General features: G+C 46.4%; 3 protein-coding genes across 6 annotated transcripts in view; 2 read left to right on the top strand and 1 right to left on the bottom strand.

Moving 5' to 3' along the window:
• The first annotated feature begins 7,874 nt into the window (after positions 1-7,874).
• Positions 7,875-24,428, top strand: IDH3A (isocitrate dehydrogenase (NAD(+)) 3 catalytic subunit alpha). Its single transcript, XM_055418020.2, has 11 exons — positions 7,875-7,967; positions 12,577-12,639; positions 15,024-15,107; positions 16,671-16,785; positions 17,769-17,956; positions 18,418-18,551; positions 19,401-19,503; positions 19,604-19,668; positions 20,617-20,701; positions 21,160-21,312; positions 23,729-24,428. Exons 1-11 carry the CDS (start codon positions 7,941-7,943, stop codon positions 23,810-23,812), a joined length of 1,101 nt encoding a protein of 366 aa, XP_055273995.1. The 5' UTR covers positions 7,875-7,940; the 3' UTR covers positions 23,813-24,428.
• A 1,585-nt stretch (positions 24,429-26,013) lies between these two features.
• ACSBG1 (acyl-CoA synthetase bubblegum family member 1) lies at positions 26,014-85,007 on the bottom strand. Of its 4 annotated transcripts, none has more exons than XM_055418013.2 (15): positions 84,851-85,007; positions 57,929-58,027; positions 56,838-56,938; positions 41,788-42,008; positions 41,233-41,321; positions 40,815-40,935; positions 33,392-33,472; positions 33,152-33,301; positions 32,653-32,829; positions 31,530-31,711; positions 30,376-30,606; positions 29,458-29,675; positions 28,281-28,420; positions 27,487-27,733; positions 26,014-26,247 (listed from the first exon to the last, which is right to left on the bottom strand). In XM_055418013.2, the coding sequence occupies exons 1-15, from the start codon at positions 84,928-84,930 to the stop codon at positions 26,162-26,164; spliced, it is 2,223 nt and encodes a 740-aa protein (XP_055273988.2). In that variant the 5' UTR covers positions 84,931-85,007; the 3' UTR covers positions 26,014-26,161. The 4 variants fall into 4 exon arrangements, with proteins under 4 accessions (XP_055273988.2, XP_055273992.2, XP_088685688.1 ...); XM_055418017.2 differs by lacking the exon at positions 84,851-85,007 and adding an exon at positions 62,337-62,569; XM_088829562.1 differs by lacking the exon at positions 84,851-85,007 and adding an exon at positions 61,447-61,619.
• A 40,680-nt stretch (positions 85,008-125,687) lies between these two features.
• The window catches only part of DNAJA4 (DnaJ heat shock protein family (Hsp40) member A4), a 16,702-nt gene continuing 15,265 nt past the window's right edge, over positions 125,688-127,124 (top strand). Inside the window, exons 1-2 of the mRNA XM_055418021.2 lie at positions 125,688-126,136; positions 126,495-126,633. Coding sequence (XP_055273996.2) covers positions 125,688-126,136; positions 126,495-126,633 — 588 coding nt within the window. The remainder of the gene's footprint in view (positions 126,137-126,494; positions 126,634-127,124) is intronic.

The raw sequence follows: 127,124 nt of genomic DNA, 5'->3' as shown, positions 1-127,124 counted from the left end.
TCTTTCAGCAGAAACTCCGCAGGCCAGAAGGGAATGGCAGGATATATTTAAAGTATTGAAAGGCAAAAATCTACAACCAAGATTACAGTACCTGACAAGGACCTCATTCAAAACTGATGGAGAAATAAAAAGCTTTTCAGACAAGCAAAATTTAAGAGAATTCAGTACCACGAGACCATCTTTACAACAAATATTAAAGGGACTTAATGTAGTCAAGAAATACAAGAGAAAAAAAAGATCTACAAAATCAACCCAAACAATTAAGAAAATGGCAATAGGAACATATATATCAATTACTTTAAATGTAAATGGATTAAATGCTCCAACTAAAAGACACAGACTGGCTGAATGGATACAAAACCAAGACCCGTATATATGCTGTCTACAAGAAACCCACTTCAGACCCAAAGACACATATAGACTGAAAGTGAGAGGATGGAAAAATATATTCCATGCAAATGGGAAGCAAAAGAAAGCTGGAGTAGCAATCCTCATATCAGACAAAATAGACCCTAAAATAAAGAAGATTACAAGAGATCAGGAAGGACACTACATAATGATCAGGATCAATCCAAGTGGAAGACGTAACAATTATAAATATCTATGCACCCAACATAGGAGTACCTCAATACATAAGACAAACACTAAGAGACATAAAAGGAAAAATTGACAGTAATACAATAATAGTAGGAGACTTTAACACTCCACTCACACCAATGGACAGATCATCAAAAGAGAAAATTAATAAGGAAATACAAGTCTTAAAAGATAAATTAGATGAGATGGATCTCATTGATATCTTCAGGACAATCCATCCAAATACAGAAGAATACTTCTTCTCAAGCGCACATGGAACATTCTCCAGGATAGACCACATCTTGGGTCACAAATCAAACCTCAGTAAATTTAAGAAAAAAGAAATTGTATTAAGTGACCACAATTATATGAGACTAGATATTAATTACAAGAAAAAAAACTGTAAGAAACACAACACATGGAGATTAACAACATTTCTAAATAACCAACAGGTTACTGAAGAAATCAAAAGGGAAATCAAAAAATTTCCAGAAACAAGTGACAATGAAAACACGACAACTCAAAACCAATGGGATGCAGCTAAAGTAGTTCTAAGAGGGAAGTTTATAGCAATACAATCCTACCTCAAGAAACAAAAAAACATTGAATAGACAACCTAACTTTGTACCTAAAACAACTGGAAAAAGAAGAAGAAGAAGAACAGCAAAAAAACCAAAACCAGTAGAAGAAAAGAAATCATAAAGATCCAAGCAGAAATAAATGAAAAAGAAATGAAATAAACAATAGTAAAGATTAATAAAACTAAAAGCTGGTTCTTTGAGAAGATAAAATTGACAAGCCTTTAGCCAGACTCCTCAAGAAAAAAGAGAGAAGAATCAGATCAACAAAATTAGAGATGAAAAATTAGAGGTGACAGCAGACAATGCAGAAATAAAAAGGATTATAAGAGACTATTATGAATAATTATATGGCAATAAAATGGATAACCTGGAAGAAATGAACAGATTCTTAGAAGAGTTCAATCTTCTAAGATTGAACTGAACCAGGAAGAAATAGAAATTATGAACAACCCAATTACAAGCACTGAAATTGAAACTGTGATCAAAAACCTCCCAAAAAACAAAAGCCCAGGACCAGATGGCTTCACAGGAGAATTCTAGCAAACATTTAGAGAAGAGCTAATGCCTATCCTTCTAAAACTCTTTCAGAAAATTGCAGAGGAAGGAACACTTCCAAACTCATTCTACAAGGTCACCATCACCCTGATACCAAACCAGACAAAAGTGAAAGTGAAAGTCACTCAGTTGTGTCCGACTCTTTGCGACCCCATGGACTATACAATCCATGGACTTCTCCAGACAAAGACAACACAAAAAAAGAAAACTATAGGCCAATATCACTGATGTACATAGATACAAAAATCCTCAACAAAAGTTTAGCAAACAGAGCTCAGCAACACATCAAAAAGCTCATACACCATGATTAAGTTGAGTTTATTCTAGGAATGCAAGGATTCTTGAATATATGCAAATCAACCAATGTGATACACTATATTAACAAATTGAAAGATGAAAACCATATGATCATCTCAATAGATGCAGAAAAAGCCTTTGACAAAATTCAGCCCCCATTTATGATTAAAACTCTTCAAAAAATGGGCATAGAAGGAACCTCCCTCAACATAGTAAAGGCCATATATGATAAGGCTACAGCAAATATTATTCTCAATTGTGAAAAACTGAAAGCATTCCCCCTAAGATCAGGAACAAGACAAGAGTGTCCACTTTGCCACTGTTATTCAACATGGTTCTGGAAGCCCTAGCTATAGCAATCAGAGAAGAAAAAGAAATAAAAGGAATCCAGATCAGCAAAGAAGTAAAGCTCTAACTGCAGATGACATGATACTGTACATAGAAAACCCTAAAGATAGTATCAGATAATTATTAGAGCTAAACAGTGAATTTAGCAAAGTTGAGGATACAAAATCAATATACAAAAATCACTTTCATTTCTGTATAATAACAAAGAAAAATCAGAAAGAGAAATTAAGGAATCAATCCCATTCACCACTGCAACAAAAAGAATTAAGTATCTAGGAATAAACTTACCTAAGGAGACAAAAGAACTGTATACAGAAAATTATAAGACATTAATGAAAGAAATCAAAGATGACATAAACAGATGGAGAGATATTCCATGTTCCTGGGTAGGAAGAATCAATATTGTAAAAAGGACTATATTACCAAATGCAATCTACAGATTCAATGTGACCCCTATCAAATTACCAATGGCATTTTTCACAGAGCTAGAACAAAAAATTTCACAATTCGTATGGAAACACTAAAGACCCCAAATAGCCAAGGCAGTCTTGAAAAGAAGAATGGAGCTGAAGGAATTAACCTTCCTGACTTCAGATTATATTACAAAGCTATGGTCATCAAGACAGTATGGTACTGGAACAGAAATAGAAATATAGCCCAATGGAATAAGATAGAAAGCCCAGAAAGAAACCCATGAATCTGTGGGTACCTTATTTTTGACAAAGGAGGCAAGAATATACAATGGGGCAAAGTCAGTCTCTTCAGTAAATGATGCTGGGAAAACTGGACAGCTACATGTAAAAGAATGAAATTAGAACACTTCCTAAACCATACACAAAGATAAACTCAAAATGGATTAAAGACCTAAATGTAAGACCAGAAACTATAAAACTCTTAGAGGAAAACACAGGCAGAACACTTGATGACATAAAGCAAAATCCTCTATGATCTACCTCCTAGAGTAATAGAAATAAAAACAAAAGTAAACAAGTGGCACCTGATTAAACTTAAAAGCTTTTGCACAGCAAAGGAAACTATAAGCAACATGAAAGACAACCCTCAGAATGGGAGAAAATAATAGCAAATGAAACAACTGGCAAAGTATTAATTTCCAAAATATACAAGCAGCTCATACAACTCAATGCCAGAGAAAAAAACAACCCAATCAAAAAGTGGGAAAAAGACTTAAACAGACATTTCTCCAAAGAAACCATACAGTTGGCTAACAAACACATGAAAAGATGCTCAACATCGCTCATTATTAGAGAAATGCAAATCAAAACTACAATGAGATATCACCTCACACCAGTCAGAATGGCCATCATCAAAAAGTCTACAAACAATGAATGCTGGAGATGGTGTGGAGAAAGGGAACATTTTTGCACTGTTGGTGGGAATGTAAATTGATACAGCCACTATTGAAGACGGTATGGAAATTCTTTAAAAAACTAAGAATAAAACCACCATATGACCCAGCAATCCCACTCCTAGGCATTCACCCTGAGGAAACCAAAATTGAAAAAGACATATGTATCCCATTGTTCATTGAAGCACTATTTACAATAGCTAGAACATGGAAGCAACCTAGATGTCCATAGACAGATGAATGAATAAAGAAGTTGTGGTACACATACACAATGGAATATCACTCAGCCATAAAAAGGAACACATTTGAATCAGTTATGATGAAGTGGATGAACCTAGAACCTATTATACAGGAAGTGAGTCAGAAAGAGAAAGATAAATATCATATTCTAAAACATATATGCAGAATCTAGAAAAATGGTTCTGAAGAATTTATTTACAGGGCAGTAATGGAGAAACAGACATAGAGAACAGACTTACGGACGTGGGGAGAGGGGAGGAGAGGGTGAGATGTATGGAGAGAGTAACATGGAAACTTACATTACCATATGTAAAATAGATAGCCAATGGGAATTTGCTGTCTGGCTCAGGAAACTCAAACAGGGGCTCGGTATCAATCTAGAGAGATGGGATGGGTGGGAGATGGTAGGGAGGTTCAAAAGGGAAGGGATATATATATACCCATGGCTGATTCATGTTGAAATTTGACAGAAAACAACAAAACTCTGTAAAGCAATTATCCTTCAATAAAAAAACTAAATTCAAAAAAAAGAAGAAAAGAAAAAATTTTTTAGTTTATTTGTGAGATTTCCCTGGTGTCCAGTGGTTGAGAATCCCCCCTCCAATGCAGGAGATTCAGGTTCGGTCGCTCATTGGGGAACTAAGATTCCACATGCAGTGGGGAGCGAAGGCCCTGCCACAGTTACCCAGCCCATGAACCTCAACTAGAGAACACATGCACCACAATTAGAGAACTCTTGTGCTGCAACTACTGAGCTGGTGTGCTCTGAAGCCCTCGCCACAACTAGAGAGCAGCCTGAGCACCGCAATGAAGATCCCACGTGCCACAACTAAGATCCCATGCAAAGATAAATATATTAAATAAATAAATATTTTAAAAATAAAATGCTTGCATTTCTTTGACTGTGAACTGGTTATTCAGAACCTTTTTCCATTTATTTACTAAAGCCCTAATAGTTAGGAAAATAAACTAGGGATATTCTGTTGAAATAGATTTGTGTTCCTTTGGTAAAAATTTTTTGAAAAGTTTTTGGTATGTGAATAATTATATTCCAATTTTACTGATTAATTTAAAAATTGCCATCTTGGCTACAAAGATTTTTCTTAGAGTGAAGCACACCTGGATAGGGTAGTGTTTTCATCACAAATAAGGGCACACCTTCCAGACCCTCCTGGAGAAGGAAATGGCAACCCACTCCAGTAATCTTGCCTGGAAAATCCCACAGACAGAGGAGCTGGGGAGGCTACAGTTCATGGGGTCGCAGAGTTGGACATGACTGAGCAACTTTACTTTCACTTCCCAGATCCTTCTCCTGAGAGGCAGTTTTCCCAGTCTGGTCCAAACACGACTCGCTGGTGGAATCTCTGGATACTACAGAGCACAGAGACAGGACAAAGGGCATTTTCCAGAGGAGAGTGACCTGCTTGCTGGAGGAACTCTGGAACATGTATGAAGAATAGTGGCTGGCAGTTCTGGACTCAGGGAACAGGTCCTGGCTTCGGGGGAGGTAGCTTTCTCTCTCTCTGCTGTCCTTCCAGCTGCTCCAGAGTCAGGAAGCACCTTGATATGGGAGTTAGACTAGGAAACCTCTGAGGTCTTGTCAATCCCCAGAGCCCGAGCTTCCAAGTATTTGTCACTTTTCTGCCTCAAAGTCTTGGCTGGCCCTGATCTTTCCTCAGGACCCCATCTCAGGCTGCTGACCTTTCCGATCTCTTCAAAGTGAAAGTGAAAGTGTTAGTTGCTCAGTCCTGTCCGACTCTTTGAGAACCCATGAACCATCTGAGCTACCAGGGAAGCCCTCTATCTCTTCAAGGACGATTCATATGCCATCTCCACAGTGGAATCTTCCCTAATCAACACCTGCTCTCACCCTGCACCGCACCCCCTCCCCAAACTTTTAGAGCACCTGGCTTAGTCTCTCCTGTGTTTCTCCCTCACTAGACTTCAAGGGCAAGGCTGGGGCTGATTCATTCCCTTGTCTTCACAGTGCACCTGAAGGGAACTCCACTTCGGAAGGATTTGTTGAGTTGAATGACCCTCCTTCCCAGGGGAAGTTTAACCGTGAGGAGAACTGCCTTGGTAATTAGGAAGCATCCTAGTACAATGCCAGCATCATCACTTACTAGCTATACCTCAGTTTTCCTACAGGACTGTTGTGAGGATTAAATAGACCTTGGAGAAAATAATTTCACATTTTGTTTTTTAATCAATGAGAAGCAAGTCTTTTCAGTCTATATTCCAGAAACGAAGACATAACAGACTGTCTCTGAGCTTGAGGAGGCTCTTCAGTGGTACACAGCAGGGGAGAAAACAATAAAGTTCCTGGAAAAGGTGGGAACCAAGTTCTACGGGCTCTAGGTATGGAGAAGGAACACAAAGGTGAGTCTGAGGGGCTTCCCAAAGGAATCAACATCCGAACTGAGTCTTGACGAGTGGCTAGAATTTCAACAGGTGGAAATGGCACAAAAGGACATTCAAGCAGAGGGAACGGCATGAGCATAAGGCGGGTAAAATATGGGAAGCATTTGTGGGCTGGCCAGGAGCCCTACTTGGCGGGCACTCCAGGACTCTGGGGCTGGAAGGAGTGACAGGAAATACAGCTGGATAAAAGACAGTGGTGAGAGATGAATGGGAGAGCCAAGAGGTGTTAGGGCTGGGATGGGCTGTGGCCAGAGCTGTGAGAGAAGGGGAGGACTGTGTGGAGAAAAGACTGGAAGGGGCAGGTTGTTGGGGGAGGAGTCTGCTGCCATTGTCTGGACATGAGATGGTTAGTCCTGAAAGAGGGCAGCAATGGCAGTGGGGATGGAGTGGAGGGGCACTTCGGAGACCACCTTAGGGTGGAACTGCCAGGGCCTGATGAGAGCAAAGGCCAAGAAGAGAGTGATGAGGCCCCTGTATCCTGATGAAGCCACAGACTTAGCTGTACTTTATCACCTCATCAAAGCCACTGGCATCACTTTTGCACTTAAGTCACCACTTTTCTAGGTAGATGGGTAGCTCTTCTCTGGAAAGAACCTTTTTCAGGGTGGGGTGTTGGGAGACTTGGTCTAAATCACTCTGACACCCAACTATGGGACCCGTGATCAGCAGAGCTTCAGGGCTCTGGTTGCTGAGAAGATGAGGAGGGAGGGGAAAATGGCGTTATTTCCTCTGCCCTCTTTCTTAAGGTTTGAATCTCTTTGCTCCTTGCGCCTTCCCTTCCTGATACTTATCACAGTTTTCATTTACATATTTCTGTCATACTTGATTGGTGCCTGTCTATTCTACTGGACAGTAAAACCAGCACTGAAAACAGTGCCAGGTAACTAGGCGGCACTCAGAAATACGTTTAGAGCTTTTAAGACAGAAAGTAGATCGGTAGTTGCTGGGACCTGGGATGGGAGCTGGGCTGACAGCTAAGAGGCACAAGGAGCATTTTCACAGGTTGGAAAACTGGATTGTGGTGATGGTCGTGCAAGTGCTTACATTTCTTGAAAATTACCGCGAAATTACAGCGAGTGAATTTTACTGTATATGTTATACGTATACGTTATTCCTCAATAAAGCTGTCAAAATAATAAAACATCTGTGAAACGAGTAAATGATCTATCTTCCTCCCTGAGGTTGTAAACTCCGTAAGAGAAGCTATATCCTCCAAATCCATAAGAGTGACTGGCATCCAGCATACGCGGAACAAACAGCCCACCTAAACACTGAAATCTATGAATGAAGCGAGAGAGGAAGGACTCTTCCCGGAGGTCCCCGCCAGCAGCTTCCGGGTCGCTGCTCTGCCCGCCGCCGCGAGACGAGCCCGGCGATTGGCCAGCGGAGCCGGGCGTCCGCGGCCCGGACCAGGAGGGTGCTCGGAAAATCCCCTACGCGAACCCGCGGGGCGGGGCTTCCAGGGGGCGGGGCCAAGAGGGGGCGGGCCCCGGACGCTGGCTGCACGGTTGCGCACTGCTGCCGCCGCTGTCGCCGGGGTGAGAGGAGTGGACGCGATGGCAGGGCCCGCGTGGATCTCCAAGGTGAGCGCCGGCAGGACCGCATGTGGCTGGCGGGCGTGCTGGGTGCTGGGCGGGGGCTGGCGCGCGGGCCCCGACGGGGAGGCGGCGGCGCGCGACTGGCTGGGAACAGTCAGGGAGCCGGTCCTGGCAGCCCGTGCGCCTGGCTCGGTGGCCCGCAGGCGGCGTGTCGGCAGCCCCGCTCCCGGAAGGTCGCGCCTGGGGCGGGGACAGCATCAAGGTCAAGGCGGGGAGCACCGGTCCTGTTCCCGATGAGACCCCAGTGCCATCGCCGGCATCTGTCCCGGCCGGAGCCCAGGCCTCGCGCGGAGCCCGGGAAGGTCACCGGAGCCGCCGGCCGGGCTCCGCCATCCCGGCTATTTCCGAAGCTGCGGCCCTGCAGCCTGCTGATCGCGCAGAGTCCGCCTCAGCACGAGCCGGGCATTTCCCCTGTCTCTACTCCGGCCCCGGCCGGGTAACCTCCCTAGCCACCGGCACGTGCGTTGGGCTTGAGAGGTTTTCTCAGGTGAGGGAATCCCAGGGTCATTTTCCTGCCAGATTTTTTTCTCCCTTGGAGCGCTTCCCAGTCTGCTGTTGCAGCTATTTCCCCTTCAAAGGACACGTTGCACCTTGGAACCCGAGCACCGGGAGACTGGGAGAGGGAGACCGGCAACGCCTTTCCTTTACCTTGCGTTGGTGAGAGTCCTGTGATCTCACCTTGACAGCTAGGATGCCTGCCAGAGCTGGAAAGGGTTACAGACCCTGCAGTTCCTTGGTTCCTCAGTGGAACTAACTGTGCCTGAAAACGTAATTGCTCAAGGTCACACAGGAAATCCCTGTCAAAACTGGAAGAGGAACTCAGGTGTCTCAGGAGTCCCAGTTCCAAGTCCCATTTTGCCTGCTCTGTCTGTGGTCATGTCAGACAACAAATTATAGGCAGAGGGGAAAATGGACCCTCAGGTCTCCTGTTGCTCTTAGAGAATGATCCCCTAAAAACCTACCATAAGCAGTTTAATTTTTTCTCTAGAAAATTTGATACTGTATTTCTCCCTTGCTTTGAGTTTAAAGTGAGGTTTACATACATTTAATTTAGTGAAAAGTGCTCTACACCGGAATTTAGGAGTCTTAGGTTTAAATCTTGGCAATGCCACTGACTGGCCATGTGACCCAGAGCAAATTACTTAACATTTGTGAGTCTTAATAAACCATCTGTAAAATATCTATACTTGCTTCACAGAGTTGTTGAGGATTGAATAAAATAATGTGAGAGCACCTAATACACACAGAAGCAACACAAAATTCTAAAGCTCTCCTCCCTGTCAACATACTTATCTTACAGCCTTCAAGCAGACAGTTGGGCATCAGTAGCTGCATTTTGCCTAGAAAATCCCATGGATGGAGGAGCCTGGTAGGCTGCAGTCCGTGGGGTCGCTAAGGGTCAGACACGACTGAGCGACTTCACTTTCACGCATTGGAGAAGGAAATGGCAAGCCACTCCAGTCCTCTTGCCTGGAAAATCCCATGGATGGAGGAGCCTGGTAGGCTGCAGTCCGTGGGGTCGCTAAGGGTCAGACACGACTGAGCGACTTCACTTTCACTTTTCACTTTCACGCATTGGAGAAGGAAATGGCAACCCACTCCAGTGTTCTTGCCTGGAGAATCCCAGGGATGGGGGAGCCTGGAGGGCTTCCATCTATGGGGTCACACGGAGTCGGACACTACTGAAGTGACTTAGCAGCAGCTGCATTTTATTTAGTAACTGGGTTCTGCTTTGTTACCCTCTTCAGACCTGGACTTGTGTGTAATGGTAACTTATTTCACATTCACTCCTGAAGGTAAAGCAACTTCTGTGTCATTGTCTAAATAGAAGTCAATCCTTCAATCACTGAGCTTACACTTAACACCTAATTATCTTTGGTGGATACATTAAGAGTTCAGAATGAGAGACTAAAACAGCTAGTAAAGTGCCAGTAAATTTGTTTTTCCTTTAGTGTGGTCTCTAAGAAAAAAACTATGCAGTAGGTATTCAGAAAATGTTGGGTTGTGGGATCAGACGATGAGGTTCTCTGACTTGGTCTCCCAGTGTGACTTTTGGCAGCCATTTGACCTCTGGCAGTCATTTGACCTCTGGCAGTCATTTGATCTTTGTGGGCCAGTTTCTCTCTTTAGGGACTGGAGTAGGCAGTGCCTTGGAGGCTCCCTTTAGGGACTGGAGTCGGCAGTGCCTCGGAGGTTGGTGTCCCAGGATGCTGAACTGGATGTGAGTTTCAGTCAAAATAAGTCCCCTATTAAGAGCTCCATTTGAGGTTCTATTTGAAAAAAAGAGATCTGCAGCTTATATATATATGTATACAGATATAAGCTTATATATATATATTTTTTTTTTTTCTAAAGAAGCTTTATATAGAGAAAATTAAAGGGTTTCTAAAGACCTTTCTGGCTCTAAAATACTATAATCATAATGAGGCAGTTTCCCATCAGCAGGCTTTTATTGAGTACCTGTCATACTTTCAAGAGTGTATTTACATGTTTTTAAGTTGGAGGATGAAGGTAAAAAAGGAAATGAGGTGCTGTGGGTGAAGTCACAGGTTCAGTCCATTTTCTATGAGCCTGGCCTTGGTCTCCTTACCTTTAAAGGGATACTAATACATCTCCCCAGGTTTTATAAAAGATAAAATTATGTAATATATGTATATTATACATATAACTATATATGTATAATATACAGGTACAATATAAAGTAGAGGATAGTCTGTGCTTTAAAAAATCTTGTTTTACTTGAAGTTCTGGGTGATTTAGATGCAGTACTGCCTTACTTTAAGGTCACAAAGGAGAGATGACAAATATGGAAAAGGCTGGTTGTTAAGAGAAAATTATTGCAAGTATTGAAGCTGTTTGCTGGAGGGGGTGGGAACTCATCAGATAGAGCGATATGCTCATACTGGCCTCAGTGTTTCCATAAGTATTCTGAGCACCTACTTTCTAGGCACTTTCTAGCACTTTCTAGGCACTGGAGATAGAAAAGCAGTGAGCCAAACATGGAAATCTCTGCCTTGTGGATTTACATTTTAAATCAGTTCAGTTGGGTCTTTTGCTACAAAGACATGGGCCTGTTTTGAGTGAATGTTTTTTGTTTCTTTTTGAAGGGTGGGGAGAAGGACCCGCGCAAATTTTATACCATTACCTTTAAAGTGGTCTCCCTCCCTTCCTGTAGTCCATTTGCTGGTGGATGAAGCACGCTCTAGGATTGAGTTTTTGGCCAGTCGTTTTGGCATAGCGTATTCTTTTGGGTCATGCCTATCTTTTATTTTATTTTCAGTCCAGAGAGATAACTAGTTGCTGGGTTAGAGGATACAACCTGTTCTCAGCTCCTTGGCTGTTGGTGTCTCTTTATTACATGCTGATATTACAGCCAAAGGTTCAGGACTTATAAGAACTGTCCCCCAAAAGGAAGACTAAGGATATAACAAATGTATCTTTGCTCATGAAAAAAAGTTAACCTTTAAAACTTTTAATGAATTTTAGTTTTAATATCTTTGGTCTATGTAGCCAATTGCTTTGATTATATTCTGTGTATTATAATGTAATGTGACTTTGTACCAGTTTTCAAGAACTGAATTATTAAAGTTCAAAATAACCTTTTAGAATTTATATTTCTGGTGTGTCATAGTGTTAAGTGGAAAAAACATGTACCAATGGCAACGTCTTTGGGTGGTGGGGTCGGTAGTGGTTTAGTTGTTTCCGACTTTGGCGACCCCATAGACTGTGGCCATCCAGGCTTCTCTGTCCATGGGATTCTCCAGGCAAGAATACTGGAGTGGGTTGCCATTTTCTTCTCCAAATGGGGTTAGTAGGTCACATTTATGTATTTTTTTATATCTTTCCCCGTCCCAGCAATTAATGATAATGATGGCATTACCTGTATTATTAGAAGTAGATAATTTAGTTAAAATCTTTATTCTGTATGACGCATGTCAAGATGGTATTGAATAAACTTTGTTAGATTTTTATTACAAAATATAATTTCTAATTATTCATGGGAGAAGAATTGGCAGAGTGTGTAAGTGGAGGAGCTCTGGAATAGGAGTTGGGAGACCCAGACTCTGGTCTCTCTGTGGTCTCTCTGTGGCTTTAGACAAACCCCTACTCTTTGGACCCACTGTTTCCACTGTATAATGAGTGAGTTGGGCTCTGGGATTGATAAGGACCCTGCTGACTCTTAAAATTAGTGATAGTTTTCCTAGGGTGTGTGTGGCCCCCAAATTGATCCAGTGGTCAAGAATGTGGACATAAAACTGTCCAGATCATCTGAGGAAAATTCAATGTCTGAGTTAAAAAAAGAGTTTCATTCTGTTTTCAACATCTTTTGACAACTTATACTGATAAAATCAACTTTAAAAGTACATATATAGTACTTAAATTCTCAAAGCAAAGGTAAACTGAATATTTTGGTTTTCAAATCCAAGAGATGCTACCTTGACCTAATACATGAGAAAAATATTCCTCGGAAATTTCTGAATATATCTGTGTGAAGCTGCAGCATTGTCAGCTGTCAGATACGGTGCCATGTCTGTCTCTTAACACTATGTGGTTAATTCTGTGCATGACCTTTTTTTGTTGATATTAAATGTAGGTCTCTCGGCTGCTGGGGGCATTCCACAACCAAAAACAGGTGACCAGAGGTTTTGCTGGTGGTGTGAGTATAATTATGTCTTTTATTTTTTCCCTTTTAGAAGTTTCTCAAGAAAAGTGCTCTAACGCATTTATTATATGGCATTTAATCTCCATTTATTTAAAACTGGGGAAAAGTGGCCATACTTTTCTATTTAAGTTACTCATGAACATGTGTAAATCTTTTAGGTCACTCGTACATTTTAAAAAAGATTGTATTATAGCTGGCTATATAAGCCTGTCACATTAATATCTTGAAGGAGGCTTGTTTAAAAATAGAAATTACCCTTGAGCCTGTTACTTTATTTCACAATCTCATTTGGATAAGACAGTTTTTTTTCTAAACTAGTACAAGTTGAGAGAAAATTGTTGAGAAGCTTCAAAACTTGCTTCGCATTTTTATTTTGTAAGCTTCCCTGAAAACAGTAGATTGAACATCAATTTAAGAATGCCTCAAATATCTATAAGCCCTATAGGCTTATATGTATTGATACTTTCCTTACGTAGTCTTCATAGACTCTTCTGTTAATGAAACATCATCATCTGTTTCTCATTAAATCTGCTGCTTTTAGAATTCCCCGCATTAGAGTTCTGTGCTTTAAAAACTGATACCACACTTTTAGAGCATTCTAAGACTGTGGGTCAGTGACTTCCTTTATGTTTTTATTTTACCTCCTTTTTACAGAATCTGATTTGGATTCATAATTCCTATACTCCCATATAACCTCTTACCTCATGAGGTATTTATAAGAGCATAGTACTTTTTTTTTTTTTCATTTACTTTCTGAACTCTGGAAGTAAAGTAGATTTTTCTGGTGGCCTGATGACATTTTGTATTACATATTGGGAGAACAGGAAGAAGAAGCCAAAGGGGTTCTTTTGGCTCTGCTTTTGCTACAAAAGATGCAGAAAGAGTCTTGTTAGCATTTCAAATACATTCTGAAAGCTGATGAGATGATCATTGCTCTCTGCTATTACTTAATTTTCGGGTTTTCCATTAAAATATATATTATCCTGGTGGGAAAGTGGTTATATTTGAGAGAAATAAGGAGAGAAACTAATTTTTAAAAAAGAGTCCTTCCATTGTATAGCTAAATTCAGAGTCCACCTGCTTAGGGAACATCATGTGTGCTTGCTGAGTCCGCCTCTTTGTGACCCCATGGACTGTGGCCCACCAGGCTGCTCTGTCCATGGGGTTTTTCCAGGCAAGAATACTGGAGTGGGTTGCCATTTCCTTCTCCAGGGGATAGTCCCAACCCAAGGATCAAACCCCAGTCTCCTGCATTGGCAGGCAGATTCTTTACCACTGAATCACCTGGGAAGCCCCTTAGGCAGCATCAGTGGAAGCTAAAAGACCAGGGAAACGAATCAGTGTTTTGTTTTTTTTAATCAAAGTTTTTATTTTTTTAATTCTTAGAGAAAATTGTTTCCATCCTAGATTATTTTGTCTAGCCTAGCCAAACCAGCACAGGCAACTAGAACTGAGAAAGGCCAGGGACCATTGTCTGGGCCAAACTTCTAGGTAGGGGAAAGTCCACAAATAATGACATATTTAGTTTCTACATGGAAGTCCTCACTTAAATCTTCTCATCATTTCCCTTTACATATTTTTATCCCTTGTGTTTGAAATGCTGACTTTATTCTATTTGAAACCTTTGCACTAAATTATTGATGTTACATTATAGATACACTTTGTCATTCGGCGTGTGATTCAGACATTGCAGGCGTGATCACATACCATATTCTTAATGGTTGCAAATAAACTTCACTGGGCTTATTTGGATTACTGCTGTCATTAGGAGACAGTTTTATAAAGGCACTCAGGAAAACAGACCCTCTCTTGATGTGAAGTCTGATTTTCTGTGTATCAAAATAGACCACAGTGCTACTCTGGAGGTGTCTGAGAGTGTTTTTTAAGACTGAATGGGTTACATGAGAAATGGGAATTTCTAGGCTCCTGTTGGAGAGGAATATGCCTGCCTTCACAGGAAACCCTCTAAATTTTAGTGAGAGAACACTAAATGTTTTGCTGTCCTTGGTTTTACAGGTTTGACCTTGGTTTTACAGATTTGACCTTGGTTTTACAGGCTTGAACTAAGTGGTCTCTTCGTAGTTTGTCTGAAAGGAAATTTCAGTTGGGAAGTTTACTTGGTAGTTTATTTTTGTTTTCTCTGGAGAGCATTGCTTAAGTTCTTTTTGAAACCTCTGGACTCAGCTAGGAAGTTGAGTTGAGGCATCTCTTGATTCTTGCCTCCACTTTGATGAGCCGATGGGAGGTAGGTCTGTTTTCTTAAAGGCATTTCTTATGAGTTAAGAACCCCTAAACTGGACTTCTTTTTGAACGATCTTCTTTCTTAAACCTTCAAAAATCAGTTCTGACTGTCTTCTCTGATGATTTCTTATATTCAGGTTAAGACAGTAACTTTAATTCCAGGAGATGGAATTGGCCCAGAAATTTCTGCTGCAGTTATGAAGATTTTTGATGCTGCCAAAGTAAGTGGGCTTACATACTTTTGACAATAATTTGTACAAAGTTTTCTTAGCCATTTGGAGTCTGTGAACTCTTAGGATGAATTGTTCACATTTGTATGAAGTTGGTGAGGTCTCTCATTAAAACTTCATAGATTCTGACTTGAAGACTGTTGTTGCTGCCATCATTGTGAATGGTTTTAAGCTACTGCATTGGCATCAGTTATGTATAAAGGAATCCAAGTAGTACTGTAATTTTTATGGATTTTTGAACTCTGCCTTGGTTTAAGGTCTTGTCCTGCCAAGTCACCTGTCTCCCTCATTCTACCTTCTTCTACCTTCCTTCCACAAAAAAAGAAAACAGAATAGATATTTCAAAAAACTATTGATATATAGGAGATTTTGAAAGATTTTTTTTTTCTGGTGTGGTAATACCAAATATGAGGTAATATTTTCAAATAGTCTGTCCTTCAATGCAGGTAGATATTTAAAAATGGGAATTTAGGAAAGTTTGATTTTGTTTGACCTGATGCTTTATTATTGCTATTTATAGCTACTAGGTGAAATAATGTATAAAATTAAATAAGTGGTTAATTTTGATACCAACAGATAAAAGTCAAGGAATTGGATTTATTTATGCTAAAGATACATTGTTTTTCTATATGCATTTCTAATTAAAACTCCTACAGAGGAAATGATGCTTATGCAAAAGTGTTCCCTGAGGGAGCTGAACTATGCTCATTCTCAGCTGTGAGCTCCTTGTGAGCCAGACCAAGTCTTGCTCTGGTTCCTATTCCTAGTGCATTCCCCGCTGGCTCTCAGATGTGTGTACAAAATGAAAAGTGTGGTTGAAAAGAAAGGATAGCACTGGTTTATACCTTAAAACTCTTGCCTTCATAGGTTATATAATATGTCTTTTTTTTTCCTTAACAGCTTTATTGAGATTTAATTCATATTTCAGTTCATCATGTAAAGTATGCAATTCATTTCATTCATGGAGTTGTGTAATTATTACCACAATCTAATGTTAGGACATTTTCATCACTCAAAAAGAAACCCCATACTCATCAGCAGTCATTCCCCATGACTCTTATCTCTCCCACCCTACCCACTCCCATCACCAGCCCTAGGCAACCACTAATCTACTTTCTCTCTCTGTAGATTTGCCTATTCTAGACGCTTTATATAAAGAGTGTTAAAATTACATGATTTTTATGATTGGCTCTTTGCACTTAGCATAATGTTTTCAAAGTTCATCCATGTATCAGTACTGTGATACTTCTATGAATCCTATTTCTCTGCTCCTTATGCTATTCTAATTATAGCCACGCTAAGAGTCATTGTGAAAAAAAGAAGTGGGCAGGTGGCAGCTAGGAGTGATGACTGGACAAGGGTAATATGGAGAATCCCTCTGGGCATGCTGGAGAATGACATCTCTTCTTGCATGCCAGGAACTTCCTGGACCTTTACTGTATGTGTTTTCACCAGTTGCATCCAAAGTTGAAGAAGCTTGTTTATAGCTGCAGTGTGACTGTGAGTCACATATAGTTCTTTCCAGTTCACTGTGCTCTGTGGTATGGCATCTAGGCACCTATTCAGTGGGAGGAGCGAAACGTCACCGCCATTCAAGGTCCGGGAGGAAAGTGGATGATCCCTCCAGAAGCCAAAGAGTCCATGGATAAGAACAAGATGGGCTTGAAAGGTAGTGCTGATGTGATATGATCGTTATTACTGATTTCTGTGACAGGTGTTATATATTTCTTTACCTGGATTTATCTTTTGCATGATTTTTACATTTTTATTAATTTTAGCTTATGCATGCTCCAGGTCATGATTCAAAATACTGGCATGTGACAGATTGGAATTAAGCATTAGGGAGGTGGTGTTACAGATTAGCTAATGTCTGGGAGCTGATACAGTGCTTGGCCCTCAGTCAGTCAGTGTTCAATGCAGTTGATATTGCAGAAAGCTTCACTGAGGAAATTTCTTCGATATCTGAATCTGAAGCAGAGGGTCAAGTTAGAGGCAGAACACATTTTTACAGGGTGTGTAGGTGATACTGGTGTGTAGGATGCGCTCAGTGCTGCCTGAGAGTGACCAGCTATGGGTGGGCTCATTTATGATGAAGAGGGCATCAGACTTAGAAACAGAGCCCCTGTCTGTCCTTTCAAATGATGCTGGTAAAAGTGTCCCTCGTTTCCTGAAGCACGCGTGTTAGATGTGTCACAGTTACTTCATATCCAAAGAAAGGATCCTAAATATAGCTCTGATGGGATAGTGGAAAAAAATGAAAATTAGAATTTCAAATACAGTTGTCCCTCCATATCCATGCATTGTGCATTCGTGGATTCAACCAACCATGTAATGAAAATATTAAGAATTCCAGAAAGTTCCAAAAAGCAAAACTTGAATATTTCCACTGGCAACTATTAACATAGTTGTTTACATTCTGTTAGGTATTTTAAGTAGTCCTGAGATGATTTAAAGGAGGATGTGTGTAGGTTATACGCAAATACTGTATCATTTTATAAGGGACTTGAGCATCCATGGATTTTGGTATCTGCTAGGTCCCTTCCCCTACTCGATGCTGAGGGACAAATGTCAAATTATGAGCTTGTGTTTATAAAGAAAAAGAAAAGACCAGAATGTATTTTGTTGTCATCTGCATATTCTTCTTTATTGTAGGCCCTTTAAAAACACCAATAGCTGCTGGTCACCCATCTATGAATTTATTGCTGCGTAAAACGTTTGACCTTTATGCAAATGTCCGACCATGTGTCTCAATCGAAGGCTATAAAACCCCTTACCATGATGTAAATATTGTCACCATTCGAGAGAACACGGAAGGAGAATACAGTGGAATCGAGCATGTGGTATGTTCATTTGGATACTTTTTCATTTTTAGTTAGGTTGCTTTCTGTGTACTTGGGACTGTTGTTCAAATTCCCAGGTGAAAATATTTCCCAAAGACAGTTCCCTTTCACTCAGTGAGGAGTTGTGGATATTTGTCTTGTTGTCTTAAACGGATGCCTGGGGGAGGGAGCGTGGTGCTTCAGGGCACAGGCTTGGGAACTTGTCCTCTGAAGTTTGAATCCTCAGCTTCATGGGTGACCATCTCTGTACCTCGGTTTTCCTCATCTGTGCAGTGGAGCTTATATGTGGCTCACTGGGCTGGGGTGGACATGACTAACCCTGCCGACATGCCATATGCATGATGCTCACCTTGGCAGCTGGCGGCTGGTGCCGTGCAGGCCTGGCACAGATGGTGTTGTCTGCACACACCGGCAGTCTAGAGCCACACCCTTTCAACAAGACAGGACTTCCTCTCTTTCAGATCGTGGATGGAGTTGTGCAGAGTATCAAGCTCATCACTGAGGCAGCGAGCAAGCGCATCGCGGAGTTTGCCTTTGAATATGCACGGAACAACCACCGGAGCAACGTCACGGCCGTGCACAAAGCCAACATCATGTGAGTCCCAATGGGCGGTGCTCCCTCCAGCTGTGTGGGTGCCAAGCAGTGGCAGGGCTTGCTTTTCCTCTCTGCAGCTTGCTCATTGCTTCCTGAGAGCTCTGGAAGATGGCCTTGCAGCCAGTCAGAGGGGCGGGCATTGCTCGTGTGTCAGAGTCTCCTATTTAATGTGTTTCCTCGGGTGGGTGATGAACAAGTTTGGAAGGAGCAGGAATTCAGGTCCTGGAAGTTTAAGTGGGGGGAAGAGAGGGAAGCCAGAGAGACCAGATCTCCAGATGAGGTGGCCAGTTAGCTAAGTCATGTCTATAAAAGGGCAGTCGTTCCTGTGTTAGGAGGGGAATAGCAGGAATGTTTCTGAAATGGCCACCTGTTCAGGAGCTTAAAATAGTGCTCATAGTGCTAATCTAGCAGTTTGAATTCTCCTCATCCCTACTGCAGTAAAGGCTAACTCGGTGTATTAAGAAGCAAGTTTCCTAACCTAAGAAAAGTGTTGAGCATGTAAAATAGTAAAACTATTTAAATAATTGAGTAAGTTAACCTTTTTAAGGCAATTTTTACATTTCCTTATTAATAGATATTTCTTAATTCTTGCTAGGTAACACTACAAAAATATAGTCTTCTTCATTATGATCAAACTACTTTACATTTTTTACCCTTCTGTGCTTCCAGAAGTATCCCAAAACATTTAAATTTGCATTTTACTGATTGCCCCCCAAAATTTTTTTACTGTAATTGAAATCAGACATCTTGGCTTCTGGAACTTGAATTTCTTGAACTTTACTTCTCTGATTTGATCTTTTTCTCTCTGCAAGTCTTTGCTTTCAACAATTTTTATTTGATTAAATACAGGCGAATGTCAGATGGGCTTTTTCTGCAAAAATGCAGGGAAGTTGCAGAAAACTGTAAAGATATTAAATTTAATGAGATGTACCTTGATACAGTATGTTTGAATGTAAGTATATATTCACACTTACCTGCTATGTTTTGTGGTGTATAGTATGTACATGTGGTGCCATTTTTGATTGCTGAATGCACAAATGCATTTTTTGTAGATGGTCCAGGACCCGTCCCAGTTTGATGTTCTTGTTATGCCAAATTTGTATGGCGACATCCTTAGGTAAGTCTGACTGCACCCTTTTAGCCTACAGTTTATTTATAAATGTTCTAAAATAAATTGTGGCTTAAGAATTTTAATCAAGGGTTATAAAAATAGCATTTGTTAAAAGATATGAGTTGAATTCTAATAGTTCAGGTGGTGATATCAATGGTTACATGTTGGGTAGATTATTCTTTGGTTCATTTGCCAAATTAGCTCTGGACTGTAGTTCCCTGACCATTAGTTCCCTCTTTCCACTTTACAGACATTTTTTTGGTTGGTTGGTTGGTTGGTTGATTTCAGTGTTTTATCATGTATAGCTAGGAAGGTGGGTGTTCATTTTTACAAGGTTTTTTGGGGGATAACTTTTGGCATCATTTCAGACTTACAGAAAAGTTGCAAGAACAGTACAAAGAAATCCTGTGTACTCAGCACCACATTCACCGAATGTTAACATTTTTATCAGACTTACTTTATTATTCCCTCCTTCCTCCTCCTCCTTTCTCTGTCTCTACCCACATACACATGCTGGTGGCCAAACGGTACTTTTGTAAGTCCATCATTCCTTTTACATCTATTAGTTGGCATTCTACTGTAAGGGTAAGCTTTTCTTTCTTTTTTGTTTACTGACTTACCTATGTCAGTTTGGACTCTTGGCTTCTATTTTTTACTCAGGGGTCTGTCCCTCACTATCATCGTTGATATTGGTGCTTAGATTGCGCAGACTTAATCAAAGTCAGTCCCTCAGAGCTGTGTCTGTGCCCTCTTGACACAGCCCCTTTTTGCTCTCTGGCACAGTAAGGTGCTTCAGGCTCCTCCTGTATGTTCCTGACTAGTCCTGAAATCAGCCGTTTCTCCAAGGAGCCCAAGGTTCTCTCAGTGGAGGATGGTGTGTAAAGGTAGAAGCTGACCACTAGGTGAGCTGTTTTGTTTTTCAAAATGTCCTTGGAAATGCTTTTCTGCCCCCAGTGACCTGTGTGCGGGATTGATTGGAGGTCTTGGTGTGACACCAAGCGGCAATATAGGAGCCAATGGAGTTGCGATCTTCGAGTCGGTAAGGACCCTGGCGACACCTGAAGCAGAATTCGAGTCAGAGTGACATGCGAACCCAAGAGGGATTATCTGCATAAATATCTGTTAACTCTTGAGTTTTTCCAGTTGTCAAAAGAAAGTGAAGTTTTGTTTAGCTTTCTGTATAAGCTCAGTTTATTCATTCATTTCCCTCTGGTTTCTTTTGCATCCTTATTATTTATTGTGTTTCCTTCCTCAGTTAAAATATTTAACCAGAAATTCACTGGATAAGATTGTTCGTTCATATTTTTACACTTAAAAAAATTACTTTAGCTCTTCATTTTTCTGAGGCTTTATTTCTAAAATCTGTGTCTGGATAGCTGTTCCGTAGCTATTTTCCATCAGAGAGGAAAGCTGATTAAGAGCCCAGCTTCCCCGGATGAGAGCTGTTTGCTTCTGTCCCCCTTCTGACTGTGTGCCCACCGCCTCCCACCGCCGTAGGTTCACGGGACCGCCCCGGACATCGCGGGCAAGGACATGGCCAACCCCACGGCCCTCCTGCTCAGCGCCGTGATGATGCTGCGCCATATGGGGCTTTTTGACCACGCTGCGAAGATTGAGACAGCCTGTTTTGCTACAATTAAGGATGGAAAGGTATCGGTGATCTTGCCACACTTGTGCTGGGTGAAATTCACTTCCTCCTTGGGTTTTGTATGTGAAGGACAGATGATGGTTCTTCTCAAGAGGGCCAAAGGATTGGACGTCAAGTAGGCATTCCTCATGCAGGCTCCCTGGGGGAACTCAGGGGATGTGCACATGTTGCATCTTCTGAAGGGAGGACCCGGGTGTTTCATCCGGGGAGGCTGAGAAGCACCGAGGCAGGGGCGCCAGTGTGCAGTGGGAAGGACAGTGATGTGGGGGTCCGAGCAGGGCAGACCTGGTTATCCTGTTGCTACCCATGGGATCTTGGCTAAGTCCAGTAATTTTTCTCGGTAGCCTTTTCCTCTTTCCAGCAAACATCTATTACATACATTATAAGGTATGGAGGATATAATAAAATAAGGAATAAGGTAAGGTCTCAGACCTCAAGGAGCTGGAAATCTAGCAGGAGACACAGATGGAGACGTGTCTGTAATACACTGGTGCTCTGTGTTACTTTAAATGCATCTGTAAAAGTAATATAGAAGTTTTATAGATGTATTAATGGCTGATACTTGAATACTTACATGATCTTATACTCTTTATATATATATATAATCTCAGTAAATTTCTACTACTCTGTGGCATAAATACTGTAATTAAGCCCATTTTAGAGATGAGGGCTTCCTAAGTGGCTCTAGTGGTAAAGAACCCACCTACCAATGCAGGAGACGCAGGTTTGATCCCTGGGTTAGGAAAAGCCCCTGGAGGAGGGCATGGCAACCCACTCCAGTATTCTTGCCTGGAGACTCCCATGGACAGAGAAGCCTGGCGGGCTACAGTCTGTGGGGTCCCAGAGAGTCAGACACGACTGAAGTGACTGAGCACATAGATAAGGAAGGTTGTCCAAGGTCTCCCAGCTCCTAACTGGCAGAGTTGGGGTTCACACCTAGTCTGGCTCTTACTCAACAAGCTTTACTGTTTCCATAAGTGGCTGTGGCCTGTGGGAGGGTTGTAATCAATTATTCTGAAAGTGGGAGAATGGAGGAGATCATGGCTTTACAAGGCTGGGCCCAAAAGGCTGATCCTTAGCCTGAGACCTCTTCATTTTAGAAAAGGATAAAGTGCACATAATACAAAATCAAACTTTAATAATTTTTGAGGTGCACAGTCTATTGGGTATTGAATACCCAGTATTTTCACATTGTTGTGTGACCTTCGCCACCATCCATCTCCAGACTTTTTCACTTTCCTGAACTGAAACTGTCCCTTTATGATTTCCCTATTTTCTGCCATTGCCTCAGCCCCTGGCAAGAACCATTCTGCTTTCTGTCTCTCTAAATCTGACTGCTCCAGGTACCTCACGTAAGCTGAATCACACACTTGTACTGTTCTCACTGCCTTACTTCACTTAGCACAACGTTTATCTTCAAGGTTTGCTGCTTATTTTTTAAAAAGATTCTGTACTTTGAAATTTCTGTGGCCAAAATATAAGAAATCCAAGCTTGTTTTTAACAGCCTGATATAGTCATGTTGAAGGGCATGTGATTATATATATTTTTTGTTCTGATGCTGTATTAGAGAAGCTACTCATAGATTAGCTACTCACAGAAGCAGAGAGATGCCTAAATTACACAGTAGGCTCTTTAAATTGCATAGGATGTGATGAGATGAGAGAATTAAATGTATTGAGTTCTGTTTGGGAGTAAAGAGCATAAGCTGGTAGAAAACAGGGGAAATGGGAGGATTTCTCTCCTAAAGAGGGGAGTTGAAGAGTTAATAATTTAAATACTTTCCTAGTATTGGTTTCTCAGCCTCCCAAAATAGGTCAAAATGTGTTTTAAAAAAAAAAAAAAATTAAATTCCCCAGGAGATTTATGCAACCTCTTGTTTAGATTTGCTGTCAATGAAATGTCCATGATCAAATACTTTCCTAGAATCTATTGTACAGATCAAGGGGAAAATTTTGGAAAGCCTCCCTCCTGCCCTTTGGGGTGAGAGCGTCTTGTTTTGTTTTTTAATTTTGGCTGCACTGGGTCTTTGTTGAGGCATGCTAGTGGGTTTCTCTTATTGTGGTGTGTGGGCTTAGTTGCTCTGCAGCTCCTGGGATCTTAGTTTCCTGACCAGAGAGTGAGCCAATGTCCCCTGCACTGGAAGGCAGATTCTTCACCAGTGGACCACCAGGGAAGGCTCAAGAGACTTGTTCTTGTTCTCGCCGTGTTTCTGCGTACACTATCCAGTTAGCTTTTCCAAGTCTGCCTGGGGTAGGTGGATGGTGGTGGAGCCGGTCTCACTTTGAAATGAGGAACTAAATGAGAGTAGCCAGGTAACTCACTCAGCCGGTGTCTCACTGAGGACGTTAGAAAAAACGTTTTTTGCTTCGGTTTAACATGTGGGTACATTTTCTGTCTTTGCTTTTTCCTTTTCTCAGAGCTTAACCAAAGATTTGGGAGGCAATTCAAAATGCTCGGACTTCACAGAAGAAATCTGTCGCCGAGTAAAAGATTTAGATTAAGGCTTCTACAGATCGTATCTGCATCAGTCACTCCTAGTGGACGCCACATCAGCCTGTGTTAGAATACTTCCCATTATGTATGCATTTATGCATTTGTTGCTTGTTTCTTGACAGTACTTTTTTAGACCTGGCCTTTTTCTTAAAATCTGTGCAGAGGATGCAGGTTATGTCCCTAGGCCTGCTTTCAAAGGACTTCTTCCAAGTGCTTGTTTTATTTATTAAACGTCTATCTGGTATACATTTTTTTGTAAACTCTCAAGTGAACTGTTGTCATTTGCTGTTGTTAACCATTTTATGCTTCAGTTAAAATAGTTTTTCTTTCACTGTAAATATCATGATACAGAAATACTAAGAGAAAACATTTAACTTTTTAAAGAAAAACACTGATATTCTTGGTTTACGAAAAATATAATAGAGATAAAGTAGAATGTTGGCATAATAGCATGAGAGGATATTCTTATAAAACTAAATGGGCACAAGAGAAATTTCCTGGGAAAGTTTACATCAAAACAGTGAATACGGTATATTTCTTAGTGAAATGGAAAGTAAAGACTAATTTGTACTTTACATGAATTACTGAGTATGAATAAAGACTTCGGATCGGAGAAATATATAATGAGAGATGTAATTTTTGCTCATAAGATACAGGTAATATATCGGGTACAAAGACACAAGTGGATTGTGTGTTCAGTTATTTTTGTTATCTTGAGCTTTACTGATCTTGGTAAGAGCTTTTAATGAAGTGAAGGGGTGGTCCTTCCTTTTCACTGGACGTATATCAAGCATGGTGCATAACACAGCCCTCGATCCCCTGTCCCTTGGTCCCTTGGGGGACCCTGACTCAGACCTGGGAGCAGTCCCTCTTCTGCAGCCTCTCTGTCGCTGTCCGGGAAAGGACCACACTCCCGCTGATCAGGCTAACAGGCCTCACCATATAAATTTTGACTGCAATTGAGGAATCTGGAGTACTGGCTATTAATTTTACATTTCAGTGGCTTCTCCTTCCCCAAAGCACCAAATCACCGCCCTCTGCCTCAGCACCACCAGGGAAAGAGGAGCTGCAAACTCAGCCTGAATTGATTGACAAAATCGTGCCACCCTGGGGCTTGGCTCAGCTCTTGACCTTCAGGCACCTCCCCATCCTTCCTCCATTCCTCACCTTTAGCATGATTTGTCTTTAATCTTCAGACACTGAGTCACTGTTTTCGTGAACCCTTTGGTCCAACACCAAAGGCCACTCACGTCCTCCTTGGCCCTTGTGTAACATCTCTAACCTGCGGCTTTGCATTGTTAAGGGGTTTTTTTAACCACAACCAATACTCCTGTCTGGGTCCTTTTTTGAAGCTCGTAACCAGACAAATAATCTTACATGTATTTTACTTTGTTTAAACGGCTGCTGCTTCTGTTTTATTGAATTGTGCTAATTATCGGTGACCCTTTGGTTTACACAAATAAAGAATTCCCAAACGAATTGAGCTGTATGCTTTCCTCTAACCATGTAGATGCCTTGCTTCATCTTGGCTCAGCTTGCTACTGAGGATGACTGCTTGAAGTATTCAGAGTGAGCAGAGGGGGCATGGTGGTGACAGACGAGCACCAGTTAACCGCCTTCACGAGAACATTCCCCTTGACCCCCTCCCTCACCTTTGCTTATTCCAGGGCACTAAAGGTCACTCGTATACCTATTGCACACTGTCCTGTGGGCTAAATACCCACCCCTCCGGACTCATCTGTTGCTCAGTTGACAAAATCAGGTGCTTGTTGACAGTTCTGTTCAAAAGTTTAATTTCAAGTTACACATTAAATACAATCAAATAGGCAGCAGCAGTTTTATTAAGCATCAGAGTCAGTGGGAGTGTGCAGTGATGGAATGCCTGGTAATGGGATGATGGGAGCGGCAGCATCCAGTGAGAGTCCACAGTAAGCCAGGCCGTTAGGGGAGTCACAACTGAGGGCTTTCCCGGCCGCACACTTCATCCAAGCCGTCTTCCCTCTCCCCCCTCCCCTCAGCACCCAGTCTGCCTCCAGCTGGCCGGTGAAGTGAGCTAGCAGCCTGTTAAATCTACCTGAAACTAAGGTCCCAAACTGTCAGCTCTTTAGTTCTGGAAGGAGAGCTAATCTCATTGTCACCTGAACAAAAAGCAGTACTTAAAACTGTCCACATGTGAAGCTTCTCGGGATTGTCGGCTATTGTTGGTGTAAGACCTGGCAGATACCAGGACTGTGCCTAACCTGGAGAACCTAAGAGACTTGCCAGAAGTCCATGTGCCCAGACCAAAGAGGACCTGGGGGTCAGGAAGACACTCAGCCTGCCATGCTAAGGAGAAACCGGGGAGGGATGACCCCTGCTTACTTTTTTTGCTCTTGGTAAAAGGAATCGATGACGTCTTTGTACTTCTCCAGGACTGCGAGCCGTTTCAGTTTCATTGTGGGACCTAAGAGAAATTGGAAGAGATGAGTGAGCCCTGGGCTCTGAGAGGTCTGTGAAGGTTATGTGGTAAAGCTCTAGACTCACTAAGTTCCATAACTCTGGAACTAAGCCAGACCAACGAGTAGCCAGCCTCCATAATGGCCCATGGTGATCTCTGCACCTGGCAGTCATACCTCTTGTGTGGCTCCTTTCCACACTGTACCAGGGTTGGTCTAAGTGGCCAGTAGAATACAGAGGAAGTTGGGTAGTTTGCATGACATAACTAATAGGCAGATCATCCCTGCATTTTAGTGATCACTAATACGATGTTGGAGATTATGCTTTGATTGCTTGTGATGGGGGCAGAGGAAAGCCCTGGCCAGGGAGGGCCTCTGCCATGGTCTTTATGAGAGGTCTTCCTCGTATCACTTTTCTTGGCCTTGGTTCTCTCCTCTCGGGCAAGGCTGAAAGGGCTCTGCTTTGGGTAGCTTAAATTCCATTTTGTGCTAACTCACACTTGGTTGTGTAACTGGAGACTTCAAGATCAAAGCCATTTATAGAAACTGCTTAGAAAGGACATCTGTCTGGTTGACCTTATATTCAATTTGTTAGCGCCAGACAGCCAGATAAGCTCAGGGTCTCTGATAGCAGCTCAGCGTTACTGTGGATAGTTGCCTCTGGGTTCAGCCTTGACGGGCTGGAGGGAGTCTCATTGAAAAAGCCATTTCCACCTCGCCCTGTGTCATGAACACCCCAAGATGCTACAGCCAAGAGCGACTTCATCCATCTGGCTGAGGCCACACCAGAGGTCTTTTCTGATTCTGTGGACCATTGGTCCAGAAGGGCTTCATCCCTTTACCTGTTGCATGAGCTGCCTTTACAAAAGATTATGGTGTTCTCACTCCCTGGAGCCAGGTGAAACTCTAGCCCAAACTCTAACAGGGCCTTGGTGTCTGCCTGGTGGTCCCATTGTGCTTTCAGAGGAAAACGATTCCTTAGTCAAAGCAAAGTTGAATGTTGTATGTTCAAATGAATGAATTCCAGCACATGTACATTGAACAGGCTCTACCCAAACACAAGCCCAAGCACTGAGCAGTCAAGGTCCTCCCACAGGAAGGAGGTAGGTGTCACCTGAAGTGCCATCAGGGACCTCCAGTTTCTCAAGGCTGCTTCCTAGTGGGCACCTCCCAGGCTCTGCCATGGGCTCTGCCATGGACTCTGCCCACCTGCACAGCCCCTGCAATTATGTAAAGAAAACACTTACCCAACTCTCCACCTGAAATGGAGAAGTCCCTCTCAAGAATGGCCCACTTCTGGATGTGGTAAGGTCGTGCAGCTGCATTCATGTTGACTCTCTGGATCCCTTCTTCGATGGCCTGATACACGGCCTCATCCTTCTTCCCCACAACCTCAGATACTGTGGTGGCTTTGCTGCCCACCCTCTGGCAGAACTCCACAGCTTGTTCCATCAGATTATCCATGGGCTCAAAGGTGTCAGGGTCCAGAGTGCACTGAAAAGCCACAGACAGATCAGAACTAAGCCTCACTTCACAGGTCACATGCCCAGGCCTTGGAGGTCTCACTGCTGATCGTCATAGATGTGGATCACTGTGACTGTTTCAGAGAGATGGTTCTAGAATGAATAGAACATGCTACTCAGACTGCTTGAGCCCCTTAGGGCAGGTGGAAGGAAGGGAGGACTGAGATTTAGATGACCTCAGCCAATGAGCTCATCTTTTAAAACACAGGCCACAGCTCTGGGCCTATCTACTACCCCAGAATCAGATACTAGACACCAGACTGGGAGGTGTCTACAGCACTTTGTACACTGGAATGTACTAGAAAACACAGGATCACCAAGACAACACATTACTAACTCTAACACAGGGCAGGAGGGATTCCTGTATGCCACAGCTGCCCGTAGTACAGGCAGAACTGACTACTTATTCCAGAATACGGCTGTGACATCCGCACTGTCTTGACCAAATGTTGCTTCTGCCTGGGGCCAGACCCACAGACCACCCACCGGCTGCTCCTTCCCCCAACCCCCAGACACACCTTCAAGGTGAGCAGCATGGACAGGAACTTCCTCTGGTCTCCAATCAACATGGCGTTGCTGATGATTGGCAGCTCCGTCTTCACGGCCTCCTCAATGGGCACAGGGGGCACGTTCTCCCCACCAGCCGTGATGATTAACTCTGAGGAGGCAAGGCCAGGCCCCCAGCATAGACTTTAGTCCAGGGCCTCAGGACAAGTACACCCAGACTCTGCCTGGAGAGCTGACCCTCTGGCCAGAAGGACCCAGGTTCGATCACACACCTGCCTGCATGATTTCCAGAAAGGTATTCACCCACTCACCGAGCTTCAGTTTCCCCTGGGAAATTGAGGTGTGGGGTTCCCACAGAGATGCTGCGGGCATTGGGCAACATAAATAAAACACCTCTTCCTCGGAGGTGTCCCCAACTTTCTTCCCTGGGGGAGCCAAGTTGCTCATGGGAAATTTGAAGTTTCATGCTTTATTTTAAATTTTATGTCCAATTTGTTTTCTACTCTGCATCATATCCATGTTTGCATATAGAAATACAAAATATTATCCCTCACGTCTGAGTAGTTAGGACTCAGTGCTTTCACTGTTGGGGCCCTGGTTCGATCCCTGGTGGGGTAACTAAGATCCTGCAAGTCCAGCTGCATGCCCCACCCTCCCCTCCCCCCCAAAAATTATGTCCTCCAATTTTCTGGAAAGGCTTGCCTTGTTTAGAGAGGGATTTTGAATTCCAGCTTTGTCGTTTATTAGCTGTGTGACCTTGGGCAAATTATTTAACCTCTCTAGTTGTCCTCATTAGTTAGGTTGGAGTAATAACAGTATCTGTCCCACGGGAGACAATAGTAAGTAAAACAATGTCATTCACTCATTGTTTTTCATTGGCCATTCATTCATTCACCTAAAAACCTTTAACTGGCCCTACCTCTCAGCTCTGTGGCAGCCTGGCACCCACCACCTTCCTGGAGCTTGGGATGGAGGGGCCAGGAGGTGTGGTCAGAGGGAGCGGGTTCCTCCAAGCCCTGGATCAACTCCACAGGGAGCCCTGGGGTCCCCAACTTCTCAAGCGTTCATCGTTGGCAAGGCATGTGGCATTAACTAAGAGCTCAGTACTTATAGTGGGTATAAATAGTGGTGGCAGTATAATTGCTCCCACGTTCCATCACAGACTCGAACCCAGCTGGCAACACTTACCTTTGAGACGCCCTGTGATATAGAGGAAGCCATCGGCATCCAGGCGGCCTGTGTCTCCCGTATGCAGCCAGCCCTCAGAGTCGATGGCCTCACACGTCTTGTCCTCCATGTTCAGGTAGCCCATAAAGATGGTGCGGCCCCACAGGCAGATCTCCCCGATGCCCTCTCTGTCCTCATTCACCAGCTTCACCCGGCAGCCTGGCACCACCTTGCCGGAGCTGGGTGTAGAGGGGCCGGGAGGCATGGTCAGAGGGAGCAGTTTCCTCCAAGCCCTGGATCAGCCCCTACAGGGAGCCCTGGGGCCCCCAGTTTCTCAGTGTTCATCGACAGCTAGAATGTCCCCTCCTGGGATTTTTGTATTTTAATAGGGTCCTCACAGCTAAGAGGTAGGGCCAGTTAAAGGTTTTCAGGTGAATGAACGAATGGGCAAAATCTTAATGGGATAACTTCAAGTGCTGTGATGGGCAGGCAGGGAGGGGAGATATTTAAGTACAACAGAAAATCCTTCAACTCACTTCCCAGAGCTGACTGCCTTCCCAGTTCACCAGAGGATTGGCCCAGTCCCCCCCAGCTCCCATCACAGTTGGAGCCTGGGCCATCAACAATGCTGGGACACCCTCTAACACATCCCATGCTACTGGAGGGAGGGAACAAAGGGATGTTTCTCCCTCAGAACCCTGCTCAGGGAGCCCCTGGGCTGCAAGGCTGTTTACATCCACAGACCCGTGTGACACTGTCACAGGGACCACTCCCACAAGACTCAGGCCAGGCAAAGGGACTTGGCCCAAAATAGAGCTCTTGGCACTCAGGGACCCAGGGTCCAGTGGTCTGGGCCCAGGGTCCTAATCAGCAGATAGGCACCGACGGATATCAGCAAAGATGTTCAGGCCAGCATATGTGCCAAAACCTGGGACACACCTGTAGAGTCGGTAGTTGTAGGGGCTGGACATGAAGTGGGGGCCTGAGGTCTCGCTGAGGCCGTAGCCCGCATATAAGCGGATGTTGAGGCCCAGGAAGAAGTGCTGTGTCTCCGCAGTCATGGGGGCTGCCCCGTAGAAGCTCTTCTGACACTTGGCAAAGCCTAGTGCCTGGCGGACCTTGGCTAGCACCAGGTAATCTGCCAGTCGGGTTGTGAAGGGCTTCAGATCGCTGGTGGGAGAGGGAGAATGGCTCACAGAAGACAACGCATGCGCACACATGCATTAAAAGGGAGGGGCGTGGTCAGTGGGTGCCCTGAATGGCAATTTCAGTTGTCTACTCTGACTGATGAGTGGTGATGCTTAATCCATCACTAAATATTTTCAATATTGGCCCTTCCTATGAACATGCAAGCATGCATAGGTGTATACATGTAGTTTTGTGCAAATACATCTTGAGCCAGGAAGTCAGAAAAACAGATTCAGCTGTCTATGACAACACAGATGCACAACAGTGCACACACAATAATATGCACATGCAGACACTTGAAGTATGTACATATGGACATGTGTACACACGTGTCTGATCCCATTTGAAACCCTTGAATGGGTCGTTTATACATATTTACTTTTCATATCCATGCAAATGACGTGGTACAGACACGTGTACACATTGCATGAGAAACGATACAGTTTCACAGACACACTAGTGGTGGAAAATATATCCAAATTGGAACAGGCCAGATTTATGCTGTTGACCCTCCTACAGCACTGGGTGAGAATTTAAAAGCAATCAAAAGGCTGTGGGTGGAAGATTGGGATGATGGGAAGGCTAGAAAAGCCCCCATCACTGCGGCCTCTACTTGAGCCACTTTCTGAAGTCAGGAGTCCCCTCAGGAGACTGCCAGAAGCTGCTCCCAGGGAGGTGAATGCTACTCCAGAGGGATCAAGTCAGTCCTTGCAGTCAGAACCCAAAGATGGGGTTACTGTCTTCCTGTGGGATCTGGGAGGAGAACAGAGGCTTGAGCCCAGCCAATGATGGGGCCTCTGCGAAGGGGTCTGGACAAGCCTGACCTCTCAGATCCTAGGTTGTGTCCAGGGTTATGAGCCAGCCCTGCTGCCTCCCCAGGCCTCTTCTTCCCTGGCTCCCTATACCTGCTCGGGCAGGTGAGGTTCTGCTCCAAGGTCACCGACATGGCCCAGAGCAGCATCTTGCGCCGGATGAAGCCAGACTGAGCCGCCACCTCCTGGATCCGCTCCATGATCTTCTCCCACACCCGAGGCACCCCCATGTGGGAAGTGGGCTCCACCTCCCGCAGCGTGTTCACCAGACTCCCCTGTTCGCCGCCAGTGAGAGACAGGCTTGTGGCGGAGAGCCAGCTGGGAGCCAGGAGGCCTGCCCCCAGAGTCAGTGTGCACTCGTGCAGGCTCCCTGCACACAAGCACTCACACACGTGAACACCACGCAACTCACGTCACATACTATTGGCGAGGACTCAACAGCCATCCCTTCCCCACTCCTCTTTGTTAACAGAACCCTGATGTTGCTCTGGTGCCAGGGTGGCCAGTCCTGGTAGCAGTGATTTTTCTATCAGTCTAACTCAGACACGGTTACCCCATTACTCTAACCAGTGACTTGGCTTCCCAGGTGGCGCTAGTGGCAAAGAACCCATCTGCTAAAGCAGAAGACATAAGAGATGCAGGTTCATTCCCTGAGTTGGGAAGATCCCCAGGAGGAAGGCATGGCAACCCACTCCAGTGCTCTTGCCTGGAGAATCCCATGGACAGAGGAGCCTGCTGGCTTACAGTCCATAGGGTCACAAAGAGTTGGACGTGATTAAGTGATTTAGCACGCACACACACAAGCAGTGACTAGTTGAGGAATGGACGTGGGACATGATTTGGGCCAATGTGTGGGGAGGAAGAAGTCTGCTAGGGGGCTTCTGGGGACGTTCTCCTCACGGTAAAAAGAAGGAGCCCAAGCACAGGTGTAGTGTATGAGACCGTGATGCAGGGCAGGGCTGTGGCCATCTGTGACCATCTGTGACCATCCCGTGATCTTACACTGAAGGTGGCCTGTCCTTGATGGTATTGCAGACCCACAGAACCACTCTGACTCAACTTCCCTTTACATAATATCATTAAGTTCCCTTCTTGTTTGGTCATCTGAGTTGGGCTGTGAACACACAGGGGACCGGCAGGCTCACAAATGCTTGCACAGGGCCCACAGACACAAGCACACACATGGGCACATGTACAGGCAGAGAGGCAGACTGACCTTCAGAGCATCAGGCTCGGCAAAGCAGACCTGGGCCCCCCACTGGATGCCTGTCCACAGGTCATAGATCTGGGCGGCAATGTGGCTGAGAGGCAGGTAGCTGACCACCACCTCCTGCTGGATTTCTGCAGGTTGGATGTCACCAGCCTGGCTGCCGTACCGTGCTGTCCACGTGATCTGGAGGATGGGCAGATCAGCCCCGGGCAGTGTCTTCAAGTCAGCTCTGGAAGTGCCCACACCTGGGGCCACCCTAAGGGCTTGGGGTACTTCTTTGGAGTGTTCTTTGAACACTTTCCTGGGCATCTCTGCACGAACCCCTCTGGGCCAGGCTTTGCCTTTCCATCCCCCTCCACTTTGCTGGGCTCAGTCTGGACCACAGACTTAAGAGCTGTCATACTTATCTCAGATCCCTGAAGGAGCCCCCTCGAGGGCTGCTGGGGCAAGGCCATGCCCAGGTCCACCCTCAGCCCACCCCCACACATCTGGGCATCCGTCCTACATTGTCTTGACTCAGCATCACACCCTTGGGGTTCCCAGTAGTGCCCGACGTGTAGACCAGTGCGCAGCACTGGTTAGGCTTCTGGGCATTGATGATGGTGTCCAGGGCCTCCTCAGGCACCTCATTCCCCAGCTCCATGAACTCCTCCATCTGCACCAGGTGGGAGAGTGGGGGGCAGTCCATGTGAGCTGGGTGGGCTCACACAGGCCCCACCTGCCCCCCAGGTCCCTCTACCCATACCGTATACACGCTGGGCATCTGTGTTGGAGGAGGATCTCCAAATATCACTACTGCCTTCAGATGTGGTAGGTTTTTCCAGATCTGTGTTGACAGAGAAAATAAGTGGGGTTTCATTAAGAATAAAAGTCACTTCTTAAGAACAGCCCCATCCCCAGGTGTTAGCCAGCCTGGCAGGCGCCTTGTGGCAAAGGTTGCTGGTCCCCAGCTCTGACCTTTGACTCAGCAGGACACCTGCCACCCTTAATGCCTGAATTCCCATCGTGAGAACTTTGGAGCATCAGAGATGGGATAAACAGGGGGCAGGGAATGACTTCTATTAAAGGAAAGCCAGACAAGCTGGGGCCTGGCTGATCGGAGCAGAGGGCCATGTAACTATGCAAGAAAGAAGCAGAGACGAAGGGGCAGAGGAAACCAGAACTCAGTTATCTCACTGAGTTGAGGTGTCAGAGGTCAGAGTTCAGGAAAGCTGGGGTGCCTAGAATTTGTGAGAGAGAATTCCAGACAGGAGAGAACTGGCAGAGAAAGAGTTCGATGAATCTCTTTAGGCGTCTTCTTGAGTCTTTGGCGGAATACCAATCCACACAGGCATAGGTGAAATTTCATGAAACTGGAAGAAGAACAGATGCTGGAGGAAGATCAATGGCTGGGGCTAGAAGACAAAAAGCTTGTACAGGGCCAGAGATATTTGTGTTTCCATCAGCCAGAGTGAAGGGCCCTTAAAGTGAAGTGAAAGTGAAGCCGCTCAGTCGTGTCTGACTCTTAGCGACCCCATGGACTGCAGCCTACCAGGCTCCTCCGCCCATGGGATTTTCCAGGCAAGAGTACTGGAGTGGGGTGCCATTGCCTTCAGGAGGTATGAAATACAGACTTCAGAAGCGACAAGTGTTAGTTATGGGGCTAAATTAGCCTTAGAGGAAAGGCTATGTAAACCTGCCCTGAAAGGCTTCATTAAACACAAGTTTCAAAATGAATTTGAGAAAGAGAAAAAAACTGGAATAAATTAACATGGGGGAGAAAACTAAGAAACCTAACATATATGTAATTGGAGTCCCAGGAAACATTTTTTAATTGAAAAAAGCCTGAGAAATTTCTAAATTTGATTAAAACTATAAATTCATCAATTCAAGACTCCCAGTGAATCCCAAGCAGGATAATCACAAAGAAAAAAGAGGCCAAGACACAGCATGATCCAATTGCTGAAAACCAGTGATAAAGGAAAAAAATCTTAAAAGAGGTCAGAGAAACAAGATATACCATGTGGAAAGGAACAAAGATAAGAAAGTATAGACTATTTATCAGAAGCTATGCAAAGTAGAAAACATTGGGATGGAGTCTTTAAAGAGCTAAAAGGAAAAAAAAAAGAAAACCCATCAATCCTGAATTCTAAACCAAATGAAAATACCTTTTGAAAAATGAAGGCAAAAATGAGAAGCTGACAGAAGGCATTGCCCTTGGACTTGTATTCCAAGAAATGTTGAAGAAAATTCTTTAGGAGGAAGACAAACCAAATGAAAACTCGGGAAGGACATGAAGGGATGAAGAGAGCCAGAAACGGCAAATATGTGGGTAAACCAAAAAGAAACATCTTCCCTTTCTTCAAAAAAATTTTTTCCTTCATGAGGATTCAGTGCGGCTGTGGTGCTGTTATCCCTCTGATAGGAACTCTAACTCAGTGTAAAGCCCCACAGATCTGTTACTTATTTTTATTTTATATTATACTATATTTTATTTACAGTGTTGTGTTTGTTTCAGGTGTATAGCAAAGTGATACAGTCATATATATATATATATATATGTATGAATTAACAAAAGCAGTTCCCATCTTTTGATGGGGAGCTCGTGGTTTATAACATAAATGGCATTATTTTGAGAGGGGGATAACTTAGATATGGTATTAGGATTTTTTTCTTTTTGCAGCTTGAGGCAGTTGTAAAATAACTTAATGTAGCTTTTTGCAACTGTGTATTCTATAGTATTTTTTTCATTTGGTGAAATGTTAACTGTTAATGTTTTTGGCATTGTGCTTTGTACCATTTATTAAATAAAATAAAAAAAATTTTTTGAATGATACATGACTATTTAAATACTACATTGCAGTGACTTCTCTGGTGGATCCAGTGGCTAAGACTCCGTTTTCCCAGTGCAGGGTGCCCAGGTTTAAGCCCTGGTCAGGGAACTAGATCCCACATGTCAAAACTAAGAGTTGATCTCCCATGCCACGATGGAGATCGAAGATCCCAAGTGCTGCAACTAAGATCTGACATAGCCAAATAAATAAGTAAATAAAATACTACATTGCAGGGGTTATAACTTACATAGAAGCTAAGTATGAATGACAATAGCACGAAGAATGGAAAGGGGATGCAAGTACACTGCTGTAAGATTCACATGCTACATGCAAAGTAGTACAAGATTACATTCTAATAGTGTTTGAAAGTAGACGGTGATGAGTTAAAGAAGCATATTGTAAGCCCTAGAGCAAACACTAGAGGGAGAGCTAAGAAGCCAGTAGATAGAATGGAATGAAAGTGAAAGTGTTAGTTGCTCAGTCGTGTCCCACTCTTTATGACCCCATAGACTGTAGCCCACCAGGCTCCTCTGTCCATGGAATTTTTCTGAAAAGAATACTGGAGTGTGTTGCCATTCCCTTCTCCAGGGGATCTTCCCAACCCAGGGACTGAACCCACATCTGTTGCATTGCAGGCAAATTCTTTATCATCTGAGCCACCAGTCATTCAGTCGTGTTAGACTCTTTGCAACCCCATGGACTGCAGCACTCCAGGCCTCCCTTTCCATCACCAACTCCCGGAGTTTACTCAAACTCATGTCCATTGAGTCAGTGATGCCATCCAACCATCTCATCCTCTGTCGTCCCCTTCTCGTCCCACCCTCAATCTTTCCCAGCATCAGGGTCTCTTCAAATGAGTCAGCTCTTCATATCAGGTGGCCAAAGTATTGGAGTTTCAGTTTCAGCATCAGTCCTTCCAATGAATATTCAGGACTGATTTCCTTTAAGATGGACTGGTTGGCTCTCCTTGCTGTACAAGGGGCTTTCAAGAGTCTTCTCCGACACCACAGTTCAAAAGCATCAACTCTTCTGTACTCAGCTTTCTTTATAGTCCAACTCTCACATCCATACATGACTACTGAAAAAACTATAGCCTTGACTAGATGGACCTTTGTTGGCAAAGTAATGTCTCTGCTTTTTAATATGCTGTCTAGGTTGGTCATAACTTTTCTTCCAAGGAGCAAGTGTCTTTTAACTTCATGGCTGCAGTCACCATCTGCAGGGATTTTGGAGCCCAAGAAAATAGTCTCTCACTGTGTCCACTGCTTCCCCATCTATTTCCCATGAAGTGATGGGACCTGATGCCATGATCTTAGTTTTCTGAATGCTGAATTTTAAGCCAACTTTTTCACTCTCCTCTTTCACTTTCATCAAGAGGCTCTTTAGTTCTTTTTCACTTTCTGCCATAAAGGTGGTGTTATCTGCATATCTGAGGTTATTGATATTTCTCCTGGCAATCTTGATTCCAGCTGTGCTTCTTCCAGCCGAGCACTTCTCATGATGTACTCTGCATGTAAGTTAAATAAGCAGGGTGACAATATACAGCCTTGACGTACTCCTTTCCCGACTTGGAACCAGTCTGTTGTACCATGTCCAGTTCTAACTGTTTTTTCTTGACCTGCATACCAGTTTCTCAGGAGGCAGGTCAGTGGTCTGGTATTCCCATCTCTTTAAGAATTTTCCACATTTTGTTGTGATCCACACAGTCAAAGGCTTTGGCGTAGTCAATAAAGCAGAAGTAGATGTTTTTCTGGAACTCTCTTGCTTTTTCGATGATCCAATCCATGTTAGCAATTTGATTTCTGGTTCCTCTGCCTTTTCTAAATCCAGCTTGAATATCTGGAAGTTCATGGTTCACGTACTGTTGAAGCCTGGCTTGAAGAATTTTGAGCCACCACAGAAACCCATAGAATGGAATACTCAAAAATAAAACAAAAACAAAAAACTCCATTCAAAAGAAATCACGAGAGAGGAGAAAAGGATCAAGGGATGGATGGGATCAAAGAACAAATAGGAAAGAACCAAGTGGTAGTTTTATAGACAATTTTGTCAGACTAGATAAAAAGTATGACTCAACTATACACTGTCTGTAAGAGACTTGCTTTAAATATAAGGACATACGTGGGTTAAAAGAGAAACAATGCAAAAATATATACCATGCAAACATTGATCAGAAGAAATCTGCAGTGGCTATATTAATATAAGACAAAGTAGCTTTGGAAGAATGGTTCTCAAAGGTAAAGAGGAACATTTCTTAATGATAAAGGGGTTAAGTCATCCAGATGACATAACAACATAACTATGTGCATACATGACAGAGTTTCAAAATACACAAACAAAACCAGATTTAAAAGGATAAATAAATAATCCTCAATAATAATTGAGATTTCAACCCTCAGTATTTGTTACCAACAGAACAAACAGAAAATTAACAGGGATATAGATGAGTTAAACAACATATCAATCAAGGTGATATTATTAACATTTATAGAACATTCTACCCAACAAACTGAAGAATGCACATTCATTCAAATACGCCTGGAACAAACATGGGCCAGGTTTCTATCTACCACATCTACTTTGTGCAAACAGGGTGTTTCAGGCAGCAAACCACCCCAGATGATGAGAGAAAGTTCTTTCTTTGGAAAAGAATCCTAACTGATCAATTAAAAACCAGTGTTTTCCCATGGCTCGTGTATTCAATAGCAATTAATTCAGGCAAAGTTCATCAGTGGAGAGTGATGGGGAACGTTGCAGTGGATGAGCAGGTGGCCACCCAAATCCAGGGAACAAAGCTCGGCATCAGTATAAGCGGTACTACCTGACATCACACGTCTCTTGAAGCTGTGCAATGGGAAGTACACAGTACCACCTATGGGGGGGTTTTGCCAATTGGCATCTAATCTGAAGGGCATCAAGGCTTGCGACCTAACAGGAAGTGTGGAGGTTACAGGGACAAGTTACACAACAGCTCAGGACGGCTGACCTAGTTTCTGCAGCATGTCTATGACAGGCTCTCACACTTGAGCCTGTGTCAGAATCACCAGGAGGCATGGTTCCCACACCCTGGTGTTTAGAATCTGTAGGGCTGGGTAGGTTCTGAAACTAAGTTCCCAGGTGATGTGACTGGTCCTGGACCGCATTGGTCTATGGTACAGGACAAAAGGTGGGGGTTCTGTTTTGAATTTAAAGACTCTTAAGAGACACCACCAAATGCAACACACGGGCCTGGTTTAGATCTTGATTCAAATGAATTGCCTGGAAAAAAACATTGTCGGTATTAGGTGATAGGAAACAATTCTTTGACTAGTGTAAATAAAGGTGATAAAGTTACTGTGATGAGAAACTGTCTTATATTTTATAAATATTGAGCTATTTAGGGGGTGAAATGCTGTGATGTCAGAGATTTGCCTTCAAATACTTCATACTGATGGGTGTGATGGAAAAACATTGATGACTGTTAAATCTGGATGATCACTCTATGAAGGTCCACTATACTCTTCTCTCTATTTTTGTTTGTCTGGAAAGTTTCAGAACACAAATTTTAAGTAATTATCTAGGGCAGACATTTCTGATTCAGTAGGTTTGGGCCTGTTCCTTCAGCGGAAAATGGGTCAGGGGGAGGGCGTTTAGATCAGATCAACCATCTATGCAGAGGGGGTTGTCTCCCTGAGAGAGGTGGCAAAATCTATTGCGGGGGCTTTTTTAATTAAAAAAATTCTTTTTCTGGCCATGCAGCATGTGAGATCTTAGTTCCTCAACCAAAGATCGAACCTGTGCCCCCTGCACTGGAAGCGTGGAGTCTTAACCACTGGGCCACAGGGAAACCCCTATGAGGAGATTTTATAGCTCTACCACCCTCCCCAATCTGAGTGCCCATGTTGAGGGGTGTGTGACTCCCTTGGGTGAGGCTGAGGAGGCTAACTAACCTTCGCTACTTAGCAGCTGAGGCTCCTGCCAGCTTGGTTCTCAAGGAATCTTACACCACTGGGGTCTCCGGGAAAGCTGGCCTCGGGGGAACCTGGGTCAGGGGCCTCTGGCATCTATGAAGAATCTAAACCTGAGTGAACCAGGGCCCCACTGAGTCCTAGGGGCCTGGGACACTCCTGCTGTGCACTATTCTCTAAATATTTGTCACCTTTCTATTAAGTGAGGGCTTCCCTTGTGACTCAGCTGGTAAAGAATCCACCTGCAATGCAGGAGATCCTGGTTCGATTCCTGGGTTGGGAAGATCCCCCGGAGAAGGGAAAGGCTACCCACTCTAGTATTCTGGCCTGGAGAATTCCCATAGACAGAGGAGCCCGGCAGGCGATAATCTGTAGGGTCGCAGAGAGTTGGACACAACTGAAGTGACTTGGGACATTCTACTAAGTGAAGGGCCTGAGTGCTTGGGGAGGGCAAGGGAGGGGGTGCTAAGCACAGCCCAGGCTCACCTCAGCCTCTCAGAGCGGTTTACTCTGGACCACCTCCTCTGCACCCAGACCGCCTCTCCCCAACTCAAGCATTGATCCAAGTTAGATAGAACAGAGGCACTCACAATGAGGGAACCCTGGAAACACAGGGTTCAAAAGGAGTGGAGACAGAAAAGGACTTCTCCACTTGAGCTGAGGGAGGCCATCTAATCTGGCCAGGCCAGGGCTCCAGGTCTCACTGTCCCAGGAGGTTGGAGACTACTTCTCCCACCCTCAGGTGCAGGTGGGGACTGAGGTCCAGGTGACAACTCCAGAACCAGGGCAAGTCAACCCGGAGGAAGTCTCTCTGAGATGACAGGAGCCACGGAGGGCCTTGCACGCTGCTGGGTACAGCTGGGGCACAGAGGTGTCCTCAGGCCACTGAATGCCAGAGTGGTACACATGGGGACAGGGCCAATCAGAAAGGGGCCTTAAATGGATCAGCAGGCATCAGTGCTCCAGAAAGTGCCAGCTGCCCCAAGAGGCACTTTTGAGCTCCTACTGTGCCCTATGGTTTCCAGAAGATGCTGCAGCACTTGCTCTGGCTTGGCCCAAGGTCCACCCTGTGGCAGCCTGTACCCCTACTTCCTACCAAGACTCACACTTGGGTGCTCATGTGTCAGAGTCCTGAACCACCCACAAGGCACTCAACCCTTCCCTGAAGGGAAAGCCGTGGGGGGCCATGGACTGGCTGGGGGCGATGAGGGGTATATTCCTTGAGCTTCCTGGGCCTCAGTTTTCAGACCTGACAAATGGGTTGGTGGCCATTGCCCTGCCGTGCTGATGTGTACGTGTGCCGGGCCGGATTGCTGTTGAGGATGATGGGTGACTCTGGCAGGGAAGGTGGAGGTCTGTGAGGATGCCTGGCCTGACCCCCGTGACTGCTGCCCCCTTTCCCCCAAACCTTCAGGATCTTTTCCAGCTGCTTCTGTGTGTCGACCATGATGATGTTGGCGCGGCAGTCATAGGCAATATACTGGCAGGCCTCAGGGGAGCTGGTCGTGTAGATGCCGGTGATGATGCCACTGTCAGAGACCCAGGAGGATGTGTGTCTGGGTGAGTACAGTGGCCCAACCCCTCAGCCCTGACCCCTGCCCGGCACACCCACAGCCCCTGGCCCCAGAGAGCTCCCATGGCTGGCCAGGCAGCTCAGCACAGCTGCCCTGGGCAGAGGGGACAAAAACGGGTCTGGAGAGGGCCCCAGGGAAGAGATGGGATGTTGGAGAGGGGTTGGGGGCCCCCCAAAAGAGATAACAACCCTTTCTTCACTCTCTGCCCCCCTCCAACCCACTGGAGACTCTGCCCCTCCCTCAGCTACTCACCCTGCGAATACTGCGCCCACTGCTGAGAAGAACCACTCCGGGGAGTTGAAGGCGAGGATGGCCACGCTGTGGGCCCGCTCCAGGCCGAGCTCCAGGCCAAAGGTAGACAGGCCGGGTCAACCAGCAGGAAAGGGACCTCTCATTCTCCCCAAACCCCCCTTCCAGACAGCAGGGGACTCTGCCGGCCCACCTCAGGGACCACCTCCCAGGGTCAGAGTGTGCCCTGGGGGATCAGCCACTCAACAGCCCTTGCTGCCCCTCCCAGGCCTTCCCAGGGAGCTCACCCCTCAGCCCAGTGCACCAGGCTTCCCAGCGCCCCTAGAGCGGGACGACGAATGAGAAGCTAGTGCCACGTCCTGGCACACAGTAAGGGTCCAGTGAATGTAAACCCTCGGCCCCAGGCCAGAATGGACCATTAGCTCAATGAACGGGATGGTTTTACAGTGATCCTTTCTAAGGGCTTGCCCAGTGGGGTATCGGAAGGAGGTCTGTGAAGGCCAGAACTGAGGGCAGGGCTGGGGAGCGGAGAGGCCAGGCCTTGGGTGGCTCCCTCACCTTCAGGAAGCCCTTGGCGGCTTTGCGGGCCAGCAGGTAGTACTGGGTGTAGGAGATGTGTTCCCATGTGCCTTGCCGCTTGAAGCCCATAGCACTGAGGTCCCCATACTTGTCCAGAGCCATGGAGAACATCTGATGCACAGTGCGGGGAGTCTGCGAGCAGATGGGGTCTATGCGTAGGCGGACGCGCCCGTCGGCCCGAGTCGTCCATAGTGCCTCCTCTGCAGGGTTGGAGGGACCACAGTTTGCATCATGCCAGCCAGGGCTTGTCCCCAGGGAACCCCTACTCCTCCCCTGGGCAGAGCTCCCAGGCCTCTGGTTCCCACAATGCCTTGAGCACTGAGCCACGAGGGCTGGCAAACTCGTGAGGAGGCTGCCTGGAGGGGGACGCCTGACAGCCCTGAAGGATGCGCAAGGCTCTAGGGAGGCAACAATGAAGAGGGAGGGCGGAAGGAGGCCTTGGGGACCCTAGACATTTTTCTGCTAGGGTCCATCATGCCAGGTGGAATTTGCCTCCTGAGGCTGGGCAGTCATCAGTGGATTTGGGGGTTACCCCAGAAGAGCATGACTCTCAGATCCTCTGGGGTTTCTACCCTTCCTCTGTCTCCTGAGAAGTGGTTGGGGACAGACCCAAATGGCAGAAGATCAAAACATCAAAAATAGCAACACTTCCAGGGGGCTAGAGGACACTGGAAACTAGCAGACTCTGATCACTAGCCTGGAAAATTTCCCAGTCCCACGAAATAATCTAACCATCTCTTTGCTCATCCCTGCCAGGGCCAGGCCCCATGTGAATCCCTCACTTGGGGATCTCATCTCATCTGCACAACATGGGTCTGGTAGCTCCGTTTTACAGATGGGGCAGCTGCAGCTCAGCGAGGCTCAGTCATTTTCCCCATGTCACACAGTGGGAAAGGCGTGCCTGCCACTGTCCCGGGCACCATCTGCCCGTTAAGTTTACTGAGTGCGATAGATGAAACAGAGCTTTACCATTTAGTCCGTGAGATGTGGGGAGCTATTTGACCTCTGAGTCTGTTTTCTCAGGGGAAAGCTGAGGGTTTAGTTCTCAGGGATGTTATGAGGGTCAAAAGAATGAAAGAACTTCGGCATGTAGTTGGTGCCCAATAAATGCACACCGTGTTCTTCCTCCCTTTTTCCAGATCATTTGCAAAGGGGATGGGTGATCTAGACGCTTGTCCATGGGGCTGCCTCCTGGGGCCAGAGCAGTCATTCTACGAAGGTGAGTCATGGGTGAGGGAGCGAGGACCACAGGGGCTACTGTGCCACCTGCTGGCCAACCCGCTCTGAGATGGCGCGGTCCCACTTCCTTGGACAGCCATCTTGAGGCAAGACCAACAGTGAGCTGTATGACAGACGGTTCTGAGGCAGCCAGCAGATGGACCTTGTCTCTTCCTTCAATACTCTAGGGTTTCATGGGAACCCTGAAGTTGGCAGAAAGAGGTGGAGGCCCTGGGGCTGAGACAGAAGAGCCCATCCTTCCTCCCATGGAGGCCAAAGATGGGGGAAAATGGGACATGCGTGCTTAGTTGCTCCATCATGTCTGAATCTTTGGGACCCTTTGGACTGTAGCCCGCCAGGCTCCTTTGTCCATGGAATTCTCCAGGGAAGAATACTGGAGTGGGTTGCCATTTCCTCCTCCAGGCAATCTTCCCGACCCAGGGATTGAACCCACATCTCCTGTGTCTCCTACATTGCAGATGGATTGTTTACCCGCTGAGCCATCAGAGAAGCCATTAAAAGGGGACATATCCAGGCCCAAATAGGAAAACAGAATGTCTGGGGCAGGGGCATGGCTGCTTGGAAATGCAGGCTGGGGCAGACAGAAGGTCACCCAGTGCCAGGCACTGTGTACTGTTGAAGGCCAAGACCAGGCTGGCTGGCATCCATGGCTGCCTTCTCTGACAGAGGCCCATCACCAGCCGCTGCTGGATCCCCACGCCCCCTAGTGGAGGTTTCAGTCCGTGCCTGATGAGGAGCCCTCTCCAATTGCTCCTTAGACTTCTCCAAGCCCCTTCTTCCAGGTTCTTCTTCCTGGAACCCAGTCTGGCAGACCCCAGAGATCAACCTCTTTACAGTCTCCAACCCCTGCACTTTGTGCAAGTCCGCTCACATGAGCAGACCAGGGTAAAGACACAGCCTGTAGAGTCAGGTCAACCTGAGTTCAAATTCCATTCTGCCATTCCCAGTTGTGTGACTTTGGCAAGTCTCTCTCCTCCCAGCTCCATATGAATAGTCTTCAAGTGCAAAGGGCAGGCAAGAGAGACCAGAGCCTCATACAGGTGGAAGGAATATAAAATGGTGCAGCCATGTTGGTAGACAGTTAGGCAGTTTCTTAAAAACGTAAACATAAATCTACTATACAACCCAGCAATTCCATTCTTAGGTATCTACCCATGAGAAAGGATAGTACATACCCCACAAAGACTTGTGCAGGAACATTCATAGTAGCAAGAGCTACAGCATTCAAGAGATGGAAACAACAAATGTCCATCAACTGGTGAGTGAACTATGGCCTCTCCATACAAGAGAACGCTATTTGGCTCTACAAAGGAACAAAGTGCTGATACACCATGAATGAAACTCAAAACACATCTGGTGAAAGAAGCTAAAAGCAAAGGACCACATATTGTCTGATTCCATTTATATGATATGTCCAGAAAAGGTGGAAATGATAGAAAGCAGATGAGTGGTGGCCTGGGACTTGGGAATGGGGAGTGACCACAAATTTGCATCAAGGGTCTTTTTGGGGTGATGGAAATGTTCTAAAAGTGAATTGCATTGAGGCTGGTACAATTGCAAATTTGTTAAAAATCATTGAAAAGGAAGAATCCAGTGTTCTGGGGAGGAAGGAACAAGATGGCAGAGGGATAAGACGGCGAGACCACTCTCTCCCCCACAAATTCATCAAAGGAACATTTGAAAGCGGAGTAAAGTCCACAAAACAACTTCTGAATACTGGCAGAGGACATCAGGCTCCCAGAAATGCAGCCCATTGTCTTCTAAAGGAGAGAGAAGAAATCCAGCTCCACCCACCAGAACACTGACACATGCTTCCCTAACCAGGGAACCCGGACAAGTCACCCGTCCAACCCCACACACAGCGAAGAAACTACATAATGAAGAGAACTCCACAAACTGCAAGAAGAGGGAAAGGCCACCCCAAGCAAAGCAATATAAGCAAGATGAAGAGGCAGAGAAATACCCAGCAAGTAAAGGAACAAGATAATTGCCCACCAACACAAACAAAAGAAGAAGATATAGGGAATTTACCTGATAAAGAATTTCAAATTTTGATGGTGAAAATGATTCAAAATCTTGAAAGCAAAATGGAGTTACAGATAAATAACCTGGAGAAAAGGATTGAGAAGATGGAAGAAAGATTTAATAAGGACTTAGAAGAAATAAAAAAGAGTCAATATACAATGAATAATGCAATAGATGAGATCAGAAACACTCTGGAGGGAACAAACAGTAGAATAACAGAGGCAGAAGACAGGATAAGCGAACTAGAAGATAGAATTGTAGAAATAAATGAAACAGAGAGGAAAAAAGAAAAACGAATTAAAAGAAATGAGGACAATATTAGAGACCTCTGGGACAATGTTAAATGCTCCAACATTCGAATCATAGGAGTCCCAGAAGAAGAAGACAAAAAGAAAGACCATGAGAGAATACTTGAGGAGATAATAGTTGAAAACTTCCCTAAAATGGGGAAAGAAATAATCACCCAAGTCCAAGAAACCCAGAGAGTCCCCAACAGGATAAACCCAAGGCGAAATACTCCAAGACACATATTAATCAAATTAACAAAGATCAAACACAAAGAACAAATATTAAAAGCAGCAAGGGAAAAGCAGCAAATAACACATAAGGGGATTCCCATAAGGATAACAGCTGATCTTTCAACAGAAACTCTTCAGGCCAGAAGGTAGTGGCAAGACATACTTAAAGTGATGAAAGAAAATACCCTACAGCCCAGATTACTATACCCAGCAAGGATCTCATTCAAATATGAAGGAGAAATCAAAAGCTTTACAGATAAGCAAAAGCTGAGGGAATTCAGCATCATCAAACCAGCTCTCCAACAAATGCTAAAGGATCTTCTATAGACAGGAAACACAGAAAGAGTGTATAAACTTGAACCCAAAGCAATAAAGAAAATGGCTACGGGATCGTACTTATCAATAATTACCTTAAACGTAAATGGGTTGAAATTTTCAAAAAGGCTAGGAAACAATTCTCATAGCCATCAATAGTTCAGTGTTGAGTTCATGAATAGTTTTTAAAGTTTGGGACAAACTGTAGTATTTGCTATTTGAAGTACTATTTGTAATTGGCATATTACGATGTAACATTGGTCTTCATTTCCAACTTAAAACACCTAAAAATGACTAACAGGTTTTTAGATTTGTGAATTTTAGTTGAAATGTATTTTACGATGTTACTAAACCTGCAGAAATATTGAAATATTTCAGAGAACTTATTCACTGTACATTTAACTTATTTTATTTATAAAAGTTATGAACTATAAAAAAAAATAAAATATGGTCTGATAGAAAAAAAAATCATTGAAAAGGTGACTTTTTTCAATGAAAAAGTGAAAAATCATTGCATTTACAATGGGCAAATTCGATGGCATATAATGTACACCTGAATAAAACTGTTTTTAAAAATGGGAGGATGGGAGGAAATGAAATTCCCTGGTGCTCGAGTGGTTAGGACTTTGCACTTTCATTGCCAAGGGCCCTGGTTCGATCCCTGGTTGGGGATCCCCCAAGACATGAGATGCAGCCAGAAAAAAAAAAAGGAGGAAGAATGCTAACACCACCCCCCAAATTGGCATGAGAATTCTGTAAGGTAGCCCAACCAGCGTGCCCAAAGTCTGGTAGTCGCTTTCCAGTAGCTGGTAGCTGTCTTCCCTTCCCTGATACAGGTTCTTCTTGGCGCTTAGGACAGAGAAGGTATATTTTCCTGTGGGCATTCTAGTTGCTCAGGTTCTACTACATTTACCTGTCCCCCCAGGCTTACCAAGATAATGAGAGATAAGTCTTACAACCTCTTGTGAAAGCTTCCCTCAGCCAAGAATTTTCACTTATCACTTTTTAAGTTATAACCTTTTAAAAAAAAAAATCACAAAACTATATGCTTGTTCTAAGAAACAGGAAAGGTTAGAAGTACATAATATAAAAATGGATAGGCCTTCCTTAAGTCTAGGTAATCACTGTTGTCATTTGATGTGTGTCCTGTGTATACAGGGGCTTCCTGGGTGACGCTAATGATAAAGAACCCACCTCCCAATGCAGGAGACCTAAGAGACGTGGATTCGATCCCAGGGTCAGGAAGATCCCCTGGAGAAGAGAAAGGCAACCCACTGCAGTATTCTTGCCTGGAGAATCCCATGGATAGAGGAGCCTGGCAGCTGCAGTCCATGGGGTCGCACAGAGTCGGACACAACTGAAGTGACTTAGCACACACGCGTGCACTGTGTTTACAAATCTATGTACAAGGAGTTCGTTTTAATTTTGTGGCTGTTGTCTTTTTAACCAAAAGGGAAAAAGGGAATCATGTTGCTACTGTATTAATCAAGGGTAGCAAACCCAAAATGCCAACAGCGGGCAGGTAGGTAATGAATCAACATCAATCATAAATAATGTATAAACAATAAATAAATGAATTGCCCCAGGATTTGCAAGTGAAACTCAGAGGCACAGTCTTCCTTTTCACAAAGAAATAGGTTCCCTCTCATTTTCTTTGAGACACATGGCTCTGCCTTTTGTTTCTCCGTTTTTGACAAAGACAGAGAATAGTGCAGTATTTCGCTAAGGGAAGCTGTAATACAAGGGTGGTGACCATTGCCCTGACCCCAGACTCAGGGTCAGGGAGGTAACAGGGAGTAGCGGAGACTGGCGGCGGGTACAAGCCTCCTCTAAAGGGGGCAGCTGCTCCTTGGCTGTAGGATTTGGTGCCCAGGAGGAATGGAAACCAAGAGCTACCTGAAATCTGGGTGTTTAAGTACAATCACTTGATTTTTTAATGTTGCTCACACTTTAAAAAAATGTTATATGGACCCCATCAAACATCATCATTATCCAAATCATCCATCTTTAGCTTTTGCGACATTAATATCTATCTCTCAGGACTTCCCTGGTGGTCCAGTAGTTAAGAATCTGCCATGCAATGTAGGGGATATGGGGTCAATCCTTGGTCAGGGAACTAAGATCCCATGTACCGCAGAGGAACTAACCTGGCGAGTCGCAGCTAGAGAGTCCATCTGTCACAATGAAATATCCCAAGGGCTGCAACTAAGACCCGGTGCAGCCAAATAAATTAATATTAAAAAATTTAAAATCTAGTAAACAAAAGATTTTAACTTGAAAAAAAAAATCATTCTCTCCCTCATTGTGTGTGTGTGGCTGCATAATACTCCATTGGCCATATCAATTTCGTAACATAATGTACATATCATAACAGCCTCCCCACTGAAAGATAATCGAATGATTCCCAGCTTTCAGCCCTATTCTAGGCTTTCCTAGGGATGGATTTCTAGAAGTGGGTTTACTGCATCTGAAGAAAAAAGCACTTAAATTTTGATGGCTGTTTTGGATAGTGTTCCTTTATCTGGTTTCTTTTCTCCCACAGACTACATGGTTCTGTCTTTTTGTTGCATTGGGTTTTTTTTTTTTTTTTAGCTCAGATGGTAAAGAATCTGCCTGCAATGCAGGAGACCTTTTTGGATCCCTGGGTTTGAAAGATCCCCTGGAGGAGGAATTCTCCAGTATTCTTGCCTGGAGAATCCCATGGACAGAGGGCTGCAGTCCATGGGGTCACAAAGAGTCAGACATGACTGAGCAACTAACACACACACCCCTCTCTTTTTATCCACGGTGCCTATGATTCAGGGATAAGTTGTCTCACCTCCTTCTTAGAAGAAGAAAAGAAGGAATGGACAAGGGAAGGCAAGGCAGTTGGTCTGTGAGTTCAGTCTCCTCTTAGCCTGGCTGCTTTGTGACAGGGATGAGAGCCCTGGCCCCTGGTGGAACCACGCCCTTCAGGAAGTGTGACCGGGCAGCTTGGCTCCGGCCTGGCCCTTTCTCTGTGTGTGCACAGGTTCAGCTGTCGGAACCCCCGACCACCAGAAGAGGAGACTTTGGTGGGAAGGGGTCTACCCTGCCCCTGGCCTCCCAGAGAGAGGCCCCATCGTTGCCCTTCCCATGAAGGGGTTAAAACAATCACAGCTCCGGTTTACTGAGCACCCTCCTGTGCCAAGTGGGCTGCGTGCCATCTGGTTGTGTGACCTCAGACTGAACAACCTTCCACATTGTGCCGTAGCTGTGACTCTCATAGAGGCTAAGCCACGGCTGGCAGAACTGGGATACCCACCCATGGTCTGACTCCCAAATCCACGCTGGGGTTGCAGTAGGGTTCCACGCTGACCCCAGCACCCACACCTCCCCTGGGAAAGGACCGTCCTGTCTCCTACCCAAGTCCTGTACTCAAGCTCAGACTCAGTGACCTTGGGCAGCCATGATCTCTGGCCACTTCCTCTTCCTACATTCCAGGGGTTCCCAGAGCCACCCTTCTTAACCTACATCTGACCTGTTCAAAGCCTCCCACATCTCCCCTTGACCACAGGGTGATGCCCTCACCGTGGTCTCTAAGGAAGGCCCTCCCCAGAAGGGCTCGCCAGCCTTTGCCACCTAGACATGGCCAGCCTGAGCTGCTCCCAGTGCCCTGCATTCCTGCCCACCCTGTGCCCTTGCCCAGGCTGTGACTCTGCCTTGAACACCCTTCTTCCATCACATCCCTCTCTCCCGCCTTTCAGGCTCCAAGTGCAATCCCCTCACTGAGGACTTCGGTGCCCAAGCCTCACTGGGGGCCGAGTCCTGGTCGGATCTGCCTCTTCCACCAGGCTAGCGGCTCTCCCAGGCAGGTCTGACTCCTCCCTGGGTCCTGATCACAGAAGGCTGGCTCTGAGCAGAGGTCGGGGGGCCTTCAGGGAAGCATGAGTCAGCCTCTGTCCCATCCTGATCCCAGAGGGCTGGACTGAATGACTGTGTGTCCAGGGTACCCAAGCCTTCCCCTCCCTCCCCACCTCCCTTCTCCCCAGGTGGCCTGAGGGTGGTGCAGGACACATTGCTGGCCAGGTATAGAGAGAGGTGGGCCCCCAGAGCAGGTGCCTGCTCCAGCAGCCCATGCCAGGCTGAACCTCTGTCCTGAGAGCCCCTAAGTAGGGCTGGCAAGACCCAGCCTTGCTCAGTGTCCTCCTGAGTCCACCATAGCTCTGTGGCCTTGGGCTTAGGAACTGATGGGAAGGAAGGTAGATGAGTCCCCCTGCCTGAGGTGTCTCATCCATCCTCCCTTCTCATGTTCTGTCTTCTCATGCCCATGCATCCCCATCTCTGGGCCTTTGCTCACACCATTTCCTCTCCCAATCTCATCTCTGTCAGAGGAGCAATCTCAGGACAGCATGTTGGAAGATCCAGTCTTAGCATCAGTGAGGTGGGCAGAGCAGTCAGAAGGGTCCCTTGCCTATGAAGCACTGACTCTTGGACATCGGCCCGGCTCCCCTAGCCACAGGATGAGACCAGAACCCCACACCTGCACAGGGGCCATGAGGTCACTGTCATGAGGGCCCTGTGCAGGGCCCTGTAGGAATGTTCCTCGTGGGTCCCTCCTGCAGAGATCATGACAGAGCTGCAGAGATCATGGGGTGGTAGGAGTCCTAGCACGGTTTAGGGAGCAGAGAGAAGCAGGTGGTATCATCCAGGCCCAGAGAGGCTGGGTTTGAGCAGTGGTGGTTGCCACTGGAGTAGGGAACCATGGAGTCTATTTCTTCCCACCCCCACCCCCACATAGCCACTTTCTAAGCTTCCTTTCTTCCCTGCCTGTCCTCACGGTAACCTCCATCCACTAAAGCCATCTGAACTCACCTACCTTGCTATGTACCTGGGTTTCTCCTGAAATCAAAGAACATGAAGTAGCAAAGATTTGTAATAAATAAACAGACAAGAGTTGGCCTTTGTACTGTGGCAAGAGCACTGCGTCACGTGGAAGTGTCAATCGATATAATAGGGGACTGGCTAAATTCGGTAGAGTATAGCCGTACCATGGATTCATAGACAGTCATCAAAACAAAGTATTTAAAAATATTTAATAATGCAAGGAGATATTCACGGTATCATTTCAAGTAAAAAAAAAAGGAGCAAATAAAAGTGCATAAAAAATACATAAATAAAACTGAAAAGATTTGCATCAAAGTAATATTGTTAAAAATCTTAGCACATTTTGGCTGTTCAAGAAGTAGCTCTCTGGCCTTTCTGACTAGACTCTGAACTTCTGATGCAAGCGTTTGACTTGCCAATAAATGTTTGCCAAAAGAATGAATAAAACTACACATACGCGGACCATCAGGGATATCAACTGAGACCTCAGTTTTGGGGGGAAGGGGAGGCAGGGCATTCCTACACACGGTACACAGAAGGAGAAGAAACGGAGTCTCAGAGTGGGCAAGAATGGCCAAAGTCACAGCACATTAGGGGCAGAATTGGGACAAGGCATCAGTTCAGGAGCTCGGGGACTGGTTAGTGAATGAGGTTTAGGCTTTGGGGGTCCATGGTCTGTTCCCTTGGGGAAGAGAAGAGTAGTGCCTGGGTCCCCCGACCCTCTGCCACAAAGTGACCTGCTCAGAAGTGAGCAGGAGGGAGGGGTCATGAAGGGGCTCAGGGCTGCTGTGGTACCTCTCAGCCTGCCTCCCGGGAGTGAGTCCTTGGAGGATAGCAGAGATGTAAGAAATCAGAATGGGCTGCCAGGCTCTTATAGTTGTCCCCATCTCCTTGCCTTGAAACTCAACAGGGGCATAGGTCTGCCCCGTGCCCAGCCAAGTTCACTGCTGTCATCATAGCCAAAACATGGCCAGGATCCAATCAAGGTCCCTGTCACCCAGTTAGGCACCCAAGGGCCAAACCAGACCTAATTCTAGAAGGCAACCAACAGTCAGACTAACAGCCTCAAGCGCACATCCAGTGAGTGTCCGCTGCGTGCTTGGGGTGGGCTTTCCCGAGGCCCAGATTGCACTTTGTACTGCCTTCCTCCTTCCCCTCTCTCCCCCGCTCCCCGCTCCCTCCCTCTCATGTTGCTCCAACTCCTCTTGGCCTGACCCGTCTTGTGTCTTATCAATCGCCCTTTATGTGTTGGGTGACTTAGCAGGCAGGGAGCTGTGTTCTCTGGGGCTCTGGAACAAAGGCTTCTAAACAGCAGAGAAAGTCACTCTCAATTCACTGGGAAAGGTTGAAACAGGAGAGCAAGAGTGGAGAGGAGAAACCGAGTGTTTTCTGCAACCTGTGGGAAAGGCCTTAGAACGACGCAGATTAAGCAGAAGGAGGGAGACTCTGATCCTGAATCAGCCCATGTTGTTCCCCAGCTAGGACAGACCTCTCTTCAGGGTACCGGATCCCACAGCCTCTGCTGCAAAGGCCCGTGACAAGCACCAGGAGGATGCCCCTTCACACAGGGACCCTCTGCTAAGAGTCTTTGGAACCTATTTAGCCCCGCCAGGCACTGCAGGGATATATAATGCAAAGAGGCCATGGTGTCTTCAGGACCTGACAAGAGATTAAAGTCAAGACCTGCCTGGGCCACAGCAGTGTATCCAGCCCCAGGCACACCTATAATTGGCAGAACTGGACATTTTCATTAAGGTAAGTTTTCCACAAGTATCCCCAGAGGCTCTGCTTTTTTAGATTGGTAAGGTTAAGATTACCATGTGTTCCCATTTCCTCTGACCTCTGCAAAGTCCTTCTCACCTTCCCCTACACTCGCTTCAGGCTGAAATGATACCAGATCTTCTACCTCACACTGTCTCCAGGACCCCTCCCTGCCCCAACGGCAGGCTCTGAACTCCCTGAGCTCTTTCCAGCAGAAACACTATGTCTGCCCTTGAAACGTGTGGGAGGGTAGGAGCGGGGGACACAGGGAGGCCTGGAAACCAAGCTGGGCTGAGTTCCCAGCCTCCTGACCTCCAGCTCAAAGCTCCCCTGTGGCTGTGAGAGTCGTCTAGGGAGAGTGGGTGTGGGGACTAGGCCTGACCAGCACTTCTACCAGCCCCATCCCCAGCAGCTGCTCCCCCTGGATACCCTCCCCTCCCTGTGGTCTTGACATTGCATTGCTCCAGCTGGTATTCCTGCTCAACTTAGAAAGGGCTAGGAAAAAATGTATGTCTAGGTTCAGCACAAGGCTCCCTTCGTATGGAGGTCAGATCCCCGCAGCTCTGCAGCCTGACAGTGGGGCTGTTCCCAGTAAAACACCTATCTGGGCTGCTCAAAGCCCAGCCTGGGGACCACAGCTCAAGGATCCACCAGCTCCTTGGGAACTTGAGGAGACTCAGGTGAATACTGAATCCTGCAGGCAAGAGCTCCCCAGAGAGGCTGCAGCTCTGCAGTTAGGAGATAGGGGTTGGCCAGGGTGTGCAGGAGGGGAGGGGACCCCACCTAAACAGTCCCAAAGAAGGGTGTGCCAGTTCTGACTTTCACATCTTACTAGCTGTGTGACTCTGAGAAAAAATACTGAACCTCTCTGAGCTCAGTTTCCTCTCCCAAATGAGACTGATAGAAGTGCCTACTCTGCTGCTGCCATGAAGAGAAGATGAAAGAATGCAAGTCAGTCCCTTAGCACAGAACCTGTGCTAAGTGGCTTCGGTCGTGTCCGACTCTTTGTGCCCCTGTGGACTGTAGCCCGTCAGGCTCCTCTGTCCATGGGATTCTCTAGGCAAGAACACTGGAGTGGGTTGCCATTCCAGTCTCCAGGGGAACTTCCCAACCCAGGGCTGGAACTTGCATCTTAGTCTCCTGCATTGATAGGTGATTCTTTACCACTAGCACCACCCAGGAAGCCCAGCACTGAGCCTCGCAAAAGCTGCTCTTATTAAGGGGGCAGATGTGTGGGGATTTAACCCATCTCATAATCCCCTGAAACCTTCTCCCTAACAGTCTTTGGTGCAGATAGTTACTTTCTCTCAGTTTTATGGAAATGGCAATTTTGAGGCCCCTGCCCATCTGTGGTTGCTCAATATCCTCTTCCACACAGAGGCCAGGCTCTTGGAGCCTCTGGGGAATTGTGAAAATAAGACCCAGGGCCAGACTGGCACCCAGTGGGCACTCAAGCCATGGTGAATCTGGATCTTATTGCAGCTGAGTTCCAGAGCCTTCCCCTCCACCCTTCAAAACCCTGGAGGCTGCACGAGATGGAGTTGGGCAGAGCATGACCCACGGGCCAGGCTTGTGGGAGTCCATGAGGCCGGCTTGCCACTGTCCTCGGACCCAGTGCCTGGGGTCCCTTGGGCAACTGTGCTGAGAAGCCGCCTCAGTCTCTCCCAGATTGTCCCTGTCTCCTAATCCCCAGCCCTAGATGCTAAACTCCCAAGGGCAGACCACTCAGCTCAGGCCTAGGCCTAAGGGGAGTTTAAAAGTCTGAGACCAGCTAGAAATTGTCCTCATCCAGGAAGTCCACCCTGATCACCCAATTCCCAGATAGCATGCCTTCCTTCTTCAGCCTCAGTGTGTCCCTCACCCAGAGCCTGTCTGCCCTCAGACTAGGAGTTCCTGGAGGGCAGGAAAGAAACCTGTCCATCTCAGTATCCCCAGCAGCCTGGCCCTGCACAAAGGATGGGGAGTCCAGATGCACCCCTAGCCTGGCTGTCCCCACAGCTTTTGGAAGTCCTGGTAAGTCTGAATGGCCTTGCTGCCTCCCCTACAGTTGCCTACTCCCTCCCCACCCCTCCATTAGAGCTGGTAACTTGCCCCCACCTCGCTCTGGCCTGGCCGCTGGCTGCCAGCCCTCGCTGATAGGACCCTCTCTGGGATTCCCTACCCATCTGTGTGAAATCTGCTGAGTCTCTGTGCCCTACTGCTGCAGGGCTGCCAGTACTAATTCAGGTTAAGCAACTAAGGCCAACGGGATTGGAGATTACTTCTTTCTTCTTGGAAACACCCTGGACACCAAATGCTCTGGGGACACCAAGCTTGCACCACTTTAGCTCCCTTCCTGCCCTTCAAGTTGCAAAACACCAAAGCCGTCACCCACAGCCAAGACGTCTGAGCTCCAGGGCTTTGCTGTGCACATTCCCCGGGTGCTGACGGCTGCTCCGAGAGCACTGCGGAGACAGAATTATCTAGTCAGGAAAGCAAGCCTGAGCAAGCCAATGGGACCTGCCAGAGGTGAGACCCAGCGACACAGCAAGTCAGCGAGCTGCCCTGGATCCCAAGACGAGATGCTGGAGTTGCCTGGGCCCAGCTGGCCCTTCTCCTGGGCTCTCTTGGTGCCTTTCGAATGCTTCCCCTCAAAAATCGGTCAATCTGGGGTCCCCCTGATGGCCCAGTGACTAAGACTCCGCACTCCCAATGCAGGGGGCCCGGGTTCAATCTCTGGTTGGGGAATTAGATCCCACTTGTCTCAACTAAGATCCCGAGCAGTCAAAAAAAAAAGAAATCAGTCAATCCTTTCCTTGGTCCTAGCCTTTCTTCATCTCTGAGGAAGAGCAGAGAGGCAGAGTCCAGGAAAGTACACATTACAGGCCAGATCCCTGCCAAGGCCACCCCGAGACACCCAGCCTGGGAGAGGGGCAGCTGCGAGCCCCACCAGGGTGAGGCGAGTGGCATCTGGTCTCCAGGACGCCAGGCAGCAGGGGAGTGGGGTATCCAGAGCCCTGGGCTGGCGTCACCATCTCTTTGGTCTCAGCTCCCTCACCAACAAAGAGCATGGTGACTGAGCCCCGTTTCTGCCTCCAGTCCATGACAATGTTTGTGACAGAGCAGAGAGGTCCTGATTCTGTCACTGCCCTCACACCAGGCCTGACCTTTCCCCAGGAAACCCAGGTCAGAAGAAAAGCTGAGGGAGGAGACCTTGGAAGAAAGGCCCCAGTCCTCTTCCCCTTCCTCCTGTCCCCGATTCTGGCCTCTTTTACTGCCCCATTCGGGGAACCTTAGAAGGGGCCTCCCCAGCCAGTCCCACTTCAAATACTACCACCTGCTCCTGCTAAATCCACAATCCTTGTCTGAAAACACCAGGCATACCTACGTTGGAGATCATCCTACAAAATCCTCAACCAGTCCAAACTCTACCACCCAAAAGTCAACTTGCTCTCTCCCTGACCGGCTCCTACCCAAACCCCCGAGGGAGCCCGGCGGGCGGGGGCGCCTCCGGGACCCAGCCCTAACCCTGGCTTCTCTGGGGGAAGCTGGGAAAGCTCTGAGAAAACCAGCACCTCTGAGGGATCTCATTTCCCTGGGCAGGTGACACAGACCAGAGACACGATGGCAACATGGACCGTCCAAGGACATCTCAGAGCTGGGGAGGCAGCGAGCTGCTCCTCTGGGCACCGGTCACTTCCATTTTTTTAAACTTCCCGTTGTTGCTACAATATTGTTGTACAGCCAATAAAAGTGAACAAAAGCTGCGTTGTTGCTATCATTTTGATGACTCTCCAGGGTAAATGACAACCCTTGCCTCCCTCAAGGTGCAATTATCTGGAAGTGAACGTCATTAGAAGAGCATGTGGTCTCCCAAGTCTTCAAAAACAACTCTGCCAGTGCCTGCCGGCCAGCCTGCCCCTTGGCCCAGCAAGAAACTGCCTCAACCCACTTGGAAACTCCAACGCCTTGTTTATCTGGGCCTCCTCTCCTCCTTCACCAACCCCAAGCCGAGATTCCAGGTACCCAACACGTGCACCAAATGAGGCCCCAGGAGTCTTTCCATCGCTGACTTCTCTTCTTCCCAAGTTTCCTAAAGAGAAAAACCTTCCTCCCACCGCCTTCCATCAAGCTTGGCCCTGATGGCCGTGAAAGGAGAAGGGACGTAGTGGGGCCTCTGGGGACACGGAGATCAGTATTTCCACCTGGCCTGTCCCCCCAGGTTTTGTCCTGTGGGTCACCTGGCTTGCTTCGTAGTATTCTGTTAACCCCCTCCAGCACTCCCAGTACAGCTACATCCCTGTCCCGCCCACCCAGTCCTGCCCCACAGCCTCCCAGCCAGCTCACCTGGAGGATTCAACTGGGCATCTTTCACCTTCTCTGGGGTCGAGAGTTTGAGAGCATGGCTTAGGGGCTCTTTGGAGAGTGTCTGCCCATCAGTCAGGGAGCTAGAGGAGTAAGGGGAAAACAACTGTTAGAAGATGACAGGCTGGCCTGGGCTCCCGATGCTGGTCCAGAACACGTCAAGAACCCCCGGGGGTGATACTGGCATCATTGCATCCTAGGAGGCTCAGGGGACAAGACCTTACTATTTGCAGGAGTTAACCTCACCCCCATGCCACGCTCTCCCTTCAGTTTCTAAGGGCTCAGTAGAAAGAAAAATCAGGCCCTGCTCTACTCTAATTTGCTGTGTGACTCTGGGAAAGCACATGACTCTCTCTGGGCTCAGTGTCCCCATCTGGACAAGGAAAGGCTTGGAGTCTGGCATGCAAGATTTGAGGATTGGGAGGTACCTCCAAGTCCCTCACTCCCACACCCACCAGCCCTCAGGCACCGAGAATAACCGTTCTTAGAAACTCATAGCAGAGCTGAGGATACTCCTACAGCTCTCATGTGTCCTAAGCTGGCCCCCAAATGAGGCCCTCTTCTCAGTGGTGTCTGTGAGGGTGCCCTGTGTCAATTCCCTGATGGAGAGAACAGACATGGGACCAGGGAAACCTGTGGCTCTTGCCATTTGTCTTCACTCCTGCTCTAGATCCCCTTGCCTTCAAGGCTTGGTGGCCCTGGACAATGAATCCTCTTCTGGTCAACACAGCCCACGGGGTTATTGGGCCTCTGCTATATACTCAGTCTCACCGCTCCTCCTCATGTTTCCTCCTCAGGGTTCAACTGGCCAGACCTCAACCTTCTGGGTGGATGAGCAGATGGGGTTCAGTATACACCTCAGGGTCAAGCAAGGCTATGGTGTTACTCAACTCTGGGGACACGTGTCACAGGGATAGGCTATATAAACAGAGCCTGCAGTTGTGCAGTGTGTAATCTGTACAGCTGGTCTTGGCAGCCCTGAGGCAGGACCCTGGCTTCAAAGAGTCCCACCTGTCTGTCAGGGTGGAGCTGGTCCCGTCCCTGCCCAGTTCCCAGGCACCTGGCTCAGTTACCTGCTTTTCACATTCGGTCTTACTTCTTGCTGGTACCGCAGGTTCAAACTGAGTTTGCGAACACACTCAGGCCCACCTGGCGGTAGTCTGTTTAAGAACCTGAGATAGGTTTTAAAGCAAAAGACATCATGAGGTTTTGAAAGGGGGAGGGTGAGGAGGAGGGAGATGGGGTGCCAGGCTGGTCCCCTTCTTGGGAACTTTGTGAGCAAGGCTGGGCCACAGGGCTGGAGCAGCCCTTCTGTTGCTATGGTAACCTGCTCCAGGAGGCTGCCAGAAGGACTGAAAAGCATGCTTCTGGGATGAAGCCTGTTGTGTCAGCAGAGGGAAATGGAGGGTTCTGAAAACTGTAGGACGTGTCCTGCTGACTTTGGATCATTGGTCACTGCCACTACTCTCTTGGGTCGTTGAGTAAAACCTGCCTCCGCTTTGGGACGAAGAAGACTGTGATGTCACCAAAAGACCCCTGAGCTCTGGGCTCAGGCAATTACAGGGCAAGTTGGGGGACACACACCCAACTAGGCTGAGGGTCCCAGACTGGGAGTCTGGGGGTGGGGATGGTATCCTGTGAGCTCGGTATCACATCCATGCTCTATCTTGGTCCCTGTCCTCAAAAGATAGGGCTGCCTGCTTAAAGTGATCAACTTTTGAAATCCCACTGGGTAGCCACCCCCAAATTAGCCAGGGCCATCATTGGTTATAATCTCCCACCATCGTAACTGTTGCCTCACAAACAAGCTTGTTTTTCAATCCCCACCATCAAAAGGTACAGGCAGCGTTTCTGCCACCTAAGCAAATTTGTGTAAACCGGTTCTGGTTTTAAAATAGCTAAACAAACATGGAATGAAAGGACACCTCAGGAAGCCAAGGGCCAAGCCTAACCATCAGATGAGAAGCTTCTTCAGTCCATGGGGAGGAGAGACAGTCGGAAGCAACTTCCTGTGAGGGCCTTTCCTGAAGCATCTGCCCCCTGATCCCGCCCCACTGCAGCAGCAAGCCTCTCGTGACTCAGTCACCTTTGCTGTCCTCTCCTCTCCCATGTCCTGTCCTTTCCCTACCTCCAGGAGAGGGTAGATCCTGTCCCCCTGCCTGTACCTGGTGGGACAAGAACCCCTTGAGGATGGCCCACGGAGGGTCTTACTCAGCCCTCTATGGGCCTGAAGAATATTGGATGCTAAAGACAAGGTCAAAATCTAATTATTCAAATGAGTAAAGAGTACTCTGCCCCTTGGCTCGAACCTTCAAGATTTAGTCCACTTAAGGGGAGGGCACCCTTGTCCATCAACTGAAACAGAATGTGCTGGACCTTCCGATGACTTTTTCATGCTCACCCAGGGTCATACTAGTAACAGACTCTACCAGTTTGGCTTGTAACACAGAAGTGAGTCAAACTGCAGGGCGTGGAGGGCCATCTGTCCTTTCCTGAGGTGGCTGCTGCCTCACGTGTCACTGCTGGCCATGCTGGTCTTTAGTCTTTAATCCTCACCTGAATCACTAGTGGTCACTTTTGGCCACTGTCACTGTGCTGGCCTCTAGTGACTCACCTCCCTCCTACTCTGCGGGGGTTTTTTGGTAGCAGACTAGTAAATAAAATAGCCAAGCTTGTTAGAATTGTTAAGTCACCGGAGAAAGAAATGGCAAACCATTCCAGGACTATTGCCTGGAAAATCGCATGGATGGAGGAGCCTGGTAGGCTACAGTCCATGGGGTCGCAAAGAGTTGGACACGGCTGAGCGAATTCACTTCACTTCACTTCTTCAGGGCCTCAAAAAGTTAGTTACATTTCCCAGCAATTCTATTCCTAGGTATCTACCCAAGAGAACTGAAAACACATTTCAAAAATAATAAATACAACATGAATTAAAACAAAAAAAAAGAATTGTTAAGTCAGAGGAGATGGCTTCCAAAGTGGAATTTACAATGTTTTCCTCAAGGAAAAGAGATCTGGGGAGAAATCGCTTCTGTTTTGACTCCTCAAGAGCAATTTGGGCCCCTTCTGATTCTTGCTGCTGTTCCAGAAATCTCAAGTGACAGGTAAATCATTGTGACAGGGGAAGTGTGAATATTATATAGTCAACCCAAGGAGCCAGTCAAAGGTGAGGGACACAGTATTCCCGTCACTCTGGAATCCTCGACTACACCTGGAACGTGCATCTCCAGAACTTGGCTCAGTGTCACAGGAGTAAGTTCTAAGTAGCAGAATGACAGTGATGATGAGAGAACAGCCCAAGTAGCTGACTTGCCTCTGCTTTTCCATTCCTAGGAGAAAGAGGGAAACCTGCAAAGGATCCCTGATGAGGACACAAAGGTGGCGTTGGTGGTAAAGAACCCACCTGCTAATGCAGGAAACATAAGAGATGTGGGTTCGAAAGATCCCCTGGAGGAGGGACACAGCAACCCACTCCAGTATTCTTGCCTGGAGAATTCCATGGACAGAGGAGCCTGGCGGGCTACGGTCCATGTGGTCTCAAAGTCGGACACGACTGAGGCGACTCAGCACGAGGATGCAAATTGCTCTCAACCCCGATTCACACACATGGACTGTGAGCATCTTGCCTTACTCGCTTCCACAGAAGCAAAAACGCCTTCAGCATCTGCCCAATAGTAGCATGGGGAGCAAGAAAACACTTGGAGGGCATGTACGAGCAGGTATATTGTGAGGTGTGTGGGATAAGCAGAGGAGTCTGGGAGGGCTTGCACTCTCCTTTGCCTGAACTGGCTCTCCTTTCTCCTCCTATCTTTCCAGAAGATCTGATGGGAATCATTTAAAGACAGAGCCTGCCAATAGCTTCCTTCAGCTTCTCCTCTGGGAAGTCCTGGATGATCCCCAACACCCCCTCACCCTTGTAGCCCTCAAACATGCAGCTTTGGACTTTGAAGGCCACATGGAGCTTGGGAAACTTCTTGAGAGTAGGGGTCATGCCTGATTCAACCCTGTCCTCTGGCCCTAAGTGTTCTCTGGCAGGCAGATGGAGCTCAGTAAATGTTTGTTGGATCTAATTCTGCTCAAGTCGTCACTATATGTGTGACATTTAAGTCGAGGGGGGCCTTCATTTTCCACGTGAACCCCACGTGGATGGAGATCCAGCTCCTATTTATTTCTGCTGCCCTTTGTTCCCATTCAGCACTCTGCTCTGTATGCAGTAAGTACTCCATAAATGCTTTCTTGAAACAATAGAGCACTCAGATTTACCAGAGTTGACCTGCCTGGGTTCAAGTCACTTTACTTGCTGTACAACCTTGGGCAAGTCATGCACCTCTCTGAGCCTCAAGTTTTCTGCCTAAATCTTATGGCTATTGTGAGGATAACATGATACATGTAGTGCTTAGGCTCTCACAAATCTTTTGGTGAATAAGTAGGAGGAAATTATTTGGTGAGATTAGGAGGGTTACTAAAAAGGGTGAAAAGTCCCAAGCCAAGTCTGGGGGTCCAGGTACCCTGCCGAGCCCAAGAACTCTCCTCCCTGGAAGGCAGTGTGGGGGCCAGGAGGTGGAAGGAGGGTAGGGTCCTTGTTCCTTACACGGTCCTCAAGATGGAGCTGGCAGACCTGAGCAGGAGTGCCTCTGGCATGGTCCCCGAGAGGTGGCCACACCCTGCAAGCTCACCCCGGAGAGAACGAGAACCTCAGAGAGCCTGTTCAGGCGTCCCCTGGGAGAGCCGCATCAGCCCCAGAGAGGCCCAGCACCACCGAACTGCCCTGCAACAGAGACGCAGAGTGAGTCACGCTGTGGCCTGGCCAGGTCTGGGGCGACTGCCCTCCTTCCAGGGCCTGACTCACGGGTTCCCAGCCTCGGTGCCTCTCTGTAATTCACCGCCACCTAAGCCCACATGCTCTGATCACATTGGGAACAACATAGCCTCGCAGCAGGTGGCTGCCTTGGGCCCCAGGGCCAATCAATTACCAGGACGAGCATAAACGTCAGATTCCCGGCCTCCTGACTCCTGTCCACTGTTAGTAAACCCCTGCCGCCACCACCACTCTTTCCCACCCCTTTCTCGTTCTGGTTCTCACCTCTCTCTGTCCTGGGGGCAAAGGGAGAACCTGTCTCCTACATGCTGCAGGGTATTTTCAATGGAGGGCATTGCCCAAATACTTCCCCAAATCCTAAAACCTCCCGAGCAGGGAGGGGAGCTGTGCCTCCTTCTGATCCCATGGTCCTGGGCACACCGCTGGTCCCTCTGCACAGCTGGAGCTCCCAACGGCAGTGGCCTCCCGGCTGCCCCGCACAGCGGACCCCGCACTCCATACCACTCTTTAGTTGGCCTGACCTGCCTGTCTCATCTCAAAGATAAGGCTCCCCTGGCATCTCTCTTGTGTTCCCTGATTCCCAGCTGGAAGACCCCCACCGAGGACTTACAGTGATGGACTGTGCACCTCCAGGGAGGGTCTGGCTGCCACAGAGTGCTCACCTTTCTTCTTGGGGCTGGTAGGCACAGGGCATAGCATTCGCTCTGCTCCTTCAGCTAAGGCATCATAGGTGTGGGAGCCAGTGCTGCAGGGTCCCTGGTTCCAGGTGATGAGGCAGTGGGGCTGGGCGGGAGTGGGGACCCGCCCCAGTCTGCCCTGGCACTGCTGGTGAGGTGTGGCCACAGATACCTCTGGCCTACCTGGCACAGGTCCTTGCTGCCCACCTGTGAGGCTTACATAAAGAAGGGCGGGAGGCAAGGGAGGGGCCTGCCGATGCCAGTGGGTGTGTTGTCTATCATCCTTGGCAGAGACGCAGGAAGACACTGTTCCTGCTGCAGGGCTTTCTACCTGGAGCTGGTGCTGGGCCCCAGGGGTTAGGCAGGCAACCTGACCTTTATTTGCTTTCAAACTTTTCTTTATTAAGTACACTTATTGCGCCAATTGTTTTATATGTGTTGGCTCTTCGCATCTCCCAACAGCCCAATGTGGATTAATGGTGCCATTTCCCAGGTGAGGTGACAGAAGCCCAGAGAGCTTTATTTTGTTTTTTTTCTCCTTCCTCTGTTATTCTCCCCCTTTTTAAAATTGGAGGATAATTGCTTTCCAACGTTGTGTTGGTTTCTGCCTCACGGCAACGTGAATCAGTCATCATTTTATATATATATATATATATATATATATATATATATATATATATATATATATATACACATATACATAATTGTATATATACATGGGCTTCTCTTGTGGCTCAGCTGGTAAAGAATCCACCTGTAATGTGGGAGACCTGGGTTTGATTCCTGGGTTAGGAAGATCCCTTGGAAAAGGGAAAGGTTACATATATTCCCTTCCTCTTAAACCTCCCTCCTGCCTCCCATCCTACCCTTCTAGGTCCTCACAGAGCACCAGGCTGGGCTCCTTTGTTATACAGCAACTTCCCACCAACCATATATTTCACAAATGATGGTGTATAAATGTGAATGTTACTTGAGAGCTTTAGATATGTTCGATGTCACACGCCCAGCAAGAGGCAGAGATGTCATTTGAAATCCAGCTTTCCATAACTGGCTTTGAAAGCAGGACATCATGTAAGCTGGCTTTGACCATTATTTGCATCATAAAGCTCAGCTGACAGCTCCACCTCACGTGGCCTCTAGAGAGCCCCTCTTCCATGGAAACAGTATCTCTGCTTGTTGCCCTTTGCCCTCTAATGCCCTCGCCACTTCCACCTCATTCCAGAGACTCTTGGGTTTGTGGCGTTGTATCTGCATTTTCTAGAACCTGGGCCCTGCTCTCTGGAAACACCCCTCCCAATCACTGTGCTATTTCACCTGCCAATCCCGAATCCACTTCCCACCTGAGTTGTCACCCGCCAGCTGCCTCTGGGGTGAGCAGGTGTTGGAAGAGGTGAAAAAACAGAGGCCACTGGGTGTTAGGGGAACATTTAAGCAAGCCCTAAACTGAAGGCTCAGATGCAGGGCACAGCAGTAGGATGGGGCAGGGGCTATTCCAAGGCTCTCCACCCGTTCAGATGGCAGATGACTCCCAGATTGCTACGCTAAGCTGGCGTGTCACTACCAGCACACCAACTTCAAGAGAATTCTCCCCTTTCAAATGCCAATTTCTTAACAGCCTTTTTCTTTACAGTGATCCTCGGCCACTACCACTTCAGGGCACCTGACAATTCAGGTCTGGGGTGCTGCCCCTGAGCCTCTCATGGGTCGGGAGCCCCTTTGAGAACCTGCTGGAAGCCCTCCACTCACCCCTATCCATGTGCCTAAATGCTCTTGCAGTTTCAGGGCACCCAGGGTGCTTTGGAAATCCATACACCCCAACCCCAGTGAACCCCAGAAAGAAATGTGGATCCTCCTTCTGTCCTAAAGAGGGTGTGGACTGCCCCACTTTTTCCCTCTTCCCCCCACTTTCCTGGAGAGGACAGAGCATTGATGTTGGAGTTGGCACTGGGGATCAATGTTGGGGGGCATGGTGGGAGAAATGTCCTCACTTTGAGGGGCTAACAGGAATGCATGCCCAGATCCCTCAAACCCTCCCAGGCAGCTCGACAACTCCTCTAAATATAGAGTTTCCAAACTGATTGAGGAGGCTGGGCAAATGGGCTTATTCTAGGCAGGAGGACTTGGGAAATGTGTCATCTTCCTTTTCTATCCCCTCTCAAAAACTGCAAGCTTGCCTTCCCTGGCAGATGTTTCCTACTGTTCTTCAGACCCTTCCTCCTCCAGGAAACCCTTTGGGAAGGACCCCCAGCTCTCATGCTTCTTGCTGGAGCCATGCTGGCTGTGTCCCTCCCAGGGCACTTAATATTTAGAGCCTGGGTGTTACTTTTTAAAACCGAATTGTCTACTATGAAATAAAAATCTTAAGCCCATATTCTCAGAGTTGGAAATGATCTCTGCCTGCCCCATGACTGCCAGCTCCAGGGGGCTCCTCCTTCCTACTACAATTACTGAGTACCTCCTCTGCAGACATTGCTGGGGGCCTGTGGGGCGGAGGCGAGCCCTTGTCTCAAAGGCAGAGCCTGGTCCCTGCCTCGATGTCTTAGAGACGATGGAATTGACAGTTAATAAGCAAAGATGTTTTCAAGGTCACTGTGGGGTCACCAGACCAGGCTGGGCTAAGGGTACAAAGAAATTGAAGGAACAAAGTTGGATGGGGGTAAAGGTTTACTTAACATGAGGCAGAGGACAAGTGCCCCAGGCAGTGGTGCAGCAGAGGAAGTTGGTAGGGACAGGAGAGTGTCAAAGTGTCACAGACTCAGGCTGTGGACCGAGCCCAGGCCTGGGACCCCAGCCCACAGAGGGAGCTTGTCCAAAGCAGAGATCTTCTGGGGACACACGGACTCTCAGAAAGGGTGAGGGAGGGGTGGCCCAAGACGTATCTTGCCAAGTCCTTCAGAAGGAACATATTCGGGGCAGGCACCTGGGGCCCTTGACTGTGATTGATCCCCAGTGCAAGGAGACTCAGTGTTTTTCCTCCGTCTTTGCCTAACAGGAGTGCTTGCTGAGAGGCCAAAGGCTTGTCTCAGCTTCATCTTGGCTCCTGCCATGGTGGGTGGGGCTGTCCCACCAGCCAGCTGACTTCTAACCCAATCTGCAGCACTGAATGCTTAACCTTCTCAAACCAATCACACAGCCTACAGGGTCACACCAAGGTCCTCTGCGTGGCCTAGGAGGAGTCTGGTCATGCCCTAGACAGGTCCCTGGACAATGGGATATGTAGATTCTAGTTCAGATTCCACCTCAGTTGGATAACCTTGGGAAAGTCCCTGGTCATCTCTGGGGCTCGGTTTCCCCAGGCAAGTCACAGGCAGAGGGCTTTCCAGTTTTCTGTCTATGACTGGTGATTTGGATGTCTGGGCTGGAATTCTGCTGTGCCAGGCAAGGACAAGGCTATAGGACTGGGAGTTTCTGGACTCCAAGGCCTGAGAACCTGGGGAGGAACAAGGCAAGAAAAATGATAGTAACGGCTAATAATCAACACGTTTGCCCTACTAACTGCGTGCCAGGCAGTGCTCTGCACACCTTATACATATATTGACACGTTCAGTCCTCTCAACAGCCTGATGAGGTAGCTCCTATCACTAACCTCACTTTACAGATGAGGAAACTGAGGTACAGGAGATTATGTAACTTGCCAAAGGTCTTTTGGTTAGTAGAGTAGGATGCAAACTTGGGCAGGTTCAGTGTTTATGCTGTTAACAGGCTGTCCTTGATAGTCTCAGGCCTGCTGGGTGATTTGAGTGGGTGAGGCAGGGGCAAAAGCAAGGGAGTGGAGAAAGGGGGGCGTCCCGTGGTCCTCTGAACTCCCACTCCCGAGTATTCATCATTAGATGTTTTTTATTACACCCTTCCTCCAAAATTTTGAAAAATTTGGGGTAGAAGCAAGGTTTAAAACCTCAAATCATTTTCTTCTGTTGTATTGATGACTGACAGAGAGATCTGTCAACTGGTGTTTTGCATCATAATTGGGAGGACAGTATAAAACTTGGAGTTGACACAATTCTGACACACAGCAAAGAAGCTTGCCGTCTCCCATCACACGCCGTTTTTATTTGAAGACCCGCAAGTCTGACTTTGGGTTACGCTTTTTCTCCTGTTATGGCTTCAGTTAGTCCATTTGTAAAATGAAGGGGTGGAAGGGATGGTCTCTAAATTCCAGTTCTGGTGATAGGTGGTTTTCTGTGTTTCTACTCAGAAGATGAGAGGAAGAACACTGCCATTTTTCAGGTTCTGGACAAGTTCTTAGCCAGAGAAACTTCATGGTGTCAGGATAGGGGCAAGGTTGGAGTTTAGACTTCTGCCAACGGGGGTGTTGTACCCCTGCAGCATATGGATGTTGGCTCCCAGACTTGGTCCCTGTCCTGGAGGAGCCCATGGTCTAAAGATGGGCATGAGGGAGACAGGCACATATGTGGCCTACACACACGAGAGACATCTGTGAGCATGGCAGGCAAGGGTGTTGTGCGGTGTGGACACAGAGCGGTGGGAGCCTGATCTCCTAGGAGAAGAGATCATTTCACTTTATTACCAGTGAGAACTAATACTTACTGAACAATTAGTATGTGCCAGGCCCTGTTCCAATTATGTCGTACGTGTCAACACATTTACTTATCTCAACAATCTTATAAAGCAGGTCTGTTCTGTTCTGTTCTGTCGCTCAGTCGTGTCCGACTCTTTGCGACCCCGTGGACTGTAGCCTACCAGGCTTCTCCATCCATGGGATTCTCCAGGCAAGAATACTGGAATGGGTTACCATTTCCTTCTCCAGGGGATCTTCCCGACCCAGGTATCGAACCCGGGTCTCCCGCATTGGAGGCAGACGCATTAACCTCTGAGCCACCAGGTAAAGCAGGTACTAAATTATAATCCCCATTTAAGAGGCAAATGAAGCACAGAGAAATGAAGTAACTTGCTAAAGTCTACAGAGCTTGTAACTCGAATGGCTGGGATTCAAATCTAGGCAATATGGCTCCAGATTTTATGTTATGAACCATAATGTGCACTGCCTAAAATTGAGTGAGGCTCTCGGAGGTTCCTTATTCCTCTCCACATACTTCAGCAGCATGGGATTTGGTAGGAGAAACTGAGTCAGAAAGGCAGAGCACTGTGGTTGAGGCACTAATTTAATGCACATGTAATTTTAAATTCTTCCAATCAATATACTCCTGACATGTCCTGACAATATCCAACATATAATAAAAAACGATCAGACATCTGAAAAATCAGGAAATGTGGGCCAAAATCAAAGGGAAAAAATAGCCAATAGAAACATACTCAGGCATGACACAAACGTTGGAATAAGCTTGCACGCATGCTCAGTTGCTCAGTTCTGCCTGACCCTTTGCGACCCTATGGACTGCAGCCCACCAGGCTTCTCTGTCCATGGAATTTCTCAGGCAAGAATACTGCAGTGGGTTGCCATTTCTTACCCGAGGGGAGCTTCCCGACCCAGGGAGTGAACCCAAGTCTCCTGTGTCTCTTGCATTGGCACGCAGATTCTTTACCATAGAGCCACCTGGGAAGCCCTGGAATAAGCATACAACGACTTTAAAACGGTTACTAACAGTTCAGTCATTTAAAGAAAAAAATGATACAACTGATGAACAGATGGAAAATCACAACATAAAAATAGAAAGTATAAGAAAAATACAATCTCTTAAATGGGAAATTTACCAGATGAGTTTGACAGGAGATTGAAAAGTTCATATACTTGAAAGTTCATTCCCCTTAAGACAGAATAATACAAATTATTCAATCCAAAGAGCAGGCAGAAAAAGATTTTTTAATTGAACAGAACAAAACATTGCTGAAAGAAGATGACAAAAATCTAAGTAAATGCAAAGGCATCTCAAGATCAAGAGACTTGATATTGTAGATCTCAAATTGACCTACAGGTCAACAAGATCCCTACCAAAATCCTAGCTGGTTTTTCTGCAGAAATTAACAAACTGGTGTAAAATTACTCTGAGATTTCGAAAGATCCAGATAGACAAAATTATCTTGAAAAAGAGCAAGTTGGAGGATCCACACTTCTTGATTTCAAAACAGACTATAAACCTACAGTGTCCTGCTTCCATGGTGGCTCAGCAGTAAAGAATCTGCTTGTAATGCAGGAGACGCAGTTTCAGTCCCTGAGTGGGGAAGATCCCCTGGAGGAGGGAATGGCAACCCACTCCAGTATTCTTGCCAGGAAAACCCTATGGACAGAGGAGACTGGCACGCTATAGTCCATAGGTTCACAAAGAGTCAGACACGACTGAAGCGACTGAGCATGCACGCACAGTGTGTCCTTCAATAATCAGGATAAAGTGGTACTGGCATAAAACAGACATATAGATAAATGCAATAGAATATAGAATCCAGAAATCAATCTTCATATTTATAGTCAAATGAGTCTCAACAAGCTGGAATCAAGATTGCTGGCAGAAATATCAATAACTTCAGATAAGCAGATGATACCACACTTATGGCAGAAAATGAAAAACTAAAGAGCCTTTTGATGAAAGTGAAAGACAAGAGTGAAAAAGTTGGCTTAAAACTCAACACTTAGAAAACTAAGATCATGGCATCCAGTCCCATTATGGCAAATAGATGGGGAAACAGTGGAAACAGTGGCAGACTTTAATTTGGGGGGCTCAAAAATCACTGCAGATGGTGTTTGCAGCCATGAAATTAAAAGACGCTTACTCCTTGGAAGGAAAGTTATGACCAAACTAGATAGCATATTAAAAAGCAGAGACAATACTTTGCCAACAAAGATCTGCCTAGTCAAGGTTACAGTTTTTCCAGGACTCATGTGTGGATGTGAGAGTTGGACTGTAAAGAAAGCTGAGTGCTGAAGAATTGATGCTTTTGAACTGTGGTGTTGGAGAAGACTCTTGAGAGTCCCTTGGACAGCAAGGAGATCCAACCAGTCCATCCTAAAGGAAATCAGTCCTGAATATTCATTGGAAGGACTGATGTTGAAGCTGAAACTCCAATACTTTGGCCACCTGATATGAAGAGCTGACTCATCTGAAGAGACCCCGATGCTGGGAAAGATTGAAGACAGGAGGAGAAGGGGACGACAGAGGATGAGCTGGTTGGATGGCATCACCGATGTGATGGACATGAGTTTGAGTAAGTTCCAGGGATTGGTGATGGACAGGGAGGCCTGGTGTGCTGTAGTCCATGGGGTCGCAAAGAGTCAGACACAAGTGAGCGACTGAACTGAGTGCCATGACTGAACAAGGGTGCCATGACAATTCAATGTGGGAAGCATTCTTTTCAACAAGTGGTACTGGGGCAACTCAATATCCATGCGCAAAAGGGTAAAGTTGGACACTTTCCTCACACCATACACAAAAAATTAATTTGAAATGTATCAAAGACCTAAATGTAAGAGCTTAAACTATAAAAATGCTAGAAGAAAATATAAGAATAAATCTATATAGACTTGAATTAGGTAAAACCTTCTTAGCTATGACACCAAAAGCATAAGAAACAAAAATAGACAAATTGGACTACATCAAAATTATACCTTTTTGTGCTTCAAAGGACATCATCAAGAAAGTGAAAAGATAACCCACAGAATGGAAGAAAATATTAGCAAATCATTTATCTGATAAGATAATTAGCAAATCATTTATCAGATATGAGAACTCTAATAATTCAATAAAAAAGAAAAATAACGCAATTGAAACTGGACAAAAGGATTTGAATAGACATTTTTCCAAAGATAAACAAATGGAGAAGAAATGCGTGATGTCCAACATTATCAGCTATCAGAAAATGCAAATCAAAACCAGAATGAGATAACACTTCATACCCACTAGAATGGCTGTATAAAAAAGATGGATACTGGGAATTTCCTCTCTGTGCCATCACTTCCCAGGGCATGGGTTCAGTCCCTGGTCAGAGAACTAAGATCCCATAAGTGAGGATGTGGAGAAATTGGAACTCTTGTACACTGCTGGTGGCAGGTAATGCGGCTGCTTTAAGAAACAGTCTGCTAGTTCCTCAAAAGATTACGCATGGAGTTATATGATCGAACAATTCCACTTTTAGGTTTATATCTGAAATAAAATATGTCCATACAAAAACTTATGCATAAATATTTATTGGAGTATTATTCATAATAGCCAGAAAATAAAAACTCAACTGTTCATCAGCTGGTAAATGGGCAAACTAAATGTGGCATGTCAATACATTGGAATTTATCTGGCCATAAAAAGAATAAAGTACTGATACATGATAGAACATGAATATGAAGCACGAAAACATGCTGAATGAATGAAGCCGTTCACAATAGATGATGTATCATATCAGATCCTTTAAGTGAAACATCCACGCTAAGCAAATCTATATAAACAAAAAGTAGGTTAGTGGTTGCCTAGGGCTGAGGGCTGGAGGGACAATGGAAATGCTAACGGGTTAGAGGTTCATTTCGGGTAATGAAAATACTTTAAAACAGACTGTGATGATGTTTGCGCAAATCTAGAAATATACTAAAAATCATTTGATTTTATACTTAAAATGGGTAAAATTTATGGTGTGCGATTTATATCTCAATAAAGCTGTTATATTTTTAAAAATGGAGCCTCAGCTACCTAAAACATCAAATATCTTTCAAAATGAAGGTAAATATGAGACAGGTACAAACAAGGACCTACTGTTGGTACAAAGAACTATATTCAATACCTTTTCATAACCTATAGTGGAAAACAGTCAAAAACAGAATGTGTGTGTGTGTATATATATATATATATATATATTTCATATGTACACACACACATATATGTTTAACTGAAGCACTTTTCTGTACACCTGAAACTCACACAACATTGTCAATCAACTATATTTCAACAATTTTTTTAAAAAAGTGAAATGATCTCTAAATGAAATATGAGAGATTTTTTCATCAGCACACTTATGTGATGACTTGAAATCATGCCTGCAAATTCTTTACATTCTTCCCATCGATCTTTTGTCTTCTCCTCTTCTTAAATATGCTGCTGCTGCTGCTGCTAAGTCGCTTCAGTCGTGACCGACTCTGTGCGACCCCATAGACGGCAGCCAACCAAGCTCCGCCGTCCCTGGGATTCTCCAGGCAAGAACACTGGAGTGGGTTGCCATTTCCTTCTCCAACGTGTGAAAGTGAAAAGTGAAAGTGAAGTCGCTCAGTCGTGTCCGACCCTTAGCGACCCCATGGACTGCAGCCCACCAGGCTCCTCTGTCCATGTGATTTTCTAGGCAAGAGTACTGGAGTGGCTTGCCATTGCCTTCTCCATTCTTAAATATGAGATGGCCTTAATGACCAGCTTCTAACAAATACAATGTAGCAGAAGTGACACTATGCGATTTCCAAGGCTAGTTCAGAAAAGGTAACAGTTTTCACCTGACTGTCTCACAATACACACTTTTTGTATTCCTGACCTACCATGTCAGAAGTCAGGCTACCTTGAAGCCACTGTGAAGACCATGTGAAATTAAATAGAGGAGATACTGAAGCTTCCTGGTTGATCCAAACCCCAGCCTATTGAGTCTCACCACCTCAGGCATCAGACATACGAGTAAAGAACACTTGAGACAACCCCAGGCCCAGCCACCAGTTGTCATGTCAAGAAAACACTCGAGCAGACTACACTCAAGGAGTCCACTGTCAAACTAAGTTTCTCTGGTGAACAGCAGGTGTGGTAAGTTGAAAATGCCCCCTACCTAAATACTGAGCCACTTCACTTTCACTTTCACACACTGGAGAAGGAAATGGCAACCCACTCCAGTGTTCTTGCCTGGAGAATCCCAGGGACGGGGGAGCCTGGTGGGCTTCCGTCTATGGGGTCACACAGAGTCGGACACGACTGAAGTGACTTAGCAGCAGCAGCAGCAGCAATCTCTCAAAACTATTACCTTATATGCCCCACATCCAATTAAAGGGGGGATTGCAGATGTGATTAAATTGAGGATCTTGAAACAAGGAGTTGATCCTGGATTATCTTGGTGGGCACTAAAAGCAGTCCCATGAACTCGTCATTGCAAAATTCAGACTTAAACTGAAGAAAGTAGGGAAAACCACTAGACCATTCAGGTATGAACTAAATCATATCCCTTGCTATTATACAGTAAAACTAACAAGTAGATTCAAGGGATTAGCTCTGATAGACAGAGTGCCTGAAGAACTATGGATGGAGGTTCATGACATTGTACAGGAGGCAGTGATCAAGATCATCCCCAAGAAAAAGAAATGCAAAAAGGTAAAATGGTTGTCTGAGGAGACCTAACAAATAGCTGAGAAAAGAGAAGCTAAAGTCAAAGGAGAAAAGGAAAGATATAAGCATCTGAATGCAGAGTTCTAAAAAATAGCAAGGAGACATAAGAAAGCCTTCCTCAGTGATCAACGCAAAGAAATAGAGAAAAACAATAGAATGGGAAAGAGTAGAGATCTCTTCAAGAAAATTAGAGACACCAAGGGAATATTTCATGCAAAGATGGGCACAATAAATGACAGAAATGGTATGGACCTAACAGAAGCAGAAGATATTAAGAAGAGGTGGCAAGAATATGCAGAAGAATTATTAAAAAAAGATCTTCATGACCCAGATAATCACGATGGTATGATCACTCACCTAGAGCCAGACATTCTGGAATGTGAAGTCAAGTGGGCCTTAGGAAGCATCACTACGAAAAAGACTAGTGGAGGTAATAGAATTCCAGTTGAGCTATTTCAAATCCTAAAAGATGATGCTGTGAAAGTGCTACACTCAATATGCCAGCAAATTTGGAAAACTCAGCAGGGGCCACAGGACTGGAAAAGGTCAGTTTTCATTCCAATCCCAGAGAAAGGCAATGCCAAAGAATGCTCAAACTACCACACAATTGCACTCATTTCACGTGCTCGCAAAGTAATATTCAACATTCTCCAAGCCAGGCTTCAGCAATATGTGAACCATGAACTTCCAGATGTTCAAGCTTGTTTTAGAAAAGTCAGAGGAACCAGAGATCAAATTGTCAGCATCTGCTGGATCTTCAAAAAAGCCAGAGAGTTCCAGAAAAGCATCTACTTGTGCTTTATTGACTACGCCAAAGCCTTTGACTGTGTGGATCACAACAAACTGTGGAAAATTCTGAAAGAGATGGGAATACCAGACCACTTGATCTGCCTCCTGAGAAATGTATCCAGGTCAAGAAGCAACAGTTAGAACTATACATGGAACAATAGACTCGTTCCAAATCAGGAAAGGAGTACGTCAAGGCTGTATATTGTCACCCTGCTTATTTAACTTCCATGCAGAGTACATCGTGTAAAATGCCAGGCTGGATGCAGCACAAGCTGGAATCAAGATTGCTGGGAGAAATATCAATAACCTCAGATATGCAGATGATACCACCCTTATGACAGAAAGCAAAGAGGAACTAAAGGGCCTCTTGTTGAAAGTAAAAGAGGAGAGTGAAAAAGTTGACTTAAAGCTCAACATTCAGTAAACTAAGTTCATGGCATCCGGTCCCATCACTTCATGGCAAATAGATGGGGAAGCAATGTAAACAATGACAGACTTTTTTATTTTTGGTCTCCAAAATTACTGCAGATGGTAACTGCAGCCATGAAATTAAAAGATGCTTGCCCCTTGGAAGAAAAGCTATGATGAGCCTAGACAGCATATTAAAAAGCAGAGACATTGCTTTGCCAAAAAGTCCTGTCTAGTCAAAGCTATGGTTTTTCCAGTAGTCATATATGGATGTTATAGTTGGAGTATAAAGAAAGCTGAGTGCCGAAGAATTGATGCTTTGAACTGTGGTGTTGAAGAAGACACTTGAAAGTCCCTTGGACTGCAAGGAAATCCAACCAGTTAATCCTAAAGGAAATCAGTCCTGGGTGTTCACTGGAAGGACTGATGCTGAAGCTGAAACTCCAATACTTTGGCTACCTGCTGTAAAGAACTGACTCATTGGAAAAGACCCTGATGCTGGGAAAGGCTGAAGGCGGGAGAAGGGGATGACAGAGGATGAGATGGTTGGATGGAATCACTGACATGATGGACATGAGTTTGAGTGAGCTCCGGGAGTTGGTGGTGGACAGGGAAGCCTGGCGTGTTGCAGTCCATGTGGTCTCAACGAGTCAGACACGACTGAGTGACTGAACTGAACTGAACTGGATTGAAGTCCCATGTATCACAAGAGGGAGGTGGAGGGAGATTTGACACACACACAAAAGAGAAGAAGGCAATGTGAGCAAAGATCAGAGACTGGAGTGGTATAACCACAAGCCAAGGGTAGATGTTGGTAGAGGAAAGAAGAGGAAAAAGGAAAGAGGCAAAGAAGAGGAGATTCTCCCCTACAGCCTCTGAAGGGAGCACGACCCTGCTGACACCTTGATTTTAGCCCCATGAAACTGATTTCAGACTTCTGCCCTCTAGAATTGTGAAAGAATAAATTTATGCTGTTTTAAACCACTAAGCTTATGGTGATTTGTTACAGTGGCAACAGGAAACCAATACAGCCAATGAAGAACAGAGGTCTGCCAACAACCTTATAAATGTTTGAAAGAGGATCTTCCATCCAGATGAGTGTTACCCTGGCTGACATCTTGAGCGTAACCTCATGAGAGACCCTGAGCTAGAATCACTTAACTAAGTTGCTCCAGAAAAACTGACCCATAGAAACCATGAGAGATAATAAGGAATTGTTGTTGGCTTGAGGCACCGCAGTTTTGAGTGACTTATTAAGCAGCAAGAGATAACCACAACATTTTCACTCCAAGAAATGCTACAAGAGTTTATTCAGGTTAATGGGAATTACACCAGAAGAAAACATGGATCTGCTAGGGGACGCACGCTGACTGAAACTGCCCACCCTGGCCAGGCACTATAGCAACCATTTATTTGCATGAGTTGTTTTACGACAAGAGATCCTGGTAAGGAACACATAAGCTTCCACCAACCAGAAGAGTTCGGGAAAGGTCAAAAGCAGACACCACATGTCTGACCACCTCCCAGAATCCTTCTCACTGGCATCCGTCTTGGCTGAACAAGGCCTGCACCACCAGGAAGGACTCTGAGTCAGGATGATTGGCTAAATTCAACCCAGAAACTAATCCCATCACCATGAATCCCAAGACTGCGAGCCATGTGGCAGAGCTGTTGTCCTGGGTTCCCTTACCTTGCTGCTCTCCACCCGGGTGCCCTTTCCCAATAAAATCTCTTGCTTTGTCAGCACATGTGTCTCCTCGGACAATTCATTTCTGAGTGTTAAGGGCCCAGTTTTGGGCCCTGGAAGGGGTCCCCCTTCCTGCAACAGATCTACAAGAGGGAATAAAGATCACTGGAAATGCTAAATATGTTAGAAATAAGGCAAGGATATCTGCTCTTACTGTCTCTATTCAGTATTATATTGGAGGTCCTAGTCAGTGCAAGGCAAGACAAATTAAAAAGTGAAATGATTGGAAGCAAGTAGAAGAAGTAAAGCTATCTGTTAAAATAGATAACGAATTTGTATGCATAAAAAATCCAAAGGAATCTACCAAAAAAAAAAAGCACTAGAACTAACAAATGTAGTTAAGTAAGATCACAGGATTCAAGATCAATATTTTTTAAAAATCAATTGTTTTCTTATACAAACAACAAATGATTAGAAAATTAATTACAAAATACAATTTACATAGTATCAAAGCCCATACAATTCTAAAGAACAAGTTTAGGAAAAAAGTGTGCAAGACATCTACACTGAAAACTGCAATTCATAGCTGAGAGAAATCAAAGATCTAAATAAATGGAAATGCATACCATGTTCATTGATCAGGAAATTCTCCCCAGTTTGAAACATAGATTCAATTTGTTCTCAGTCAAAATTCCAATAGTCTTTTTTGTTGAGACTGAACTTGTTTGGTTGCTAATTCTTGTCTGACTTTTTGCGACCCTATTTCCTGGGTGTTCACTGGAAGGACTGATGCTAAAGCTGAAGCTCCAATACTTTGGCCACCTCATGCAAAGAGTTGACTCACTGGAAAAGACTCTGATGCTGGGAGGGATTGGGGGCAGGAGCAGAAGGGGACGACAGAGAATGAGACGGCTGGATGGCATCACCGACTCTATGGAGGTGGGTTTGAGTGAACTCCGGGAGTTGGTGATGGACAGGAAGGCCTGGCGTGCTGTGATTCATGGGGTCACAAAGAGTTGGACACAACTGAGTGACTGAACTGAACTGAACTGAACTGATGGACTATAGCTGGCTAGGTTCCTCTGTACATGGGATTTCCCAGGCAAGAATACTGGAGTAGGTTGCCATTTCCTTCTCCAGGGGATCTTCCTGAACAAAGGATTGAACCTGAGTCTCCTGCATTGGCAGGTGGATTCATTACCTCTGAGCCACCAGGAAAGTCCCATGGCTAGATAATTCTAAATTTTGTATGAGAATACAAAGGAGTTATTTTGTGGACTTCCCTCGTGCCCCAGTGGCTGACTCTGCACTCCCAACAAAGGGGTCCCAGATTTGATCACTAATCAGCGAACTAGACCCCACATGCTGATACTATTATGGAAATGAGTGGGGGCAGGGAAGGGGGAAGGTCCAGATGTTTGCCCCTCAAAAGCCAATAAGCAGGCCAGGTTGGTGGAAAGGAAAGTTTGCTTTATTTCAGGTGCTGGCAACTGTGGGGGGAGGGTGGTGGATATCTGTCCAAAGGCTGACTCCTTCCCCTGACAAGCATGGGTTGAGAGCATTTATAGACAGAGTAGGGGATGCTGTTACATGCAGAAACAACATAGTCATCTCTAACAGTCATCTTCAATTGGTTATCAGCGGTCTGGCTAGCATCATCTTGGTTGTTTTAGGTACAGTTAGTCTTCAATTCTGGGGTGCACTTGTTCTCATTTTTTTTGTGTGGTCAGTTCTCAGAATTGTGGCGGCTCAAGTCCTGGGTACAGTCTGGTCATCATGTAGTTAACTTTCCACCTGGTGTTTTGGTATCTTTAAGACAGCTCACACGATATGGCTAAGAATATTATCTACAGCCCTTGAGAAAGAACAAAATGTCCTTGACTATGTTTAATAACTACATTATTATTATTTAGTCTCCTCAGACTGTTTTCCTTTGTTTCAGTATTTCTCACTTCTCTGATTAAACTTATTCTTTGACTAAAGCTTTGCACAAGCAAAAGGAAGGCAGAGAACATGGTGGGGGTGGGGGGCAAGGACCATGCAGTCCTGCTCCATTTCAAAACTAAGAGTTTGAATGCCACAACTAAAGATCCTGCCTGCCACAATTGAGGTCTGGTGCAGCCAAATAAATAGATAAAAATAAATATTAAACAAACAAACAAAAAAACCAAAGGAGCTATTCTGTTATTAACCCATTATACCATAACAAGCATCCCCAAGTGTAGTGACTTTTTAAAATTAAGCATTTATTATCTTACAGTTTCTATGGGTTAAGAATCTAGGTTTAGCTGAGTGCCTCTGGTTCAAAATCTCTCATGATATTGTCATCAAACTGTCAGTCTCAGCTGAAGGTTTAACTCGTGGGGTTGTGGGCTGAACTCAGTTCCTTGCAGGTTGTTGGGCTGAGGATCTCAATTCCTCACTGGCTGATGGCCAGAGGTCTCCCTCAGGTCGTTGCACCTGGGCCTCTCCCTCAGAAAAAGTAAGTAAGAAAATGAGAGAGAGCGGTAAAAATGAAATCATGGTCTTTATATAAGCATATCTCCGAAGTGAAATCCCACCACTTTTGCCATATTCTGCTTAGAAATAAGTTAGTAGGTTGGTCCCCATTCAAGGATATGGAATCACACAAGAATCCAAAAGGCAAGAGTCACTGAGGAACATCTTAGAGGCTGTCTACCATACCCAGGATAGCCAAAACAATCTTGTTTAAAAAAAAAAAGGAACAAAGTTGAAAGACAAACATCACCTGATGCAAGACCTAATATAAAGCTATAGTAATGCAAACAGTGTGGTATTGACATAAGGATAGAAAAATAGTTTAGTGGAAGTAAATCCAGAAATAGATTCATACATGTAGCCAGCTGACATTTTTTTTTTAAACAAAGGGGCCATAACAATTTAATACAGAAAAAAAAAATCATTTTCAACAAAGGGCATTTGAAGAACTGGATAAGTATTTGGGAAAAAAGAAAATATTAATTTGAGATGGATCATGGACCTAAATACAAAAACTAAAACCATAAAGCTTCTCATAGAACATATAGAGAAAGAGTTCTATGTGTTCATAAAGGGACTGATATCAAGAATTTATGGAGAAATCTCTACAAGTCAATAATAAAAGGTTTAATAATAAAAACCCAGTTACAAAATGGACTAAAGTTTTGGATACATACTTCACAAAAGAAGATGCAGAGATGACCAACAAGCACATGAAAATATGTTCCACACCATTATCAGGGAAATTAAATTACAATGAGATACCACCATTCACTCACCAGAAAAGCTATAATTAAAAAAGAGTAACAATAGTTAATGATGACAAAGATGTGGAGCAACAGAAACTTCTTGTGGGGATGCTAGGACCGCTTTGGAAAATCTGGTGGCTTCCTTATACATATATTTGTTGTTCAGTTGCTAAGTCATGTCCAACTCTTTGTGGCCCCAAAGACTTCAGTATGCCAGGCTTCCCTGTCCTTCCCTATCTCCTGGAATTTGCTCAAATTCATGTCCACTGAGTCGATGATGCTATCTAACCATCTCATCCTCTGCTGCCCCCTTCTCCTTTTGCCTTCAATTTTTCCCAGCATCAGGGTCTTTTCCAATGACTTTCCTCTTCACATCAGATGACCAAGGTAGTAGAGCTTCAGCTTGAGCATCAGTTCTTATAATGAATATTCAGGATTGATTTCCTTTCGGATTGACTGATTTAATCCCCTTATATACATACCTATCTTGTGACTGGGCGTGGAACAACAGCCTGGTTCCAAATAGGTAAAGAAGTACATCAAGGTTGTGTATTGTCACCCTGCTTATTTAACTTATATGCAGAGTATATTATGCAAAATGCCAGGCTGGATGAAGCACAAACTGGATTCAAGATTGCCGGGAGAAATATCAATAACCTCAGATACGCAGGTGACACCACCCTTATGGCGGAAAGTGAAGAAGAACTAAAGAGCCTCTTGACTGAAAGTGAAAGAGGAGAGTGGAAAAGTTGGCTTAAACTCAACATTCAGAAAACTAAGATCATAGCATCTGGTCCCATCACTTCTCGGCAAATAGATGGGGAAGCAATGGAAACAGTGACAGACTTTATTTTGGGGGGCTCCAAAATCACTGCAGATGGTGACTGCAACCATGAAATTAAAAGATGCTTGCCCCTTGAAAAAAAGCTACGACCAAGCTAGACAGTATATTAAAAAACAGAGATGTTACTTTGCCAACAAAGGTTCATTTAGTCAAAGCCATGGTTTTTCCAGTAGTCATGTATGGATGTGAAAGCTGGACTACAAAGACAGCTGAGCTCCAAAAAATTGATGCTTTGAACAGTGGTGTTGAAGAAGACTCTTGAGAGTCCCTTGGATAGAAAGGAGATCCAACCAGTCAATCCTAAAGGAAATCAGTCCTGAATATTCACTGGGAGGACTGATGCTGAAGGTGAAACTCCAATATTTGGCCAACTGATAGGAAGAACTGACTCATTTGAAAAGACCGTGATGCTGGGAAAGATCGAAGGCAGGAGGAGAAGGGGACGACAGAGGATGAGATGGTTGGATGGCATCACCGACGCGATGGACATGAGTTTAAGCAAGATATGGGAGTTGGTGATGGACAGGGAAAGCTGTCATGCTGCAGTCCATGGGGTTGCAAAGAGTTGCACATGACTGAGTGACAGAACTGAACTGATCTTTTGACACAACAACCTAGAGACTTCTCCAAGGAAATGTTTATATGTCCACAAAAAACCTTATACAAGAGTGTTTGCAGTAGCTTTATTCATAAAATCTCCAAACCAGAAACAACCCAAATGCCCTCAACAAGAAAACAGATAAACGAATTGTGGAACAGCCACATGATGGCATTCTACCCAACAGGAGAAAAGCAACACTACTACTGAAACACTTCACAACGTGGGGGATCTTGTAGACATTGTGATTAGTGAAAGGAACCAGGCAGAGAAAAGCACATACAGTGGATTCCGTTCGTATGATGTTCAAGAGCAGACAGAACAGTGGCTTTTCAAATCTAGTTATTTAAGGATGAGCGGGGGTGAAAGTTGACTAGAAGGAAGCACAGAGAACATTCTGGAGTGATGAAAATATTCTATATTTCTATTGAGTTGTTGATTACTTGGGTAAATACTTTTTGTCAAAAGCCATCTAGTGAAAAGTTTGCTTCCATTAATAAAAAACACAACCCATTACATTTTGCAGATGTAAATTCTTATGTTACAGCTTCTTGGGGCTAGAGTCCATGTTAGGTCCTAGATGTCCTTCACATGGTCACAACCTTTGCAGTTTCCAAAGTACCTTCCTAGCCCTGACGTCAAATGTCCCTCACAGGCTCCTTTGTTAGGAACCAGGGCTGCCTGTGGAGGAGGGCTAGAGAGCCAGGACCCACAGGGCACACATAGAACCAAATGTGATACAGAACTTTCTCCCGCCACTGCCCCTGTCTTTTGCAGGGACAAAGAGTTAAGTGAGTGAGTTCCTCGTCCCTGGAGATATTCAAGTCAGGGTAGGTTGATAATATGTGAATGTTGGGTTAGACTCAATGACCTAAAGAAAAACCTCAGTGGCCTGAGAGGCTGCCAATAGGGAACTTGCTTGGGGACAGAGTGAGTCAGCTTCTGGTTCTGTGTTCTGATTCCAGGCCAGTTTGGGTTCTGCTGTTCCCAGTTAATGAGTCTGTAGGCCCTGCAAAAATTCAACACTGGCCTGGGTTGACCTGCATCCTGAAGGCATCCAGATCTGTATTCAGATGTCTGGGACAGGGTTATTTTGCCCTAGGGACTCTGATTTCTGGGATATGCTCTGCCCTTTATCCTAGGACTCTTTACCTTGCCTTCCAGTAGCACTTATAATATACTCCCATGGCCTCTGGGACAATATTTATTCAACAATAAATATTATGTATTTTTGAGTTGGAAGACTACACTGCTGTTATTTATTTATTTTTAAAAAATTTTGACCATCCCAGGAAGCATGTGGCGTCTTACTTCCTCAACCCACTGCAGTGGAAGCAGAGCGTCTTAACCACTGGACCACCAGGGAGGTCCCCACAGGAAATAATCTTGAATAGATGAATGTATACTTACGGAAACTGATAAAAAGCAAAGAATCCAAAATATGAGAAAGAAAGTAATTCTACTACAATAACCATTTTTTGTATCATGGTGAAGTGAGGGGAAGGAAGTTGGGAAGGCCCTGGATATTCCATATTCTCAAGGATACCTGTATAATTTCCATAGTATTTGCATTGTGATCGTTTGTTCCTCCCAGGCTTGCATACCCTAGAGATGGGGAGTTCACTCCCTATCATCCACAGGAAGCTTTAGCAGTGAGAGCAGCCTCCTTCACCAGGCTTGTAGCAGCCTCCTGTGCCTACCCCGCACCCCTGACTCCAAGGGGTCTCCTCTCTGCACCCAGTCTTTGAGCAGGCAGAGCTGGGAAAGGCAGCTGGGGGTCCAGGAGTATGGTCAGTTCAGAGTTCACTGTCCTTGCCTGGGCCATACTCAACTCTTCTTCAGGCGTCTGCCTCCAGGCCACCCAACTCCAGCCTGCATTCACCGCTGCCAGAGCCACCTCCACAAACTAGGCTCCTCTTCTGCTTCTGCTGCATCCATGCCTCCCAAGTCTCCTCTTTGCCTCTTCTTTTGACTCTGGTGGCCCCTAGTCTGGCCAGACAGGCCTATCCAGACCTAGCAGTTAGTCTGGCCCAATCTAACGGGTCTGATGGCCACCTTAACTCTTCCACAACCACATCTATCCATAGAATGCCCCTGCCGGCCACCAGGGCATTCACGGTCCTTCAAACCCAAGATGAACTGTCCCCTTCTCTGGTTCTTTTAAAGCCCTTCCTCCAACTTGGGCTTCTTCCAGCTCAGGGAAGCTGGTGTCTCTACTGGACCAAGAGTTTAGCAGGACTCTGGACTTATCTGATGGGTACCCCAGAAGGACAGCTCAGTCTACACCTGTGGCCTCAAAGGACACAGAGCACAAGCTGCCAGATCCACATCGGAACCACCCCAGCTCCAGCCCCGCAGAGGCACCTTCCTTCCAGCCCTGCAAGCAGTGTGATGCAAAAGGAAACTCATTTGGGTGAGCCTGGCATGCAAACCCTCCTCTGCTCTCAGTCTCCAGCTCCCCGATCTCTGACCTTCCTTCCGAAACCCTGGGAAGGGGAGGGGGGAAAGAGAAGGCCTCTCCCAGACTATTGGAGGAGTACAGACCCACCCTCTCCCAGGAGCAGCGGCCTGCCAGGGGCCACAAGTCCAGGAGAGATGGGCAAGACTGAGATGGAGCCCTATGCTCCTGGGGCCGGCCTGGAGGGACGAGGAGCATCACAGCCGTGGTAATGGCTTCTGACTTACTTTAGAACATGTTAAACAAGGGTTCAAAGCTCCTTCCTTGTGGCTATTCTGCAAGGCCTAGGAGGTTCACTGTGCCTGTGAGGGATGGCCCTTGTGCCTTTGGAAGCACTCTGCACAGATTTTCTGCAAGGTCAACAGAGGTCAGGCTTTTGTCTTCCTTTGAACAGAGTGATAACGAGACTCAGAGAAGCTAAGCAACTTACCCAAAGTTGCTAAGCAAGAAAGCAGAGGGGGACTGACCTTCTGAGTTTTCAGCCCTCTGTTGGAGACGACTCTTCCCTCATAAGCCCCCTCATATACCTATCATTCCCGGCTCTGCCTCCCTTTCACAGAGTCTGCAAAAGAGGCCCCCGCCTCTGTGAGCCCATTCCCCAGGGTGAGGGAGCTCCAGCAAGCCCACTTGAATCCTGTTGACCCTCTGGTGTGGCCCACGTCCAGGGAGGGGGCTGAACCTCAAGCTCTTGGAGACCTTGCAGGTAAGGTGCCTCTGCTTCTGGGAGGAAAGGAGCCCACTCTGGGCTCTCTGGAGTCTCAGGGCAGGGCCCAGACCCTCAGCCTCGGCGGGGGCGGAGGGGGGTTCCTCTGTCTGTCAGTCACATTGACATTTCTTTCATTTGCTCCATTTTTCCTTCCTCATAACTCCCATGAGAACAATGGCCATTCACTCTGTAGCTCAAACACTGGCAACTTCTCCACAGAGGGCTCAGACCCCAGCATTTCTCCCTGTCCTTCTCCCCTTCTGCACTGCGCACTGCAGCCAGCCAGACCTCGCCCCTCCCTGAGTTCCCCATCTTTCTTCGCATCTTCTTGCTATCCCGACGCTGTTCCCTCTACCCGCACGGCTCTTCCTCTCTGAATGTCCGTGCCCTCCTGGCCATCCAAGGCCTGTCTGATGTTCGGGACTTTCCTGATGGTCCAGTGGCTAAGACTCCACATTCCCAAAGGAGGGGGCCTGAGTTCAATCCCTGGTCAGGGAACTAGAGCCCACATGCTGCAACTAAGAGTTCACACGCTGCAGCTATAGATCCTGCGTGCCACAACTAAAACCCAGAGCAGCACCCTCCCCCAAAACAAACAAGAGAGTCCACTGTTAGAAGTCCCTCTCTCCTCCTCTGGACCTGTATCCCTCCTGGGCACAGATCACAGGCATCTGGAGGCCTGTATGTCTGCCTTCTCCCTGCCCTCTTGTTGGGGAATCCTGGGGCCAGGATTGGGTCCCAACTTCTCAGGATCCCGCATCCTTGAATAGGGAGGGCCTAGGCCAGAGTGGGCACTGGTGATGACTGACAAATTGAATCTGCTTCCTCTGGATCACGGGTTGTGTCCGACTCTTTGTGACCCCATTGGAGTGCGCCCCCCTGGCTCCTCTGTCCATGCGAATTCTCTAGGCAAGAACACTGGACTGGGCTGCTGTGCCCTCCTCCAGGGGATCTTCCCAACCCAGGGATTGAACCCAGGTCTCCCATGTTGCAGGTGGATTCTTTACCGACTGAGCCACCAGGGAAACCCACATTAGTAGAACACATACAGCAGAAGGGCTTTGGGGAAACTTCAATTCCCACATTCATGTCCAGACAGGGAAGCTGCAGCCCAGAGAGGGGCAGGGACCCACCGAGGTCACACAGCAAGCTGGAGCTGGACTCTCTGGCTTTCCCCTGTCCTTGTCTGACACTGACCCCACATGCCAAAGTTCCCCCTTGAGAAGACAGGGAAACATTCTTATTGTCGGCTAACTTCTTTTTCCTCCATCCAACTGCAGCCCCCTACTCATGCCCTCATTTTTCGGTTGAGCCCCTCTGGGCCACGCAGGGGAGTACACATGTCCTGCTCCAGGGCTTATCCCATTTAGCGATCATCCAGACCCTTTCTTTCATTTCCTAGATGAAGAGACTGAGGCTCAGAGAGTGAAGCAGCCTGCTCAGGGTCACACAGCAGAGTCAAGTCCAGAACTTGGCCATGGGCTCAGTGGACAGAGACCCGACCTCCAACTTACCTGGTTCCCAAGTTTTCTTGGGTGGTCCCCAGGCTTGCATCCAGCAGGCTCTCCTGCGGGGCTGCTCTGCTGTCCGGCATGCTGGGGTTCTAGGGGGGATAGCTGCTTCCAGCTCCAGAACTGTGTGGCACCACCCTCGGGCATCTGCCAGAGAGAGCGGTCTCCCTCTGCCTGGGAGGTTGGCCTTGACAGGGCAGGGGGGCGGGCCTGGGGCTGGGGGAGGCGGCGACTGGAGTGGCTCAAAGAGACCCATTTCCTCTCCATTTTTAGAAACTCAAAACACTCCTCAAGGGTGAAATTGCTCAAGATTAAAACTTTCCTTTTTTTTTGTGGTTTTGTTTTCACTCAAGACGAGAAGAATTTCAATGAAGCCAGTGTTCTTTTTCATGCAAATCTGCTCTGGTTCTCCCAGGAAGTCTGGCCAATGGGCTTAGGGCTTCTGGGTCCCCAGAAAACCTCCTCACTGGCTTTAAGAGGCCATGTCAGAACACAAGGGGTTCTCAGCATCAGTCTGGATTCAGATCCTGCAGTAGCTGCTAACCTCACCCTGCTAACCTGCCTTCCTGTCAACACAGCACCCAGGAAGGGGTTTTACCCACTCAGTCCACCTCTCCCAGGCTCTGTGGAGCTCTGATCAGGACCAGTGGCTCCCGCCCTCAAGGAACCCCAGTCTGGTGGAAGGAGAGAGACATTGCCAACACTGAGAGCTACGGTATAGTTGACAGAAGCATTTGCACGGAAGCAGATGTAATAAGGGACCCAGGAGTGTGACCACCAGGGCCACCTACTCCTTCAGTTACAGGAAAGTAGGGTGTTGATGGTGGGTTTGCAGGCATCTGTAAACAGATGTGGGAAATTCACGTAGAGCAGGGCAAACTGAGGGCTTTCTTGTGATACCAGGAATCTCCTCCCTTGGGCAGTCCTTGCCAGAACAAAGTACCACGAACTGGGTGGCTTAAAAGAGAAATGTATTCTCTTACAGTTCTGGAGGCCAGAAGTCTGATATCAAGGTGTTGGCAAGGCCTTGCTCTAAAGACTCATGGAAAGAATCTTTCTTTTACTCTTCCGGCTTCTGGTGGCTCCCGGCCATCCTTGAGGCTCCTTGGCTCGGAGCTGCATCTGTCCAGTCTCTGCCTCTGTCACCACATGACTGTCTTCCCACTCTGTCTTTGCCCCTGTATCCCCTTAAGGACGACAGTCATCAGACTAGGGCCCATCTTCATCCAATACGACATCATCTTAAAAAATTATATCTCTAAAGAACTTATTTTCAAATAAGGTCACATTCCATGGCTCTGGGTGGGCATGACTTCTGGGGGAACATGATTCTACTGAATATAAACTGTCTACAGGAGGCATTGGTGGAGATTCCTGCGAGATATCCCCAAAAGTGGTTAGTAGGTTCAGCTGGGTCACAGGTAATGCTCTTAACTGGTGGATGCAGGTGGCTGAGAAAGAGTTTATCAGCATTCATGAAAATTCAGGGCGTGGACCCCAGGGTGCTGTCTCCCAATACATTGAAGGCACATTAGACAGAAGGCCTGAAGTCTGGCTTTGAGGCCTGAATCTTCCACTCACTTCTTCTCCCTGTGACCTTGGGCAGGCCTCTGTCCCTCTCTGGGCCTCAAATTGACTGTTCGGATCACAGGGTGATGGCTTGGAGGCTGGCCAAGGTGGCTGCCAGCTCCAACTGGACATGAGAAGGTGATTGGCCGAGTCATGTTAATGTGCTGACTGGGTATGCCAAGAGGGACATCATTGTGAGTGCTAAGTGGTGAGCCCTCACCCAAGGGGATATTGAATCAGAGAAAAAAGAAATCTAATTCTTAAGCTCAAAAGCTTTGGTTAAGATGAAAGCCTGAAAAGATTTGGAAAGATGTACAATGTGGCAGAACAAATTGTCCCTTCCCCATCCCCATCCCTCAGATTCTTAGGGATCTTGAGAGCTGAGAAGGGAAGAAACTTCAAAAAGGAAGCCAGACCCTCAGTGGGGCTCAGAGAGGAGCTCCCTAGGGTACATTTCCTGAGCAGGAAGAAGGGAAGAAGTTAATAGGGTCTGAGACTTCCCAAGAAAGTGACAAGGCCCTAGAGTATGCAGCACAGGCCACAGAGGAGGAGATGGTGCCAGGGCAGCAGAATCAAGAGGGCCTGAGCAGCCCCCCTCAATGCAGCAGTGGAGCAAGGTCCACATGAGCAGAGGGCAGGGTCGGCGCGCTGGCCACAGAGGCTGATGGGAGAATGGGTACTCAGTGGGCCTGGCGGGAAGGGGTGACCCTACCTGAGGCCCAGGACCACAGGTAGATCTCATACAGAAGGGGTGGGGCAGGGAGCAGCAAAGTCTGATTTCGCTGAGCTTTAAAAACAGTTACCTAACTTCACTTGAAAAAGTGTCTATAACCACGTGCTGGTTAGTCTGCCTTTGCCACTGGATTCCCTCTCTGTGGGCTCGGTCCCCCAGGACCTGACCTGTATGGGCATCTCTGAGGCCCCTGGCATCTGGCCGAGTTAGACCAATACAGACGGCAGCGGAATGGAGGGCCGATAGAAAGCGGTTGGGAACCTGATTCCTCTTGCTGTCTCCCTGCTGGCTGCAGTTTTGGCAGCAGCTTCATCCTAGTCCTGGCAGCTGAAGATGCTGTCTGACCTCCTGCCCAGACGGCTTGGGACCTCAGGAGTGGTCCAACTCCCTGCTGTGGCTTTTCCATCCTGTCTGGCCCCTTTACCCTGCCCTCCCCTCTCTCTGAGTGGGCCATCTCTTTCTTATGGGGACCCTCACTGATAAAGCAGGAACATAAAATGTACAAAGGGAGTTGATTGTTTAACGGGCACAAAGTTTCCTTTTTGAGGTGATGGAATGTTTTAGAAGTAGAGGTGTTGGCTACACAAAATGGTGAATGCACAATATGACACAGAATTGTGCACTTTAAAATGGTAATGTTGTGTGAATTTTTTTCTCGATAATTTTTTTTCTTAAAAGAGGCACAGAGAACTTCACAGTGAAAAGAGTGACGTTTCCTTCCATCCTTCTCCCTCCTTTGCTCACCCATTTCTTCTCCCAGAGTCACCACTGTTAAAACTTGCTTTTGTATAATTCTAGAAGTATTCTAGGGGCTTCATCTGTGGCTCAGAGGTAAAGAATCTGTCTGAAATGCAGGAGACGCGGGTTCGATCTCTGGGTTGGGAAGATCCCTTGGAGGAGGATATGGCAACCCACTCCAGTATTCTTGCCTGGAGAATCCCACAGACAGCCTGGCGGGCTGCAGTCCATGGGGTCACAAAGAGTTATGACTGAAGCAACTGAGCACACACGCATGCAGAAGTATTCTAGACATATACAAATGATAACACAGTATACAGTTTTGTGTCTTGTTTCTCATACTTGTCAATGTTCTCTGGAGAAGCCTTCTTATTGTATTGAGGGCTTCCTAGTTCTTTTGTTGGGATGTACAGCATTCCATGGATGATCTGGCCGGGATGCATTTAATCTGTCCTGTGCAATGAATATCGAGGTTGTTTTCAGTCTTTTGATGAAACAAACAACCTTATTTCTGCACCATATGCACTCAGGTTGGTCTAGCTCTAAGATAAATCCCTAGAAGTGGAACTGCTGGAACTGGACTTAGTTTAAACTGGAAAATGACAGTTTGTTTAAACGAAATGGATACATTAATTACTCTGTCATAGGAGGAAAGGGGAAGAGATTTTAAAAATTCATGGAGTTACAGAAAAATAAAGTTTCGATTTTGCCTACATGAGTTTGTTGACTGGGAATATCTGTTCCTTCCGTGTGTGTGTGTGTGTGTGTGTGTGTGTGTGTGAGGCTAAAATGTTTTCTGCATCAGCTGGAGGGCTCTCCTCTTGCTCTGGCTGTGTGGGGGCAGGGGGAAGTGGTTGCTGCTCTGCTGCTCTGGGGGCCAAGGGCATTGCATTGCAAGGAGGGCCCAGCCCACTGGGTGCCTTTCAGAGAGACAGCCCAAGGATGGTATGGGTGTTCTTAACTAGACTCTGGGAATCCCCTGAAGTCACAGGCAATACTGTGTGTGTATGTGTGTGTGTGTGTTTGTTTGCCTTTTTTTGGAAAAGGCTCCTAGCTCTTTGTAGACCCTCAGAATCTGTATCTTACAGTGAGGAACCACAGGACGTGGGAAACCCTAAACTTTGCATTTAAACAGATCTGGGTTCAAATTCTGCATCTTGTGCTTATGACCTGCATGACCTTGGGCTAGGGCCCCACCTCTCTGAGCCTGCATGCGTGCGTGTGTGCATGCATGCTAAGTCACTTCAGTTGTGTCCAACTCTGTGCAACCCTATGGACTGTAGCCCGCAAGTCTCCTCTAACCAAGGGATTCTCCAGGCAAGAATACTGGAGTGGGTTGCCACGCCTTTCTCCAGGGGATCTTCCCAACCCAAGGATCAAACCTCTCTGAGCCTGAGCTTTGTCATAGTGATAGGGGTCAGTAATCAATGCTTCTTGGAGTTGTGGGTAAGGAGGATTAGAAGACTGCGGAGACGGAGTGAGTCGGGGCTTTCTTGAGGCACTGCTGTATCTCTGATGATAAGCTGGTGCCTACCTCTCTGCCTCCTTCCTTCCCCCGGGGCCCAGTGGGCACCACGTTCCCTCTGCTGGTCCACTCTAAGGCAGAAACGAGGTTCCCAGAAACATCTGACCTAGATCATGTTAATGCAAAGGGGTGCACAGAACCAGTTGTTCCTCCTCCTGAGATTAGATAAGAAAAGAGAGGCGGTGGAGTGAGAGTTGAGGGGGTACACGGGAAGGGAGGAGCTAGAGGGATTCAGGACAGGGTGTGCTGATGGGGGAGCCCCGACCCCATCAGATGTGGATGACTAGCCTTTGAGTCCTGGTCCCCTGTGAGCCTCCCTGTGCAGTGGGTCTCGGATCACACACCTCCCCCGCCCCAACCAGGGCTGAGGCATCAAAGGCCTTGCTCTGACTGAAGTGTGAAAGCATACTGCACTCTGCCAGAACTGTCTAAGACTTCTCTTATCAGAACAGAAGCCAAAAAAAAAGAACAGAAGCCAAAGTCCTCACGCTGGGGCACGGGGCTCTCTGATCTGGCCCTGACCCCCTCTCTGAGCTCACCTCCTACAACACCTCCCACCTGCCTCGCTTCCCTCCCCTGCTCACTGGCTCCCATGTTCTACCTCCTGACCACAGATTTTGGACAGGTCGTTCCCTCAGCCTGGGACACACTGTATTGTCTAACTCCTTCTTCATCCTTCCAGCATTCACTCAGATAATCACCTTCTCAGTGAGGCCTTCCCCAACCACTGCAGCTAAACTCATACCTCCACCCAGCACCCCACTCTCTATTTATTTTTTCTCCATGCCTTCGCCATCACCTCATTTCAGGATACTGTGCGTCAACATCTATCTGTCTACTAGGATGCAGGCTCCTACAACGTAGCAATTCTGTCTCTTTAGTTCCTTTCTTAAAAACAATGCCTAATATTACTATCTATAAAATGGACAACTAATAAGAACCTCCTGCATAGCATGGGGAACTCTACTCGATACTCTATAATCACCTATATGGGAATAGAATCTAAAAGCGAGTGGATAAATGTACACTGATCCACTTTGCTATGCACAGAAGCTAACAGGCCATTGTGAAATAGCTGTTCAGTTTAGTTCAGTCGCTCAGTTGTGTCCGACTCTTTGCGACCCCACCAATCACAGCACGCCAGGCCTCCCTGTCCATCACCAACTCCCGGAGTTCACTCAAACTCATGTCCATTGAGTCGGTGATGCCATCCAGCCATCTCATTCTCTGTCGTCCCCGTCTCCTCCCACCCCCAATCCCTTCCAGCATCAAACTCTTTTCCAGTGAGTCAACTCGTCGCATGAGGTGGCCAAAGTATTGGAGCTTCAGCTTTAGCATCAGTCCTTCCAATGAACACCCAGGATTGATCTCCTTTAGAATGGACTGGTTGGATCTCCTTGCAGTCCAAGGGACTCTCAAGAGTCTTCTCCAGCACCACAGTTCAAAAGCATCAATTCTTCAGCAATCAGTTTTCTTCACAGTCCAACTCTCACATCCATACATGACCACGGGAAAAACCATAGCCTTGACTAGACGGAATTTAACTGAAAAAAATAATTATACAGCTGCTTAAAACTGGGTTCCTAAAAAGAAGGCCTGTGAGGTCATTTTGGAAAATAAAATGTAACCGTTCCACTTCAAAAAAAGAAAACAAAACAGCGCCTGGTAGAGGGTAAGTGCTAAATAAATGTTGGTCAAATGAATGACTTTTCAAAAAAAGTTTGGAGTATAGCTGCTTTGCAATGTTGTGTTAGTTTCTTCTGTACAGCAAAGTGAATCAACTATATGTATATGTGAAAGAGAAAAGTGTTAGTTGCTCAGTCATGTCTGACTGTGTGACCCCAAGGACTGTAGCCCTCCTGGGTCTACAGGAGTAGGTAGCCATTCGCTTCTCCAGGGCATCCTCCCAACCCAGGGATCGAACCCAAGTCTCCTGCATTACAAGCTAATTCTTTACTGTCTGAGCCACCAGTGAAGCCTCATGTTTGTGTGTGTGTGTGTGTATATATATATATATATATATATTCTTTCTTGGATTTCCTTTCCATTTAGGTCACCACAGAGCACTAAGTGGAGTTCCCTGTGCTATGCAGTGTGTTCTCATTGTATGTTAGTCACTCAGTCGTATCCGACTCTTTGCAACCCCACGAACTGTAGCCCACCAGGCTTCTCTGTCCATGGAATTCTCCAGGCAAGAATACTAGAATGGATTGCCATTCCCTTCTCCAGAGGATCTTCCCGACCCAGGGATCAAACCCTGGTCTCCTGCATCGCAGTCTGATTCTTTACTGTTTTAACTACAGGAAGGTTCTTGTGTTCTCATTAGCTATCCATTTTATAAGTGCTGTGCTGAAGCTGTGCTTAGTCACTCAGTCATGTCGGACTCTTTGCAACCACATGGACTGTAGCCTGCCAGGCTCCACTGTCCATGGAGAGTCTCCAGACATCCCAGAGTCGGTTGCCATGCCCTCCACCAGGGGATCTTCCCAACTCAGGGATTGAACCCAGGTCTCCCGAAATGCAGGAGGATTCTTTACTGTCTGAGCCACTTGGGAAGCCCCAAGAATACTGGAGTGGGTAGCCTATCCCTTCTCCGGGGGAACTTCCCGACCCTGGAATAGAACTGGGATCTCCTGCTTTGCAGGCGGATTCTTTAGCAGCTGAGCTACAGGGAAGCCCAAATATGTCTGTCCCAATCTCCCAGTGCATCCCACTCCCCCTTTCCCTGCTCAGTGTCCATACATTTGTTCTCTATGTCTGTATCTCCATTTCTACTTTGCAAATGGGCTCATCTGTACCATTTTCTAGATTCCACATATATGCATTAGTAAATGGTACCTGTTTTTTTTTTCCTGACTTCTCTTTGTGTGACAGTCTCTAGGTCCATCCATGTCCCTGCAAATGGCTCAATTTCATTCCTTATGGCTGAGTAATAATCCACTGTATATACATACATACTGTATCTTCTTTATCCATTCCTCTGTTGATGGACATTTAGGTTGCTTCCTGGCTACTGTAAATAGTGCTGCTAATAAACATTGGGGTGCATGTATCTTTTGGAATTATGGTTTTCTCTGGGTATATTCCCAGGAATGGGATTGCTGGGTCATACGGTAGTCCTGTTTTTAGTTTTTTAAGGAACCTCCATACTGTTCTCCATAGAGGCTATATCAGTTTACATTCCCACACCCTCTTCAGCATTTATTCTTTGTAGATTTTGTTGGTGATGGTCATTCTGACTGGTGTGAGGTGATATCTCATTGTAGTTTTGATTTGCATTTCCCTAATAATGAGTGATGTCATTTCATGTGATACTTGGCCATCTGTTTGTCTTCTTTAGATATTCAAAGATATTAAATTTTAAAATTTAATAGAAATTTAAAGATATTAAAAAGATAGTTATCTTTTTAGGTCTTCTGCTCATTTTTTTTTATTGGGTTGTTTTTTTTTTTTTTATATTGAGCTGCATGAAGTCTTTGTATATTTTGAGGATTAAACCCTTGTCAGTTGCCTCATTTGCAAATATTTTCTCCTATTCTGAAGGTTGTCTTTTTGTCTTGCTTATGGTTTCCTTCGTTATGCAAAATGTTGTAAGTTTACTTAGGCCCCATTTATTTGTTTTCGTTTTTGTTTTTATTTTCACTACTCTGTCAGTGGGCCAAAAAAGATCTTGCTGCAATTTATGTCAAACAGCATTCCACCTATGTTTTCCTCTAAGGGTTTCCCTGGTGGCTCAGCTGGCCAAGAATTTGCCTGCAATGAGGGAGACCTGGGTTCGATCCCTGGGTTGGAAAGACCCTCTGGAGAAGGGAATGGCTACCGACTCCAGTATTCTGACCTGGAAATTCCATGGAATGTATAGTCCATGGAGTCACAAATAGTCAGACATGACTGAGTGACTTTCATTTTCACTTTTTGAGAGTTTTATAGTGTCCAGCCTAAATTTAGTTCTTTAATTCATTTTGAGTTTATTTTGCATATGGTGTTGGTGTTAGGGAGCGTTCTGATTTCATTCTTTTTTTTTTTTTGGCTTGGCTGGGTCTTAGTTGCAGCATGCAGGATCTAGTTTCCTGACCACGGAATCTAACCCAGGCCCTCTGCTCTGGGAGTTCAGAGTCTTAACCACTGGACCACCAGGGAAGTTCCTCTAATTTTATTCTTTTACCTGTAATTCTCCAGTTTTCCCAGGACCATTTTCTGAAGATTGTCTTTTCTCCATTGAATATTCCTGCCTCTTCATCATAGTTTAGGTGACAGTAGATGCATGGGTTTATCTTTGGGCTTTCTATCCTGTTATGTTGATCTATATATCTGTTTTTGTGCCAGTAACATATTGTCTTGATTATTGTAGCTTTATAGTATAGTTTGAAGTTTGGGAGCCGAATTCCCCCAGTTCTGTTTTTCTTTCTCAAAATTGCTTTGACTGTCTAGGGTCTTTTGGGTTTCCACACATACTGTAAAATTCTTTATCCTAATTCTATGAAGAATGCTGTTGGTGATTTGATAGGGATGGCATTAAATCTGTAGATTGCTTTGGAAAGTATAGTTATTTTCACAATATTGATTCTTCTAATCCAAGAACATGGTATATTTCTCCATCTGTGCTGTCTTTGATTTCTTTCATATGCATCTTATGGTTTTCTGAGTACAGGTCTTTTGCCTTCTTAGGTAAATTTATTCCTGGGTATTTATTTTTTTTTGTTGCAATGATAAATGGGATTGTCTCCTTAATTTCTCTTTTGGATCTTTAGCTGTTGATGTACAAGGATGCAAGAGATTTATTTGTATTAATTTTATATTCTGCAACTTTACAAAATTCATTGATTAGTATTGGTAGCTTTCTGGTGGCATTTTTAGGATTTTGTATATACAGTATCATGTCATCTGCAAACAGTGACAATTTTACTTCTTTTCCAATTTGGATTCCTTTTGTTTCCTTTTCTTCTCTGATTGCCATGGCCAGGAATGCCAAAACTATGTTGAATAATAGTAGTGAGAGTGGACTTTCTCCTTTTGTTACTGATCTTAGAAGAAATGCTTTCAATTTTTACCATTGAGGATGATACTTGCTATGGATTTGTCATATATGGATTTTATTATGCTGAGGTGGGTTCTCTCTATGCCCACTTTCTAGAGGGTTGTTTTTTTTTTTATCATAAATTGGTGTAGAATTTTGTCAAAAGCTTTTTCTGCATCTACTGAGATAGTTTTTATTCTCCAATTTGTTAATATGGTGTACCACATTGATTGATTTGCCTATATTAAAGAATCCTTGTATCTCTGGGATAAATCTCACTTGATCATGGTGTATGATCATTTTCCTATGTTGTTCGACTCTGTTTGTTAGTATTTTGTGTCTATGTTCATCAGTAATATTGGTGTATAATTTTCTCTTTTTGGGATATCTTTGTCTGGGTTTTGGTATTAGGGTAATGGTGGCCTTGTAGAATGAGCTTTGGAATGTTCCTTCCTTCACAATTTTTGTAAGAGTTTGAGAGGATGGATGTTAGTTTGTCTCTAAATGTTTGATAGAATTCATCTGTGAAGCCATCTGGTCCCAGACTTCTGTTTGTTGGAAGACTTTTTAATCACAGTTTCAACTACATTACTTATGTTTGGCCTGTTCATATTATCTATTTCTCCCTCGTTCAGTCTTAGAAGGTTGTACTTTTCTGAGAATTTGTCCATTTATTCCAGGTTGTCTATTTTATTGGCATATAGTTGCTTGTAGTAATCTCTTAAGATCCTTTGTATTTCTGCAGTGTCAGTTGTAATTTCTGCTTTTTTGTTTCTAATTTTATTGATTTGCATCCTCTCCTTTTTTTCTTGATTAGTCTAGCTAAAATTTTATCAATTTTGTTTATCTTCTCAAAGAACCAGCTTTTATTTTATTAATCTTTGCTGTTGTTTTCTTTTTCCTCTTTCATTTACTTCTGCCTTGATTTTTGTGATTTCTTTCCTTCTACTAACTTTGAATTTTGTTTGTTCTTATTTAGGTGTAAGATTAGGTTGTTCATTTGAGATTTTTCTTGTTTTTTGAGGTAAAACTGTATTGCTATAAACTTACTTCTTAGAACTGTTTTTGCTGCACCCCATAGGTTTTGGGTCATCGTGCTTTCATTGTCATCTGTTTTAATGTATTATTTACTCTTCAGTTTCTTTAGTGATCTCTTGATTAGTTAGTAGCATATTGTTTAGCCTCTATGTGTTTGTGGGTTTTTTTTTTTACAGTTTTCTTCCTATAATCGATTTCTAACCCCATAGCATTGTGGTCAAAAAAGATGCCTGATACAATTTCAGTTTTCTTAAATTTACTGAGGTTGGATTTGTGACCCAAGATGTGATCTATCCTGGAGAATATTCCATGTGCACTTGAGAAGAAAGTGTGTTCTGCTGCTTTCAGATGGAATTTCTTATAAATATCCATTAAGTCTATCTGGTCTAATGTGTCATTTAAAGCTTGTGTTTCCTTATTACTTTTCTGACTGGATGATCTGCCTATTGGTATGAGTGGGGTGTTAAACTTCCCCACGATTATTGTGTTATTGTCAATTTCCCCTTTAATGGTTGTCAGCATTTGCGTTATGGGTTGAGATGCTCCTATGTTGGGTAAATAAATATTTACAATTGTTATACCTTCTTCTTGGAATGATTCCTTGATCGTTATGTAGTATCTTTCTTTGTCTCTTCTAACAGTCTTTATTTTAAAGTCTATGCTGCTTAATACGAGCATTGCTACTCCAGCTTCCTTTTGATCTCCATTTGCATGAAATATATTTTTCCATCCCCTCATTTTCAGTCTGTATGTGTCCCTAGGTCTGAAGTGATCTCTTATAGACAACACATATATGGTCTTATTTTCATATCCATTCAGCCAATCTGTGTATTTTGGTTAGAGCATTTAATCCATTTATAGTCAAGGTAATTATTGATATGTATGTCCCTGTTGGCTCTAGGTCAGTGATCACACCATCGTGATTATCTGGGTCGTGAAGATCTTCTTTGTACATTTCTTCAGTGTATTCTTCCCACCTCTTAATATCTTCTGCTTCTGTTAGGTCCATACCATTTCTGCCCTTTATTGAGCCCATCTTTGCATGAAATGTTCCCTTGGTATCTCTAATTTTCTTGAAGAGATCTCTACTCTTTCCCATTCTATTGTTTTCCTCTATTTCTTTGCACTGATCACAGAGGAAGGCTTTCTTTTCTTTTCTTGCTATTCTTTGGAACTCTGCTTTCAAATGGGTATATCTTTCCTTTTCTCCTTTGCTTTTCGCTTCTCTTCTTTTCACAGCTATTTGTAAGGCCTCCTCAGGCAGCCATTTTGCTTTTTTGCATTTCTTTTTCTTGGGGATGGTCTTGATCCTTGTCTCCTGTACAATGTCACGAACCTCCGTCCATAGTTCATCCGGCACTCTATCTATCAGATCTAGTCCCTTAAATCTATTTCTCACTTCCACTGTATAATTGTAAGGGATTTGATTTAGGTCCTACCTGAATGGTCTAGTGGTTTTCCCTACTTTCTTCAATTTAAGTCTGAATTTGGCAATAAGGAATTCGTGATCTGAGCCACAGTCTGCTCCCAGTCTTGTTTTTGCTGACTGTATAGAGCTTCTCCATCTTTGGCTGCAAAGAATATAATCAATCTGATTTCAGTGTTGGCCATCTGGTGATGTCCATGTGTAGAGTCTTCTCTTGTGTTGTTGGAAGAGGGTGTTTGCTATGACCAGTGCATTCTCTTGCAAAACTCTATTAGCCTTTGCCCTGCTTCATTTTGTACCCCAAGGCCAAATTTGCCTGTTACCCCAGGTGTTTCTTGCCTTCCTACTTTTGCATTCCAGTCCCCTATAATGAAAAGGACATCTTTTTTGAGTGTTAGTTCTAAAAGGTCTTGTAGGTCTTCATAGAACCATTCAACTTCAGCTTCTTCAGCATTACTGGTCAGGGCATAGACTTGGATTACCATGATATTGAATCGTTTGCCTTGGAAATGAACAGAGATCATTCTGTCATTTTTGAGATTGCATCCAAGTACTCTATTTTGGACTCTTTTGTTGACTATGATGGCTACTCCATTTCTTCTAAGGGATTCTTGCCCACAGTAGTAGATATAATGGTCATGGAGTTAAATTCACCCATTCCAGTCCATTTTAGTTCGCTGATTCTTAAAATGTCGACGTTTACTCTTGCCATCTCCTATTTGACCACTTCCAATTTGCCTTGATTCATGGACCTAACATTCCAGGTTCCTATGCAATATTGTTCTTTACAGCATCAGACCTTGTTTCCATCAACAGTCACACCCACAACTGGGTGTTGTTTTTGCTTCGGCTCCATCCCTTCATTCTTTCTGGAGTTATTTCTCCACTCATCTCCAGTAGCATATTGGGCACCTACTGACCTGGGGAGTTCATCTTTTAGTGTCCTAACTTTTTGTCTTTTCATACTGTTCACGGGTTTCTCAAAGGAAGAGTACTGAAGTGGTTTGCCATTCCCTTCTCCAGTGGATCATGTTTTGTCAGAACTCTCCACCATGACCCGTCCGTCTTAGGTGGTCCTACACGGCATGGCTCATAGTTTCACTGAGTTAAACAAGGCTGTGGTCCATGTGATTAGACTGGTCAGTATTCTGTGGTTGTGGTTTTCAGTCTGTCTGCCCTCTGATGGAGAAGGATAAGAAGCTTATGGAAGCTTCCTGGTGGGAGAGACTGACTGAGGGGGAAACTGGGTCTTGTTCTGATGGGCAGGGCCATGCTCAGGAAATCTTTAATCCAATTTTCTGTTGATGGATGGAGCTGTGTTCCCTCCCTGCTATTTACCTGGGCCCAACTATGGTGGAGGTGATGAAGATAATGACCACCTCCTTCAAGACGTCCCATGCCTGGACTGCTACACTCAGTGCCCCCAACCCTGCAGCAGGCCCCCACTGACCCACGCCTCTGCCGGAGACTCCTGGACACTCATGGGCAAGTCTGGGTCAGTCTCTCGTGGGGTCACTGCTCCTTTCTCCTGGGTCCTGGTGCGCACAAGTTTCTGTTTGTGCCCTCCAAGAGTCTGTCCCCATCCTGTGTAAGTTCTGGCGGCTCTATGGTGGGGTTAATGGTGACCTCCTCCAAGAGGGCTTATGCCATAGCCAGGTCTGCTGCACCCAGAGCCCCTGTCCCTGTGGCGGGCCCCTGCTGACCCGCACCTCCACAGGAGAAGCTCAAACACTGTTCTGTCTCAGTCTCTGTGGGGTCCCTGGGTCCTGGTGCGGACAAGGTTTGTTTAAGCCCTCTTAGCGTCTCTAGCGGGAATGGGGTTTAATTCTAAATGCAAATTTTCCCCTCCTACCATCTTGCTGGGGCTTCTCCTTTGCCCTTGGACGTGGGGCATCTTGTCACAGCCGCTCCAGCGCCTGCCGTCTTACTGGGGTTTCTCTGACCTCGGACATGGAGAGTCTCCTCTCAGCCACTTCAGTGCCGTGCAGCTGCTGCTCTCCAGTCCAGTGCCACGCAGGATGTGAAGAATCCTGGAATGTGAAGCCACGCGGGCCTTAGGAAGCATCACTATGAACAAAGCCAGTGGAGGTGATGGAATTCCAGTTGAGCTATTTCAAATCCTAAAAGATGATGCTGTGAAAGTGCTGCACTCAATAGGCCAGCAAATTTGGAAAACTCAGCAGTAGACACAGGACTGCAAAAGGTCCGTCTTCATTCCAATCCCAAAGAAAGGCAATGCCAAAGAATGCTCAAACTACCATACAATTGCACTCATCTCACATGCTCGCAAAGTAATGCTCAAAATTCTTCAAATTCTCCAAGCCAGGCTTCAACAATATGTGAACCGTGAACTACCAGATGTTCAAGCAGGTTTTAGAAAAGTCAGAGGAACCAGAGATCAAATTGCCAGCATCTTTTGGATTATTGAGAAAGCCAGAGAGTTCCAGAAAAGCATCTACTTGTGCTTTATTGACTATGCCAAAGCCTTTGACTGTGTGGATCACAACAAACTGTGGAAAATTCTGAAAGAGACGGGAATATCAGACCACCTGACCTGCCTCTTGAGAAACCTATATGCAAGTCAGGAAGCAACAGTTAGAACTGGACATGGAACAACAGACTGGTTCCAAATAGGAAAAAGGGTACATCAAGGTTGTATATTATCACCCTGCTTATTTAACTTATATGCAGAGAACATCATGAGAAACGCTGGGCTGGAAGAAGCGCAAGCTGGAATCAAGATTACTGGGAGAAATATCAATAACCTCAGATATGCAGATGACACCATGCTTATGGCAGAAAGGGAAGAACTAAAGAGCCTCTTGATGAAAGTGAAAAAGGAGAGTGAAAAAGTTGGCTTAAAATTCAACATTCAGAAAACTAAGATCATGGCATCCCGTCCCATCAGTTCATGGCAAATAGATGGGGAAATAATGGAAACAGTGGTAGACTTTATTTTGGGGGGCTCCAAAATCACTGAAGTCAGTGACTGCAGCCATGAAATTAAAAGGCGCTTACTCCTTGGAAGGAAAGTTATGACCAACCTAGACAGCATATTAAAAAGCAGAGACATTACTTTGCCAATCAAGGTCCATCTAGTCAAGGCTATGGTTTTTCCAATGGTCATGTATGGATGTGAGAGTTGGACTGTGAAGAAAGCTAAGCGTCAAAGAATTGATGCTTTTGAACTGTGGTGTTGGAGAAGACTCTTGAGAGTCCCTTGGACTGCAAGGAGATCCAACCAGTCCATCCTAAGGGAGATCAGTCCTGAGTGTTCATTGGAAGGACTGATGTTGAAGCTGAAGCTCCAATATTTTGGCTACCTGATGCAAAGAACTGACTCATTTGAAAAGACCCTGATGCTGGGAAAGATCGAAGGCAGGAGGAGAAGGGGATGACAGAGGATGAGATGGTTGGATGGCATTACTGACTCAATTGATGTGAGTTTGGGTAAACTCTGGGAGTTGGTGATGGACAGGGAGGCCTGGCGTGCTGCAGTCCATGGGGTTGCAAACAGTCAGACACGACTGAACTGACCTGAACTGAACTGATGTCCCTGTTACCCTTTTCCTGATTGTTTTGGGTTTGCTTTTGTAGGTCTTGTTTCTTCTCTTGTGTTTCCTGCCTGGAGAAATTCCTTAGCATTTATTGTTAAGCTGGATTGGTGGTGCTAAATTCTGTTAAATTTTTCTTGTCTATAAAGCTTTTGACTTTTCCATTGAATCTGAATGAGATCCTTGCTGGGTAGAGTAATCTTGGTTTTAGGATTTTCCCTTTGTTCACTTTAAATATATCCTGACACTCCCTTCTGGACTGCAGAGTTTCTGCAGAAAAGTCAGCTCATAACCTTATGGGGACTCCCTTGTATGTTCTTTGTTGCTTTCCCTTGCTGCTTTTAATATTTTTTCTTTGTATTTAATTTGTATTAATTTCCTTAATATGTGTTTGGTATGTTTCCTCTTGGGTTTATTCTATATGAGACTCTGCACTTCGTCGACTTGGGTGGCTATTTGCTTTCCCATGTTTGGGAAGTTTTCAACTGTAATCTCTTCAAATATTTTCTCAGGTTCTTTCTCTTTCTCATCTTCTTCTAGGACCCATACAATCTGAAAGTTGGGACATTAAATCTTGTCTCAGAGGTTTCTGAGACTGTCTTCATTTTTTTTTTTTCATTCTTTTTTCTTTATGCTGCTCCACAGAAGTTATTTCTACCATTCGATCTTCCAGCTCACTTACCCAATCTGCCTCAGTTTTTCTGCTTCTAATTCCTTCTAGTATATATTTTTAATTTTAGTTATGGTGTTGTTCATCACTATTTGTTTGTTCTTTACTTCTTCTAGGTCCCTGTTAAACATTTCTTGTATTTTCTCAGCCCATACCCTTCATTCTATTTCTAAGATTTTGGATCATCTTTACTTTTATTTCTCTGAATTCTTTTTCAGGTAGGTTGCTTATTTCCTCTTCATTTACTTGGCCTAGTAAGTTTTTACTTTACTTCTTCATCTGTGACATATTTTTCTGTTGTTTCATTTTTTGTTGATGGATGAGGCTGTGTTCCTGTCTTGCTGATTGCTAGGTCTGAGGCATCCAGCACTGGATCTTGTAGGCAGTTGATGGAACATGGTCTTGGTGCTGAGATGAGGACCTTCAGGAGAGCTCACACTGATTACTATTCCTTGGGGTCTGAAGTTCTCTGGTGGTCCAGTGGCTTGGACTTGGCACTATCATGGGGGCTCAGGCCTGACCCCTGACCTGGGAATCAAGACCCTCCAAGTCATGGGTTTTTGCAGTGTGGCAAAAAACAAACAACAAAAACAAAACCTCCCAAAACAAACAAAGCCCAAAACAAACGATAAAAATAAAACAACAAAAAGTAAAAACAAATACACAAACAAAAAAGAAAGAAAACAGACAAATTCAATCCTAGACAAACAGCAAAAACAAATCCAAGCAACCAAAAAACAAACCAACAGGCAAAAAGAAAAAAAAAAGGAAAGCAAAAACAAGTAACCCAAAGAAACAAGAGCTCCCAAATCAAAACCAGTAACTAACCTAATGGAGAAGGAAATAGCAACCCACTCCAGTGTTCTTGCCTGGAGAATCCCAGGGACGAGGGAGCCTGGTGGGCTTCCGTCTATGGGGTCACACAGAGTCGGACACGACCGAAGTGACTTAGCAGCAGCAGCAGCAGCAACAACTAACCTAAACAGAAAACAGAATTTAAAAAACTGAAAGAAAAGCTAAGAGGACAAAAGACAAACACATAAAAACGACAATAACAAAAATAAAATAAAAGCAAGATTAAACAACACGAAAATATCAAATGAACAGATAACAGCAAAAAAAACAAAAACAGACAACAAATGGAAAAGAGCAGAATAACAGAATAAAAGACAAAGTAAAATTAGAAAAATAAAAATATATTAGAAAAAAATGAAACATCAAAGCAAAACACAACAGCAAAGAAAAAAAAATAAGAAAACAAAAGAAAATAAAAATAAGATTTTGTGTATTTAAGAAAATTAAAAGTTCCCTGGTGCCTCCAGTCTTGGTGTCCTTATCCCCACGGAGTGCTGCATCTAAACCCTGCACCCCCAGGAGGCTCTCCAAGACCCCGAGGCTGGTCTGTGGACCCGCTGTGTCCGCCCCACCTCTGCAAGCATTCCTTTCGCTAGCATCCTGAAGCACACATGCCCACACAGGCCGGCTGGGGCACAGGCTTCCACAAGCTGGAGGAGGCTTGGGGGGGTGGGGGTGGGGTGGCAGGTCAAGTGATTGACTTCTGACCCGTGAGTGTAGATATGGACCCTAACCACTGCAGCATAATCAACAGTTCTCGGGTGTCTCCAGGCAAAAAGGGGCTCTCCATGTAACCAGGGGGACGACTGAGACAATGATTAAACCTGAAGATGTGCAGTTTGATTGAGACAGAAAAAAAGAAGGGTGATTAGGGACACTGAAGAGTAACAACTTGCAGAAATAAACGGTGGTGCAACAATGAAAGTGAAACACTTGAAAACAATTAAGCAGAAGAACACAGAGTTAATATGTGGGTTGGCCTGCACCCTGCAGGTCTGCAAGACTGCTAGTTGCCCAGCCTCGAGACAGAAGAAAGAGCCTGAAGATTGTGGCAGACATCGATGGTCTACTAGGCAAGGGATCTTATATGTCTCAAAAAGTGCTGGGATGACCACTCTGCGGGCGGCACCTGGCAAGCAGGAAGCGGCAGCCATCTGTGTTTCACTGGGGAGAAGAGGCTACCGTTTATAGGGGGAACAGACATCAGCTGGGCTCTTTAGTTACCAGGGACTAAGTAAGGCCTGTAATTAAGAGGATTGGATAGGCATGTGAATGAAACAGGGACGAGCCTAGCAGGGGATGTACAGACAGCAAGAGAACAGCCATCGTGAATGACCAGACCATACAATGTTCTCAGTGCTGGCATGTTGCTTCTTGAGCAACCTCAGCTCCAGGACACCCGATTACAGAAGGAAGCATCATTGTGGTTTGCTGCTGGGCTCGGCAGAGGAGAAGTACTGTCACAGCAAAGCAATTGCTGTGCTAGGTATTAATAGTTTTTGAATTTGAGGATCAAAACCAGTTTTCCAATCAATCTCTTAGCCCCTTCATGATTTTTCCTACATCTGCATGCATTGGGTGTTTACCATCATTTAATATTTTTCTTCACCTTAACTCAGTTTTAACATTTAGGAATTGACTCTAGATTCATCCTAAGCAATTAGATTTGTGAAAACACATACTGAAGGACTCATTATATACATGCATACATAATGCATATTAAAATAAAGTCTTTGGGACTCTGTGGGAGAGGGTGAAGGTGGAATGATTGGGGAGAATGGAATTGTAGCATGTATATTATCATAAGTGACCAGTCCAGGTTCGACGCATAAATTTTCCTCTGTTCATTTCTTTGCATTTGTGCTTTTTTAATAAAAATACTTTTAACTGTAAAGAAAAAAAATTATAAAATAAATAAATAAATAAATAAAATAAAAATAAAATAAATATAAAACCATTTTGTAAAGTATTTCTCCATGTACCACCGTGCTCACAATGAAGGGAGCCCAGGTTCGATTTATAACATTTGATATATAGGATATATGCAATATTATATATATATAACATTTGATCATAGGATACTTTTGGAAACTGCTACAGAAAAAGCTTGGAAATTTGAATTTTGTTTTCATTAAAGAATGTAAATGTTATTCATCTGAACAAAGTCAGAGTTAAGGGCCAGCTGACAGAAGTCACAGGATAGATGGGAGCAGGGTTCTCTCAGACTTTCATCTTACACTGAGGGTTTTGAGATACTGTGGCAAGTGGATGGAACAAGAGAGAGATAAGATGCTGTTTCAGTTCAGTTCAGTCGCTCAGTCGTGTCCGACTCTCCGCGACCCCATGAATCACAGCATGCCAGGCCTCCCTGTCCATCACCAACTCCCAGAGTTCATTCAAACCCATGTCCACAGAGTCGGTGATGCCATCCAGCCATCTCATTCTCGGTTGTCCCCTTCTCCTCCCGCCCCCAACCTTTCCCAGCATCAGAGTCTAAAAGATGCTGTTTAGATCTACAGAAATGAATAGTAGAACCAAAAATTGGAGTAGGTGATCAAGCACTGGAAGGAAGTGTGGAGGGGAGCTAAGTATATGAGCACAATCATTGTTCACAGGTGTCCTTTGCAGTGACAAATCACACTCTAGAGAGATAAGCACATGCTTGAAAACAGTAGAGCCCTCTCAAGAGATAGGTTATAGATAAACATAGAAATGAGTGAGTGAATGTCACTGTCATGTCTGACTTTTTGCGACACCATGGACTGTAGTCTGCCAGGTTCCTCTGTCCATGTAATTCTCCAGGCAAGAATACTGGAGTGAGTTGCCATTCCCTTCTCCAGGGGATCTTTCCAACCCAGGGATCGAACTCAGGTCTTCTGCATTGCAAGCTGATTCTTTACCATCCGAGCCACCAGGAAGCCCTAAACCTAGAAATCTTTATAGATAAGCAGCAAGGATTTACTGTATAGTACAGGGATATTTATATTTTGTATTTTTATCTATATTTAACTCCGGCAGTTGGTGATGGACAGGAGGCCTGGCGTGCTTTGATTCATGGGGTCGCAAAGAGTTGGACACGACTGAGCGACTGAACTGAACTGAACTGAATAACATATAATGGAAAAGAATCTGAAAAAGAATTATATATAACTTAATCATTATGCTGTACACCTCAAAGAACTAACACAACATTGTAAATCAACTATAATTCAACTTTTAAAAAAAGTTTAAAGAAACAGCTAAAAAAAAAAGAATAAAAAGTTAAAAAAAAAACCCAAATGGTTTGTCTCTGCTAATCCCATGCCTCTAATTTGTTTCTCCTCACTCCCAATCTCCTTTGGCAAGCATAAATTTGTTTGTGAGTCTGTTACCATTTTGTGCATACATTCATTTATATTATTTTTTTAGATTCCACATATGAGAGATATCATACAGTACCACTATATGGTAAATCAACATACATCAATAAAAATAAATGAATAAATTCCCTGGTGGCTCAGATGGTAAAGCATCTGCCTACAATGGCGGGACACGCAGGTTCGATCCCTGGGTGGGGAAGGTCCTCTGGAGAAGGCAATGGCAACCCACTCCAGTACTCTTGGCTGGAAAATCCCATGGGAGGAGACTGGTAAGCTACAGTCCATGGGGTCTCAAAGAGTCGAACAGGACTGAGCAACTTCACTTCACTTCAATGCAAAACAAACACCTCCCACACCCACCCCACCAGGTGCCTCTGGGCTTGGTCAGGGGGAGCATCACTGTATATTTTCTGTATCAGTTCCACTGGGCTACTTTTTTGTTACCATGTATATGTGTTACATATGTAATTTTTTTTTTTGAAAAGGTGCATCCTGGGGCTCTGGCTTGAGGCTTCATGGGTCCCGGGCTTGGAAGGGCAGGAGAACTTTGGGCCTCTGCTGACCCCTGCTGGCCACAGTGCCTCCCACCTTCTCTTTTCTCAAGATCCTTGGATCTTGCCATCACCACCCCCACCCACAGAAACTGTCTTCCTCCATCCCCCAGGGGATACCTGTGTCAGCCACCGCAGTGTGCCCTGGACATCGGGTCCCAAGGCTTCAGCTGTGAGACCCCTGTACACCAGAGGGTGCCGTGGCCCTGGGCTGCAGCCATGTCCTCTTGGGTGAGTCCCTGTCTATAATGAATGGTGGGGGGAGGGGGGTGTAGAGTTCGGTCCTGGGATCAGAGCTGAGTTTACTCCAGCTGCAGATAGAAGACAGCGATTTCTGAGGTTCAGTCTCCTCTCCAGGGACTCAGGTTCTCAGAGACTCAGGCCACCAGGGTAGAATTTTCCTGAGAGCAGGGGAAGAGGAACATGGGAGGACAGACGACTCTATAGATAACAGGTGGGGGAAGACTGGAAGGGGTGATGGGGCCACCTAGGACCAAGTCCTTTGGTGGAAGAAGTTAGGGCAGAGAGGAAGGAAGGGAGCAGACCCAGACGCCTGCCCTACGTCTGCAGCAGACACACCTTCTCCCCTTACGCCGATCTTCCCTTGCCTAGAGAGGTCTGGATGGTGGGCTGCGTGACCTGCACGCTCAGGGTCTGGATGGGACAGGCCGAGTTTGAGCACACTGGTTTCTGGATTAGCTATGTGACCCAGGCCGAGTCACCTTACCACTCAGAGTCTCAGTCTGCTCATCTGTAAAATGGGGACTCTTGGTTGCCAGGGGCCAGAAACCCTAGCCGAAACCAGCTTAAGCAAAAAGGACAGCAAAATGACCCACACAATCCAAGACAAGGTTAACAACTAAACACGGGAGGACGCAGGGTGCCGGCTGGGACCCGGACCTGGTCTGCCACGTGGGTGGCTGGCTCTCACCTCTCCTGTCCTTTCTCCTTCCTGGTCACCACACTCCTCACTCTGCATGGGCTCCTTCTTGTGGACACACAGGAGAAAGTTTGGTGAGTCCCTTCCCTTCCTCCCCTCAATGAAATGTTCCCAGGAGCAGAGCAAAGGGCCTGTCCAGATGTCCTCCCTGATGTAGCAAAGAGCTGTGTTCTCCTGTGGGGCGGAGGCCAGCTCAGAAATGCTCTTACCATCTTGTATTTGCTTTCCTCCCTTTTCTTCCTTCCTTCTTTCCCCTCTCCTTACTTTTGTGCCCTACGATGCACTCCCAGTAAAGCCTTAGAGCATAAGCTTTGCCTTGGGCTCTGTTCTCTAGGGAACATGGGGATGAGACAGCTGCTTACAAGCTGTGTGACTTAGGCATATTTCTTAACCTCTCTATGCTTCAATGTGCACGCATGCTAAGTCGCTTCAGTTGTGTCCGACTCTTTGTGACCCTCCAAGCCTGCATAACCCTCCAGGCTTCTCTGTCCATGGAATTCTTCAGGCAAGAATACTGGAGTGGGTTGCCATGCCCTCCTCCAGGGGACCTTCCCTATCCAGGGATTGAGTCCAGGTATTTTACATTTCCTAGCATTGGCAGACAGGTTCTTTACCACTAGTGCCACCGGGGAAGCCCATGGTTCAGTGTTCTCATCTGTAAAATGGAGTCACAATAATTCCTAACTCTTAGGGTCATACTGAGTTAATACAGAGAAAGCACCTAGAACAAAGTGGAAGCTTTCAGTAAGAGTGAATGTTTATTATTTTTGTTACCCTAAAGCCTGGAGAAACTCTGTAAATTGGGACAGAGGCAAGCCATCGTGAGAAACACAGAGGTTTGGACAACTTTCTCCAGGGTCTCTCATCAGTTGCAACCTCAGGGCCGAGGGTGCTCATTGCTGCCTGGGCTGCAACCACCCCCCACCCCCCGGGCTGGTGCCCCGAGGATGGGAGAGTGGGCCACAATGGGGTAGGGGCCGAGAGCCAGCATGACTTGGTTTCAGCCTGTGTAGCCCTGGACACGGCCATCACATCCCAGAACCTCCTTTTCCTCCCCTGACAGTGACTATAACATATACACAACTGTTTCTGAGGCTCCTCCCCTGGGCAGGAGCCAAGGGTGCTCCAAAAGTTCAACGACTCAGAAACCCAGTGAGCACTCGGGTGAGGTCTGTAGCTTCAGACCTGAAAGGCCTGGAGTTGACATCTTCCAGCCTTCTGCCTCCATTTTGCAGATGAGGAAATTGAGGTCCAGAGATGGTAAATAAGCTGGCTGACATAAGGGAGAGGGGCTGTGGCGTTGGACAGGGACAGAGGGGTGCCCTGGGGGGAGGGGCACACAGGTCCTCCTCTCTGAGCCTGAGGGCTGGCCTGGAAAGACCCTCCTCTGGGACACACCCCAACATCAGGGAGTGGGCAGTGGGGTCTCCTCTGAGCCTGGGGCCTCGCCAGCATCTGCCTGGGCTGGCTGTGTCTGTGACCTCCCCAGGGGATGGCCAGGAGTGGGGACAACAGACAATCGGCCAAGGCCTCAGCATCCTGGCGAGTGGCCCGGGCAGCCAGGAGTCAGGCCCAGGCAGGCTGGGACAGGTCGGCGCTGCTGCCCAGGAAGGCTGAACACCCGAGCGTGGAGAATCTGCTCCCAGCTCAGACCCAGTGTCCTGCTTAACGACAAACCTCCAAGGCCAGGCTGTGGGGGGTGAAGAGCCCTTTGTGGGTGATGAAGAGTCTTTGACTGAGCCAGGCCAGGGCTCTCTCCAGTCAGGGTTAGGGTGACCCTTTTCTCTCCCAGGACCTGCTCCTTGATGTCCAGAGGGCTCGAGCTATGCCCAGAGAAGTTCATAGTCAGGTGCTCGCGATGGCTTTCTGATGGTGCTGGGAGCCCCAGTCTTCTGAAACAAGGGCAGAAGGTAGGTTACCCTGGTGCTGTGTGTGCCCAGAGCCATGCCAGGCATCCTCACCCAAGGTTCACATGTGCCTCATGACAGCCCTGCCAGGAGGGATTACTACCCACCCTACAGGGAGGGACACTCTGAGGTGTGGAACATGTCGAGGCCCCACAGCTAGCTCTCACGGACATGGGATCAGAACCCAGGCAGTGTGACCTTCAATCCAGGCCTTGGTCTCCAGTGCCAAGGGCCAGCCGTGCTGTGGTGGGAGCCCAGAGGAGGCCTATGCAGCCACAGCATGGTGAGCAGGTGCAGTGACCCAGGAACAGGGTCTTCCCTGCTTTTTCTCTGGGAGCCCAGAGGCACTCACAGTGCAGGGCACAGTTTCAGGTGAGTGAACTGGGCCTCTTTTCTGTAATGTTGCCCAAGTGTCTGGAAAATGATTTTTTTTTTCTTTTCCCAAATAGGAATCTGGTCACCCCAATAGACCACTCTTGCCCCAGTAGAATTTTAGGAGCTCTTTTCTTTATGGGGGGTCTTTCTGAGGCAGAGTCCTGACAGACCTTGACCCTCCCCCACCGCCCCCCGCTACCAAGAAGGCCTGGAGGAAACAGCCCCCAACCCTGGCTGAGCAGGAACAACCTTGATCAGCCTTCTGTGGACCCCTAGTCACAGAAAGCCATCTCAACCCCAGGGACCCTCTCAGCACCTATAAACCAACTTCTCTTGGGCTTTGCCACCGTTTGAAAGAACATTCGCACTGCAGGGCCTGGGAGGCTGGAGAAGGTGATATAAAATGTCAGACAGACAGGGCGGGCCCAGGGAGAGAGGCCAGCCGGCCCCTTGCCTCGCCTCACTCCAAGCTTCCCACACTCGCCTTCTCTGGGAAGCTGTCCAGATACCCCTACATTCTCCAGCTTTCTTTGATATGTTCCATGGAGACGCCCATCTGCCACTGACAGCTAAACTGCCACTCTGCTCAGCCTGGGGCCATAGGATCCTACTTTTCCTGCTGGCTCCAAGGGTCTGATCACACACTCAGCTAGATAATGGCAAATAAATGCGACCACGCATCCATCCCTTCATCCCTCTCATGCAGATCAACTGTGACTGTGCCAGGGGGACCTCTTGGGGGCACAGGGATGAGTAACACTGATCTACTTATGAGTTACAGCCTTGCACACCAGCAGCAATGGAAATAGGACTTCCTTTTTTCCTTTTAAATAATGCAAGTTTTTTTAAAATTAATTTTTATTATATTTTGGCTGCACTGTGCAGTATGCAGGATCTTCATTCCCCAACCAGGGAATGAACCCACGTCCCCTGAAGTGCAAGTGCAGAGTCTTAACCACTGGACAGCCAGGGAAGTCCCCAGGACTATTTTTTAAATCAAGTTTTTATTGCATACCAGGCTCTGTGCTGAAGCATCTTAAGTACATTGTCTCATTTAACACTTATACAATCTTATAAAAGCACCACTACTATTCATTAAATTTTTTTCTAAATTATAGATGTTATAGATGAAGAGACACTAAGACACACAGACGTTAACTTGCCTGCGGCCACACAGGCAGCAAATGACAGAGCCAGGTTTTGAGCCTGAGCAATGCCACCTGTCAGAGCCATCGCCCATGTGTGGCCCAGGAGAGGAGGCCACTCTCATCTGGGGGCTCAGGAATGGCTTCCTGGGAAGCTGAATTTTCAGTGGGGGCTTGAAGGCGAGACTGGATGAGAGGCACTGGGTTTGGGGCTGTGAGAATTCTAGGAACAAAAGTGTGGGAGGTAGAAAAGTGCCACGAATGTAGAATGACCAAGGAGGAGCATGTGGGCCAGGAGAAGAGTGTGTGGGTATGGACTGACCAGAAGGTAATGCAAGTTCATAGGTTTGTGGCCCTGACTGGCAGGCTAAAGGTTTGGGGCTTGTGGCTGGCAGTATCATGGCTGTTGAAGATGTCCATAATACCCCAAACCTGCAGATATGTTACATGTCAAAAGGCACTTTGCAGATGTGAGTAAGTGAAGGGTTTTGAGACAGGAAGTTTATCCTGGATTATGCAGAAAAGCCCACTCTAATCACAAGGGTCCTTACAAGAGGGAGACAGGAAGGCCAGAGTGAGAGGAGGGAATGTGATGATGGAAGAAGACAGAGAGAGATTTGAAGACGCTGTGCTGCTGCCTTTGGTCATGAGCCAATGCAGGCCGTTTCTAGAAACTGGAAAAGATGAAGAAATGGATCCTTCCCCTAGAGCCTCTAGGAGGATGCAGTCCTGCCAATATCTTGATTTAGTTCAGCAAAACTGGAGGTTTCTCATCTCCAGAACTGGAAGAGAATAAAGACGTGTTGTTTGAAGCCCCTCAATCTGTGGCAATTTGTTACAGCAGCTGTAGGAAACAGATACAGAGCTGAGGCCGAGCACAGCACAGGTTAACAGGACTTTCAGCAGCATCACACCATTGCCATTTTAGAAAGCTGGATGCAATCCCACAAAAGTTTATGAGCACCTCCCACGTGCCATGATGAGCCGTAGGGAGATAATGGCAAGAGGAACTCTGCAGTCCCTGCCCTGGGAGGAGCTACAGTTGCTCCAGCCCCTCGGGATAGAGGCTGGTGTAAGATGAGCGGCAGTTATCACTAACTGGCAGGCTGAACAGAACTGGTTCCCAACTGGCAATTGCAGGGCCTTTGTTTAAAAAGAGTTATCTGAAGAGCTCTGAGGAGAGCACTTCTCAGCAGATGTGCCAGAGCCAGCCAGGGGGTTGGGGGTGTGAGAATTCTAGGAACAAAGGTGTGAGAGGTAGAAAAGGTATGGCTGCATTGCAGCAAATTTGTGCCCAAGTCTCCACAGTGCAGCCTAAGGGTCTCATGGGCAACAGGGGATGTGTGTGGGCAGGGCCTTCACTTCAACAGGGGATTTCTCAAAGCACAAAGGATGAGTCTCTATGGTGTGTGTGTTGGGGCAGGGGGGGAGCTGTGCAGGGGGAAGGCAAGAGGAGCAAGCCACCCCCAGCCCACTAGCAATTTCACTCCTTGGGGTGTACCTAACACAGGTATGAACATACATGCACCAAAACATATACACCAGAATGCTCATGGCAGTACTGCAATGACCTCTGGTGCCCCCAAATGTCCATCAGTAGTAAAGTAGATGGCTACTATAGTAGAATGGGCCGCACACTGGATGGCAGTGAGAGAGAATGAATCAACTACTGTTAAACCCAGCAACACTGATAATTCTCACCAACTTAATATTGAGCAAAAGAAGCAAGGCACAGAATACCTATTACCCGACTCTGTTGATATAGGGTTTACAAAGAGGCAAAACGGATCTGTTTTAGAAGTCTGAATAGTGGTTTGTTTCCCTGGGGGTGGGGGGAGTGGGAGTGCATAGTAATCGAGAGGCACCTCAGGGTGCTTCTGGAGAGCTGGCAATGTTCCAATTCTGCTGCTGCTGCTGCGTCACTTCAGTCGTGTCCGACTCTGCGTGACCCCATAGACAGAAGCCCACCAGGGTCCCCCGTCCCCGGGATTCTCCAGGCAAGAACACTGGAGTGGGTTGCCATTTCCTTCTCCAATGTGTGAAAGTGAAAAGTGAAAGTGAAGTCACTCAGTCGTGTCCGACCCTTAGTGACCCCACGGACTGCAGCCTACCAGGCTCCTCCATCCATGGGATTTTCTAGGCAAGAGTACTGGAGTGGCTCGCCATTGCCTTCTCCGGTTCCAATTTTAGACAGAGGTAAAACACAAGTGCTCACTTTGTGATAATTCACTGGACTGCACACTTGTGATTTTTGTATTTTCTATGGGCATATTATAGGGTTTCCCAGGTGCTCACAGTGGTAAAGAATCTGCTTGCCAGCAGGAGATGGGAGTTCAATCCCTGGGTTGGGAAGATCCTCTGGAGAAGGAAATGGCAACCCACTCCAGTATTCTTGTCTGGGAAATCCCATGGACAGAGGAGCCTAGTGGACTACAGTCCATGGGTCTGCAAAGAGTCGGACATGACTGAGAAACTAAATAGCAGCAGCAGCATGGATATATTACATTGCAATGAGAAGTTTGTTTTTTAAATTATTAATGAGCATACTATAGTAATTAGGATATTTTGGTGGCTGGGAATTACAAAGCTCAGGTTCTAGACTTTACCTTCCTGAATGAAGACGGCGGGTGACCCTGCAAGCGATGGCCTCTTTTCAGGTCTTGATTCCTTATTCCAAAATTAGGAATGTATGTGAATTATACAATTTTTTCAGAAACTCAGCAAAATCCTTGAACTATGACTCTTCATTTAAGAAAAGAAAGAAAAGAATCTAAGATTTGGTCGGAGCTGGAGCTGTTTTTCTGTTTCCTTGTTAGAGTGGTCATGTGAAGATTTGGCTGTTACTTACAGCCCAGCTATCTGACCTTGGCCACAGAAGCAGGTGTGAGGTGGCCTGGAAAGAACATGGCGGGCTTTGGGGTCATTAAGTCTGGGTTAGAGTTCTGGCAATGCTCCTGTCTTAGTTGTGTGTGAGCTTGGACAAGCTACTGAACCTCTCTGAGTCTCAGTTTCCTCACTGGTGAAATGAAATGAGTGTGCCCTCTCTTCTGGGCAGGTACGAAGGTTAAGTAAAAAGTGCCCGGGGACTTCCCTGGTGGTCCGGTGGTTAGGACCATGTTTCCACTGCATGGGACACGAGTTCGATGCCTGGTTGGGGAACTAAAATTCCACATTCCCTACGCTACAGCCAAAAAAATAAAACAGTACCCAGCCCTTAGGAGGCGTATCTGCTTTCCCTGTACCCCATGAAGTCCCTGGTTAGCTAGGTGTCCTGCTGGGACCAAGCCAAAGAAGATGTCTATCTGACCATTCAGACACTTTGCTGATCCTAACTAAACAAAGCATATGTAAAATGAACAGGGAGCCATTGGAGAACAGAGCCCTCCTTTACGGGTGGTGCAGAGACTGTGTCCTGGGGTCATTCTACCCAGGGGCCTGCCCATGAGGCCTTGGGAGGCTGGGGCTTGGACAGGGATCAGAGCAGAGGGAGGGGCACAGGCCAGTGTCCTGGGCCTGTGTTTGTGGACTTCCCAGTGCCTCGTAGATATGCTAACCACAGGTGCCAGGAGGTCTAACCTTTCACAACATGCTCCGCTCTGGGCCCTGCTCTGAGTGTAGACTGACAAACAGGACTCTGAGGAAGGGTCCTGGGGGGCAAGGAAGGATCTTGACACATGAGGGACAGCCGAAGGAACTGCTGGAGTGGGGGCAGTGTAGCTCAGGGAAGACTCCAGAGCCTAGGGTCATGACTTTTGCTAATCCAATGGGCTCTCTGAAGTTCTTGGCCAGATATGTTTTATCAGTCAGAGTTTTTGATGGCAGGCAACAGAAACTGGCTCTGGTGGTCTCTATCAGTTAGGATATAGTTAGCTGCTGTATTAGGAAAATCCCCAAATTGCAATAGTCTTACATAGCATAGATTTACTTATTGCTCATACAAAGCCCCAAATGGCTGTTCCTGAGAGGTGTGGGTATGTGTGTCGGGGGTGGGGGTGGGGACTCTGCCTCACACAACTGTATAGATGCCCAGGCCTAAGGTGGTTCCACCATTCCACACGTGGCTTCCGAGGAGGTCAGCAGTCAATAAGCAGCCTGTAGACAGAAAGCGGAGAAGGCAATGGCAAGCCACTCCAGTACTCTCGCCTGGAAAATCCCATGGATGGAGGAGCCTGGTAGGCTGCAGTCCGTGGGATCGCTAACTGTCGGACACGACTGAGCGACTTCACTTTCACTTTTCACTTTCACACATTGGAGAAGGAAATGGCAACCCACTCCAGTGTTCTTGCCTGGAGAATCCCAGGGACGGGGGAGCCTGGTGGGCTTCCGTCTATGGGGTCACACAGAGTTGGACACGACTGAAGTGACTTAGCAGCAGCAGCAGCAGCAGACAGAGAAAGAGAGAGTGGAGGATTATACGGGAGGATTCTGTGGGCCTGAAGTTGTGTCTGTACCTTCCCTTCACTTTCCATTAGCCAGGAATACTGATGTTGCCCCACTTAACAGGAAGGCTATAGAAGGACTTACAGAACTGACAGGCTGGGGGGCCCCAGCCTTGAGAATGAGGTTTTTCAAGATGCTCCAGGGAGCAAAGAAGCAGGGAGCAATAAATATGCTGACTACTTCATAACCAGGCAGGCTGGCCACTGTCATCCCTACCATGGCTGCCAAGAATTCCCTCCAATTCTCCCTTGGCACCTGGGATCAGTGGATAGAAGCAAAAGGGATAGAAAAGAAAATCCACTCCTCAATTTGGAGGTGTTTTGTCCTCAGGGGATCTCACTCCATTATTTTCTGGGTCCTTGATCCGCCCCAGTAAATTTTGAAACAGTAAGTACATAAACCGGAGAAGGCAATGGCAAGCCACTCCAGTACTATTGCCTAGAAAATCCTATGGATGGAGCAGCCTGGTGGGCTGCAGTCCGTGGGGTCGCTGAGGGTCGGACATGACTGAGCGACTTCACTTTCACTTTTCACTTTCACACATTGGAGAAGGAAATGGCAACCCACTCCAGTGTTCTTGCCTGGAGAATCCCAGGGACAGGGGAGCCTGGTGGGCTTCCGTCTATGGGGTCACACAGAGTCGGACACGACTGAAGTGACTCAGCAGCAGCAGTAGCAGCAGCAAGTACATAAACAGTTGCTCAACAATTTTGGTTCTCGGGGAAATGAAGGTTAAAACCATGATGTCTGACTACATATTCACCAAAAAGGATTAACGTTAAACACATTGACAAAGCCTCGTGCTGACAAAGATACAGCAGCTGGAGCCCATACACTCTGCTGCTGGGCAGATGCAACGGGGGTGGTGCTGTTTACTCACTCGGCCGTGGCCAACTCTGCAACCCCGTAGACTGTGCGGCCCGCCAGGCTCCTTTGTCCATGGGATTTCCCAGGCAAGAATACTGGAGTGGATTGCCATTTCCTTCTCCAAGGAATCTTCCCAACCCGGAACCGAACCCTTGTCTCCTGCATTGGCAGAATTCTTTACTGCTGAGACAACAGGGAAGCCCCACAAAGGAGTAACTAGGAAAAACTGTTTAGCAATTAAATACACACCTATGCTATGACTGAGTAAGCCCCCTCATGGGTATTTGCTGATCAGAAATGAAGCCATCTGCATGTGTGTGTGTGCGCGCTGTCACTTCAGTCATGTCTGACTTTTTGCAACCCTATGGACCGTAGCCTGCCAAGCTCCTCTGTCCATGGGGACTCTCCAGGCAAGAATACTGGAGTGCTTAGTGAAGGTGAAAAAGGCATGAAATTTGTACAACAAGGAATTTTAAGAAAGAGAGGTGACATTCACATAAACTTTACTACAGTGTATTGTAGCCATTCCCTCCTCCAGGGAATCTTCGCGACCCAGGGATTGAACCTGTGTCTATGTCTCCTGTGTTGGCAGTTGGGTTCTTTACCACTAGCGCCACCTGGGAAGCCCTGAAATGAAGACACATGTTTTAAAAAAGATTTGTACAGCAGCTTTATTCATGACAGACTACAATAGGAAACAGTGCAAAAGTCCATCATCAGGATAATGGATAAACAAATTGTGTTCTATGCAAACAACAGAATACTTCTCATTAATGCAGACGAACTATGGATGCATACATAGCCAGGGATAAATCTCAAAGAAATACACAATGAGTAAAAGTAACCAGACCAAAAAATATACATATTATATGGCCCCATGGACGTGGAGTTCAACAGAAAGCTGACTCAATCTGCGGTGACAGCTCAGGATCCAGTGGTTGCCTCTTACCTGCAGGTACGTTCGTTCTAAGATCCCTAGTGGATGCCTGAGACCACAGACAATACTGAGCCATACATACACTAGGTTTTTTCCCATGCATACATAACTGTGATAGTTTAATTTATAAACTAGGCACATTAAGAGATTGATAACAATAATAATAAAATATAATTATTGTGAGCATTTCCATAGTGTAGTAGTTATCACGTTTGTCTCACAAGCAAAAGGTCCCCAGTTTGAAACTGGATCAGTTCAGTTCAGTTCAGTCGCTCAGTCGTGTCTGACTCTTTGCGACCCCATGAACCACAACACGAAAGGCCTCCCTGTCCATCACCAACTCCCGGAGTTCATTCAAACTCATGTCCATCGAGTCGGTGATGCCATCCAGCCACCTCATTCTCTGTCGTCCCCATCTCCTCCTACCCCCAATCGCTCCCAGCATCAGAGTCTTTTCCAGTGAGTCAACTCGTCGCATGAGGTGGCCAAAGTATTGGAGTTTCAGCTTTAGCATAAGTCCCTCCAATGAACACCCAGGACTGATCTCCTCCAGAATGGACTGGTTGGATCTCCTTGCAGTCCAAGGGACTCTCAAGAGTCTTCTCCAGCACCACAGTTCAAAAGCATCAATTCTTCGGCGATCAGCTTTCTTCACAGTCCAACTCTCACATACATACATGACCACGGGAAAAACCATAGCCTTGACTAGACGGACCTTGCTTGGCAAAGTAATGTCTCTACTTTTTAATATGCTATCTAGGCTGGTCATAACTTTCCTTCCAAGGAGTAAGCGTCTTTTAATTTCATGGCTGCAATCAGCATCTGCAGTGATTTTGGAGCCCCCAAAAATGGAAACATGTTTAAGGCTTCCCCGGTGGTTCAGATGGTAAAGAATCCACCTGCAGTGCAGGAGACCCAGGTTTGATCCCTGGGTCAGGAAGATCCCCTGGAGAAGGGAATGGCTATAATACACTATAGTAAAATTTTTGTGAATGTCCTCTCTCGCTCTCAAAATTCCTTATTGTACAAATTTCATGCCTTTTCCACCTGCACTAAGACTTGTCATGTACTGTGGCCATTAAATCTTTTTTTTTCTTTTATTAAATAATTCTTTTAAGAGGATATATACATTTATTATTTTATTGACCACGCTGCAATGCATGGGCGATCTTAGTTCCCAGATGAGGGATCAAAGCTGTGCCCCCTTGCAGTGGGAGCTCAGAGCCTTAACCACCAGGGAAATCTCAGCCATAACTTTTGCAGTTTGAGGGGTGAGAGCAAATCTAGCTCAAATTTCTTTTTCCTTCTTCACAATTTCACTGATAGAAGATTCATTCTTACCTTAGATCTTAGCAACCTCAGGATATAATTTTTTTTTTCTTTCCTGATTGAGACCTTTACCTCCCTTTCAGGAGGCACTTTATGGCTTTTCTTTTGTGTTATCTCAATTGTCAGTATCACTATTCTTGGGCTTTGGGGTCATTAAGTAAAATAGGGGTTACCTGTACACAAGCACTGCAATACTATGGCAATTGACCTGATAACAGACACGATTACTAAGTGACTAGCAGGTGGGATACACAGGATGGTGTGAGAATTCATTATGCTACTCAACATGGCATGCAATTAAAATTTTTTGTTATTTTTGGAATTTTTTTGGACATTAAAACATTGAGCATAGGTTAACTGAAATGGTGGAACGTGAAACCATGGGTAAGGTGTGACTACTGTAATGTGGAAACCTTCTAGGGTGATGAAAATTTTCTCTCCCCATCTGGGTGGTGGTCACGTGGTATACACACGTGTAAAGTCACTGATCAGTTGACTGTGAATTTTACTATGTATAATATAAATTTTAATAAAGTACTCAAAACTCTTAATATGATAAAATTTGGCCTTTTGGGGGGTTAGGATGGTCCCTCTCAGGTTAATGCCGGGATTTTCTGAGCTCTGCCCCCTGGCTCTGGGTGTGCAGGGGGATGTGCTTCTTGTGAATGCTGGGAGTGGGACGTGGACCCAGGTTCAGGACACCTGTCACCTGGCCTCTGGGAGGCCTGGAGCAGGGGGACATGGCACTCTCTCTCTCCACTGCACAGTGACCAGAGGTTTCTGCAGAGATTCAGCCTTTCCTGGCCCTTGCTGGCAAACAATATGCCTTGCTGCTGTTTAAACTTCCATTTCTTTGATGAGTGGTGAGGCTGAACTTCTCAAGGATGGTTACTGGCCATTTTTGTTTATTTGTTCAGAGCCTGATGTTTTCTAGGGCCCTCTTCCACAAACCACTTGTCAGCTAACCAGAAAAGAAAAATATACTTCTGACAAGCAAACATTTCTAAAGGATCTCTTTTTGCAGCAAAATTCTGTTTTTTCTTCTGTGTTTCTCCCAGGAGGTTTTTAGACGGTATTTTTTTGGTAATGACAAAAATAACAATTATAAATGAAACTAAATGATCATTAAAGCAGGTAAAATAGGCTCAAATCCCCCAAACTGGACAGCTTGCGGCATTCTAGAACTCCTGAAAAGTTTTATGCTTCCCAGAGGCTAAGGGTCCCTGTATAATATGCTCAACCTTCTTCCAGATCTACCCTACACACACACACACACATACACCCTTGCACACATGCATGCATGTATACTCACTCACACCCCAGCCCAAATGTTTGTGAGTTTAGCAGACTGAAGATGGGGGCGGTGAGGAGGTGGGGAGGGGACAGAGGGCTGACAGCCCCCATCATTCACACCACTCTTCCTCTTTCCAGCGCTCTGCCCTCTTCTCTTCTCCACACTCTTTCCTCAGGGTGTAAAAAGTCTTCCTGTGTGTCATGCCAGGTGATCTGCCATCATCTTTTAAGGCCCTGCCCAGAAAATCTCAAACTCCTCTCTAATGTGTTTCCTAACATATTTTTTCCAAAGATGGTTTCCATTCTGAGAACAGCTCAAAGCCAGGTACTGAGATGTCCATGCTTCTTTAAATGTTATGTCCCCGTCATCATAATAGAACTGCAGCGTCTCTCTGCTTCTGAACAAATTCCAGGCTTGTTCTCCCAAGTCCTGAGCTGGAGAACAGCACTGTGCTATTCTGACAGTACAAATAAGGGTTCTGAGTGGGACTTGGGGCAAAGAAGGGTGAGCCGGGTTAAGACCATGGAGAAACTTCAATGCCAAGGGAAAGGATTTGGATTTGATTATCCCGTTCAGGGATCCATCAGACGCTTTAGAGCTGGGCTGTGACTGGAACAGAACGGAGCTTCTGGAATTTCACCATTTGGCTGCTGCAGAAGTAGCTGGCAAGGAAGGAGATCGCTTAGAGGGGCAATGCAAGGACAGGGCTTGCCTTAAGCCAGAGGACAGACCTGGGAGACGTCTCTGAGCAGCAGCCACAGCCTCTGGTGATGGGGGAGGAGAGAGAGAGAGGAACTGATGACAGCCTGAGTGTCTAAGGGAGATGCCAGCTCCTCCCTCCTGGTCTGAGAGAGTCTGTAATTTGCTAGCAACCATACTTGAGATGGGACCAGCCCAGGACATGCACAGATCTGAAGAAACTATTAAGACTGGCATTAACTAGACACACAGGGTATTTGACAACAGCATCATCATTTGGTGAGTGTCCCAGTTCAATTCCCTTGGAGAAGGGAGAGAGATTTCAGCTTTCCATCCTACTAGGTTGTTTGTATTCCCCAGTGTGATATTTCTAGGCAAATGCATTTACACAGCTCTCTGCATCAAATAGCAAGGGCCAATATTTATTGCATTCTGTGCCAAGTACTGTCTTAAGGGCTTTTCATTTGGATAATTTATATATGTACATGTATCATCATATATATAATCTTATATATGCCTCACAGACCGTCATTCACAGATGAGAAACTGAGGCAGTCAAGGAACTTGCCAAGGTTGCACAGCTAGAGAATGGAAGAGCAAGCATCACACCCAAGGGTGCTAATGGGTTTATTTCCTGAAAAGAACAAAATTAGGACACAGCAGAATAGGCTTCTGGGCCCAGCTCAGCAGCTGACTAGCGCAAGGTGGGGCAGGTCATCTTTTAAGTGTATGCTCTCATGATGGTGGACAGTGATGAAGGTTCAAGACCTCAAGGTGATAGTTTCACAGATATATACATATACCAACCCTTGTAAATGTTGCACTTTATTACGTGCCAGTCATTGTATGTCAATTACACCTCAATAAAGTTGCTTTAAAAAACTGGTAACTGTATGATGAAATTAAAATATTTGTAATTTCTACAGGAACTCTTATGTGACCCCACTGCAATGTTTGAGTACGATGCATAAAATTTGTGATTCACTTCTGAATCTAAGTGCTGCTTTGCTCAGAAGAGCAAAGTCTCTCCAAATTAAAACTTGGAGCCACAATGACTCAAGAAATGTCTTGTCATCTGGCATTGCTGAAAATAGAACACAAAGTATGAAGTGAGACTGTTTATAACAATATAGCAATTTTGAAGGAAAACAATAAATATGATGGAATAAATACACAACAGTTTCTTAAAGTGCACCACTTAAAGCCCTTTGGGGGCTTTAACTCTGAAAATCCAACTCTGCCACTGGTTCACACCCGTCCCCATCTCTGTCCCAGAAATACTGATGATCACCACACACACACACGACCTCTATGATCACTCAGATCTCAAGAGAATACTCCTTCGTGGCTCTCATCACAACTCGGACGCAGAGGTTTACCTCCCCACTGGCCTGTGTGGGCTCTGAGTCTCTTGGATTTTCTGGCACTCCTCCCCAGTGCTGGGAGGCAGAAGGTACTGTCCTGACATGTAAAAGCATGGATGTATGTCCTCTCCGGGCTCTGCGACCACATGACGGGAGGTGCCCTGGTGGGAACACTGTAAAGTATAACGAAGCAGGCTGACCACCCCTCACTTTCTTAGCTCTTTCTCCCCCTCGATGGGAGGCACCCCTGACCTCTGGGGGCAGTTGCTCTGTGTGCAGGCTGAGTTCCAGGAGGAAGTGGGCTCTCGGAGACCATGCCCTCTAACACAAACATCACAGGAGCTTGGGGGTTTGTTTGTTAAAGCACGATGGCAGTGGATACCTATCTCAATATGAGTTCTTGGAAAAACTCTGAGTGCTGGCAAAATGGGCCCATGGGGGGTTACCCAGAGGGCTTAGGTTCAGGTGCTCAGGCCTGGCCAGTCTGTGAGCTCCTCCAGGGCAGATCCGGCCTGTGTCCAGCGCTGTACTGCTGGTGCCCAGCACAGAGCTAGGCACACAGCATATACACATCAACCATCTGTTTTGGTGCAACTAAGGAATTCCATCTTGAGAGCATTGGCTCTCTGCCAGGAACACATTAAGTATTTTATACATACTTGTCCCTATGACTCTTTACAATAAACCCATGAACTCGGTGTTCTTACCCTCATTTTACAGAGGAGGGAATTGAGGTTCAGAGAGAGGTAATTTGCCCAAAGGCACACACCCAGTGAGAGGCAGAGCCTCTCCAAGCAGAAGTCCCTAGGGATAATCAAACAATGGCCTGGAGTGACAACTGCTAGTTTCAGTTCAGTTCAGTTCAGTCGCTCAGTCATGTCCGACTCTTTGCAACCCCATGAATCACAGCAAGCCAGGCCTCCCTGTCCATCACCAGCTCCCACATCCTCCCATTGGAGAAACCCTGTGACCCCCTTCCCCCCTCCAAGCCAAGCACCAGCTTCACGGTTCCTGGCCTGGGTGCCACCTGGGCACAGGCCCTCTGCTCCTTTCATCACTCTGGCTCTCATGGCTTCAGCTCCGCTCCACACTCAGGTTTCTCCTTTTGCTCTCTGACGACTGTTCTTCCTCCTCCCACTTCCTAAAGGCAGGTGTTCCTCAAGGCTTCTCCTTGACACTATCTTTCTCCCTCTACACATTCTCTCTCTAGGCCAGCCTTTGTCAACCCCATGGAGGGGGTTCTCGAATATGCATGTCCAGCTCAGACCTCTCCCAGCCCCTGGTGACAGCTACTGCTTATTCCTCGCAGAAGGCTGCTCCTGCTCTGAAACCTTCAGTGGCTCCCAAGAGCTATCAGAAGAGGAACAAACTCACAAACTGCTCCCAGAGGCACTTAGGGCTCGACTGCACCCGTCTCCACTTCTCTCCCAAATCAGAGGACTTCATCCGGGCCAGCACTGTGCTCTCTGCCTTTATTCTACTGTCCTTTCAGCAAGAACCCCTCCCTCCCACCTCTGTGCCAGGCAGCTCTCACTCCCTGGTCTAAGGCTCAGAGCCTCCCCCAGAAGTCCTTCCAGACCCCTTCCCCATTCATGGGTGGCTTTCCCACTTCAGCTGACTCCATGGAGAACCTGTTCCAGGCAGCTGTGGCGAGAGCTACTTCTCTGCCTGCTTTGACTCTCCTTCCACCCTGGGTCACAAGGGGACTCGGATACTGGAAGTCAGGGAAAATGCCCAATCTATGCCTTTTAGTTTTGCCTCTTCATCTAGAAGTCTCCTCAGCTGCAAAGTGACGGGGGTGGAACTGGATCGGCATTTCGCTAGTTTCCAAGTACCACAATTCTTGCTTTCTTCTTGTGCCACCTGCACTATCATATACTTACTTATAAGTATTACTTACCTTACATATTTATCTACATTTTTAACCTAAATTAAAAAAATAAAAAGGAAACTTTACATTGCTTTCTGTGACTCAAAAATCAATGTCATCTTCAATAAAGGCTGCAATGAAGAAAAAGTGAACCCTGAAAACAAATAGAACTGATGGAGTAAGAAATGTCTATGCACAGCCCCAAATCCTCCCATGCATAACTCAAGGAAACACATTTCCTAGAACTTCAAAGGCTTTGTCAAAGCTAAACAAACCTGGATGCTAGCTGGAGTGATAAAGAGAGATTTTAATTAGTAGTAACTATTGCAATTGGGAAAAGAGATCAGCATGAACTGAACTCTGCTTTACTCCGCACAGAAATAGCTGGGTATTTTAAAGTGAAAATGAAGGAGAAGGGAGGGAGGCAAGGGGCGGGCCGGTGCTCAGGAGAGTCAGAGAACTGAAAAATTACTAAAGGTCAAGTGTAAATTCAAGTAGGTCAATAGCGTCTGCTAGAAGGCAATGGCAAGCCACTCCAGTACTCTTGCCTAGAAAATCCCATGGACAGAGGAGCCTGGTAGGCTGCAGTCCATGGGGTCGCTACAAGTCAGACACAACTGAGTGACTTCACTTTCACTTTTCACTTTCACACATTGGAGAAGGAAATGGCAACCCACTCCAGTGTTCTTGCCTGGAGAATCCCAGGGATGGGGGAGCCTGGTGGGCTGTCGTCTATGGGGTCACACAGAGTCGGACACAACTGAAGTGACTTAGCAGCAGCAGCAGCTGTTATTACTGAAGTTAGTATTCAATTGTCCCACGGAGATTGGAAGACAGAGGCCCTGTCCTCAGGGGCTGGCTGGAACAGACAATAAAAGTCTTTGGCAGCCTTGAGTTTTCTCAGGCAAGCAGTCTGGGGCAGTGTTGGTGTCATCTTAGGAAGGCAGCTATGAGCAGTTAGAAACTATGTTAGTACTTGTTCAAGTCTTCACAGGTCAAGATTGAGGCCAAAGTTGAGAAAAGGGCTCTGAGGAGCCTGACTAGAATTTCTAAAGGAAAGAATCTTTGTCAGCTTCTTCAGCTTAGATAGATCTTCCCTGGTGGCTAAGTCGGTAAATCTACCTTCAATGTGGGAGATTCAGGTTCAACCCCTGGATCAGGAAGATCCCCTGGAGAAGGAAATGGCAACCCACTCCAGTATTCTTGCTTGGAGAATTCCATAGTCAGAGAAGCCTGGTGGGCTACAGTCCATGGGGTCACAAAGAGTCAGACATGACTGAGTGACTAACACTTTCAGCCTAGATAAAAGCAAAAAGAACAAAATGCATCATGGTGTGATGAGACTATGTGCCAGGTGCTTCAGGAGGTTGTGAGGCAGATACTGTTAATATTATCCCTATTAAAAGGCTGAGGAATCTAAGGCTCAGTTAAATCAGCTGCCCAGGGGCAGGCAGCCTGATGTAGCAACTGGAACCTAGATCTCACTGGTTCCAGAGTTCACAGTCCCATTCTATGCATCTAGGCTTTGACCACTCACATAGGCCCTTCCTGCTACCGTCACTGGTTCAGACTACTGAATCTGGGTAAATGTATGGTGCAGGGCAGTGGTTCTCAGCTCTGGCTGCACACTGGAATCACCTGGGGAACTTGAAAAGGACTGACACTTGGGTTCCACCAAGAGAAGTTTGGATGCAACTAGTCTGGGGTGCAGCCTGGACATAGGGATTTTTAGACGCTCCCAAGTGATCCCCATGAACAGCCAGGTTTGAGATCCACTGTCTTAGAAGCCTTCACAGTCATCCCATTGGATCCCTGCAAGAGCCCCGTGGGGGTGGCAGGCAAGTGGCAATAACCATGTCCTGCTGATGAAGAAACAAGTTCAGAGAGGCTAAGGCTCATCTAGTTAATAACATCTGGATATGGAATCAAGCTTGTTGACTTCCAGCTCTGAGTTCTCTGCTCTCCAGTGGTCTAATTGAGAGGGTAAAAGCAATGTTTCCAAGAACAGTAATGAGCAGCTTAATTTCTCTTGGAAGTTAAAAGTCGTTTCTCACCCCCACTGACTACCTGGAGGAGGGGATGGTGCTCACCTCAGCCACAGAACCCAAAACGAGGCCAGGGAATCCCAGGCAGGTGAGCAGCGGCCTCCCCTCCCTGACAGTGTTCCACCCGCAGAAGCCAGGCTGGGCTGGAGCAGAAGGCCTGCAATTCTCTGATAGAGCTGCCTGCCACGCCCACGTCACTGCAGTGAGTAGCGATCCTGCCTCCTAGGCACCCACTGGGAGCTGGTCACAGCGGAAGGAAGTCAGGGTCTTGTTACCGCACCAGGCAGGGAGGGTCCTGCTGCTGTCTCCAGAACCACTCTCCTACCCGACTCCCCACGCCCACTGCGCCCACCAGCCTGGACCAACCTAGGTGGTTCGGAGGGGAGGGGTCTCTGCCCACCTTTGGGAGACATGGGGGACGTCACTGCTCCTATCTAACGGGCGTCATCTGGGGGACGTCACTGCTTACTCTTGGGAGACTTCAGGGGTTCCCAGTTGTGGGTAGTTGAGAGACCACCAACCACAGCTGGGGCCAGCAAAGCACCACTGTACGCATTTGGAAGGGCTTGCTTGGGCTCACCTCAGCCTTGAAGATGCCTCAGGGGATGCCAGCAGCTGCAGGGCCTCGGGAAATGCGGCCCCAGCACCGTAGAGGGCCCCTATCCACTCCAAACCCCTCAAAAATGCAACAATACGAGGCAGGCCTCAGGGCGCATCCCAGCCGTGACCAAACAGAGGACGGCCACACCCCCAGGGAGAGGCCGGGTGGGGAACGCGGGGCGCAGCCCTCCCAGTCCAACCCCTTGGGGCAGGGTTCCCGCCGACGCTGCCCTCCAGGCCACCCGATCCTCGAGCCGGCCAGACCCACGGACCCGCGGAAGGGAAAGGGGACGGCCTCGGGTCGGCGGGACGGCCGTCGGAAGGCGCCCTCCACGCCGAAGCCGTCTTCCAAACACCCCAACATGGCCCGGGGCGGCAGTCAGAACTGGAGCTCCGGGGAGTCAGACGGGCGGCCGGAGGAGCAGACGACAGAGGATACCGGGTGAGCCGGCGGGTGTCGCGCAGAGCCGGGGCGTCGCGAGTCCCGGCCGAGAACCTGCCGCCGAGCCCCAGCCCGCCAGGTCCAGGCGCCGCCGGAACCTCCGCGAAGGTTCTGGGCCTTTGTGGCGTCACTGTCTCCTTGCGGAACCTTCCGCCGGCGCCGAATAAAACCCGCCGCGGAGGAGCCGGCGGCGCGAGTGCGGCGGTCGGCCCGGCGCGGGAGGACAGGAGGGCGGGGGCGGCGGCGGCGGCGGCCGTGACCGTGACCGTGACGCGCGCGCGGGCGGCGGGGGCGCGGGCCAGGGGCCCGGCGGGGGCGTCCGGGGCGCGCTGACCGTCCTGCCCGCCCCACCCCGCAGAGACAAGATGGTGAAGGAGACCCAGTACTATGACATCCTGGGGGTGAAGCCCAGCGCCTCCCCGGAGGAGATCAAGAAGGCCTATCGGAAGCTGGCGCTCAAGTACCACCCGGACAAGAACCCGGATGAGGGCGAGAAGGTGCTGGCCGGGCTCGGGGCGGCGCGGGCCGGGCTCGCGCGGGGCCCGCCGTCAATTATTCAGCCCGCGGCTCGGGGGCTGTGAATTATTGAAGGCGGCGGGGAACCCGAGCCACGCTTGTTGATGAGGCGGTCGCCAGGTGCCGCGCGCACCCCGCCGCGGGGCCGGGCCGGGCCGGGGCCTGGGGTGGCCCGAGGACGAGGGGGCGCGGCGCGGTCGGATGGAGGGCACTTCGCCGAGCCCCAGGCTCACCCGGGGGAGTATCGGGACTGGTGACCCCAGGCGACACCCCGCTCGGCCCATTCATTCCTCTCTTCGCTCCACAAGTGTTTAGGGGGCGCCTCCGAATGCCGGGGAGGGCCGGGACGGAAACGTGGGGGCCCCCCGTTCTCCTAATGTTTGCGGGCATTCCTCTAGGAAAGGCTGCCAGCACGCAGGGAAACTGAGGCACACGCGATCAGAAGTTGTGTTCCTGCTGGGAACGACTGGAT

This window comes from Moschus berezovskii, chromosome 21 (assembly GCF_049115385.1).
Source record: "Moschus berezovskii isolate FMDL1 chromosome 21, NW_MosBer_1.0, whole genome shotgun sequence".
Classification (NCBI taxonomy): Eukaryota; Metazoa; Chordata; class Mammalia; order Artiodactyla; family Moschidae; genus Moschus; species Moschus berezovskii.
Note: the sequence above shows the minus strand (reverse complement) of the source record. Positions and strands in the feature narration are given on the sequence as shown.

What these genes read in the sequence shown, in the direction of transcription:
- IDH3A (XM_055418020.2), top strand. Translation starts at nt 7,941, where the DNA reads ATGGCAGGGCCCGCGTGGATCTCCAAG. An exon ending in GTGCACAAAGCCAACATCAT is followed by an intron (nt 18,552 to 19,400) that starts GTGAGTCCCAAT and finishes GATTAAATACAG; the next exon opens with GCGAATGTCAGATGGGCTTT. An exon ending in TTGTATGGCGACATCCTTAG is followed by an intron (nt 19,669 to 20,616) that starts GTAAGTCTGACT and finishes TTCTGCCCCCAG; the next exon opens with TGACCTGTGTGCGGGATTGA.
- ACSBG1 (XM_055418013.2), bottom strand. Translation starts at nt 84,930, where the DNA reads ATGCCGGACAGCAGAGCAGCCCCGCAGGAGAGCCTGCTGGATGCAAGC. An exon ending in CCGAGCCTGATGCTCTGAAG is followed by an intron (nt 31,712 to 32,652) that starts GTCAGTCTGCCT and finishes GGCGGCGAACAG; the next exon opens with GGGAGTCTGGTGAACACGCT. An exon ending in AACCTCACCTGCCCGAGCAG is followed by an intron (nt 30,607 to 31,529) that starts GTATAGGGAGCC and finishes CTCTCCCACCAG; the next exon opens with CGATCTGAAGCCCTTCACAA.